This window comes from Pseudophryne corroboree, chromosome 1 (genome assembly GCF_028390025.1).
Source record: "Pseudophryne corroboree isolate aPseCor3 chromosome 1, aPseCor3.hap2, whole genome shotgun sequence".
In the NCBI taxonomy this organism is placed as follows: Eukaryota; Metazoa; Chordata; class Amphibia; order Anura; family Myobatrachidae; genus Pseudophryne; species Pseudophryne corroboree.
In genome coordinates, this window is record NC_086444.1 from 660,054,011 (window position 1) to 660,198,189 (window position 144,179).

Here is a 144,179-nt window from a genome sequence, read left to right on the forward strand (position 1 = left end):
TTTTGCCAAATAAGAGGTTTATATTGCTGCCCAGGGCGCCCCCCCCTGCGCCCTTACAGTGACCGGAGTATGTGAGGTGTGTGGGAGCAATGGCGCACAGCTGCAGTGCTGTGCGTTACCTCAGTGAAGATCATGAAGTCTTCTGCCGCCTCTGAAGTCTTCTTTTCTTCTCATACTCACCCGGCTTCTATCTTCCGGCTCTGCGAGGGGGACGGTGGCGCAGCTCTGGGACGGACGGCTAGGGTGAGATCCTGCGTACCAATCCCTCTAGAGCTAATGGTGTCCAGTAGCCTAAGAAGCAGGACCTGCAGTCAGAGAGTAGGGCTGCTTCTCTCCCTTCAGTCCCTCGATGCAGGGAGTCTGTTGCCAGCAGAGCTCCCTGAAAATAAAAAACCTAACAAAATACTTTCCATCAGCAAACTCAGGAGAGCTCACTGAAAAGCACCCAGCTCCTCTGGGCACAGTATCAAACTGAGGTCTGGAGGAGGGGCATAGAGGGAGGAGCCAGTTCACACCCACGTCTAAAGACTTTCTTAAAGTGCCCATGTCTCCTGCGGAGCCCGTCTATCCCCATGGTCCTTACGGAGTCCCCAGCATCCTCTAGGACATATATATATATATATATATATATAAAAAAATAAAACCGTCCATTAAGGCAGCGGAACTCGGAGACTGGCACAGGCAGTGTTCGTGACCAACAATGGTTTAATATATCACATAAACTCCGTTTGTACTTTTGCACCTTGACAAAGGGGCGATACTGCCCCCGAAACGTTGGAGTTGATGTGATATATTAAACCATTGTTGATCACTAATACTGCCTGTGCCAGTCTCCGAGTGCTGCTGCCTGCATGGACTGTTTTGTATGAGCATCTTCAGAGGGCACCGGAGCACATTATTCCAGTAAGAGTGAGTGCCGAACCGTTTGGACAATATATATATAATAAGAATTTACTTACCGATAATTCTATTTCTCATAGTCCGTAGTGGATGCTGGGGACTCCGAAAGGACCATGGGGAATAGCGGCTCCGCAGGAGACTGGGCACAAAAGTAAAAAGCTTTAGGACTACCTGGTGTGCACTGGCTCCTCCCCCTATGACCCTCCTCCAAGCCTCAGTTAGGATACTGTGCCCCGACGAGCATACACAATAAGGAAGGATTTTGAATCCCGGGTAAGACTCATACCAGCCACACCAATCACACCGTACAACTTGTGATCTGAACCCAGTTAACAGCATGATAACAGAAGGAGCCTCTGAAAAGATGGCTCACAACAACAATAACCCGATTTTTGTAACAATAACTATGTACAAGTAATGCAGACAATCCGCACTTGGGATGGGCGCCCAGCATACACTACGGACTATGAGAAATAGAATTATCGGTAAGTAAATTCTTATTTTCTCTAACATCCTAGTGGATGCTGGGGACTCCGAAAGGACCATGGGGATTATACCAAAGCTCCCAAACGGGCGGGAGAGTGCGGATGACTCTGCAGCACCGAATGAGAGAACTCCAGGTCCTCCTCAGCCAGGGTATCAAATTTGTAGAATTTAGCAAACGTGTTTGCCCCTGACCAAGTAGCTGCTCGGCAAAGTTGTAAAGCCGAGACCCCTCGGGCAGCCGCCCAAGATGAGCCCACTTTCCGTGTGGAATGGGCTTTTACAGATTTTGGCTGTGGCAGGCCTGCCACAGAATGTGCAAGCTGAATTGTACTACAAATCCAACGAGCAATCGTCTGCTTAGAAGCAGGAGCACCCAGCTTGTTGGGTGGATACAGGATAAACAGCGAGTCAGATTTTCTGACTCCAGCCGTCCTGGAAACATATATTTTCAGGGCCCTGACTACGTCCAGCAACTTGGAATCCTCCAAGTCCCTAGTAGCCGCAGGCACCACAATAGGCTGGTTTAAGTGAAATGCTGAAACCACCTTAGGGAGAAATTGAGGACGAGTCCTCAATTCTGCCCTGTCCGTATGAAAAATTAGGTAAGGGCTTTTATAGGATAAAGCCGCCAATTCTGAGACACGCCTGGCTGAAGCCAGGGCTAACAGCATTACCACTTTCCATGTGAGATATTTTAAGTCCACAGTGGTGAGTGGTTCAAACCAATGTGATTTTAGGAAACCCAAAACTACATTGAGATCCCAAGGTGCCACTGGAGGCACAAAAGGAGGCTGTATATGCAGTACTCCCTTGACAAACGTCTGAACTTCAGGAACAGAAGCTAGTTCTTTTTGGAAGAATATTGACAGGGCCGAAATTTGAACCTTAATGGACCCTAATTTGAGGCCCATAGACAGTCCTGTTTGCAGGAAATGCAGGAATCGACCCAGTTGAAATTCCTCTGTAGGGGCCTTCCTGGCCTCGCACCACGCAACATATTTACGCCAAATACGGTGATAATGTTGTACGGTTACATCCTTCCTGGCTTTGATCAGGGTAGGGATGACTTCATCCGGAATGCCTTTTTCCTTCAGGATCCGGCGTTCAACCGCCATGCCGTCAAACGCAGCCGCGGTAAGTCTTGGAACAGACATGGTCCCTGCTGGAGCAGGTCCTTTCTTAGAGGTAGAGGCCACGGGTCTTCCGTGAGCATCTCTTGAATCTCCGGGTACCAAGTCCTTCTTGGCCAATCCGGAGCCACGAGTATAGTCTTTACTCCTCTCCTTCTTATGATTCTCAGTACTTTTGGTATGAGAGGAAGAGGAGGGAACACATACACTGACTGGTACACCCACGGTGTTACCAGAGCGTCCACAGCTATTGCCTGAGGGTCCCTTGACCTGGCGCAATATCTGTCCAGTTTTTTGTTGAGGCGGGACGCCATCATGTCCACCTTTGGTTTTTCCCAACGGTTCACAATCATGTGGAAGACTTCTGGGTGAAGTCCCCACTCCCCCGGGTGAAGATCGTGTCTGCTGAGGAAGTCTGCTTCCCAGTTGTCCACTCCCGGAATGAACACTGCTGACAGTGCTATCACATGATTTTCCGCCCAGCGAAGAATCCTTGCCACTTCCGTCATTGCCCTCCTGCTTCTTGTGCCGCCCTGTCTGTTTACGTGGGCGACTGCCGTGATGTTGTCCGACTGGATCAACACCGGCTGACCCTGAAGCAGAGGTCTTGCCTGACTTAGGGCATTGTAAATGGCCCTTAGTTCCAGGATATTTATGTGAAGTGATGTTTCCATGCTTGACCACAAGCCCTGGAAATTTCTTCCCTGTGTGACTGCTCCCCAGCCTCTCAGGCTGGCATCCGTGGTCACCAGGACCCAATCCTGAATGCCGAATATGCGGCCCTCTAGGAGATGAGCACTCTGTAACCACCACAGGAGAGACACCCTTGTCCTTGGAGACAGGGTTATCCGCTGATGCATTTGAAGATGCGATCCGGACCATTTGTCCAGCAGATCCCACTGAAAAGTTCTTGCGTGGAATCTGCCGAATGGAATCGCTTCGTAAGAAGCCACCATCTTTCCCAGGACCCTTGTGCATTGATGTACTGACACTTGGCCTGGTCTTAGGAGGTTGCTGACTAGGTCGGATAACTCCCTGGCTTTCTCTTCCGGGAGAAACACCTTTTTCTGTACTGTGTCCAGAATCATTCCTAGGAACAGCAGACGTGTCGTCGGAATCAGCTGCGATTTTGGAATATTTAGAATCCATCCGTGCTGTCGTAGTACTACTTGAGATAGTGCTACTCCGACCTCTAACTGTTCTCTGGACCTTGCCCTTATCAGGAGATCGTCCAAGTAAGGGATAATTAAGACGCCTTTTCTTCGAAGAAGAATCATCATTTCGGCCATTACCTTGGTAAAGACCCGGGGTGCCGTGGACAATCCAAACGGCAGCGTCTGAAACTGATAGTGACAGTTCTGTACCACAAACCTGAGGTACCCTTGGTGAGAAGGGCAAATTGGGACATGGAGGTAAGCATCCTTGATGTCCAGAGACACCATATAGTCCCCTTCTTCCAGGTTCGCTATCACTGCTCTGAGTGACTCCATCTTGAACTTGAACCTTTTTATGTAAGTGTTCAAGGATTTCAGATTTAAAATGGGTCTCACCGAGCCGTCCGGCTTCGGTACCACAAACAGCGTGGAATAATACCCCTTTCCCTGTTGTAGGAGGGGTACCTTGATTATCACTTGCTGGGAATACAGCTTGTGAATGGCTTCCAATACCGCCTCCCTGTCTGGGGAAGACGTTGGTAAAGCAGACTTCAGGAACCGGCGAGGGGGAGACGTCTCAAATTCCAATTTGTACCCCTGAGATACTACCTGCAGGATCCAGGGGTCCACTTGCGAGTGAGCCCACTGCGCGCTGAAATTCTTGAGACAGGCCCCCACCGTGCCTGAGTCCGCTTGTAAGGCCCCAGCGTCATGCTGAGGACTTGGCAGAAGCGGGGGAGGGCTTCTGTTCGTGGGAAGAGGCTGTCTGCTGCAGTCTTTTTCCCCTTCCTCTGCCCCGGGGCAGATATGAGTGGCCTTTTGCCCGCTTGCCCTTATGGGGACGAAAGGACTGAGCCTGAAAAGACGGTATCTTTTTCTGCTGCGAGGTGACTTGGGGTAAAAAGGTGGATTTCCCAGCCGTTGCCGTGGCCACCAGGTCCGATAGACCGACCCTAAATAACTCCTCCCCTTTATACGGCAATACTTCCATATGCCGTTTGGAATCCGCATCCCCTGACCACTGTCGCGTCCATAATCCTCTTCTGGCAGAAATGGACATCGCACTTACTCTTGATGCCAGAGTGCAAATATCCCTCTGTGCATCTCGCATATATAGAAATGCATCCTTTAAATGCTCTATAGTCAATAATATATTGTCCCTGTCCAGGGTATCAATATTTTCAGTCAGGGAATCCGACCAAGCCACCCCAGCACTGCACATCCAGGCTGAGGCGATTGCTGGTCGCAGTATAATACCAGTATGTGTGTATATACTTTTTAGGATATTTTCCAGCTTCCTATCAGCTGGTTCCTTGAGGGCGGCCGTATCAGGAGACGGTTACGCCACTTGTTTTGATAAGCGTGTGAGCGCCTTATCTACCCTAGGGGGTGTTTCCCACCGTGCCCTAACCTCTGGCGGGAAAGGGTATAATGCCAATAATTTTTTAGAAATTAGCAGTTTTTTATCGGGGGAAACCCACGCTTCATCACACACCTCATTTAATTCATCTGATTCGGGAAAAACTACGGGTAGTTTTTTCACACCCCACATAATACCCTTTTTTGTGGTACTTGTAGTATCAGAAATGTTCAAAACCTCCTTCATTGCCGTGATCATGTAACGTGTGGCCCTACTGGAAAATACGTTTGTTTCCTCACCGTCGACACTGGAGTCAGTGTCCGTGTCTGTATCGACCTGAGGTAACGGGCGCTTTAGAGCCCCTGACGGTGTTTGAGACGCCTGTACAGGTATTAACTGATTTGCCGGCTGTCTCATGTCGTCAACAGTCTTTTGTAAAGTGCTGACACTATCACGTAATTCTTTCCATAAGACCATCCAGTCAGGTGTCGACTCCCTAGGGGGTGACATCACTAACACAGGCAATTGCTCCGCCTCCACACCATTTTCCTCCTCATACATGTCGACACACAGCACACACACAGGGAATGCTCTGATAGAGGACAGGACCCCACTAGCCCTTTGGGGAGACAGAGGGAGAGTTTGCCAGCACACACCAGAGCGCTATATATATACAGGAATAACCTTATATAAGTGTTTTTCCCTAATATAGCTGCTGTATATATTTATATGCCAATTTAGTGCCCCCCCTCTCTTGTTTTACCCTGTTTCTGTAGTGCAGGACTGCAGGGGAGAGTCAGGGAGCCTTCCTCCAACGGAGCAGTGAGGAAAAAATGGCGCCAGTGTGCTGAGGAGAGAGGCTCCGCCCCCTTCTCGGCGGCCTTTCTCCCGCTTTTATATGGAAAAATTGGCAGGGGTTAAATGCATCCATATAGCCCAGGAGCTATATGCGATGTATTTTTTGCCAAAAAAAGGTGTTTTATTGCGTCTCAGGGCGCCCCCCCCCCCAGCGCCCTGCACCCTCAGTGACCGGAGTGTGAAGTGTGCTGAGAGCAATGGCGCACAGCTGCGGTGCTGTGCGCTACCTTATTGAAGACAGGACGTCTTCTGCCGCCGATTTTCCGGACCTCTTCAGTCTTCTGGCTCTGTAAGGGGGCCGGCGGCGCGGCTCTGGGACCCATCCATGGCTGGGCCTGTGATCGTCCCTCTGGAGCTAATGTCCAGTAGCCTTAGAAGCCCAATCCACTCTGCACGCAGGTGAGTTCGCTTCTTCTCCCCTTAGTCCCTCGGTGCAGTGAGCCTGTTGCCAGCAGGTCTCACTGAAAATAAAAAACCTACTTTAAACTTTTACACTAAGCAGCTCAGGAGAGCCCCTTAGCCTGCACCCGTCTCGTTCGGGCACAAAAATCTAACCGAGGCTTGGAGGAGGGTCATAGGGGGAGGAGCCAGTGCACACCAGGTAGTCCTAAAGCTTTTTACTTTTGTGCCCAGTCTCCTGCGGAGCCGCTATTCCCCATGGTCCTTTCGGAGTCCCCAGCATCCACTAGGACGTTAGAGTAATATATATATATATATATCTATCAGCCGAAGCTACTTATGTAAAGATGGCGCCAAAATCTCTGTCAGGGAGTGAGGGAGAGTGAGAAGCAGCTCAAGAGAACACCTGCAGTAGATGGCGCCCGGAGCTGGGGGAGGGGCTACAGGTCAAGCTCCTTATCCCATATGCTGGTCCTCACCACCAGGTACTGTGGAGCCTTGTTAAAAGGATTTTAGTGAAATCCAACCTGTGCTTCCTGCCCTGGTGGATATAGTGGGGTCCCTGCCCGGCCATTGTCCACGCCAGCGCCACAGTCCGTCTCCTAAGACCGCGACCGGAACACGATTTCAGAGGGTCCCAACTGAGGGACCCTCTTACCTCCTCCCAAATAAGCAGCTGCATGATCCGGGAGAGCGCCAGCGGCGTGTGCCTGGAAACCGAAGCTACTCCGCCGCAAGTACCCGGCCAGCGGGATTATGCGGCGCTGCTGGGGAGGTGTTGGATCCACAGCACAGTATGTCATGAGGACATAAAAGTGCTGCAGCCCTTGAAGAATCTTCTAATAAAAGCTCTTTTCAGGGCTACCTAGCACAGCACCCCCTGTTAAGTGACCTGCTCTGCAGGCACCAACTTACAAAATGCGATTCAGGGTCTGAAGGCGGGGTTATAGAGGAAGCCATGCAATGCATCCTGGGAACAGTCAAAGCTTTAGCCTGTTGGTGCCTCTGGATCAAGATCCAACTCTACACCCCCGATGTATTCCCTGTGGAACACAGTGTACCCTGCTGCAGAAAAGGAAATTTCTAAGTGACCCCAAACTTTTGAAAGGTAGTGTGTCACACACATACAGTGTATACACACACACACACACACACACACACACACACACACACACACACAAAAGCAGTGAAGTTTCTCTAAATTTTTAACTTGTATGAAAAAAATTGTTCGATATGTCCCAAAAATTGTTTTAAAACTACCAAATAGTGTATATAGTAACTTTATAACCTTGATTCGCTAAAATTGTATTACCAATCTGCACATTTGTTAAAGCATATACTGAATCAGGTTTAAATCCCTTTTATTTACATAATTTGATGATAATAATAATAATAATAATAATAATAATAATAATGATGAACAATTTCGGGGACATTTGTGGATAACATATTAGCAGGTTAAGCGGTTAATAAATAAGAATCCGTAACAGCAAGTGATCACTTTCCCACTAGCATACTAGTAACAAACATTGACATTTCTAAAAATCCTTTTCTAACATTACCATCTAGTGGACATTTTGAAATATGACACAAAAGCTTGGGATAGAAGACAAATATCAGTACAATAAATAATATATTTTGACAATCTATTAACCATTTTTCAATAATTGTTTGTTAAACAAATTTGAAAATAACCATATATCATTTATAGTTCACTTAAATTGCTCAAGTATAGTTAAAATAATCCAGTGCAAAAGCTTTAGGGGTATATGCAATTCACGGCGAATCGCGGCAAATTATCGCCGTTTTTTAATTCGACAGGTGAATTCCGGCAGGTGGCTGCCGGAATTCACCATATTCAATGAAAAACGGATTCGATAGTCCCGCGGGCGAAAAACGGCCGATTTGCCGGATTTTGCCGCAAATTAAAAAAACGGGAAAAACCCGGAAAAAAATGGCGTGGGGTCCCCCCTCCAAAGCATAACCAGCCTCGGGCTCTTCGAGCTGGTCCTGGTTCTAAAAATGCGGGGTAAAAATTGACAGGGGATCCCCCGTATTTTTAAAACCAGCACCGGGCTCTGCACCTGATGCTGGTGCAAAAAATACGGGGGACAAAAAGAGTAGGGGTCCCCCGTATTTTATACACCAGCACCGGGCTCCACTAGCTGGACAGATAATGCCACAGCCGGGGGTCACTTTTATACAGCGCCCTGCGGCCGTGGCATTAAATATCCAACTAGTCACCCCTGGCCGGGGTACCCTGGGGGAGTGGGGACCCCTTCAATCAAGGGGTCCCCCCCCCAGCCACCCAAGGGCCAGGGGTGAAGCCCGAGGCTGTCCCCCCCATCCAAGGGCTGCGGATGGGAGGCTGATAGCCTTGAGTAAAATGACAGAATATTGTTTTTTCCAGTAGTACTACAAGTCCCAGCAAGCCTCCCCCGCAAGCTGGTACTTGGAGAACCACAAGTACCAGCATGCGGGAGAAAAAACGGGCCCACTGGAACCTGTAGTACTACTGGAAAAAAAATACCAATAAAAACAGGAGACACACACCTTGACAAGTACAACTTTATTACACACTGCCGACACACACATACTTACCTATGTTGACACGCCGACTGTCACAGTCTCCGACGATCCAAGGTACCTGTGAAAAAAATTAGACTCACCTCAATCCAGTGTCCGGGAGATAATCCACGTACTTGTTAAAAAAAAAACACGAACACCCGTACCATGCCGGACTGAAAGGGGTCCCATGTTTACACATCAGACCCCTTTCCCCGAATGCCGGGACACCACGTGACTCCTGTCACTGAGGTCCCTTCAGCCAATCAGGAAGCGCTACTTCCGTGGCGCTCACCTGATTGGCTGTGCGCGTGTGACCTCAGACAGCGCATCGCAAAGCCTCTCCCATTACTTTCAATGGTGGGAACTTTGCCGTCAGTGGTGGGGTTACCCGCGGTCAGCCGCTGACCGGCGGGTGACCCCATCGCTAGCCGCAAAGTTCCCACCATTGAATATAATGGAGAGGCTTTGCGATGCGCTGTCAGCTCAGACGCGCACAGAGCCAATCAGCAGAGTGCAAGGACGTTGCGCTCGCTGATTGGCTTACGAGACCTTTCAGTGACAGCTGTCACGGGGGGGTTTCTCTGCATTCGTGGAAAGGGGTCCCATGTGTCAACATGGGACCCCTTTCAGTCCGTGTGGTACGGGTGTCCGGTTTGTTTTTTTTGACAAGTTCGTGGATTTACCTCTGGACCATGGATGAGGTGAGTGTATTTATCTTTTCTTTTCAGGTACCCCTGGATTCTACTTGGAGAAGAGGACCGATGTCGGCGTGTGAACATAGGTAAGTATGTGTGTGTCGACGTATGAAATAAAGTTTTACTTTCACGGTGTCGGTCTCCTGTTTTTATTTGGGTATTTTTTTTCCAGTAGAACTACAGGTACCAGCGGGACAGTTTTTCTCCCGCATGCTGGTACTTGTGGTTCTCCAAGTACCAGCTTGCGGGGGAGGCTTTCTGGGACTTGTAGTACTACTGGAAAAAACTATATTCTGACATTTTTCTCAAGGCTATCAGCCTCCCATCCGCAGCCCTTGGATGGGGGGGGGGGGACATCCTCGGGCTTCACCCCTGGCCCTTGGGTGGCTGGGGGGGGACACACCCCTTGATTGAAGGGGTCCCCACTCCCCCAGGGTACCCCGGCCAGGGGTGACTAGTTGGATATTTAATGCCACGGCCGCAGGGCGCTGTATAAAAGTGACCCCCGGCTGTGGCATTATCTGTCCAGCTAGTGGAGCCCGATGCTGGTGTATAAAATACGGGGGACCCCTACTCTTTTTGTCCCCCGTATTTTTTGCACCAGCATCAGGCGCAGAGCCCGGTGCTGGTTTTAAAAATACGGGGGAACCCCTGTCAATTTTCCCCCCGCATTTTTAGAGCCAGGACCAGCTCGAAGAGCCCGAGGCTGGTTATGCTTTGGAGGGGGGACCCCACGCCATTTTTTTCAGGGATTTTACCATTCCATCCAAAAAAATATATATATATATATATTTTTAAAAATATATAAATAATACTTGTGCCTCCAAAAAAGACAAACCAAGTACCTAATCCCTTCTAATATAAATAGATATATTACCAAGAAAAAAAAACACAAAAAAAAACATGTTTTAATTTTTTTTTATTAGTTTCACCCTCCAAAGTGTGGCGGATTGAAAATGACGAATTTACTGTCTAAAAGCACTGTTGTCGAATTTCCAAACTTCCATTGAATAGACTTTGGTCGAATTGCAGCATGTGTATCATTGCAAAAAAGTCGAATTTGTCAAAAGTCGAATTTCAAAAAGTCGAATTTTGAAAGTCCGTTTTTTTGTCGGAAAGTACTGAATTGCATTGTCGAATTTTTTTTTTGGGCGAAAAATTCCCGAAATTCGACAATTTCGGGAATTCGACCGCAATTGCATATACCCCTTAGCCTGTTGGTGCCTCTGGATCCAGATCCAACTCTACACAACCGATGTATTCCCTGTGGAACACAGTGTACCCCGCTGCAGAAAAGGAAATTTCTAAGTAACCCTAAACTTTTGAAAGGTAGTGTGTCACACACATACAGTATATACGCACACACACACACACACACACACACACACACACACACACACACATCAAAGCAGTGCAGTCTCTTTAAATTTTTAACCTGTATGAAAAAAATTGTTCGATATGTCCCAAAAATTGTTTTTTTAAAACTACCAAATAGTGTATATAGTAACTTTATAACCTTGATTCGCTAAAATTGTATTACCAATCTGCACATTTGTTAGAGCAAATATTCTGATAAATCACTTTTATTTACATAATTTGATGATAATAATAATAATAATAATAATAATAATGATGAACAATTTCGGGGACATTTGTGGATAACATATTAGCAGGTTAAGCGGTTAATAAATAAGAATCCGTAACAGCAAGTGATCACTTTCCCACTAGCATACTAGTAACAAACATTTACATTTCTAAAAATCCTTTTCTAACATTACCATCTAGTGGACATTTTGAAATATGACACAAAAGCTTGGGATAGAAGACAAATATCAGTACAATAAATAATATATTTTGACAATCTATTAACCATTTTTCAATAATTGTTTATTAAACAATTTTGAAAATAACCATATATTTATAGTTCACTTAAGTTGCTCAAGTATAGTAAAAAATAATCCAGTGCATTTAAATACAACATTTGACATTGTAAAAATATACATGTGGTAATAAGCTATTATATCTATCCAAGTAAATTGGGATAGGATATACCAGACAACCAGTACTTGCTCAAATAGTATGGAGGTGGTCGAGACCCAATATAAACTATTATCGAGATGGTACCGATGCCCAACCATTATACATAAATTCTGTCCTGGTGTGTCCCCTCTCTGTTGGAGGTGTGGTAGGGAACAGGGCTCATTAATGCACATTTGGTGGGAATGCTCTTTGATTATTACATTTTAGGACAATATTAGAAAGTTGTCTGCGGAGATTCAGGATTTTCCTTATTATCCCACTCGGATATACAGATATGTAAATATAAAAAGTAATTACTTAGGCACATGAACAGTGTAGCTAGAATGGACTTTCTGGCACGCTGGCGATCACTTTCACCACCTACTTTATGGGAATGGTGTCAACCTGTAGGTTTTTATATGGCGCCACATAAATACCATACCTTTCAGGAGTAGAATAATTATTCTACTCCTGGACGGTATGGTATTTATGTGGCTATATGGTTCGGATGGTTGGAGTTTAAATCAACCTCTTCTTATAAGGCTTTGGTTCCTATTGGCCCGGTTTGATTTGGACATGGAAATTGCTGGTGACAATTGTTCTTTTCTGCCTTGACATTTTTGTTACGGTATATCAGTCACTCAGACTGAAACAAAATATTTGCATTTGAAGTCCCCTGCCAGGTGGATCTATTCTATTCTCCTCTCTTTTTTTATTCCTTTCATTCCTTTTCTTTTTTTATGTTGCTTTTGTCATTGTATTTGTGTAAAATGTTATAACCTTTACTAGTCTGAAACACTGTATACATCCTATACATTTCTGCTTTATACATACTTGTATTCTATTGTTAAAAATTGATCTGTATGTGGATTGTCAGTTTTGAAAAGGATTCTCAAAAATACAGAATTTTTATTAAAAAAATAATAAAAAAAAATGAAAAAACTAGAAGACAGATTTTATTATTAAAAATATTTTACATAAAACTTACTTTTCCCTGTGTAAAGTGCAATCTGAAATGGTTGTAAACGCTTCAGAATCAGTTCAAGGTTTTATTCCTGATAAAGGGGGTAATTCTGAGTTGATCGCAGCAACAAATTTGTTAGCAGCTGGGCAAAGCCATGGGCACTGCAGTGGGGGCAGATATAACATTTGCAGAGAGAGTTAGATTTGGGTGGGTTATATTGTTTCTGTGCAGGGTAAATACTGCCTGCTTTATTTTTACACTGCAATTTAGATTTCAGTTTGAACAAACCCCACCCAAATCTAACTCTCTGCAAATTTTATATCTGCCACACCTGTAGTGCAAATGGTTTTACCCAACTGTTAACAAATTTGCTGCTGCGATCAACTCGGAATTACCCCCAAAATTCACTGCAATATAGCTAAATGGTAAGGCCAACCTGACACCATAAGCAGTGTCACAAATACCCCTTTCAGACCGCTCCCGGCTGAGACCCCTTTCTGACTGGCGGCCAGACCCGGCTTTTAGCCAGGTTGGTGACGTCACCGCCGGTGTTTGCGGAGGCGGCACTTGGAGAGGAGATGATCTCCAAGTGCCACTTTTTCCTATGGTGTGAACAGGTGCTGGGTAACATCGACTCGGTGTACCCATTCACACTGCACTGCGAGCCGGGTTGAACCAGTGTTCAACCCTGCTCACTAACAGAGTTGAAATACCAGGTCACTCGACCTGGGTTATTTTTCCTGGCCCCTTGCAAAGTGTGCCGCAGCCTGGGTGCATGCGTGTTCACCTGGGTTATTGCTGGCGGTCTAAAAGGGGTATTACTTGCACTACTTGAAAGAAAAGGGAGAAAATATTCATAAAAAAACAAAACAAAAACACAACATTATTTCACAAAAGATGAATATGGTTCATTATCAACATGGAGAGTTAACATCAATTCTTAGACTCAGGCTGCCCTGCAACAGGTTGTATTTTAAGTACTTCTGCAAATCCATCACCAAACCAGCAAGTGATGTGAATGGTATCAAGGCTGAAATAAAAAAGACGGTCTAGACACTGGTTTCTTCTGTAAACTGATCGGGGGTCGGCAGATAGCACATTACTTATTGCACATTTTGCTTCTTCAAAAGACTGGAAGTAGCGGAATGATGGTCCTCCTGAGGAAACAGAACACACTATAATGTTATAGCTGAATTAGTAGACATAGCTCTAATGTGGTCCATAGTTTATGTAGTCTGTATGGATTAAATATACTCTCTGGGTTGGTTTTGCAAATGCATCAAATCTGCAAAGTGCAAACCACATGCTAAATGCATACAAACACAATAGGCCTTGTTAAAGTTGGACACAATTGTGCAAAAATGAATGAAATGTTTAAGATGGAGACTTTCGTGGGGTCTTCTCGGAGTTAGATTCAAAGCTTTAAAAAAACAAACAAAAAAACAAAACACAACCACTCATACCATGATTCCATGATTTGTCATCTTCTTTTCCAGCAAGTCAACCACACTGCAGACTTGGGGCGGATTCAATTCTTTTCACCCCTTTACACACCCGTTCTGTTTCTGCCCTCAGGGACGTTGTATTATTTCAGCCTGCTACCCCCAGAGTAGTAAAGCACCCAACCCTTTACACAGCTAAACCTGATAACTATGGGCGTAATATACGCGATAACGGAGATCATTTTAAAAAGGTAATTGGGCGTGATATATCATTTGAATCTCACCCTTAATCTTCCCCTTTCTGGCTGACACATTTTATATTCTATATATGACAACACTTAGTTCCAGTCCACAAAGTGCCGTTGGAATCCCAGCACATTGCAGCTACCAAGGTATCTAATTTTCCCTCGTACCCCGTAGAGATTTGTAGAAAAATTAGTGATGTTGTGCTACCATAATTCTTGAGGGTGTATTGCTTCTGAACACTGCAGTGGAACATTGCCGAGAACTGAATCTCCCTCCCATATACTTGCTATATAATGCCCTAAAAGTACAATATAAAGAAGAGCAGAAGTTGGCTGTAAATGCACCTGCAGTGTGTGCATGGACCTAAATGTTGATTTCATCTTTATGTAGAATTGCGCACATCTCTACGGTCGGTATCCACATGCTTAGTTTCATAGCCATCATCATTATCAGTTCACACTTGCACCTGAGCTATCTTTGGTGCAAAAGGTAAGTCTGAAAACAAGCATATCTATGTGTGCGTACAGCAGTTTCATTGATATGTTCTCAGCACACTCACTAAACTTTTCCTATAGATATGTCTGCTGTCAGTTTGCCCGCAAACGGGTCGCAGGGGCACACACATCGTGCTTGCAACTAGCCGCACCAGCGTACAAGCCGTTTGAGGGAGCCCATACCCCAATGCGATCCTATGGATCGCAGGTGCAGGCACTGTAATCGTGCCAAACGACTCGCGACTATTAGCAGTCAAAGATAAGATGAACTAGGACTCATCTGTATGTGAGAAGAGATCATCACCACCCATGGAGATGTGACCTAGATGGGTAGAACTCAGCATCGTCCAAACCTGTGTATGCTCAGCTTCACAGTGTACGTGGTGCGAAAGAAAACACATAAGATATGTCTGGCGTGTTTTACACTGAATTAGCCCCTATATTTGTATTTAGCCATTTACATGTATCAAAATATTTCTACTTCTCTGTAGACCAGGGATGGGGAACCTTAGGCCCTCCAGCTGTTGTTGAACTACACATACCAGCATGCCTTGCTACAGTTTTGCTATTTAGCAATGCAAAAACTGTTGCAGGGCATGCTGGAATGTGTAGTTCAACAACAGCTGGAGGGCCGAAGGTTCCCCATCCATGCTGTAGACCTATCAAGGAAAGCAGAGTTCTGACTAGACTTTATCCTTCTAGTTTGTTCTGGATCAGTAGTGGACAACAGATGACCCACCCTTAAACACTTGTCTGGCATAGTCGCATCGTTTGCGACCACACCAGCAAGTGCATTATCTGATCTGGTCGCAAATGATGCAACCAGTCAGATATATAGCATGGGCGGCTTGCAGAAGATAATCTTTCTGCAGCCGTCACTTACAGAGGGATTTCCCACCCCGCTGCCTCCCTACACTCTACTCCAATGTCTGTCATGCTGCCGATCACTGCTGAACGGTCAGCACATCAGGACCCCCCCACCCGGTGGCTGCAGAAAAACTGCCCTGAATTTGTACAAGGCAGCAGCTCAATTGAGCAGCTCTGGGCAAATCAAAGTTGCAATGGTTGTAATGGGTTACAATGTTCCAATGGTGGTGATCTGATGTTTGACAATAATGATTGGAAAAAAAAAAAAAAAAAAGAAGGTTATATTATATATATATATATATATATATATATATATATTTGTATTTTTTTTTATAAAATCATGTTGGATAAGTTTAAAATACATGCTCTTCACCTTAATCACTTATAAAGAAACAACAATTTCTGAGCAGTTTTTTTTTGGGGGGGGGGGAAATGTCAGTTAAGTGGTTAAAGAGGTGCGACCAGATATTCACAATCTTCCTAGTAGCTAGCCTCATGGTAAGTATAGTTCAACAGTCTATGTAGCAGATTAAGGGCCAAATTCAATTAGCCGTGAAATTACTATTTATGCATCTTTTTTTATGCGAAAACAGACTTTTCGCGGGTATGCGCGCTCCTGTGATTCGCCCTAATCAATAACAAATTTGTAAAAACAGGATTACTGGGAAAACTGTTGCTGAAAGTGAAAAGTCAAAAATGGATAAATCTGTACGTACCCCCCAAAAAAATGTAACATCAGATGACAGTATAAAAGTTTATTATTGGTTATAATAAACATATTTCTGGTACTTAAATAGGGTCAAATAGCGGATATATAAAATGTAAAGAAAAAAAAAATAAGATTTTACTCACCGGTAAATCTATTTCTCGTAGTCCGTAGTGGATGCTGGGACTCCGTAAGGACCATGGGGATTAGCGGCTCCGCAGGAGACTGGGCACAACTAAAGAAAGCTTTAGGACTACCTGGTGTGCACTGGCTCCTCCCACTAAGACCCTCCTCCAGACCTCAGTTAGGAAACTGTGCCCGGAAGAGCTGACACAATAAGGAAGGATTTTGAATCCCGGGTAAGACTCATACCAGCCACACCAATCACACCGTATAACTCGTGATACTATACCCAGTTAACAGTATGAAATATAACGGAGCCTCTCAACAGATGGCTCAACAATAACCCTTTAGTTAGGCAATAACTATAAACAAGTATTGCAGACAATCCGCACTTGGGATGGGCGCCCAGCATCCACTACGGACTACGAGAAATAGATTTACCGGTGAGTAAAATCTTATTTTCTCTGACGTCCTAAGTGGATGCTGGGACTCCGTAAGGACCATGGGGATTATACCAAAGCTCCCAAACGGGCGGGAGAGTGCGGATGACTCTGCAGCACCGAATGAGCAAACTCTAGGTCCTCCTCAGCCAGGGTATCAAACTTGTAGACTCTTACAAAAATGTTTTAACCCGACCAAGTAACAGCTCGGCAAAGTTGTAAAGCCGAGACCCCTCGGGCAGCCGCCAAAGAAGAGCCCACTTTCTTCGTGGAATGGGCTTTTACAGATTTAGGGTGCGGCAGTCCAGCCGCAGAATGTGCAAGTTGAATCGTGCTACAGATCCAGCGAGCAATCGTCTGCTTAGAAGCAGGAGCACCCAGCTTGTTGGGTGCATACAGGAGAAATAGCGAGTCAGTTTTCCTGACTCCAGCTGTCCTGGAAACATATACTTTTCAGGGCCCTGACTACATCCAGTAACTTGGAATCCTCCAAGTCCCAAGTAGCCGCAGGCACCACAATAGGTTGGTTCACATGAAAAACTGATACCACCTTAGGAAGGAATTGGGAACGAGTCCTCAATTCCGCCTTATCCATATAAAATACAGATAAGGGCTTTTGTATGACAAAGCCGCCAATTCTGATACACGCCTGGCCGACGCCAAGGCCCACAGAATGACCACTTTCCACGTTAGGTATTATAGCTCCACGGATTTAAATGGCTCAACCCAATGCGACTTCAGGAAATCCAACACCACGTTGAGATCCCACGGTGCCACTGGAGGCACAAACGGGGGCTGACTATGCAGCACTCCCTTAACAAAAGTCTGAACTTCAGGCAGTGAAGCCAGTTCAATTTTGGAAGAAAATCGATAGAGCCGAAATCTGGACCTTAATGGAACCCAATTTTAGGCCCATAGTCACCTCTGACTGTAGGAAGTGCAGAAATCGACCTAGCTGAAATTTCTCCTTTGGGGCCTTCCTGGCCTCACAGTACGCAACATATTTCCGCCATATGCGGTGATAATGGTTTGCGTTCACTTCTTTCCTAGCTTTAAATAGCGTAGGGATAACTTCCTCCGGAATTCCCTTTTCCTTCAGGATCCGGCGTTTAACCGCCATGCCGTCAACGCAGCCGCGGTACGTCTTGGAACAAACAGGCCCCCTGCTGCAGCAGGTCCTGTCTGAGTGGCAGAGGCCATGGGTCCTCTGAGATCATTTCATGGAGTTCTGGTTACCAAGCTCTTCTTGGCCAACCCGGAACAATGAGTATAGTTCTTACTCCTCTCCTTCTTATTATTCTCATTACACTGGGTAAGAGAAGCAGAGAAGGGAACACATACACCGACTGGTACACCCACGGTGTTACCAGAGCGTCCACAGCTATCGCCTGAGGGTCCTTGACCTGGCGCAATATCTTTGTAACTTTTAGTTGAGGCGGGACGCCATCATGTCCACCTGTGGCCTTTCCCAACGGTGTACAATCATTTGGAAGACTTCTGGATGAAGTCCCCACTCTCCCGGGTGGAGGTCGTGTCTTCTGAGAAAGTCTGCTTCTCAGTTGTCCACTCCGGGAATGAACACTGCTGACAGTGCTAACACATGATTTTCCGCCCATCGGAGAATCCTTGTGGCTTCTGCCATCGCCATCCTGCTTCTTGTGCCGCCCTGTCGGTTTACATGAGCGACCGCCGTGATGTTGTCTGACTGGATCAGCACCGGCCGGTGTTGAAGCAGGGGTCTAGCCTGACTTAGGGCATTGTAAATGGCCCTCAGTTCCAGAATATTTATGTGTAGGGAAGTCTCCTGACTTTTCCATAGCCTTGGAAGTTCCTTCCCTGTGTGACTGCCCCCCAGCCTCGAAGGCTGGCATCCGTGGTCACCAGGACCCAGTCCTGTATGCCGAATCTGCGGCCCCCTAGAAGATGAGCACTCTGCAGCCACCACAACAGCGACACCCTGACCCTTGGAGACAGGGTTATCCGCCAATGCATCTGAAGATGCGACCCGGACCACTTGTCCAACAGATCCCACTGGAAAATCCTTGCATGGGACCTGGCGAATGGAATTTCTTCGTAAGAAGCTACCATCTTTCCCAGGGCTCGCGTGCACTGATGCACCGACACCTGTATACGTATTAGGAGGTCTCTGTCTAGAGACAACAACTCCTTGGACTTCTTCTCCGGGAGAAACCCTTTTTATCCTGTTCTGTGTCCAGAACCATACCCAGGAACAGTAGACGCGTCGTAAGAACCAGCTGCGACTTTGGAATATTCAGAATCCAGCCGTGCTGTTGTAGCACTTCCCGAGATAGTGCTACTCCGACGAACAACCGCTCCCTGGACCTCACCTTTATAAGGAGATCGTCCAAGTACGGGATAATTATTTCGGCCATTACCTTGGTAAATACCTCGGTGTCGGGGACAGACCAACGGCAACGTCTGGAATTGGTAATGACAATCCTGTACCACAATATTGAGGTACTCCTGGTGAAGAGGGTAAATAGGGACATGCAGGTAATCATCGTTGATGTCCAGTGATACCATGAAATTCTCCAGGCTTGCAATAATCGCCCTGAGCGATTCCATTTTGAACTTGAACCTTCGTATATAAGTGTTCAAGGATTTCAATTTTAGAATGGGTCTCACCGAACCGTCTGGTTTCGGTACCACAACATTTTGGAATAGTAACCCCGGCCTTGTTGAAGGAGGGGTACCTTGATTTCACCTGCTGGAAGTACAGCTTGTGAATTGCCGCCAGTACTACCTTTCTCCGAGGGCAGCAGGCAAGGCTGCTGTGAGGTAACGGCGAGGGGGAGTCGCCTCGAACTCCAGCCTGTATCCCTGTGATACTATTTGCAGAACCTAGAGATCCACCTGTGGGCAAGCCCACTGGTCCCTGAAGTTCCCGAGACGCGCCCCTACCGCACCTGTCTCCACCTGTGGAGCCCCAGCGTCATGCGGTGGACTCAGAGGAAGCGGGGGAAGATTTTTGATCCTGGGAACTGGCTGCTGGTGCAGCTTTTTCCTTCTTCCCTTGTCTCTGTGCAGAAAGGAAGCGCCTTTGACCCGCTTGCTTTTCTGAAGCCGAAAGGACTGTACCTGAAAATACGGTGCTTTCTTAGGCTGTGAGGAAACCGGAGGTAAAAAATTTTCTTCCCAGCTGTTGCTGTGGATACGAGGTCCCAGAGACCATCCCCAAACAATTCCTCACCCTTATAAGGCAGAATCTCCATGTGCCTTTTACAGGCAGCATCACCTGTCCACTGCCGGGTTTCTAATACCCTCCTGGCAGAATGGACATTGCATTAATTTTGGATGCCAGCCGGCAAATATCCCTCTGTGCATCCTTTATATATAAGACAACGTCTTTAATATGCTCAATGTTAGCAAAATATTATCCCTGTCTTAGAGTATTAATATTATCTGACAGGGTATCAGACCACGCTGCAGCAGCACTATTTATGCTGAGGCAATTGCAGGTCTCAGTATATAACCTGAGTGTGTATATACAGACTTCAGGATCGCCTCCTGCTTTTTATCAGCAGGTTCCTTCAAGGTGGCAGTATCCTAAGACGGCAGTGCCACCTTTTGACAAACGTGTGAGCGCCTTATCCACCCTAAGGGATATCTCCCAACGTGACCTATCCTCTGGCGGGAAAGGGTACGCCATCAGTAACTTTTTAGAAATTACCAGTTTCTTATCGGGGGAACCCACGCTTCTTTACACACTTCATTCATTCATCTGATAGGGGAACAAAACACTGGCTGCTTTTTCTCCCCAAAAATAAAACCCCTTTTATGTGGTACTTGGGTTCATGTCAGAAAATGCGTAACACATTTTTCATTGCCGAGATCATGTAACGGATGTTCCTAGTGGATTGTGTATATGTCTCAACCTCGTCGACACTGGAGTCAGACTCCGTGTCGACATCTGTGTCTGCCATCTGAGGTAACGGGCGTTTTTTGAGCCCCTGATGGCCTTTGAGACGCCTGGGCAGGCGCGGGTTGAGAAGCCGGCTGTCCCACAGCTGTTACGTCATCCAGCCTTTTATGTAAGGAGTTGACACTGTTGGTTAATACCTTCCACCTATCCATCCACTCTGGTGTCGGCCCCACAGGGGGCGACATCCCATTTATCGGCCTCTGCTCCGCCTCCACGTAACCTTCCTCATCCAACATGTCGACACAGCCGTACCGACACACCGCACACACACAGGGAATGCTCTGACTGAGGACAGGACCCCACAAAGTCCTTTGGGGAGACAGAGAGAGAGTATGCCAGCACACACCAGAGCGCTATATAATGCAGGGATTAACACTATAACTGAGTGATTTTTCCCCAAATAGCTGCTTGTATACATATATTGCGCCTAAATTTAGTGCCCCCCCTCTCTTTTTAACCCTTTGAGCCTGAAAACTACAGGGGAGAGCCTGGGGAGCTGTCTTCCAGCTGCACTGTGAAGAGAAAATGGCGCCAGTGTGCTGAGGGAGAAGCCCCGGCCCTTTTTCGGCGGACTTTCTCCCGCTTTTTCTGGAATACTGGCAGGGGTAATTTTACATCTATATAGCCTCTAGGACTATATATGATGTAGATTTGCCAGCCAAGGTGTCATATATTGCCCTCAGGGCGCCCCCCCCAGCGCCCTGCACCCATCAGTGACCGGAGTGTGAGGTGTACATGAGGAGCAATGGCGCACAGCTGCAGTGCTGTGCGCTACCTTGGTGAAGACCGAAGTCTTCTGCCTCCGCTTTTCCGGACTCTTCATGCTTCTGGCTCTGTAAGGGGGACGGCGGCGCGGCTCCGGGAACGAACACCAAGGTCGGGTCCTGCGGTCGATCCCTCTGGAGCTAATGGTGTCCAGTAGCCTAAGAAGCCCAAACTACCACCTGTTAGGTAGGTTCGCTTCTTCTCCCCTTAGTCCCTCGCTGCAGTGAATCTGTTGCCAGCAGATCTCACTGTAAAATAAAAAACCTAAATATACTTTCTTTCTAGGAGCTCAGGAGAGCCCCTAGTGTGCATCCAGCTCAGCCGGGCACAAGAATCTAACTGAGGTCTGGAGGAGGGTCTTAGTGGGAGGAGCCAGTGCACACCAGGTAGTCCTAAAGCTTTCTTTAGTTGTGCCCAGTCTCCTGCGGAGCCGCTAATCCCCATGGTCCTTACGGAGTCCCAGCATCCACTTAGGACGTCAGAGAAATGGGATTTTGGTTCTTACCGATAAATCCCTTTCTCGAAATCCACAGGGGACACTGGAGGCTGAAGACACTGGGGATAGCCGGGTTGGCTATCAGGAGCTGGCACATTACAACTTGTTGAAAGAGTATGCAGTCTCCTCCCCCTCTATCCCCCACAAGCCCCAGTTTTAAGAGGGAAGGGATTTATTGGTAAGTACCAAAATCCCATTTTCTCTAGAATCCACAAGGGGACACTGGAGGCTGAAGACACTGGGGATATCCCAAAGCTGTCCCTGTGGGCGGGAGAGCACTGAGGAATCTGCAGAACAAGCCGACCAAGCCGAGAAGCGGAGGCGGCAAAGTATCAAACTTATAAAATCGGACAAAAGTATGAGCCGTAGACCAGGTAGCAGCCCGGCAAAGAAGCACCTGGCAGCCCATGACTGACCCATGGACCGAGTTGAGTGCACTGAATTAACCGTCGGAGGTTGGCGTGCAGAGTTTAAGTAGGCCTGGCGAATGGCCAACTTAATCCATCATGCTAAAGTTTTCTTTGAGGCCAGCCAACCCCGTTTGACAGCATCAAACAGCACAAACAAAGCATCTGTCTTCCGTAACGATGCCGTCCTATCAACATAAATACGAAGCGCCCGGACAACATCCAAGGAAGATGGGTCTCCTGAGTCAGAGAGAGAGCAGGAACCCTGATTGGTTGGTTAATGAGAAATGCCAAAACCACTTTTGGCAGAAAACCGGAGTGCGTCCAAAGCTCTGCTCGATCTTCACGAAAGATAAGGCGGTTTACACGATAATGGACTCAAATCCGACACCCTGCGAGCTGATGCTAAGACCAAGAGAAGAACAGTCTTCCAAGTAAGGAATTTCAAGTCCACCTCTGTCAAAGGTTCAAAAACTGAGGACTGTAAAAACTTAAGGACCAAATTTAGGTCCCACGGCGCAGTGGGCGGAATAAATGGCGGTTGCGCTCGCAACACACTTTGCAAAAAGGTTTGTACTTCCGGCATCACAGCCAATTTTCGCTGGAAAAAAATTGACAAGGCAGACACCTGAACCTTGAGTGATCCGAGACGAAGGCCACCATCCAAGCCCGATTGCAAAAACAACAAGAGACGGGCCAGTATTAAAGACCGCGTGTCAAAACTTTTATCCGCACACCAAGACATATAGGCTCGCCAAATGCGGTGGTAATGGGCAGCTGTGACAGGTTTACGAGCTTTGAACATGGTAGGAATGACTGTAGAAGGAATGCCTCTACCCTTTCAGATAGAGGCTTCAAGTCTGGACAAAGAGGCAACTGCCACAGATCATCTGCCAGGAGCTGAAGGCGGTCCGAGTACCAGGCTCTCCAAGGCCAACTTAGGGCCACTAGAATGACCCACGTCGATTCCCTCTTGATCAGTTTGAGTGATTGAGGTAAAAGTGGAAACGGAGGAAACAGGTAAACCAGGTCGTATGGCCAAGGAGCCGTAAGAGCGTCCACGTCTTCCGCTCCGGGATCCCGAGTTCTGGAGATGTAGCGAGGTAGCTGATGATTCAGGCGGGAAGCCATGAGGTCCACCTGTGGATGACCCCATTTATGGAGAGCTCACTCTCTCGGGTGAAGGTCCAGACGACCGAGATAATTGGCTTCCCAGTTGTCCACTCCCAGAATAAAGATGGTCGAGAGCAGAACCTCGTGAAGTTCGGCCCATCGCAGAATTCGAGCCACTTCCAGCATGGCCATGCGGCTCCGTGTGCTGCCCTGGCAATTGATATAAGCAACTGCGGTCGCATTGTCCGATTGCACTCTCACTGCTCTTGACTGAAGTAGGTGAACCGCTTTCAGAAGCGTATTTAATATCGCTCGAAGTTCCAATACATTTATGGGCAGTAATTGTTCCTGTACTGACCATTTCCCCTGGAAGTGATACTCTTGTATTACCGCTCCCCAGCCCCTGAGACTGGCATCGGCAGTGACCAGGATCCAATCCCATATGGCGAATGTCCTCCCCGCCGTGAGGTTGGGCAGATGAAGCAACCAGAGAAGGGATATTTGAGTACGTGGAGCAAGTGGTACCGTCCCATGAAAATGAAGATGTGACCCCGACCACTGGAGTTAAGAGGCCCAGTTGAAAAGTCCGCGAATGAAACCGACCGAACTGTAACGTCTCGTAAGCCACAACCATCTTTCCTAATAGACGAATGAATGCAAAGGTATAATGACACCTTCTTCGGTCTGAGGACCTTCTGAACCAGCAGTCAAATAGTCTGAGCCTTATCCTCAGGCAAAAATACCTTCGGTAGCTTGGTATCCATGATCAGACCCAGAAACTGGATGCGCTGGGATGGCAAGAGATTGGATTTCTGGAAGTTGAGTATCCAACCATGTCGCAGGAGAACCTCGTGAGTGATCAAAGCATGTTCCCGAAGTATTGCCTCCGATGGAGCTTTAAGTAGAAGATCGTCCAGGTATGGTACAACCGTCACTCAGAGCGACCGAAGGTGAGCTACCATGACGGCCATGACCTTGGTAAACACCATCGGAGCCAAACAATGTCCGAAAGGAAGGGCTCTGAACTGATAATGGTCTTGCAGAATTGCGAATCTCAAGAACTCCTGATGAGGCTCCCAAATGGGGATGTGTAGGTACGCATCCTTTATGACCAGGGAAATCATGAACTCCTCTGGTTCTAGACTCGCTATCACTGAGCCAATGGACTCTACCTTGAATCGGTGATATGTGAGATATTGAGTCAATGATTTCAAATTCAAGGATGGGTCGTACCGAGCTGTCCGGCTTCGGAACTACAAAGAGGTTTGAATAGTAACCCTTCAACCGCTGCAGGCCTGGGACCGGCTTTAATACTGCTGCGTCCAAAAGGGTCTGACTCCCTCCCTGAAGAGCCCTCTGTTTCTCTTCCGAAGCCGGAAATCCGGTGGTAAAGAAGCGTGGTGGAGGTGAAACTTCGAAATCGATTTTGTAACCTCTAGACACAAGTGCACGCACCCACGCATCCGTGGACGTGTGTATCCACACCTCCTGGAATGTGCAGAGATGTGCACCCACCATGGGAGAACCCAGGTGGGAAGAGAGCCCATCATGCCACAGACTTCTCAGCAGGTATGGGCTCTTGACGACGAGTGTTAGCCTGTTGTCGACTTCGGCTTCGTCCACCTTTCAGTTGACCTGCCAAGGTTCTGGATCTAGGCCGAAAGGAAGTTGAGGCCCAAATGGAACGAAAGAAAGGGCCAGAATACGTGCGTTTAGGTGGTGTTATAGCCGGTAGGAAAGTGGACTTTCCACCTGTAGCCTGAGAGATTAGTTTATCCAGATCTTCTCCTAAGAGAACTTTTCCTGAATATGTTAGGGCTTCTGCCGTTCGTTTGGATTCCGCGTCGGCTTGCCAAGAACGCAGCCACAGGGCCCGACAGGCCGCTACCACGGAAGCTGAGATCCGTGCCCCCAATTGTCCAATATCCTTAGAAGAGTCTCCCAAAAAGGCGGCAGATTCTCTTATATGTTCCGCCAGAACGCTTAACTCAGTCGGAACACCAGCGTCCAATCCAGTAATCAGTTGGGCAGCCCAATGTTCTGCTGCCTTGTTCACCCAAGATCCTACTAATGTTGGTCGCAGTAAAGCACCAGCAGCCGTATAAATAGACTTCAGGGTCGTTTCCATCTCACGATCCAAAGGATCCTTTAAGGCTGTCGCACCCGGGACCGGCAAGGCAGTCTTCTTTGATAACCTTGAGAGCAATGCATCCACAGAGGAAGTTGTTCCCACTTTTCCGTAATAGTAGGTGGGAAGGGATACGAGGAAAGGAACCGTTTTGGAATGTGGAATCTCTTATCCGGGTGTTTCCAAGCCTCCGATAAAAGTTTATCCAGTTTTGCCGAGAAGGTAAAGGTGACGGAAAGGCTTGCGCTGATCACCAAAAAAGGAAGAATCTGAGGATTCTAGTGGAGCAGTGTCCGTGATGTTTAACACCCGACGGACTGCTCTTATAAAGGCTTTGATTCCTTGGACGTCATCCCGGGACATTGTATCCTCCGTATCAGACATGTCATCAAGTTCTCGTTCCTCTTCCTCCATTCCTTCTCTCACCCTTCGTTCCTTGTCAGACTCGTCTGACTGAAGGATCACCGGAATAGACCTCTTCGTTCTTGGACGCTCCTTTGCGGATGTTTGTCTGGCGGAGGAATCTCTCCGTTTAGCCAAGGTTTTCCTGCTGCCCACGCTGGCTCTGTAGAAAGAGAAGGGGAGGGGGAGAAGAAGAATCACTAGCCCTGGCTTACTATCTTTACGAGAGGCTGCAATTCGGATCGAAGATACGACATCATTTGTGTTAAGGTAACGGCCCAAGTAGGGTTTGAACCTTTCACAGAGGTAGCCGCCTGGACTACATCCTCCTGTGTGCATGCAGAACAAACGGTTGAACCGTCGGAGGCTTGCGGCAACATCTTGTTGCATTTAGGGGGTCATTCCGACCCGTTCGCACGCTGCGGTGCGAACGGGTCCGGAATGCGTATGCGCGGCGGCTGCAATGCGCGTGTGTGACGTTGCCCGGCAACAGGGGTCACCGGGTTACATCGCATCCTATGATGGAAGCGGTCGCAGAGCCGACCGCAAAGAAGATTAACAAGAGGAAGGCTTACCTGGGCGGATCCGGACCGTTGGAGAACGTTTTCGGGGAGTAGTAATGAGAATGGAGGCGTGTCCAACAGAACGGAGGGCGGATGTCTGACGTCAAAGCCGGCTCCAGCATCGCAGAGATCGTCGCACAGGGTAAGTAGGTATAGGGATGGTCTTCTGCTTGAAATTTTTTTAGCTTAGCAGGGCTGCACAAGCGATCGCAGCCCTGCTAAGCTAAAATACACTCCCCCATAGGCGTGTACTAGTTGATCGCAGCAGCAGCAGCAAAAAGTTACTGGCTGCGATCAACTCGGAATGACCACCTTAGTACAGACAAAAAACTTCTGGAGAAGCCTCTTGTGCTGCATTCCTCACAGACATTGTGGACCAGGCTCAAGGACAAGAATGCCGACACGCCATCACACACGTAATATATGTGTAATATATATATATATATGTGTAAGATAGATAGATAGACAGATGAAGCTATATAGAGCTATGTAGAGGGCAGGCGGAATAGAGGAAGAGAACAGAATATTATTATAGAAACTCTTTCCCCTACTGTAAATTCCCTCACGGACCAACTGCCTATCCCCGTGAACTTCAATCTCCAGTGAGTTCACAGGTCCGAGATCTGCAGGATTCAGTGTGTACAGATCTGTAATATAAACATAGGGAGAAATAACAGCGCACACTGCTTTGTTAAAGCTGCTGTAGCTGTTCCCTGATAAGCTCCACTCTCCTTCCCTGCCACCTTGCACCCACTCAGCACCATTTTAAGCGTGGCAGGGCACAACAGGCAATATTATAGCCTATGACACAGCGTCTCAGCGCTGTAATACTTCATCCCCCCCTTCTATGCGCCGCCTCTGTAGAGCGTTTCGGTGCCATATACAAGTGTCGCGGTGTCACGTGGTGAACGATGATAGCCGCGGCTTTACATGAGGCCGATCTGCCTTTCTGCCCACGTGGCGCCTCTTCTGTGCACAGTCCCGCTGCTTGTAGCGCCGACAGCGGAGACTGTGTGAAGAGGGAATAGGCAGCGGTTGCCACGCTCTTACCTCTCCAGGGACACCAGGCACGCGGCGTGCAGAACGGACCTGGCAACAGCTTTTTAGAGAAGCTGTGACAGGTCTCCCCTGACTCAGGCAGGATGCTGAGAACCTGGACCCCACCTTTATCTAGGTGGCGAAGGGTTCTCCTGGAGTGTTTTCTTTTCTTGTATGGTGCAGGAGCACCAGGAATCTTTGACCAGCTCCCTCGGCACAAATTAAAAACTGGGGCTTGTGGGGGATAGAGGGGGAGGAGTCTGCATAATCTTTCAACAAGTTGTAATGTGCCAGCTCCTGATAGCCAACCCGTCTATCAGCCTGCAGTGTCCCCTAGTGGATGCTAGAGAAAAAATAAGAATTTACTCACCGGTAATTCTATTTCTCGTAGTCCGTAGTGGATGCTGGGTACTCCGTAAGGACCATGGGGTATAGACGGGCTCCGCAGGAGACTGGGCACTCTTAAAAGAAAGATTAGGTACTATATCTGGTGTGCATTGGCTCCTCCCTCTATGCCCCTCCTCCAGACCTCAGTTAGGGAAACTGTGCCTGGAAGAGCTGCCATTACTAGGAAAGGATTTGGAATCCAGGGTAAGACTCATACCAGCCACACCAATCACACCGTACAACTTGTGATAACTATACCCAGTTAACAGTATGAAAACAAGAATGAGCCTCATTAACAGATGGCTCATAACAATAACCCTTTAGTTACGCAATAACTATATACATGTATTGCAGAGAGTCCGCACTTGGGACGGGCTCCCAGCATCCACTACGGACTACGAGAAATAGAATTACCGGTGAGTAAATTCTTATTTTCTCTGACGTCCTAGTGGATGCTGGGTACTCCGTAAGGACCATGGGGATTATACCAAAGCTCCCAAACGGGCGGGAGAGTGCGGATGACTCTGCAGCACCGAATGAGCAAACTCAAGGTCCTCCTCAGCCAGGGTATCAAACTTGTAGAATTTTGCAAAAGTGTTTGAACCCGACCAAGTAGCAGCTCAGCAAAGTTGTAAAGCCGAGACCCCTCAGGCAGCCGCCCAAGAAGAGCCCACCTTCCTCGTGGAATGGGCTTTTACTGATTTAGGATGCGGCAGTCCAGCCGCGGAATGTGCAAGTTGAATCGTGCTACAGATCCAGCGAGCAATTGTCTGCTTTGAAGCAGGAGCACCCAGCTTGTTGGGTGCATGCAGGATAAAGAGCAAGTCAGTCTTTCTGACTCTAGCTGTCCTGGAAACATATTTTCAGGGCCCTGACTACGTCCAATAACTTCGAATTCTCCAAGTCACGAGTAGCCGCAGGCACCACAATAGGTTGGTTCAAATGAAACGCTGATACCACCTTAGGAAGAAATTGAGGACGAGTTCTCAATTCCGCCCTGTCCATATGGAAAATCAGATATGGGCTTTTATATGACAAAGCCGCCAATTCTGACACACGCCTGGCCGAAGCCAAGGCCAACAGCATGACCACCTTCCACGTGAGATATTTTAGCTCCACGGTCTTAAGTGGCTCAAACCAATGTGATTTTAGGAAATCCAACACAACGTTGAGATCCCAAGGTGCCACTGGAAGCACAAAAGGGGGCTGAATATGCAGTACTCCCTTAACAAACGTCTGAACTTCAGGCAGTGAAGCCAGTTCTTTTTGAAAGAAAATAGACAGGGCCGAAATCTGGACTTTAATGGATCCCAATTTTAGGCCCATAGTCACTCCCGACTGTAGGAAGTGCAGAAATCGACCCAGCTGAAATTCCTCTGTTGGGGCCTTCCTGGCCTCACACCAAGCAACATATTTTCGCCATATGCGGTGATAATGTTTTGCTGTCACATCCTTCCTAGCCTTCATCAGCGTAGGAATGACTTCATCTGGAATGCCCTTCTCCGTTAGGATCCGGCGTTCAACCGCCATGCCGTCAAACGCAGCCGCGGTAAGTCTTGGAACATACAGGGCCCCTGCCGTAGCAGGTCCTATCGGAGCGGCAGAGGCCATGGGTCCTCTGAGATCATCTCTTGTAGTTCTGGGTACCAAGTTCTTCTTGGCCAATCCGGAACGATGAGTATAGCTCTTACTCCTCTCTTTCTCACTATCCGCAGTACCTTGGGTATGAGGGGAAGAGGAGGGAACACATAAACCGACTGGTACACCCACGGTGTCACTAGCGCGTCCACAGCTATCGCCTGAGGGTCCCTTGACCTGGCGCAATATCTTTTTAGCTTTTTGTTGAGGCGGGACGCCATCATGTCCACCTGTGGCCGTTCCCAACGGTTTACAATCAGCTTGAAGACTTCTGGATGAAGTCCCCACTCTCCCGGGTGGAGGTCGTGTCTGCTGAGGAAGTCTGCTTCCCAGTTGTCCACTCCCGGAATGAACACTGCTGACAGTGCTAGCACGTGATTCTCCGCCCATCGAAGAATCCTTGTGGCTTCTGCCATTGCCATCCTGCTTCTTGTGCCGCCCTGTCGGTTTACATGGGCGACCGCCGTGATGTTGTCTGACTGAATCAGCACCGGTTGGTTTTGAAGCAGGGGTTCTGCTTGACTCAGGGCATTGTGAATGGCCCTTAGTTCCAGAATATTTATGTGTAGGGAAGTTTCCTGACTCGACCATTGTCTTTGGAAGTTTCTTCTACGAGTGACTGCCCCCCAACCTCGGAGGCTTGCATCCGTGGTCACCAGGACCCAGTCCTGTATGCCGAATCTGCGGCCTTCGAGAAGATGAGCACTCTGCAGCCACCACAGCAGAGACACCCTGGCCCTCGGGGACAGGGTGATCTACCGATGCATCTGAAGATGCGATCCGGACCACTTGTCTAATAGATCCCACTGGAAGATCCTTGCATGGAATCTGCCGAAGGGAATTGCTTCGTAAGAAGCTACCATCTTTCCCAGGACTCGCGTGCAGTGATGCACCTACACCTGTTTTGGTTTCAGGAGGTCCCTGACCAGAGATGATAATTCCTGGGCCTTCTCCTCCGGGAGAAAGACCTTCTTCTGTTCTGTGTCCAGAATCATGCCCAAGAACAGCAGACGCGTCGCAGGAATCAGCTGTGACTTTGGGATATTCAGAATCCAGCCGTGCTGATGCAGCACTTCCTGAGATAGTGCTACGCTGACTAGCAACTGCTCTTTGGACCTCGCCTTTATCAGGAAATCGTCCAAGTACGGAATAATTATAACTCCCTTCTTTCGGAAGGGTATCATCATTTCGGCCATTACCTTGGTAAATACCCTCGGTGCCGTGGACAGACCAAACGGCAACGTCTGGAATTGGTAATGACAGTCCTGTACCACAAACCTGAGGTACTCCTGGTGAGGTGGGTAAATGGGGACATGCAGGTATGCATCCTTGATGTCCAGCGACACCATAAAATCCCCCTCTTCCAGGCTTGCAATAACCGCCCTGAGCGATTCCATCTTGAACTTCCTTATATAAGTGTTCAAGGATTTTAAATTTAGGATGGGTCTCACCGAACCGTCTGGTTTCGGTACCACAAACATTGTGGAATAGTAACCCCGCCCCTGTTGAAGGGGGGGTACCTTGATTATCACCTGCTGAAGGTACAGCTTGTGAATAGCCGCCAGTACTACCTCCCTTTCTTTGGGAGTAGCTGGCAAGGCCAATTTGAGGTAACGGCGAGGGGGAGTGGCCTCGAACTCCAGCTTGTATCCCTGAGATACCACTTGCAGTACCCAGAGATCCACCTGTGAGCGAACCCACTGGTCGCTGAAGTTCCGGAGACGCGCCCCTACCGCACCTGGCTCCACCTGTGGAGCCCCAGTGTCATGCGGTGGACTTAGTGGAAGCAGGGGAGGATTTTTATTCCTGGGAACTTGCTGTCTGGTGCAGCTTTTTCCCTCTCCCCTTGCCTCTGGGCAGAAAGGAAGCGCCTCTGATCCGCTTGCCTTTCTGGGGCCGAAAGGACTGTACCTGGTAATACGGTGCTTTCTTAGGCTGTGAGGAAACCTGAGGTAAAAATGTTGACTTCCCAGCTGTTGCTGTGGATACGAGGTCCGAGAGACCATCCCCAAACAATTCCTCACCCTTATAAGGCAAAACCTCCATGTGCCTTTAGAATCAGCATCACCTGTCCACTGCCGAGTCCATAATACTCTCCTGGCAGAAATGGACATTGCGTTAATTCTAGATGCCAGCCGGCAAATATCCCTCTGTGCATCCCTCATATATAAGACGACGTCTTTAATATGCTCTATGGTTAGCAAAATAGTGTCCCTGTCGAGGGTATCAATATTATCTGACAGGGTATCGGACCAAGCTGCTGCAGCACTACACATCCATGCTGAAGCAATTGCACGTCTCAGTATAGTACCTGAGTGTGTATATACAGACTTCAGGATAGCCTCCTGCTTTCTATCAGCAGGCTCATTTAAGGCGGCCGTATCCGGAGACGGCAGTGCCACCTTTTTTGATAAGCGTGTGAGCGCCTTGTCCACCCTAGGGGATGTCTCCCAACGTAACCTGTCCTCTGGCGGGAAAGGGTACGCCATCAGTAACCTCTTAGAAATCACTAGTTTCTTATCGGGGGAACCCCACGCTTCTTCACACACTTCATTCAACTCATCAGATGGGGGAAAAAGCCACTGGTTGCTTTTTCTCCCCAAACATAATACCCTTTTTAGTGGTAACCGGGTTAATGTCAGAAATGTGCAACACATTTTTCATTGCCGTAATCATGCAACGGATGGCCCTTGTGGATTGTACATTTGTCTCATCCTCGTCTACACTGGAGTCAGACTCCGTGTCGACATCTGTGTCTGCCATCTGAGGTAGCGGGCGTTTTTGAGCCCCTGATGGCCTTTGAGACGCCTGGGCAGGCACGGGCTGAGATGCCGGCTGTCCCACTGCTGTCACGTCATCTAACCTTTTATGTAAGGAGTTGACACTGTCAGTTAATACCTTCCACATATCCACCCACTCTGGTGTCGGCCCTGCAGGGGGTGACATCACACTTATCGGCACCTGCTCCGCCTCCACATAAGCTTCCTCATCAAACATGTCGACACAGCCGTACCGACACACCGCACACACACAGGGAATGCTCTGACTGAGGACAGGACCCCACAAAGTCCTTTGGGGAGACAGAGAGAGAGAGTATGCCAGCACACACTACAGCGCTATAAATCACAGGGATGTACACTATAATGAGTGATTTTTCCCCTATAGCAGCTTATTTACACAGTTTTGCGCCTAAATTTATGTGCCCCCCCCTCTCTTTTTTACCCTTGAAGTCTGGAACTGCAGGGGAGAAACTGGGGAGCGTCCTTCCAGCGGAGCTGTGAAGAGAAAATAAGATTTTACTCACCGGTAAATCTATTTCTCATAGTCAGTAGTGGATGCTGGGACTCCGTAAGGACCATGGGGAATAGCGGCTCCGCAGGAGACTGGGCACAACTAAAGAAAGCTTTAGGACTACCTGGTGTGCACTGGCTCCTCCCACTATGACCCTCCTCCAGACCTCAGTTAGGATACTGTGCCCGGAAGAGCTGACACAATAAGGAAGGATTTTGAATCCCGGGTAAGACTCATACCAGCCACACCAATCACACCGTATAACTCGTGACACTATACCCAGTTAACAGTATGAAATATAACTGAGCCTCTCAACAGATGGCTCAACAATAACCCTTTAGTTAGGCAATAACTATATACAAGTATTGCAGACAATCCGCACTTGGGATGGGCGCCCAGCATCCACTACGGACTACGAGAAATAGATTTACCGGTGAGTAAAATCTTATTTTCTCTGACGTCCTAAGTGGATGCTGGGACTCCGTAAGGACCATGGGGATTATACCAAAGCTCCCAAACGGGCGGGAGAGTGCGGATGACTCTGCAGCACCGAATGAGCAAACTCTAGGTCCTCCTCAGCCAGGGTATCAAACTTGTAGACTCTTGCAAAAGTGTTTGAACCCGACCAAGTAGCAGCTCGGCAAATTTGTAAAGCCGAGACCCCTCGGGCAGCCGCCCAAGAAGAGCCCACTTTCCTCGTGGAATGGGCTTTTACAGATTTAGGGTGCGGCAGTCCAGCCGCAGAATGTGCAAGTTGAATCGTGCTACAGATCCAGCGAGCAATAGTCTGCTTAGAAGCAGGAGCACCCAGCTTGTTGGGTGCATACAGGATAAATAGCGAGTCAGTTTTCCTGACTCCAGCCGTCCTGGATATTTTTCAGGGCCCTGACTACGTCCAGTAACTTGGAATCCTCCAAGTCCCAAGTAGCCGCAGGCACCACAATAGGTTGGTTCACATGAAAAACTGATACCACCTTAGGAAGGAATTGGGAACGAGTCCTCAATTCCGCCCTATCCATATAAAAAAATTAGATAAGGGCTTTTGCATGACAAAGCCGCTAATTCTGATACACGCCTGGCCGACGCCAAGGCCAACAGCATGACCACTTTCCACGTGAGGTATTTTAGCTCCACGGATTTAAGTGGCTCAACCCAATGCGACTTCAGGATATCCAACACCACGTTGAGATCCCACGGTGCCACTGGAGGCACAAACGGGGGCTGACTATGCAGCACTCCCTTAACAAAAGTCTGAACTTCAGGCAGTGAAGTCAGTTCTATTTTGGAAGAAAATCGATAGAGCCGAAATCTGGACCTTAATGGAACCCAATTTTAGGCCCATAGTCACCCCTGACTGTAGGAAGTGCAGAAATCGACCAAGCTGAAATTCCTCCGTTGGGGCCTTCCTGGCCTCACAGCACGCAACATATTTCCGCCATATGCGGTGATAATGGTTTGCGTTCACTTCTTTCCTAGCTTTAATTAGCGTAGGAATAACTTCCTCCGGAATGCCTTTTTCCTTCAGGATCCGGCGGTCAACCGCCATGCCGTCAAACGCAGCCGCGGTACGTCTTGGAACAGACAGGCCCCCTGCTGCAGCAGGTCCTGTCTGAGCGGCAGAGGCCATGGGTCCTCTGAGATCATTTCATGGAGTTCTGGGTACCAAGCTCTTCTTGGCCAATCCGGAACAATGAGTATAGTTCTTACTCCTCTCCTTCTTATTATTCTCATTACCCTGGGTATGAGAGGCAGAGAAGAGAACACATACACCGACTGGTACACCCACGGTGTTACCAGAGCGTCCACAGCTATCGCCTGAGGGTCCCTTGACCTGGCGCAATATCTTTTTAGCTTTTTGTTGAGGCGGGACGCCATCATGTCCACCTGTGGCCTTTCCCAATGGTGTACAATCATTTGGAAGACTTCTGGATGAAGTCCCCACTCTCCCGGGTGGAGGTCGTGTCTGCTGAGAAAGTCTGCTTCCCAGTTATCCACTCCGGGAATGAACACTGCTGACAGTGCTAACACATGATTTTCCGCCCATCGGAGAATCCTTGTGGCTTCTGCCATCGCCATTCTGCTTCTTGTGCCGCCCTGTCGGTTTACATGAGCGACCGCCGTGATGTTGTCTGACTGGATCAGCACCGGCCGGTGTTGAAGCATGGGCCTAGGCTGACTTAGGGCATTGTAAATGGCCCTCAGTTCCAGAATATTTTTGTTAGGGAAGTCTCATGACTTGTCCATAGTCCTTGGAAGTTTCTTCCCTGTGTGACTGCCCCCAAGCCTCGAAGGCTGGCATCCGTGGTCACCAGGACCCAGTCCTGTATCCCGAATCTGCGGCCCTCTACAAGATGAGCACTCTGCAGCCACCACAACAGCGACACCCTGGCCCTTGGAGACAGGTTTATCCGCCGATGCATCTGAAGATGGGACCCGTACCACTTGTCCAACAGATCCCACTGGAAAATCCTTGCATGGGACCTGGCGAATGGAATTTCTTCGTAAGAAGCTACCATCTTTCCCAGGGCTCGCGTGCATTGATGCACCGACACCTGTATTTGTATTAGGAGGTCTCTGTCTAGAGACGACAACTCCTTGGACTTCTCCTCCGGGAGAAACCCTTTTTTTCTTGTTCTGTGTCCAGAACCATACCCAGGAACAGTAGACGCGTCGTAGGAACCAGCTGCGACTTTGGAATATTCAGAATCCAGCCGTGCTGTTGTAGCACTTCCCGAGATAGTGCTACTCCGACGAACAACTGCTCCCTGGACCTCGCCTTTATAAGGAGATCGTCCAAGTACGGGATAATTATTTCGGCCATTACCTTGGTAAATACCCTCGGTGCCGGGGACAGACCAACGGCAACGTCTGGAATTGGTAATGACAATCCTGGTGAGGAGGGTAAATAGGGACATGCAGGTAAGCATCCTTGATGTCCAGTGATACCATGAAATTCTCCAGGCTTGCAATAATCGCCCTGAGCGATTCCATTTTGAACTTGAACCTCCGTATATAAAAGTGTTCAAGGATTTCAATTTTAGAATGGGTCTCACCGAACAGTCTGGTTTCGGTACCACAAACATTTTGGAATAGTAACCCCGGCCTTGTTGAAGGAGGGGTACCTTGATTTCACCTGCTGGAAGTACAGCTTGTGAATTGCCGCCAGTACTACCTCCCTTTCTCCGAGGGCAGCAGGCAAGGCTGATGTGAGGTAACGGCGAGGGGGAGTCGCCTCGAACTCCAGCTTGTATCCCTGTGATACTACTTGCAGAACCTAGGGATGCACCTGTGGGCAAGCCCACTGGTCCCTGAAGTTCCCGAGACGCGCCCCCACCGCACCTGTCTCCACCTGTGGAGCCCCAGCGTCATGCGGTGGACTCAGAGGAAGCGGGGGAAGATTTTTGATCCTGGGAACTGGCTGTCTGGTGCAGCTTTTTCCTTCTTCCCTTGTCTCTGTGCAGAAAGGAAGCGCCTTTGACCCGCTTGCTTTTCTGAAGCCGAAAGGACTGTACCTAAAATTACGGTGCTTTCTTAGGCTGTGAAAAAACCTGAGGTAAATTTTTTTCTTCCCAGCTGTTGCTGTGGATACGAGGTCCCAGAGACCATCCCCAAACAATTCCTCACCCTTATAAAGGCAGAATCTCCATGTGCCTTTTAAAGTCAGCATTACCTGTCCACTGCCGGGTCTCTAATACCCTCCTGGCAGAATGGACATTGCATTAATTCTGGATGCCAGCCGGCAAATATCCCTCTGTGCATCCCTCATATATAAGACGACGTCTTTAAAATGCTCTATGTTAGCAAAATATTATCCCTGTCTAGTTATTATCTGACAGGGTATCAGACCACGCTGCAGCAGCACTATTCATGCTGAGGCAATTGCAGGTCTCAGTATAGTACCTGAGTGTGTATATACAGACTTCAGGATAGCCTCCTGCTTTTTATCAGCAGGCTCCTTCAAAGTGGCCGTATCCTAAGACGGCAGTGCCACCTTTTTTGACAAACGTGTGAGCGCCTTATCCACCCTAGGGGATATCTCCCAACGTGACCTATCCTCTGGCGGGAAAGGGTACGCCAGCAGTAACTTTTTAGAAATTACCAGTTTCTTATCGGGGGAACCCATGCTTCTTTACACACTTCATTCACTCATCTGATGGGGGAACAAAACACTGGCTGCTTTTTCCCCCCAAACATAAAACCCCTTTTATGTGGTACTTGGGTTAATGTCAGAAATGTGTAACACATTTTTCATTGCCGAGATCATGCAACGGATGTTCCTAGTGGATTGTGTATATGTCTCAACCTCGTCGACACTGGAGTCAGACTCCGTGTCGACATCTGTGTCTGCCATCTGAGGTAACGGGCGTTTTTTGAGCCCCTGATGGCCTTTGAGACGCCTGGGCAGGCGCGGGCTGAGAAGCCGGCTGTGCCACAGCTGTTACGTCATCCAGCCTTTTATGTAAGGAGTTGACATTGTCGGTTAATACCTTCCACCTATCCATCCACTCTGGTGTCGGCCCCACAGGGGGCGACATCCCATTTATCGGCCTCTGCTCCGCCTCCACGTAACCTTCCTCATCCAACATGTCGACACAGCCGTACCGACACACCGCACACACACAGGGAATGCTCTGACTGAGGACAGGACCCCACAAAGTCCTTTGGGGAGACAGAGAGAGAGTATGCCAGCACACACCAGAGCGCTATATAATGCAGGGATTAACACTATAAATGAGTGATTTTTCCCCCAATAGCTGCTTGTATACACATATTGCGCCTAAATTTGGTGCCCCCCCCTCTCTTTTTAACCCTTTGAGCCTGAAAACTACAGGGGAGAGCCTGGGGAGCTGTCTTCCAGCTGCACTGTGAAGAAAAAATGGCGCCAGTGTGCTGAGGGAGATAGCCCCGCCCCTTTTTCGGCGGACTTTTCTCCCGCTTTTTTCATGGATTCTGGCAGGGGTAATTTATCACATATATAGCCCTGGGACTATATATTGTGATGATTTGCCAGCCAAGGTGTTTATATTGCCCTCAGGGCGCCCCCCCCCCCCCCAGCGCCCTGCACCGATCAGTGACCGGAGTGTGAGGTGTGCATGAGGAGCAATGGCGCACAGCTGCAGTGCTGTGCGCTACCTTGTTGAAGACAGAAGTCTTCTGCCGCCGATTTTCCGGAACACTTCTTGCTTCTGGCTCTGTAAGGGGGCCGGCGGCGCGGCTCCAGGACCGAACATCGAGGTCGGGTCCTGTGGTCGATCCCTCTGGAGCTAATGGTGTCCAGTAGCCTAAGAAGCCCAAGCTACGACCAGTTAGGTAGGCTCGCTTCTTCTCCCCTTAGTCCCTCGCTGCAGTGAGTCTGTTGCCAGCAGATCTCACTGTAAAATAAAAAACCTAAAATATACTTTCTTTCTAGGAGCTCAGGAGAGCCCCTAGTGTGCATCCAGCTCAGCCGGGCACAAAATTCTAACTGACGTCTGGAGGAGGGTCATAGTGGGAGGAGCCAGTGCACACTAGGTAGTCCTAAAGCTTTCTTTAGTTGTGCCCAGTCTCCTGCGGAGCCGCTATTCCCCATGGTCCTTACGGAGTCCCAGCATCCACTTAGGACGTCAGAGAAAATGGCGCTAGTGTGCTGAGGAAGATAGCCCCGCCCCCTCAGCGGCGGGCTTCTCCCGCGTTTTTAATTGTATAATGGCGGGGGTTAATGCACATATACAGTTTATCAGACTGTATTATGTGCTTTTTTCGCCAAGTAAGGTATAATAATTGCTGCCCAGGGCGCCCCCCCACCCCCCCCCAGCGCCCTGCACCCATCAGTGACCGGAGTGTGTGGTGTGCTAAGGGAGCAATGGCGCACAGCTGCAGTGCTGTGCGCTACCTTAATGAAGACCGGAGTCTTCAGCCGCCGATTTTCAACTTCTCTTCGTTCTTCTAGCTCTGCAAGGGGGACGGCGGCGCGGCTCCGGGAACGGACGATCGAGGTCGGGCCCTGTGTTCGATCCCTCTGGAGCTAATGGTGTCCAGTAGCCTTAGAAGCCCAAGCTAGCTGCAAGCAGGTAGGTTTGCTTCTCTCCCCTCAGTCCCTCGTAGCAGTGAGTCTGTTGCCAGCAGATCTCACTGAAAATAAAAAACCTAACAAATACTTTATTTTCTAGGAAGCTCAGGAGAGCCCCTAGGGTGCATCCAGCTCTGGCCGGGCACAGATACTAACTGAGGTCTGGAGGAGGGGCATAGAGGGAGGAGCCAGTGCACACCAGATATAGTACCTAATCTTTCTTTTAAGAGTGCCCAGTCTCCTGCGGAGCCCGTCTATACCCCATGGTCCTTACGGAGTACCCAGCATCCACTAGGACGTCAGAGGAAAGGGAAAAAAATAATGACAGAAAGCTATTTTTTTCCATAGCAAAATAAGTGTAAATTTAAATTTGTGGTACAAAAAATGGGTATGAGTATATTTGGGTCATTTTAGGGTATTTTTTTTTTTTTACAAAAGTGGTAACAGACCGATTACTCCCATCTACAAGTCTATAAACACTTGTCCCACTCTCAAAGCACCCCAATATGCATGCCCCATACCTTGTACCCAAATTTTCATAATTTTGCACTTTTTCACCCCAAAAATTACATGTCATTATTCCCCAATTAAAAGTAATTAAAAACTTCTAAGTGCCTAATTAGTCATTCAGGGGGCCTCAAATGCCTCTCAATGAGTATTAACATCTCCATCCCCTCTTCATTTAAAGCAGGGCACACACTATACGATATATTGTGCAATAATGGTATTTTCAGCCAAATCTGCATGATAACCATATAGTGTGTATGCCCAATCCATCGTTCATTGCCATTGTTCATTGAATCGTCCCATTGAATGTTCTGCAAGTCCAATGGGGTGCTCCTACAGACTACACGGAAATGTTACATGCAGCATGTCATACAGCGGATTGTGTAGTATTGTTACATCACATCGCTGGATCACACCAGAATTCTGGTGTGTACCCAGGTTGTCTCAGAACAAATAGTACTTTTCATCCCTTGCTTAAAAGAAAAGACAGTCTGAGAGAACTTTGACCATTTACGGTTTAATAGTATATTACTAACCCTAAAAAATGTGTATCTCGTTACGTTCATTCATTAAAAATTTTCTTCATTGTTGATAACTGGTGTTTAAAGAACAAAGGGGAAAGTAAAAACCTAGAAAGTTTGGCCAGCCAAAATATACCATTGGCATCAACACCTTACACATTTATTCACATTTGCATTTTCCTATGTTTTCCTGCACATGCTTATTATGGCCCCCATACATTAGCGACATACTGCCGCAATTTAAATATTAACCATGTTTAAAAATCTCAATTCCCCGGTACCGACCGAAAACGGTCAGCAAATCTGGGATTTTTAAAATGAATAATTTCCCCCAATTCCCTGACAAATTGCCAATCATCGATGCTGCCGATCGGTGAATAAGTAGTATCGCGGAGCTTTAGACACCAGAATATTTGCAACATTAGTATGTTATTTCCATACATATCACTATCTACATACAACTAATGAAACCTATTTCATCATAAGAGTTAACTTATATTTCCACATGTTCTATAATCATTGTAAATGGACAGCCACTAGGGAGATAACGGGTACTATGAAGTACATTAACACACACACACACACACACACACACACACACACACACACACACACACACACACACACACCTCTTACCTGAGTCACGCGGAGATTTAAATTGTCTCAACTCCATTTCTGAGTGAGGCGTAAACCTGACTTTTAAGCTCGGCACAGGCGAGTCTTTCACCCAGTTTGGGGCACAACTCTGACTGCTTAGTCTGTTTTTGATTTCCTTTTTGCTTGTCGCCTCTTCACACATTAACTCTGACTGTCTCGGTGCATTTAAACCATCTTTAGGCTGCCTGGAAGAGCATGGACCCTCAACAACAACAGATGGTCCAGCAACAGTCTCCAAAGTCAGAGTCTGGTTTTTGTCATTTAATATTCCCTTTTGACTATCCGATATCTCGTGTTTATCTGCAGAAGTGTCATCTGTGCTAGGGAAGCGCGTAATATAATTTTGCTGGGATTTTTCTTGGTGCTGTTCAGATGAAACAGACCCCGACATATTGGAAATAGCATCTTCACATTTTTGGTACTGCCTCTTCCTTTCTTGCTGCTCCTCCCCACAGGAATGCACAGGTTGTGGGGAATCATATTCCGCAATATAAGGCTTTATATCAATAACTGGAGTGCCTTGTATCATGTCAATACCAGACAAATAGAGAGTGCCACCTGTAAAACAAAAAATAAGATTTTACTTACCGATAAATCTATTTCTCGTAGTCCGTAGTGGATGCTGGGGACTCAGTCAGGACCATGGGGGTATAGCGGCTCCGCAGGAGACAGGGCACAAAAATAAAGCTTTAGGATCAGGTGGTGTGCACTGGCTCCTCCCCCTATGACCCTCCTCCAAGCCTCAGTTAGGATACTGTGCCCGGACGAGCGTACACAATAAGGAAGGATAATGAATCCCGGGTAAGACTCATACCAGCCACACCAATCACACCGTACAACTTGTGATCAGAACCCAGTTAACAGTATGACAAACGTAGGAGCCTCTGAACAGACGGCTCACAACAATAACAACCCGATTTTTTTGTAACAATAACTATGTACAAGTATTGCAGACAATCCGCATTTGGGATGGGCGCCCAGCATCCACTACGGACTACGAGAAATAGATTTATCGGTAAGTAAAATCTTATTTTCTCTGACGTCCTAAGTGGATGCTGGGGACTCCGTCAGGACCATGGGGATTATACCAAAGCTCCCAAACGGGCGGGAGAGTGCGGATGACTCTGCAGCACCGAATGAGAGAACTCCAGGTCCTCTTTAGCCAGGGTATCAAATTTGTAGAATTTTACAAACGTGTTCTCCCCCGACCACGTAGCTGCTCGGCAGAGTTGTAATGCCGAGACCCCCCGGGCAGCCACCCAGGATGAGCCCACTTTCCTTGTGGAATGGGCCTTGACAGATTTTGGTTGTGGCAAGCCTGCCACAGAATGTGCAAGTTGAATTGTGCTACAAATCCAACGAGCAATCGTCTGCTTAGAAGCAGGAGCACCCAGCTTGTTGGGTGCATACAATATAAACAGCGAGTCAGACTTTCTGACTCCAGCCGTTCTTGAAATATATATTTTCAATGCCCGGACCACGTCCAACAACTTGGAATCCTCCAAATCGTTAGTAGCCGCAGGCACCACAATAGGCTGGTTCAGGTGAAACGCTGACACCACCTTAGGCAGAAAATGAGGACGCGTCCGCAGTTCTGCCCTGTCCGAATGGAAAATCAGATATGGGCTTTTATAGGATAAAGCCGCCAATTCTGACACTCTCCTGGCTGAAGCCAGGGCCAGTAGCATGGTTACTTTCCATGTAAGATATTTCAAATCCGCCGATTTGAGTGGCTCAAACCAATGGGATTTGAGAAAATCCAAAACTACATTAAGGTCCCACGGAGCCACTGGGGGCACAACCGGGGGCTGTATATGTAGTACTCCTTTTACAAAAGTCTGGACTTCAGGAACTGAAGCCAATTCTTTCTGGAAGAAAATCGACAGGGCCGAAATTTGAACCTTAATGGACCCCAATTTGAGGCCCATAGACAATCCTGTTTGCAGGAAATGTAGAAATCGACCCAATTGAAATTCCTCCGTGGGGGCCTTCCTGGCCTCACACCACGCAACATATTTTCTCCAAATGCGGTGATAATGTTGTGCAGTCACCTCCTTCCTGGCTTTTACCAGTGTAGGAATGACCTCTTCCGGAATGCCTTTTTCCCTTAGAATTCGGCGTTCAACCGCCACGCCGTCAAACGCAGCTGCGGTAAGTCTTGGAATAGACACGGTCCCTGCTGAAGCAGGTCCCGTCTTAGAGGTAGAGGCCACGTATCCTCCGTGAGCATCTCTTGAAGTTCCGGGTACCAAGTTCTTCTTGGCCAATCCGGAGCCACGAGTATCGTTCTTACTCCCCTTTGCCGTATAATTCTCAGTACTTTTGGTATGAGAGGCAGAGGAGGGAACACATACACTGACTGGAACACCCACGGTGTTACCAGAGCGTCCACAGCTATTGCCTGAGGGTCTCTTGACCTGGCGCAATACCTGTCCAGTTTTTTGTTGAGGCGGGACGCCATCATATCCACCTTTGGTTTTTCCCAACGGTTCACAATCATGTGGAAGACTTCTGGATGAAGTCCCCACTCTCCCGGGTGTAGATCGTGTCTGCTGAGGAAGTCTGCTTCCCAGTTGTCCACTCCCGGAATGAACACTGCTGACAGTGCTATCACATGATCTTCCGCCCAGCGAAGAATCCTTGCAGCTTCTGCCATTGCTGTCCTGCTTCTTGTGCCGCCCTGTCTGTTTACGTGGGCGACTGCCGTGATGTTGTCCGACTGGATCAACACCGGCTGACCCTGAAGCAGGGGTTTTGCCAGACTTAGAGCATTGTAAATCGCTCTTAGCTCCAGTATATTTATGTGAAAAGACATCTCCAGGCTTGACCATACTCCCTGGAAGTTTCTTCCCTGTGTGACCGCTCCCCAGCCTCTCAGACTGGCATCCGTGGTCACCAGGACCCAGTCCTGTATGCCGAATCTGCGGCCCTCTAACAGATGAGCACTCTGCAACCACCACAGAAGAGACACCCTTGTCCGTGGTGATAAGGTTATCCGCTGGTGCATCTGCAGATGCGATCCGGACCATTTGTCCAACAGATCCCACTGAAAAGTTCGTGCGTGGAATCTGCCGAATGGAATCGCTTCGTAAGAAGCCACCATCTTTCCCAGGACTCTTGTGCATTGATGCACAGACACTTTTCCTGGTTTTAGGAGGTTCCTGACAAGTTTGGATAACTCCTTGGCTTTCTCCTCCGGAAGAAACACCTTTTTCTGAACCGTGTCCAGAATCATTCCCAGGAACAGCAGACGTGTTGTCGGTGTCAACTGAGATTTTGGAAAATTCAGAATCCACCCGTGTTGTTGCAGCACTAATTGGGTTAGTGCTACTCCGTCCTCCAGCTGTTCTCTGGACCTTGCCCTTATCAGGAGATCGTCCAAGTAAGGGATAATTAATACGCCTCTTCTTCGAAGAAGAATCATCATTTCGGCCATTACCTTGGTAAAGACCCGAGGTGCCGTGGACAATCCAAACGGCAGCGTCTGAAACTGATAATGACAGTTTTGCACCACGAACCTGAGGTACCCTTGATGTGAAGGGCAAATTGGGACATGCAGGTAAGCATCCTTTATGTCCAGGGACACCATAAAGTCCCCTTCTTCCAGATTCGCTATCACTGCTCTGAGTGACTCCATCTTGAATTTGAATTTCTGTATGTACAGGTTCAAAGATTTCAGATTTAGAATAGGTCTTACCGAGCCGTCCGGCTTCGGTACCACAAATAGCGTGGAGTAATACCCTTTTCCTTGTTGTAGGAGGGGTACCTTGACTATCACCTGCTGAGAAAACAGCTTGTGAATGGCTTCCAATACCGTCGCCCTGTCTGAGGGAGACGTTGGCAAAGCAGACTTTAGGAACCGGCGAGGGGGAGACTTCTCGAATTCCAACCTGTAACCCTGAGATACTACCTGCAGGATCCAGGGGTCCACCTGTGAGCAAGCCCACTGTGCGCTGAAATTCTTGAGTCGACCCCCCACCGCTCCTGAGTCCGCTTGTAAAGCCCCAGCGTCATGCTGAGGGCTTTGCAGAACCCTGGGAGGGCTTCTGTTCCTGGGCAGGGGCAGCTTGCTGTCCTCTCTTACCCCTTCCTCTGCCCCGGGGCAGATATGACTGTCCTTTTGCCCGCTTGTTCTTATAGGACCGAAAGGACTGCGGCTGAAAAGACGGTGTCTTTTTCTGTTGGGAGGGGGTCTGAGGTAAAAAGGTGGATTTTCCGGCAGTTGCCGTGGCCACCAGATCCGATAGACCGACGCCAAATAATTCCTCCCCTTTATACGGCAATACTTCCATATGTCGTTTAGAATCCGCATCACCTGACCACTGTCGCGTCCATAAACTTCTTCTGGCAGATATGGACATCGCATTTACTCTCGATGCCAGAGTGCAAATATCCCTCTGAGCATCTCGCATATAAAGAAAAGCATCCTTTAATTGCTCTATAGTCAATAAAATACTGTCCCTATCCAGGGTATCAATATTTTCAGTCAGGGAATCCGACCAGACCACCCCAGCACTGCACATCCAGGCTGAGGCGAAGGCTGGTCGCAGTATAACACCAGTATGTGTGTATATACTTTTTAGGGTAGTTTCCAGCCTCCTATCAGCTGGATCCTTGAGGGCGGCCGTATCAGGAGACGGTAACGCCACTTGTTTTGATAAGCGTGTGAGCGCCTTATCCACCCAAGGGGGTGTTTCCCAGCGCGCCCTAACCTCTGGCGGGAAAGGGTATAATGCCAATAACTTTTTTGAAATTAGCACTTTTCTATCTGGGTTAACCCACGCTTCATCACATACATCATTCAATTCCTCTGATTCAGGAAAAACTACAGGTAGTTTTTTCACCCCCCACATAATACCCCTTTTTGTGGTACTTGCAGTATCAGAGATATGCAAAGCCTCCTTCATTGCCGTGATCATATAACGTGTGGCCCTACTTGAAAATACGTTTGTTTCTTCACCGTCGACACTAGATTCAGTGTCCGTGTCTGGGTCTGTGTCGACCGACTGAGGTAAAGGGCGTTTTACAGCCCCTGACGGTGTCTGAGACGCCTGGGCAGGTACCAACTGGTTTTCCGGCCGTCTCATGTCGTCAACTGATTTTTGTAATGTGCTGACATTATCACGTAATTCCATAAACAAAGCCATCCATTCCGGTGTCGACTCCCTGGGGGGTGACATCACCATTATCGGCAATTGCTCTGCCTCCACACCAACATCGTCCTCATACATGTCGACACACACGTACCGACACACAGCAGACACACAGGGAATGCTCTTATCGAAGACAGGACCCCACTAGCCCTTTGGGGAGACAGAGGGAGAGTTTGCCAGCACACACCCAAGCGCTATAATATATATATGGGAACAACCTTATATAAGTGTTGTATCCTTATAGCAGCTTAAATATATAAAATATCGCCAAAAAAGTGCCCCCCCTCTCTGTTTTACCCTGTTTCTGTAGTGCAGTGCAGGGGAGAGTCCTGGGAGCCTTCCTCACAGCGGAGCTGAGCAGGAAAATGGCGCTGTGTGCTGAGGAGAATAAGCCCCGCCCCCTATTCCGGCGGGCTTTTCTCCCGGAGTTTGAGATATCTGGCATGGGTTTAATACATCCATATAGCCTCAAGGGCTATATGTGATGTATTTTTTAGCCATAAAAGGTATTATACATTGCTGCCCAGGGCGCCCCCAGCAGCGCCCTGCACCCTCCGTGACCTATGGTGTGAAGTGTGTGACAACAATGGCGCACAGCTGCAGTGCTGTGCGCTACCTTCATGAAGACTGAAAAGCCTTCTGCCGCCGGTTTCTGGACCTTCAATCTTCAGCATCTGCAAGGGGGGTCGGCGGCGCGGCTCCGGGACGAACCCCAGGGTGAGACCTGTGTTCCGACTCCCTCTGGAGCTAATGGTGTCCAGTAGCCTAAGAAGCCAATCCATCCTGCACGCAGGTGAGTTGAACTTCTCTCCCCTAAGTCCCTCGATGCAGTGAGCCTGTTGCCAGCAGGACTCACTGAACATAAAAAACCTAAAAACTTTTTCTAAGCAGCTCCTTAAGAGAGCCACCTAGATTGCACCCTGCTCGGACGGGCACAAAAACCTAACTGAGGCTTGGAGGAGGGTCATAGGGGGAGGAGCCAGTGCACACCACCTGATCCTAAAGCTTTATTTTTGTGCCCTGTCTCCTGCGGAGCCGCTATACCGCCATGGTCCTGACGGAGTCCCCAGCATCCACTTAGGACGTCAGAGAAATGTGCATTTACTAAATTAGTTGTTATATCAACTAAAAATATCTGTGTGATTAATACTGTAATATATACCAAACTAAGACCTAACACGGGATTATATGTTAGTATAGAAGTATATCTGTAAAGAAAAAATAACCCACATGCTTTATCTATAAGGAGTCGATCTTCATTCACATTACACAGAAAATGTGGGATCTCTGCAGCACATTGGAAACTTAATTCCTATTTTCCATATATAACTTTCCCATAGCATTAAATACCAGCACCCAATGCATATCCATTCACAATGTAAGAGTACCAAAGGTTCTCACACTGAAGTGTGAAAATATGCAAATGGTGGTTTAAGCATTCCCTTTGTGCAACAGACTTCACCTGCCGTATGACACCCACTTTGCATATCTGAGCAATGCTTAAGTGCACTGGTGGATCCAAGCTCTCTACCATCAATCCCCTGCCTGGTGCAGAGTTTCCCTTATTACCTTAAACTATGGCCACTGTGGCTGCAGTGCTGTGATAGAGATTGCAGCCACATGCTGAAACACACCCATGACACTCCAATAACATGCCCATGACAACTCCTTTTCTCCACTTATTGATCATAGAAATGGTCTCAAGTAATAATAACGATGTCGTACACAATTGTGTACACCATCGCACACTTTGGTTGCCATGCGCACAATAATGGTTTATTGCAGGCATTTCCAACCATAGTCCTCAAGGCACACTAACAGTGCATGTTTTAGTGATATCCAGGCTGCAGCACAGATGGTTAAATCAAAATAACTGAGCTACTAATTAAGTCACCTGTGCTGAAGCCTGGATATCACTAAAACCTGCACTGTTAATGTGCCTTGAGGACCGTGGTTGGGAATGCCTGGTTTATTGCATGCATAATAGCAGGAAAAAAAAAATTAACTTGGCAAACATCGGTATTACATCCAACTCTGCATCACCCATTGGTTGCACATTACCTTCTACTTTCTCCAGTTTGGCCAGAGTTAGTCCAATTGCATTGGGACGATGAGGACTCCTTGTAGAAAACACTCCCGTTTTTGCTCCATTCAGTCTCGGCGGTTGGACTTTTGCTTTGCAACTTAAATGACCATTTTTATGAAAAATGAATAAAATCCTAGGACATTAAGCATGTTGTAGTGTTAAAATAAATGTAAAATATCAAGGAAAAGCTCATTTTCACAAAATGTACATAGACAATATATTGTGATTCCAGTTTACAAAAGGAGCGCCTATTGCTTTATGTTTCTACATCTTATTCCTAGTCCGCTAAACCTCTCTCTCTGTATGTTAATGTATTGTTATACTCGAGTGTACCATACTGAATAATATATAAATCTGCCTTATAAAAATATTAATAATTGTAATTAAAAAAAGAGTCTGAATAAAAGCACTAGGTTGCCCTTTATCGCCCACCGGCCTCTTCCGTTCACCCTTCGACGCATGCAGTAACTGGGACATTCTTACCTCAACTTGCCAGCAGATCAAGACAATGCAATCTTGATCATGTTAGGACAAAAAACGAGATTTATGGTAAGAACTTACCGTTGTTAAATCTTTCTGCGAGGTACACTGGGCTCCACAAGGATAGACATTGGGGTGTAGAGTAGGATCTTGATCCGAAGCTCCAACAGGCTCAAAAGCTTTGACCTTCTTCCCAAGATGCATAGCGCCTCCTATATCACCCCGCCTCCGTGCACAGGAGCTCAGTTTTGTTAAACCAGCCCAATGCAGTAGCAAGTAAAAGAGACAACTGCAAGTTGCCACTGTCAAAGTCAGAAAAATATCACGCTGCACGTTGCCATATATTTACCTCATGCGCGTGCCTGCTGCACGTGCACATTCTCTCCCGTGCGTGCGGATACTCGCAGCCGCGTGATGGTGCCTCGGCCATGCGCTCGAGCGCGTGGTATGTGCATTTACGGTAGAGTTTGTGTGCGTCTAGCGGGCGACTCAATCGTTAGATAATAAATCCATATAGCATGTTTTATAGATAATGTTCCCTTTAGTAATAACTGTAAGTTTGTTTAATGTGACTTGTTCACGGACTTGGCAATCCCTCTTTGCGTGGTACAAAGGGTCTGATTAAGGTTGAACAGTGGTGTCTGGTACCTAACCGAAGAGTATTTTAATAGCATTAATCCGGTGTTGGTTAGGTAAAGATTAATCGCTCCTGCGTGTAGTTATGGCCATTAGTAGTTTCTGGACATATTCTATATTTGCAGTTCATTATCCATGCGGCGGGAATCCGGAGATTCCCACCCACCTGAGCTGTTTGAAATAGTCACAGCCCACCTGTTCAAACTAACCTATGACCTTTTGATATGATGCGAAGAGACATTCCTGTGTCCAATGAACAATGAGATTGTAGGTCCCTTTGTAGTATACTGTACTCAGTGTATATAAGATCAGCCAGCCTGAACAGCTCTCCCACTCTCCACAAACGGTTTTCATATTGACAAACTCGGAGCTGGTACCAGGCTGCGCTGCGATCGTTCCCAGTGTGTGTGTAAGTAATTCTCTGTGATTATCTCGCTCTTTGTTTGTATTGGCCACATTCTCTCTCTCTCTCTGTTTAGTTTAAGATTGTAACGTTATTGTATATTTCTGTCTAGATATTCTGTTAGAATTATATGTTAGTATGTAGTGTATGACTTGTAACTGTTTTACCCCTTTTCAATATAACTAAAAGCTTGTTAGTAAAGGTGTTGGATTCTTAGCACGGTATTGTGTGTTCATTACATTGCAGAGGGTAATAGGAGCGTCTCGATCGCTCAAACAGCTTTAGTGTTAACAAGGTTAAGCAGCGTTATATCGCTACAGTGTTTCAGTACAAAGGTTTACAGTATAAGAATATCCTGTGTGTTACATTCAAGGTTTACTGATTGTCATCTTGTGAGCGTCTGCGCCGCTCGTGATCTCCTCGTGGTCTCGAGCGTCCGCTACGCTGATAGCGTAGCATTACGGTTGTCGCTCGCCTATAGCGTGCTCGACACCACGCATTAAGCTGTGAGCGAGCGTGCCGCATGTGCGTCTCGATCACGGCCTAGCGTATGCTACGCTAAATACGTACCCTTACGGTACCCCATACGCCAATTGCGTACTGTGTCTCTTACCCATTATTGTGAAGTTATAAGGTAATCTAAATCAGCATTATCAATTGGCGGCTCGTCCGTTCTCCACATATCCGCACTAGCGAAAACAAACGTTATCCGTCAGCAAGGGCGGGAAGGCAGTATCCCTTCGTATCGGGATACAGGAGTGCTGACTAGATAAGAGTCTGTTTCGCTAGATTGAAGGAGTGTTGGTGGGATCCGGAACCGGAGGTAAGAACAATACGCTATTGTTTTTTTTAAAACTGTTTATTTCTGTTTTGCGTACACACGCACGCACACACACAACTGTATCTCTTTTCATTTGTGTATTTTCACATATCACCTTCCTGTTTGCCATTTCACAATTGATAACGTGCTGAGAAAGATTTGTTGCTATTGGTAGTTAAAAGTTAATATTAATACGTAAGGAAGTAATTTGTAAAACACGCACACGGCTTGCCTAAAAATACAAGGAAGTTCTGTGTGGTGTTCAGTAGATGATTACAATTAAAGGTCATTTACATTGATAAACGTGTTAGCTGTGTTACTGTGGACATACCTGGCTTGCGTACACGTGTCTCTAACAAGGGGCAGAACGAGTGTACGCGACGCAAGGGTCGACGCACGGAGCGTATATTACGCAACGGAGCGTCTGGGTACGCCCACATAATACAAATCACACAATAGTATTATTTTAAATAGGCGAAAAGGAGGCAACGCGATAATAGCGCAAGTCAATTTCAGTGTCCAAAATTTTAAGCTAATAGATCCTTCTCTAATTTGCAACCCATCTGGACTAGACTGTGTTACTGAATGAAAGGGATTTCTGCGCAGAAACGAAAGTAAAGTGTATATGAGGTGAAAGAGTGTGTATACATATATATATATATAAGTTTCTAATTTTTGGGGTTGAACCAAAGGAAATCGAGTTCTCGTGAAGGTACATACGTGTAAGTGACTGCATGGTGGCTTGGGAGGCATCCCTTGTTAAACATTAAAAAAGAGCATTAGAGTATAGCAGACCAGGAGGTCTACTGTAGCACAGACCAGGAGGTCCAGACAGACCAGGAGGTCCAGGTACAGCAGACTAAGAAGTCCGCTATAGATAAAGAGTAGCACAACATCAGAAAGGGTTGGTGCGATACCCATATAGGCCATTAAGCTCAGGCTGAAGGAATTCGCAGCCACAATTTTCGATTCCACTGGTCGCTCCGCACATAAGATTAGTTGCTTATGTGCAGAACGATTGTACCGCACGTAATTGTGTGCATTAGTTAGTAACTTGACCCAGTACCATTTGCGTACGCTAGAGGGGTCATAAACGCTATTTGTACATTCTAACGTGATTTGTGTAATATTTTTTTTATTTTAAGGGAAGTTTGCTAGTCACTTGGGAACTATCCAACAACCAATAGTTACTGGAAAGGGTTAAGTGCTCTTCGGATCACACCCACATGTTCCAGTAAATAGAGGTTCAGGTCGCAGGGGCCCTAGGTTGAGTACGCCAGCGCTAAGGCAGTGTGTGGGCGTATTGGACGACATGGGCGAGTGAGTGGAGTACTCGGTAAACTTCGCCGCCGGCCTGCCCAGGACATCTTGGTTTTGTAAGGGTTCGCTGAAGACCCTGATTTGAAGGTCAGAGGTAGTGAAAGTAACACCTGCAAGGATGGGGGCCAGTTGTTCAGGTAGGGGGCGATCAACCTCGGTTCGGGTTGACTTAGTAAACCGACCAATCGGGTCGGCAAGGTATGTAATGTGTGAGAAATACGGATCACACACAGAGGTTTTGTGCGATGAATGGGAAAGAATGACTGTGCACGATGGGGAAAAGTTCCCACGGGTAGGCAGTTTTAGCCCAGATGTGTTGCAAAATCTAAGGAGAAGGATATGTCTCATTAAATCTGCAAAGAGACAAATCAAACATTATGACTATTTACAGTTATGGCAGCAGGAGGGTGAAATACAGAGAGGATTGGCTCAGGCGGCTGGATCTAACCCTATCAAGAAACTGATAGCCACGGCGCCACCGCCACCTTACATAACGGGAGAGCAGGTGGTCACAGAGAATGGCACACTGGTGAATGATAAACATGCACTTAGTAACTGTATAAATGTTAAGAATAATGTGACTAAGATTATTGATGCAAATACTAACCCGTGCAAGCTGTACCCTGTTTTAAACTTTCCCCAGGAGTGTGATCAAGAGGATGAGCCAACAACAATATCGGCACTCTCTCTAGCAGCCACCATAGCAGAAACAACAGTGGGCACGGCCCAACCCGTAAGATTAGCATCAAAGCCCCCTAGCGGAGGGACAGGTGAGGTCGTATCATCTGGTAAGTACGGCACCATACACTATGCTGAAACCATTTCACCACATATTGTAGAATCTACTCAGAAGGACTTAATCCCGTTAGGGTAATAGCAGTGCCAAATGGGAAAACTGACACTTCAGGAATCACTCCTGTCAGAAACATCGCCATGCACTGCCCCTTTTCCCGAATGGAATTAAGAACAATGGTGTCTGAATTCCCTGATCCTAGGAAAGATCTAGTTGCTAGTCAGAAATACATTAGAGATCTAGGAAATACTGTGGAGCCCAATAACAAAGACTGGCAGATATTGCGGAGGGCATGTTTACCCTCCAATGTCGACTCAGCAAGATTTTTAGCTGACTGTAAATTAGATGAAGATGTACCCCTTACGGATGTGTACAACCAAGATAATGTAAAGAGAATAAATTTACAGTTAAAAGAGTATTTTCCAGCTGTTGCCAAATGGAATAAATTTTTTTCCATCAAACAAAAAGAGGGAGAAACAGCTGCTGATTATTTTCATCGGGCACTACAGGAAATGGCTAAGTATACAGGCATAGAAGATATTTCGACAAATGTAAATCATAGAGCAGTAGCAGTATCTGTGTTAATGGAAGGTTTAAAAGAAGTATTAAAGACAAGGGTACAGACCACCCAACCATGTTGGCGAGGTCTGTCGGTGGCTACTTTGAGAGAGGCCGCTGTTGATCATGAACGGAATATCACCAGACAAAGGGAGTCACAAAGTGATAAGTTAATGGCCCTAAGTATACAGGCCCTGACCACAAGGCCATCTCTGTATAAATCTCCGACCCCTGTGGGTAAGTCAAATGTGGTAACTTGTTATTACTGTCATAAAGAGGGACATTTTGCACGAGACTGTAAATCAAAGAATGCACAAAGATCATACCAACCCCCTAGACAACGACACGAAATTGGGAGCAAGGACCGCAGAGACGGAGTTATGAGCCACACGCAGGGGAAACAAAAAGGTATCCCCCAAAAAGAGACTGGCAAGTCACTGATAGATCCCATTTACCCCCTTCACAGGTAATAGCTGCCAGCGCAATACAGGGAGGCCACCACGCACCATAGGGGCGAGCCACACCTGTAATCTGCAGCCAGTGAAATTAATTGCGAACCTTGGAAGTGAACCCGAGGTCACAATTGATGTAGCTGGTAAATCTCTAAATTTCCTTGTAGATACGGGGGCGGCCAAGTCAGTGATAAATTCGACCGTGGGCATGAGAACCACTGGTAAAACAATTCCAGCCATGGGAGTAACAGGAGTAGTACAGCACTACCCTTTAAGCAAACCCGCAGAGATTACGATAGGGCCTTTGCATACCAAGCATTCTTTCCTGCTGGCTGCATCGGCTCCGACTAATCTCTTAGGGAGAGATTTACTGTGCAAAATGGGATGCGTCATATACTGTACTCCTGAAGGTGTGTTCTTGGACATACCCGAAAACCACGCTCAGGAAGCGCAAGATATGCTAGACTCCCCAACAAGATTAATGTCACACACCGTTACTATAAATAGGTGTCCGTCCAAGGTAGAAGAAATGATTTCCCAGATACCGGAGTCACTTTGGACCAAAGATGGACAAGACACTGGATTGATGGCAAATGTAGCCCCAGTAGTTGTGCAAGTAAAAGATGGTAGGATAGCTCCAAAAATCCCACAATATCCTCTGAAGCCAGAGGTGGAGTTAGGAGTTTACCCTGTAATAGAGCGCTTGCTACAACAGGGCATTCTGGTAAGGACGTCCAGCACTGCAAATAGTCCCATCTTCCCTGTTAAAAAGAGTGGGGGGAGGGGTTACCGATTAGTGCAGGATCTAAGAGGGATCAACAAAATAGTTGAGAGTCAATTCCCCGTAGTGCCAAATCCAGCTGTCATCCTAATGCAAATCCCTCCCACTGCCAAATTTTTCACTGTGATTGACCTCTGCTCCGCTTTCTTCTCGATACCTCTGCACCCTGACAGCCAATACTTATTTGCATTTACATACAGAGGAGTTCAATATACATGGACTCGCTTACCCCAAGGTTTCATAGACAGTCCAAATATTTTCTCACAAGCTCTGCATGATTGTTTACAGTCTTTCCAACCAGTGAGTGGATCAGTATTGATACAGTACGTGGATGATTTACTACTGTGTTCAGATTCATTGGAAGCGTCCCTGAGAGATACGAAACAGCTCCTGTCTCATCTTTCAGACACAGGACACAAGGTTTCCAAAGACAAGTTACAATTATGCCAGACTCGTGTGAAGTATTTGGGACACTGTCAAACACAAGGACTGAGACGCCTTACCGCTGATAGAATTCAAGCAATTCGTGACATGACCCTGCCACAAACCCAGCAACAGATTAGAACGTTTTTAGGAATGTGTGGGTATTGCCGTAACTGGATCCCAGGTTTTTCCATACTAGCCCTACCTTTGCAGGAGATGGTCTCATCAAGTAAACCTGATCGGATCTCGCACACAGACGAATCCGAGATGGCATTTGAAAGACTAAAACAGTGCCTAACACAGGCACCGGCATTAGGTATGCCTGACTATGGGAAACCCTTTGAGCTGTACGGAACAGAGAGTGCTGGTTGCGCAGCAGGTGTCCTAACCCAGAAGCATGGTGATGCCAGCAGGCCGGTAGCCTACTACAGCGCTCAGCTAGATACGGTAGCGCGATCCCTCCCCACATGCTTGCGAAGTGTTGCAGCGATAGCATTGCTAGTTACGAAAAGCGAAGATGTAGTGCTAGGACACAACCTCACAATCCATACACCACATGCAGTGTCAGCCTTACTAAATTCTGCCCAAACCAGACACGTCTCATCAGCGCGGTTTACAAGATGGGAATTGGCATTGATGGCCCCCGTAAACATTACCATAAGGAGATGCAGCGCATTAAATCCTGCAACGTATCTCCCAGGTGTGCCTGGACAGGCACAAAGGGTGGAGGATGAGAATAATGGTGAAGGAGGATTTAATACAGAGGATGACACACATGATTGTATGGAATATTTGACCCAAAATTTCACGGCAAGGCCTGACATCAGTGACAACCCACTGGAAGATGTAGATTTTACTTTCTACACTGACGGTAGTTGTCACAGACAGACGGACTCGGGAGACTTGTGTACTGGATACGCAGTCGTAGATGACCAAGGTACCATAGAAGCAGAACCGCTAGGCCCACCTCACTCAGCACAAGTTGCTGAACTGGTTGCCCTGACCAGAGCATGTGAATTGGCTAAGGGCAAGTCAGCCAATATCTACACAGATTCTAGGTACGCATTCGGAGTAGTCCATGATTTCGGAGCCCTATGGCGCCTCAGAAATTTCATGACGGCAGCTGGCACACCCGTAGCGCATGCAGCCCACATCAAAAGACTTCTAACAGCGATACAGGAACCCGACAGAGTGGCTGTTATCAAGTGTAAAGCTCACACGTATAGCCAAGACCCGGTATCACTTGGTAACAGCCGAGCAGACGAAGCTGCTAAATCAGCAGCTAGTAACCCCATACAAACAGATAGTACACGATTGATGGTATTTAATACTGTAAACACACAGAAATTGTGTGAAATGCAAAATTTGTGTTCTCCACAGGAAAAGGCAGTTTGGAAGTCAAAAGGATATGACCAGGAGTCCTCAGGACTCTGGACAGATGGACATGGTAAACCAGTGGCACCCAGAGCATACCTTCCAAGTCTAGCGGAAGCAGCACATGGGCTGACTCATCTGGGCAAAGAAGGGATGTGTAAGCTAGTAAGAGCTTATTGGTGCGCCCCAGGATTTTCTTCCCATGCGGGTAAAAGAGCGATGACATGCCTTACCTGCTTGAGGAAGAATATCGGAAAGGCAATACCGACAGAGCCATCTCATATCCCTCCAACAGATGGCCCTTTCCAGGTGATACAAATTGATTTCATACAATTGCCACCTTGTAGAAATTTAAAGTATGTTTTGGCCTGTATTGATGTATTCTCAAATTGGGTCGAAGCATTTCCTGCGGCCACAAATACCGCTGTATTTACTGCAAAGAAAATTGTACAGGAATTTGTGTGTAGGTACGGTATCCCTAGAATAATTGAAAGTGATAGGGGTACCCATTTCACAGGTGAAGTCTTTCAAACAATGTGTAGGTTGATGGGAATTAATAGTAAGCTGCATACTCCGTACCGCCCCCAGGCGAGCGCGAAGGTGGAAAGAGTAAACAGCACTATTAAAAATAAATTGAGCAAGGTAATGACTGAAACAGGACTGTTATGGCCTGAAGCTTTGCCAATCGTATTATACAGCATCAGAACCACTCCCAGGTCCCCTCTTAATTTGTCTCCTTTTGAAATTCTGTTTGGTCGACAACCCCATGTTATGATTAACCCCCAGGATGATTTGAAATGTAACAATGAAGTAACCGTAAAGTACTTGGTTAAGATGAGTAAGCAATTGAGGAATCAGAATGATAATCTAAAGTTGGTGATTCCTGATTTGCCAGACAGTAATTGTCATGACATTGAACCTGGGGATTATGTAATGATATGGAATTTTCTACGCTCAGGTTGCCTTATTGACAGATGGGAATGACCATATCAAGTCTTATTGACCAGCACAACTGCTTTGAAGGTTGCCGAGAGAGAGACTTGGGTCCATTCGTCTCATTGTAAAAAGGTCACTGACCCAGAGAGGTCCCGTGATAAAGAACAGACGGTAGAGGTTGTATCACTAAAGTGTCTGTTCAGGGAGGATTGAGACGACACCTGAGCGCTGAGAATAACAAGACCGGAAGCTTGTCGAGCCAGATTTCTTTTTCCCATTTGTTATTTTCTCCAGTTCCCACCTCCCTCCTATTTCCTTTCCCCCTTCTTATTTTTCTCCTTTTACTCCTCAAAGATGGACTTGCCCCAAGAGACTGTGTTCCGGATTTTCCTGTTGACCATGATGTTGACCAGAGCAGTCTGTTTCGGTGAGAGTACCATGGAGGTCGAGAAAGGATCAGGAATGGGTTCTGATGACCAGGATGCAGGCGTAGATTTCCAAGAACAACATAATCTCAGAGTAAAGGCGAGTATCAGAAAACGATCTGGTAGCATTGACAATAGAAGGAATTGTGAAGGATTGTTAGCTGAAGAGAACTGCATCTGTATGCATTGTGACAATATAGTGGAGGATGGGTGCATAAAGAAATGTCAGTCCAGTTTTAATGTCCACATGGACCGGCATCCATTGAGTGACTATCACTCCTTAGTGGGTAAAGTGTTAAATCAGACAGACTGTTGGGTATGCTCTCAAGTACCTCAAGGCCATAGCAAATCAGGACTAGTACCATTCCCTTTAACGGTAGGAGAGGTACTTGAGCTAAGTGGTGGGAGGCCGGTGGACAAGAGGTTTAATATCTCTAGTCCTCCTAGTTTGAAGCTCCACCAATATCATGTGGACAGGTCCTTAGTGTGCTTTAACATTTCCAATCCCCGAAAGCCGGGAAATTGGGAAGTGTCATGGAGTAATCAAACCATGACATTCTCACATAGAGCCGACCGATTGCCCATAGACACAGAATTTATACGCCAGATAGCCGACCATAGGAAATTCTTTCGGTATAGGTACACCTTAGGAAGTAGGATCATGCGAGTTGGAGAAGTATCACCAGGATACTGTGCACAGATCGTACAAACTGATACGTGTACTAAACAGATGAAAGAATTAGGGCTAGGAGAGTTCACATGGAAAATTTGTAATATGGTTATGTCACACTCCGTCCCATATGTTCTCCCCGATGATGCATATTTCATATGCGGGAGGAAGGCGTATAAGTGGCTTGCCCCAAACTCAGAAGGGTTATGTTACATTGGAAAAGTACTGCCTGAGGTAATGACTGTATCCCACACTAAAATGAAAGATATTCACCGTGGTGCCCAAGCTCCTTATACTCACACTCATTACGAGCACATCGTTAAACGGCACCTGATAGAAAGAACAGAGCATTCAGCCTCTGACCTGATCCATGAATCCACCGGGATTCAATTCCTACTCGCGTTAGATATCACTCGTACCGCTAGAGGAGTGATAAATTATAAATATATATCTGCGCTTGCAAATTTATTAGACAATATCACCGAAATGTATGACGACACATTCAGGTACACTGGGAAAGAGTTACAAGCCTACAAAACAGAACTGGTTCAGCATAGGATGATTCTCAATTATCTCACAGCTGTGACAGGCGGGTATTGTGTTACCCTAGCGACTCAATATGGAATAAAGTGTTGCACGTATATTACAAACAGCACAGAGGACCCAGCCGAGGTCATAGACCAAAAGATGGATGACATTTTACAATTAAAATGGGAGTTCCGAAGGAAACACAATCTCACCCTTGCCGCTGTGGGTAATGAGCTGACCAGTTGGGTGTCATGGTTGAACCCACGAAATTGGTTCTCTGGTTTAGGAGAATGGGCCCAAAGTATTATCATGGATGTAGGGAAATTTCTTTTGTGTATTCTGGGAGTCGCCATATTGGTTGGTCTGATATTTAGATGCGTTCGGGTTTTAACGAAGTGTAAACGTAGTGCCCGAGTGATGAGTTTAAGAAGCGAGGACACTGTATTAACAACGACTAATTTGATGTATGACCCAACAATAGAGACAATGTTGTGATGAAAATGTGATTCCACGGTCCGTTTCTTTCACCCGTTTCTCCTTTGTTTTCCTCCAAGGTACAAAGACATCCGCTTGGAAGAAGAATTTGACAACCTTTTACACAGACCATTGATGGACAATGCCATAGACCCCCATTTTCCCCAGTGACTCTAAAATTTTACGATAGCCCAACACTTCAAAGATTGTAAGTCTATGGACATTGAGAAAGCTTTTTGCTCAAGCAATTATAGCAAAAGCCTCGGGAGACTACAGGCAACATGTACATCGAGACAAGACATCAGACAAGACCTCAATCGGCAAATGTACATTAAACTCACATAGTTTATGACTGCATTTACCATAATTGCTTCTTATCTTCATCTCTACAACCTTCAGGTAATGACACACATAGTCGATAGGGAATATAGGCACAGATATCAGCACTCACATATCCCCCCATTCATGTATCATCAACTAAAATGTGCTCCCCCATTTTGTTGCAACCAAAAGCCGAAAAGAGCTCGGTAAAGTTTGACAGCCCATCCACAGACCCGTACTACGGGATAAGAAGGAATTCAAATGTATACTTCGCAATACCTCGAAGCTTGATTTAAAACACGTACGGCACGATGATACATGACCCCTCAAACATGGACTCATACATACATGCTTCTACTATCTCACTAGGTCATACCTTTTTCCCACCTTCTTCTCTTCTCCCTTACCCAATCATAGAAATGTATTTTTACATGACATATATTTTTCTCTTTTTGAACTGTTTTTAGGAAGTGGCAGTTATTGATGACTGCCAAAGGGTGGACTGTCAAAGTCAGAAAAATATCACGCTGCACGTTGCCATATATTTACCTCATGCACGTGCCTGCTGCACGTGCACATTCTCTCCCGTGCGTGCGGATACTCGCAGCCGCGTGATGGCGCCTCGGCCATGCGCTCGAGCGCGTGGTATGTGCATTTACGGTAGAGTTTGTGTGCGTCTAGCGGGCGACTCAATCGTTAGATAATAAATCCATATAGCATGTTTTATAGATAATGTTCCCTTTAGTAATAACTGTAAGTTTGTTTAATGTGACTTGTTCACGGACTTGGCAATCCCTCTTTGCGTGGTACAAAGGGTCTGATTAAGGTTGAACAGTGGTGTCTGGTACCTAACCGAAGAGTATTTTAATAGCATTAATCCGGTGTTGGTTAGGTAAAGATTAATCGCTCCTGCGTGTAGTTATGGCCATTAGTAGTTTCTGGACATATTCTATATTTGCAGTTCATTATCCATGCGGCGGGAATCCGGAGATTCCCACCCACCTGAGCTGTTTGAAATAGTCACAGCCCACCTGTTCAAACTAACCTATGACCTTTTGATATGATGCGAAGAGACATTCCTGTGTCCAATGAACAATGAGATTGTAGGTCCCTTTGTAGTATACTGTACTCAGTGTATATAAGATCAGCCAGCCTGAACAGCTCTCCCACTCTCCACAAACGGTTTTCATATTGACAAACTCGGAGCTGGTACCAGGCTGCGCTGCGATCGTTCCCAGTGTGTGTGTAAGTAATTCTCTGTGATTATCTCGCTCTTTGTTTGTATTGGCCACATTCTCTCTCTCTCTCTGTTTAGTTTAAGATTGTAACGTTATTGTATATTTCTGTCTAGATATTCTGTTAGAATTATATGTTAGTATGTAGTGTATGACTTGTAACTGTTTTACCCCTTTTCAATATAACTAAAAGCTTGTTAGTAAAGGTGTTGGATTCTTAGCACGGTATTGTGTGTTCATTACATTGCAGAGGGTAATAGGAGCGTCTTGATTGCTCAAACAGCTTTAGTGTTAACAAGGTTAAGCAGCGTTATATCGCTACAGTGTTTCAGTACAAAGGTTTACAGTATAAGAATATCCTGTGTGTTACATTCAAGGTTTACTGATTGTCATCTTGTGAGCGTCTGCGCCGCTCGTGATCTCCTCGTGGTCTCGAGCGTCCGCTACGCTGATAGCGTAGCATTACGGTTGTCGCTCGCCTATAGCGTGCTCGACACCACGCATTAAGCTGTGAGCGAGCGTGCCGCATGTGCGTCTCGATCACGGCCTAGCGTATGCTACGCTAAATACGTACCCTTACGGTACCCCATACGCCAATTGCGTACTGTGTCTCTTACCCATTATTGTGAAGTTATAAGGTAATCTAAATCAGCATTATCACCACAAACACCACACTATCCCGACAGGAGAAAGTGTCAGCGGCTATAGCCACACCAACCCACAGAAGCTAAGTGCGTCAGGGTGGGCGCCTTGTGGAGCCCAGTGTACCTCGCAGAAAGAGATTTAACAACGGTAAGTTCTTACCATAAATCTCATTTTCTGCTGCGGGGTACACTGGGTTCCACAAGGATAGACATTGGGGATGTCCTAAAGCAGTTCCTTATGGGAGGGGACGCACTGTTGCGGGCACAAGAACCCCACGTCCAAAGAAAGCATCCTGGGAAGCAGCAGTATCGAAGGCATAGAACCTTATGAACGTGTTCACTGAGGACCACGTAGCCGCCTTGCACAATTGTTCAAGGGTCGCACCATGGCGGGCCGCCCAAGGAGGTCCAACGGACCGAGTAGAATGGGCCGTAATGTGAGCAGGAGCTGACAGACCAGCCTTCACATAAGCATGTGCAATCACTATTCTAATCCATCTGGCCAAGGTCTGCTAGTGAGCAGGCCAGCCCCATTTGTGAAATCCAAACAGAACAAAGAGAGAATCGGATTTCCTAATAGAAGCAGTTCTCTTCACATAGATACGGAGAACCTATACCAATCCAAAGACCGCTCTTTGGGAGACAGATCAGGAGAAACAAGTGCCGGAACCACAATCTCCTGGTTAAGGTGGAACGAAGAAACCACCGTAGGTAAATATCCGGGACGAGTCCTAAGAACCGCCCGGTTACGGTGAAATATCAGATATGGGGAACTACAAGACAAGGCTCCCAAATCCGACACTCTTCTAGCTGAGACAATAGCCAGCAGAAACACCACCTTAAGGGAAAACCACTTAAGATCAGCTGGACCAAGAGGTTCAAACGGAGACTCTTGTAACGCCTCCAAAACCACCGATAAGTCCCAAGGAGCCACAGGCGGGACATAGGGAGGTTGGATACGCAACACACCCTGAGTAAAAGGTATGCACATCAGGTAAGGTCGCAATTTTTCTCTGAAACCATACCGACAAGGCAGAAATGTGAACCTTGAGGGAGGCCAGACGCAGGCCTAAATCCAGGCCCTGCTGAAGAAAAGCCAAAAACTTGGCTGTACTAAACTTGGAAGCGTCATAATTGTTAGATGCGCACCAAAGTAAGAATGCCAGACCCTATGATAAATCCGAGCAGAAGCCGGTTTCCGGGCCCACAACATAGTTTTAATGACCGCCTCAGAAAACTCTTTAGCCCTCAAGACGGAAGCTTCAAGAGCCACGCCGTCAAAGACAGCCGGGCCAGGTCCTGGTAGACACAGGGGCCCTGAACAAGGAGGTCTGGGCGTTATGGAAGTAGAATTGGACGCTCTGACGAGAGGCCCTGGAGGTCTGAAAACCAGTGCCGTCTGGGCCACGCTGGAGCTATGAAAAGCAGGATTCCTCCTTCCTGTTTGAACTTCCGAATTACCCTGGACAGGAGCGACACCGGAGGGAAAATGTACGGCAGCCGAAACTTCCACGGCACCGCCAGCGCATCCACGAATGCTGCTTGAGGATCCCTTATCCTTGCTCTGAAGACCGGAACCTTGTGATTGTGTCGAGACGACATCAGATCCACGTCTGGAAGGCCCCACCTTTCCACTAGGAGTTGGAACACTTCTGGATGGAGGCCCCACTCTCCGGCGTGTACGTCATGACGACTGAGAAAGTCCGCTTCCCAATTCAGGACTCCCGGAATGAATATCGCCGATATGGCCGGTAGATGGCGTTCTGCCCATTGAAGAATCCGTGAGACTTCCTTCATTGCCAAGCGGCTTCGAGTGTCGCCTTGATGATTTATGTAAGCCACCGCGGTGGCGTTGTCCGACTGTATTTGAACAGGACGGTTCTGAATTAAATGCTGGGCCAGGTTCAATGAGTTGAAGACCGCCCGCAATTCCAGAATGTTGATCGGGAGGAGAGACTCCTCCTTGGTCCACCGACCCTGAAGGTAGTGTTGCTCCAACACCGCGCCCCAACCCTTTAGACTGGCATCTGTTGTCAACAGGACCCAGTCGGATATCCACAAGGGACGGCCCCTGCACAATCGTTGGTCATGGAGCCACCAGTATGACAGACGGACCTTTGGAGTCAATGAGATCATGCGAGACCTGATCCGGTGAGGCAGGCCGTCCCACTTAGCCAGAATCAGCCTCTGGAGGGGGCGAGAATGGAATTGAGCATACTCCACCATGTCGAATGCTGACACCATGAGGCCCAGCACCTGCATTGCCGAATGTATCGACACTTGCGGACGAGAGAGGAAGCAACGAATCCTGTCCTGAAGCTTCAGGACTTTCTCTTGGGACAAGAACAACCGTTGGTTGTAAGTGGCCAATAGTGCTCCCAGGTGCACCATGCACTGAGCAGGATCCAGGGAGGATTTCTTACAGTTGATGAGCCACCCGTGGGCTTGCAGAAACCGGACAGTCAGATCTAGGCGACGTAGGAGAATTTCTGGGGAATTTGCCAGGATCAACAAGTTGTCCAGATACGGTAGGATCCTGACCCCTTGACAACGGAGTACCGCCGTCATTACCGCCATAACCTTGGTGAAGACTCGCAGAGCCGTGGTTAAACCAAAAGGTAAAGCCCGAAACTAGTAATGGAGGTTGCCAACCACAAACCTCAGGTATTGCTGATGCGACACTGCTATAGGGATATGCAGTTAAGCATCCTGTATGTCCAGGGAGACCATATAATCCCCAGGTTCCAAGGCCATCAATGCCTTGAGTTTGAGAATCGGCCGGGAGGACCCATTCGGTTTCGTGACTAGAAACAGCGGAGAATAATACCCCTGGCCCCTCTGAGCAAGAGGCACCTGTACTACCACACCTGTGTCCAGGAGGTTCTGTACCACCGAATGAAGAGTCTTTGCCTTTTTCTGGTCCGAAGGGACGTCTGTCAGGATTAATCGATGAGGGGGACGGTTTTTGAAGGTTATGGCGTAACCTTGAATGACGACTTACCGTGCCCAGGCATCTGAAGTGGTCTTCAACTGTTCCTGGCTATACCCTAGAAGCTGGCCCCCCACCCTGGGGTCCCCCAGGGGGAGGCCCGCCCCGTCATGTGGCAGGCTTATCGGTCTTGGAAGCTGGCTGACGGGCAGCCCAGGCTCTTTTGGGCTTTGGCTTACCAGGTATGGAAGTGCGGCCCTGTTTGTGGTACGCCTGACCTTTTGCTTTACCTGAAGGACGAAAGGGACGAAAGGAAGTACTTTTAGCCTTCGTCACAGAAGGAGCAGTACTTGGCAGACAGACTGTTTTGGCAGTAGCCAAATCAGCCACTATCTTATTTAAGTCCTCTCCGAACAGGATATTTCCCTTAAAAGGGAGTACCTCCAGGGTTTTTCTAGAATCCAGATCCCCAGACCAAGATCTCAGCCACAATATCTGGCGAGCCAGGACTGACTTAGTAGAAGCCTTGGCTGCCAGAACACCGGCATCAGAAGCCGCCTCTTTAATATAGTGAGAAGCTGTGATAATATATGGACAAGCCTTGTCTAGCATGGTCAGACTAGATTTCAGCTTCCAACTTCTGTGCCCACGCTTCAATAGCTTCTGCAGCCCATGTCGCTGCAATAGTGGGCCTATGCGCAGCACCCATGAGGGTGTAAATCGCTTTCAGACAACCCTCCACACGTTTATCAGTAGACTCTTTCAGAGACGTGACGGTAGTGACAGGCAGAGCTGAGGATACCACCATCCTTGCCACATGCGAGTCCACTGGAGGAGGTGTCTCCCAATTTTTAGACAGCTCTGGCGCGAGGGGATAGCGAGCAAGCAGCTTCTTGTGAGGCACGAACTTCTTACCTGGATTTTTCCCAGGATTCCTGATGTTTATCAACCAGGTGATCAGACTGAGGTTAAACTTGTTTAACCACCTTCTGACGCTTGAATCTATCTGGTTTCTTAGGAGGAACGGATGGCTTGGGATCATCCGTAATAGCCTCCAATAGATCAGGAACATCCACTTGTGAACTACTATCCCCATTCAGTATCATCAGTGTCAGAATCTGTGGGGTCAGTGTTTACGCCATCCTCATCAGACGAGGTGTCAGTGACAGCAGTGGATTGTGAGGAAGTAATGGCCCGCTTAGAGGAATCCTTGGTCTTAGGCGGGCGAGGGTTAGACTTTTTAGTAGTCAGGGACTGGTTCATAACTGAGTGAACAATCTGCTGCGGGGACCATATACGGTTGGACCGGCATAGGAGGTCCCATAGGGGGCGTTAAGTTTAGTAACTAGCGTATTCAGTAGCGTAGAGACGGTGGCCCACGGCGGGTCATTCTGGACCACTGTTGCTATAGTCCCACTTGGGGGCAAGGAACCCCCAGAACCAGAGCCCTCAGCTGCTGTAATTTCCTCAAAAGTATCTCTGGCCTCAGCACCACTACCAGTGTGTTCAGCCCCAGAACCATTACCCTCATAAGCAGACATGTTATAACTTGCAGTATAAGGTAACATAGTACAAATTATCAGCAGCACAATACCTGACCCAAACCCCTGTACAGTGTTGTCAGCACAAACAGGGATCCAGGAGAGATATGGTGACTAAAATCACAGAGAAAAAATAGGATTTTAATACCTACCGGTAAATCCTTTTCTCTTAGTCCGTAGAGGATGCTGGGGACTCCAAAAGGATGTAAACGTCGGTTTACTTACAGGACTAAAAAGCCTATACTTTAAACACTCTTGATACACTTCTAATAATGAGCCGCTGCGGCCGCAGTAATTAACCTTTCACCTTTATATTATTCCCAAACCTTACGTACACAAGGTCGCACAGTGTACGCACTCTGCGTATGTACGCCGAAAGGGCGTAGTGACTACACAGTTTGCGTACACAGACCTATAAGCTGTTAGCACAATGCAGCAGCCCGAGTGGCTGTAAATACACTTTAAACCTTAGCAAGGAAATGGAACACGACACCAATTGTAATTCAAAACTAGGCTGGGGTCTAACCCACCAACGGTTCTTTACTTGCAGGGGGTAACAATATAAACAATACAATACAATACAATAATGGCTACAGTCAAGGATACATACTGGTTTGATTTCGCCTGCGCTTCCAGTCTGGTCCTCAGTCATCAGGGTAGATGACCTTTAGAGTCTGTGTGACCAGGCCTGCAGCTGGCTCTTTTATACAATCTTCCAAAACTTAACACAATGGATACTGTAATCGCTTTGTCCATTGGACACAGGGATGGTCATTTACAGTACAGGAGAGGTCATAGGTTGGTTTGAATAGGTGGGCGATGTCTGTTCCAGATGCACTTGTGGGTGGTCTCCTCTGGGTTCCCGCCGCATACCAAATGTACAGTAAATACAGTTTATATTCTGCTTCTGCGCATAACTATTCGCAGGAGCGTGCGATCTTCTGCAAACCAACACCGGAATATTTCCCTTAATATACCCTACAGCTGGATACCAAACACCACCTTATAACCTTGTTCTATCCCCTCCTATCCTGTAAAGGTGAATCCCTTTGTTCTGATACCATTTAAACTGTTATAACTTGCTGGTGGGGTGCAGGGAGACTGTGTACATTGTGCACTATTTGGATTAAATATGTAATGTGTTTTGATGGCTTTTCCATGCTAGTACAAACACTACCGTAAATACTCATACCACGCGCTAATGCGCAGGACCGTGGGAACGATCCTACGCAAATTGCGAACATGCACGCACAGCAGAACAAATACACGCATAGAGGCCATCTGTGTGTAGTTTGTACGTGATGTGTGTATTGCAATATTTTTCGACTTCGACAAGGACCATGGGGTATAGATGGGATCCGCAGGAGACCTGGGCACTTTAAGACTTTAAATGGGCGTGAACTGTCTCCTCCCTCTATGCCCCTCCTCCAGACTTCAGTTATAGGAACTGTGCCCAGGGAGACGGACATTTCGAGGAAAAAGGATTTTTGTTAAACCAAGGGTGAGATACACACCAGCTCACACCACCACACACCGTACAACATGGCTTTTAACTAACACCCGTTAACGGCATGAACCAAAATCAGCAACAGGCTGATCTTAACCTAAACACAACCGTCGTGTAACCTAAGCAATAACTACTAACAAGTACTGCAACCAGAGTCCGCACTGGGACGGGCGCCAAGCATCCTCTACGGACTAAGAGAAAAGGATTTACCTGTAGGTATTAAAATCCTATTTTCTCATACGTCCTAGAGGATGCTGGGGACTCCAAAAGGACCATGGAGTTTATACCAAAGCTCCAGACTGGGCGGGAGGAGTGTGGACGCCTCTGCAGCACCGATTGAGCAAACATGAGGTCCTCATCAGCCAGGGTATCAAACTTGTTGTTATGCACACCAGTGCCAGCAGGAATGTACTGGTGTCTGAACGGTGAGGGATGCAAAACAAATGAAATCACAGACAGACTGGGGAATAGGACATTACATACACAGAAGGTGATAGAGTAACAAAATAAACACAAAGTGAACAGAGAAGCCCAAAGGCTAAGAAACTGGGTGTCTCCCTAGTATTAGGAATGCTCAGATGGAAAGAAGCGAGATGTAGTGATTTAATACGTAGAGAACCCGAAATGCTGTTGCTAAGGGCAACAGCAAAACCCTAAAGGGTTACCAACGGGTGTGGCAGTAAACTCCTTGGTCAGAGATGGAATAATAGACACAAGGAGAGTCTCCACAATCCTAGTCCTCACTTGCAGTGCACTGGTTCAGCTTACTGTCACTAAACTGACACCTGAACACCTTGCACAGTGAGAAAGGATTTTGGCAGGCAAGTCTGAGAATACAGCCGCAAACTTGCTAGGTTCACAGAGTAGCAAAAGAACCCCAGCAGGTTAAACGACTGACTCCAGTCTTACTGCTAGGTCTGGATTGGCAGAGTGTAATACCAAATCCCAAGGCCTATTTGCAGTAAGCAACAAACAAATACAAAGTTTACACAGTACTAGCTAGCTTTCAGGAACTGACTAACCAACAAAGATTCAGCAGCATCTGCCTAACCTGAGAAGAGGGTTTATATAGCAGGTGCTGTCCACGCCCCACTCAGACCTCACAGACTGAGCACAAAAACCAGCACCGGATCCCCTGCCGTGCACAGAGCCTGTAACCACTGCACAGCAAAAGACCCGAACCGGAGTATCAGCTACGCTCAGGTTACTCCGCTAGCACTTGTCTCCCGGTTGCCATGACGACGTGGCAGCACAGAGCAGGAGACCCTAACACTTGTAGAACTTAGCAAAAGTGTTTGAACCCGACCAAGTAGCTGCTCGGCAAAGTTGAACCGCCCAAGATGAGCCCACCTTCCTAGTAGAATGGGCCTTCACCGACTTCGATAACGGCAATCCAGCCGTAGAATGCGCATGCGAATCGTATCACAGATCCAGCATGCCATAGTCTGCTTAAAAGTAGGAGCCCCAATTTTGTTGGGAGCATACAGTATAAACAGAGCCTCTGTTTTCCTAATACGAGCCGTTCTGGCTACATAAATTTTCAAAGCTCTGACTACAATCGAGAGACTTTGAATCAGCCAAGGCTTCAGTAGCCACAGGCACCACAATAGGTTGGTTCACGTGAAACGCAGAAACCACCTTTTGGCAGAAATTGTTGACGAGTTCTCAATTCCGCTCTATCCACATGGAAGATCAAATAGGGGATCTTGTGAGACAAAGCCGCTAATTCCAACACCCGCCCTGCGGAAGCCAAGGTCAAAAGAATGACTACTTTCCAAGTGAGAAATTTTAACTCAACCTTTTGTAAAGGTTCAAACCAGTGTGACATAAGAAACTGCAACACCACGTTAAAGGTCCCATGGTGCCACCGGGGACACAAATGGAGGTTGGATGTACAGCACTCCTTTCACAAAAGTCTGAACCTCTGGAAGGGCGGACAATTCTTTTTGAAAGAAAATCGATAAGGCCGAAATCTGCACTATAATGGAGCCTAACTTTAGGCCAGCATCCACACCGGTTTGCAAAAAATGGAGAAAAACGACCCAGCTGAAATTCTTCCGTAGGAGCCTTCGTGGATTCACACCAAGACACATATTTTCTCCAAATACGGTGATAATGCTTCGCCGTTACTTCCTTTCTAGCTTTAAGTAGAGTGGGGATGACTTCACCGGGAATACCCTTCCGAGCTAGGATTTGGCGTTCAACCGCCACGCCGTCAAATGCAACCGCAGTAAGTCCTTGAACACGCACGGCCCTTGCTGTAACAGGTCCTCTTCTATGAGTAATTCCTGAAGATCCGGATACCAGGCCCTCCGTGGCCAATCTGGAACACTAAGTATCGCCTGAACCCTTGTTCTTCTTATGATCCTTATCACCTTTGGAATGAGTGGAAGTGGAGGGAACACATAAACCGACTGAAACACCCACGGTGTCACCAGGGCGTCCACTGCACTGGCTTGAGGGTCCCTCGACCTGGAACAATATCTCTGAAGCTTCTTGTTGAGGCGAGATGCCATCATTTCTATTTGAGGAATTCCCCAATGACTTGTCACTTCTGCAAAGACCTCTTGATGAAGACCCCACTCTCCTGGATGAAGATCGTGTCTGCTGAGGAAGTCTGCTTCACAGTTATCCACGCCCGGAATGACAGAGCGCTTGCGTGTTTTTCCGACCAGTGGAGAACTTTTGTGGCCTCCACCATCGCCACTCTGCTCTTTGTTCCACCCTGGCGGTTTATGTACACCACTGCTGTTATGTTGTCCGACTGAATCAGGACGGGCAAACCGCGAAGAAAATGTTTCGCTTGTAGAAGGCCGTTGTAGATGGCTCTTAATTCCAGAATGTTTATGTGCAGACAAGCTTCTTGGCTTGACCATTTTCCCTGGAAATTTTCCCCCTGTGTGACCGGTCCCCAGCCTCGGAGACTTGCATCCGTAGTTACCAGGACCCAGTCCTGGATCCCGAACCTGCGTCCCTCTAGGAGGTGAGAACTTTGAAGCCACCACAGGAGAGATACTCTGGTCCTGGAAGATAGGCTTATTTTCTGGTGCATGTGCAGGCGATACCCGGACCACTTGTCCAACAGGTCCCACTGAAACACCTTGGCATGGAACCTGCCAAACGGAATGGCTTCGTATGCTGCCACCATCTTCCCCAGCACCCGCGTGCATTGATAAATCGACACTCTTGCCGGTTTCAGAATCTCCTTGACCATGTTCTGGATTTCCAGAGCTTTTTCTACTGGGAGAAACACTCTGCAGTTCCGTGTCTAGGATCTTGCCCAAGAATGACAGCCGTGTTGTCGGAACCAATTGTGACTTTGGCAAATTTAGGAGCCAGCCATGTTGTTGCAGGACTGTCAGGGAGAGCGCAACGTTTCTTAGTAACTGCTCCTTTGATCTCGCCTTTATCAGGAGATCGTCCAAGTACGGGATCATTGCGACTCCCTGCTTGCGCAGGATCACCATAATTTCCGCCATTACTTTGGTGAAAACCCTCGGAGCCGTGGAAAGACCAAAACGGCAACGTCTGAAACTGGTTATGACAATCCTGAACAGCAAACCTCAGGAAAGCTTGATGTGGAGGATATATTGGGACATGCAAGTAGGCATCTTTTATGTCGACTGACGCCATAAAATCCCCCCCTTCCAGACTGGAGATTACTGCTCGGAGAGATTCCATCTTGATTTTTTTTTTTTCCAGAAATTAAGGGATTTTAGGCTCAGAATCGGTCTGACCGAGCCATCCGGCTTCGGGACCACGAACAGGCTTGAATAAAAACTAGGGGACCGTGACAATAACTTCTGTAGACACAGCTTTTGTATCGCAGCGCATACTACCTCCCTTTCCGGAAGTGAAGCTGGTAAGTCCGATTTGAAAAATCGGTAAGGGGGCACGTCTTGAAACTCCAGTTTGTATCCTTGGACCACTATTTCTAGCACCCAAGGCTCCAGGGTTGAACGAGCCCAGACCTGACTGAAGAGTTGAAGACGTGCCCCCACTGGTGCGGACTCCAGCAGTGGAGCCCCAGCATCATGCGGTGGATTTGGCAGCAGCCGAGGAGAACTTCTGTTCTTGGGAGCTTGCCACAGCCGGTGACTTTTTCCTCTTCCCCTACCTCTAGCAGCAAGGAAGGAGGACCCTCGTCCTTTTTTGAATTTATTAGACCGAAAGGACTGCATCTGATAAAGAGGCGTTTTCTTTTGTTGTGCAGGGACATACGGTAGAAAAGATGACTTACCCGCGATAGCTGTAGATACCAGGTCCGCGAGGCCCTCACCAAACAAAACACCACCTTTATACGGCAGAGCCTCCATAGCCCTGCTAGAGTCCGCATCACCATTCCATTGATGAGTCCATAACGCTCTCTAGCCAAGATTGCCATGGCATTGGCCCTTGATCCCAAGAGACCAATATCTCTCGCAGCCTCCCTTAGATAGACTGCAGCATCCCTGATATAACCCAGTGTCAAAAGAATGCTATCCCTATCCAGTGTGTCCAAGTCAGATGATAAGTTCTGCCCACTTTTCAATTGCACTACTCACCCATGCCGATGCTACGGCAGGTCTGAGCAGCGTACCCGTAGTGGCGTAAATAGATTTCAAAGTAGTTTCCTGCTTACGATCCGCAGGATCCTTTAGGGCCGCCGTGTCAGGGGACGGAAGCACCACCTTCTTGGACAGCCGTGCTAGACCCTTGTCCACATTGGGGGTTGACTCCCACTTATTCCTATCCTCAGGAGGGGAACGGGTATGCCATAATAATTCTCTTGGGAATCAGCAACTTTTTGTCAGGATTTTCCCAAGCCTTTTCAAAAAGAGTGTTCAGTTCATGAGAGGGAGGAAACGTTACCGGAGGCTTCTTTCCTTTAAACATACAGACCCTTGTCTCAGGAACAGCAGGGTCTTCCGTGATATGCAACACTTCTTTTATTGCCACAATCATGTACTGAATGCTCTTAGCCAGTTTAGGATTCAACCTGGCATCACCATAGTCGACACTGGAATCCGAATCCGTGTCGGTATCTGTGTCTGCTATTTGGGTAAACAGCCGTTTCTGTGACCCTGAGGAAGACTGCATTTGGGATAAAGCATCTTCCATGGATTGTCTCCATGTTTGGTTCTGAGCCTCAGATTTATCCAATCTCTTATTTAATAAAGCCACATTTGCATTCAAGGCACTCAACATATTTACCCAATCAGCAGTTGGCGGTGCCGACAGATTCACTCCCCCACACTGTTCTGTCCCCACACCAGCCTCCTCCTGGGAAGAGCCTTCAGCCTCAGACATGTCGACACTCGTACCGACACCACTATCACACCGGCTATAGGGGCAGACCCACAATAAGGCCTATCAGAGAAAACACAGAGGGAGTTTGCCAGCCCAACCCGGTCTGAAAGCATATAATAATGCCCCAGACCTGTCAGCGCTGTTTAAAATAATAATCAACACCAAAATTTGCTGTGCCCCCCCCCCCCCCCCCCCCCCCTGTTTAGCACCCTGTTACTTGTGACAGAAGTGTAGGAGGCCAGGACCAGCGTCTCTGCATCACAGTGGAGAGAAAATGGCGCTGAGTACAGCTGGGAGGACAAAGCCCCCGCCCCCTTCATGGCGTGCTTATGTCCCGCTGTTTTTTTTTAAATACTGTCGGGGGTCTGTATACAGTGCCTAAGCACTGTATACTACTTTTGCCAGGCTGAATGTGATGTATTATTGCTGCCCCGGGCACCCCCCCTGCACCCTGCACCCATGTAGTGCCGCTTGTGTGTGGGAAGCAATGGCTAGCAGCGCGACAGCTGCGCGGTACCTCCGTGACTGAAGTCTTCTGCCATTTGTAATGAAGTCTTCTTTGCTTTGGTTACTCACCCGGCTTCTTTCTTCTGGCTCTGTGAGGGGGACGACGGCGCGGCTCCGGGAACGAGCAGTTAGGCTATACCAAGTGATCAGACCCTCTGGAGCTAATGGTGTCCAGTAGCCTAAGAAGCAGAGCCTTTAACTCACAGAAGTAGGTCTGCTTCTCTCCCCTCAGTCCCACGATGCAGGGAGCCTGTTGCCAGCAGGTCTCCCTGAAAATAAAAAACCTAAATAAAGTATTTTTCAGAGATACTCAGGAGAGCTCCCCTGTTGTATGTCCAGTCTCTCTGGGCACAGAATCTAACTGAGGTCTGGAGGAGGGGCATAGAGGGAGGAGCCAGTTCACACCCATTTAAAGTCTTAAAGTGCCCATGTCTCCTGCGGATCTCGTCTATACCCCATGGTACTTTTGGAGTCCCCAGCATCCTCTAGGTCAAGCAACAGCTATCGGCTTGTCAATCCTTACTGACCAACCAGCACTTCTTCAATATTAAAACCTAAAATCCTAGATAGCAACCTATTGTTTTCCACAAAATAAGAAAAAATAAGAATTTACTTACCGATAATTCTATTTCTCGGAGTCCGTAGTGGATGCTGGGGTTCCTGAAAGGACCATGGGGAATAGCGGCTCCGCAGGAGACAGGGCACAAAAAGTAAAGCTTTAGGATCAGGTGGTGTGCACTGGCTCCTCCCCCTATGACCCTCCTCCAAGCCAGTTAGGTACTGTGCCCGGACGAGCGTACACAATAAGGGAGGAATTTTGAATCCCGGGTAAGACTCATACCAGCCACACCAATCACACCGTACAACTTGTGATCTAAACCCAGTTAACAGTATGATAACAGCGGAGCCTCCGAAAAGATGGCTCACAACAATAATAACCCGATTTTTGTAACTATGTACAAGTATTGCAGATAATCCGCACTTGGGATGGGCGCCCAGCATCCACTACGGACTCCGAGAAATAGAATTATCGGTAAGTAAATTCTTATTTTCTCTATCGTCCTAGTGGATGCTGGGGTTCCTGAAAGGACCATGGGGATTATACCAAAGCTCCCAAACGGGCGGGAGAGTGCGGATGACTCTGCAGCACCGAATGAGAGAACTCCAGGTCCTCTTTTGCCAGGATATCAAATTTGTAGAATTTTACAAACGTGTTCTCCCCTGACCACGTAGCTGCTCGGCAGAGTTGTAATGCCGAGACCTCTCGGGCAGCCGCCCAAGATGAGCCCACCTTCCTTGTGGAATGGGCCTTAACCGATTTAGACTGTGACAGGCCTGCCTCAGAATGTGCAAGTTGAATTGTGTTACAAATCCAACGAGCAATCGCCTGCTTAGAAGCAGGCGCACCCAACTTGTTGGGTGCATACAGTATAAACAGCGAGTCAGATTTTCTGACTCCAGCTGTCCTGGAACATATTTTCAGGGCCCTGACAACTCCTAGCAACTTGGAGTCCTCCAAGTCCCTAGTAGGTGCAAGGCACCACAATAAGCTGGTTCAGGTGAAACACTGACACCACCTTAGGGAGAGAACTGGGGACGAGTCCGCAGCTCTGCCCTGTCCGAATGGACAAACAGATATGGGCTTTTTTGAGAAAAAACCACCAATTTGACACTCGCCTGGTCCAGGCCAGGGCCAAGAGCATGGTCACTTTTTATGTGAGATGCTTCAAATCCACATATTTGACTGGTTTTAAACCAATGTGATTTGAGGAATCCCAGAACTACGTTGAGATCCCACAGTGCCACTGGAGGCACAAAAAAGGGGTTTGTATATGCAATACTCCCTTGACAAACTTCTGGACTTCAGGAACTGAAGCCAATTCTTTCTGGAAGAAAATTTACAGGGCCGAATTTGAACCTTAATGGACCCCAATTTGAGGCCCATAGACACTCCTGTTTTCAGGAAATGCAGGAAACGACCGAGTTGAAATTTCTTTGTGGGCCTTCCTGGCCTCACACCACGCAACATATTTTCGCCACACGTGGTGATAATGTTGTGCGGTCACCTCCTTTCTGGCTTTGACCAGGGTAGGAATGACCTCTTCCGGAATGCCTTTTTTCCCTTAGGATCCGGCTTTCCATCGCCATGCCGACAAACGCAGCTGCGGTAAGTCTTGGAACAGACATGGTACTTGCTGAAGCAAGTCCCTTCTTAGCGGCAGAGGCCATAAGACCTCTGTAAGCATCTCTTGAAGTTCCGGGTACCAAGTCCTTCTTGGCCAATCCGGAGCCATGAGTATAGTTCTTACTCCTCTACGTCTTATAATTCTCAGCACCTTGGGTATGAGAAGCAGAGGAGGGAACACATACACCGACTGGTACACCCACGGTGTTACCAGAACGTCCACATCTATTGCCTGAGGGTCTCTTGACCTGGCGCAATACCTGTCCCGTTTTTTGTTCAGACGGGACGCCATCATGTCCACCTTTGGTATTTCCCAACGGTTTACAATCATGTGGAAAAAACTTCTCAATGAAGTTTCCACTCTCCCGGGTGGAGGTCGTGCTGAGGAAGTCTGCTTCCCAGTTTCCATTCCCGGGATGAAAAACTGCTGACTGTGTTATCACATGATTTTCCGCCCAGCGAAAAGTCCTTGCAGTTTCTGCCATTGCCCTCCTGCTTCTTGTGTCGCCCTGTCTGTTTACGTGGGCGACTGCCGTGATGTTTTTCCCACTGGATCAATACCGGCTGACCTTGAAGCAGAGGTCTTGCTAAGCTTAGAGCATTATAAATTTACCCTTAGCTCCAGTATATTTATGTGGAGAAAAGTCTCCATACTTGATCACACTCCCTGGAAATTTTTTCCTTGTGTGACTGCTCCCCAGCCTCTCAGGCTGGGCTCCGTGGTTACCAGCATCCAATCCTGAATGCCGAATCTGCTGCCCTCTAGAAGATGAGCACTCTATAACCACCACAGGAGAGACACCCTTGGATATTGGGTTATCCGCTGATGCATCTGAAGATGCGATCCGGACCATTTGTCCAGCAGATCCCACTGAAAAGTTCTTACGTGAAATCTGCCGAATGGAATTGCTTCGTAGGAAGCCACCATTTTTACCAGGACCCTTGTGCAATGATGCACTGTTTTTAGGAGGTTCCTGACTTGCTCGGATAACTCCCTGGCTTTCTCTTCCGGGAGAAACACCTTTTTCTGGACTGTGTCCAGAATCATCCCTAGGCACAGCAGACGTGTCGTCGGGATCAGCTGCGATTTTGGAATATTTAGAATCCACCCGTGCTGATTGTAGCAGTATCCGAGATAGTGCTACTCCGACCTCCAACTGTTCCCTGGACTATGCCCCTATCAGGAGATCGTCCAAGTAAGGGATAATTAAGACGCCTTTTCTTCGAAGAAGAATCATCAATTCGGCCATTACCTTGGTAAAGACCCCAGGGTGCCGTGGACAATCCAAACGGCAGCGTCTGAAACTGATAGTGACAGTTCTGCACTACGAACCTGAGGTACCCTTAGTGAGAAGGGCAAATTTTGGGACATAGAGGTAAGCATCCCTGATGTCCCGGGACACTATATAGTCCCCTTATTCCTGGTTCGTTATCACTGCTCTGAGTGACTTCATCTTAATTTGAACCTTTGTAAGTGTTCAAAAAAAAATTTTTAGAATAAGTCTCACCTAGCCTTCTGGCTTCAGTACCACAATATAGTGTGGAATAATACCCCTTTTCTGTAGTAGGAGGGGTAATTTAATTATCACCTGCTGGGAATACAGCTTGTGAATTTTTTCCCATACTACCTCCTTGTCGGAGGGAGACTTGGTAAAGCAGACTTCAGGAGCCTGCGAAGGGGAAACGTCTCGACATTCCCATCTGTACCCCCGGGATACTACTTGTAGGATCCAGGGGTCCTGTACGGTCTTGTCAGACGCGGTGGAACGCTTCTGTTCCTGGGAATGGGCTGCCTGCTGCAGTCTTCTTCCCTTTCCTCTATCCCTGGGCAGATATGATCTTATAGGGACGAGAGGACTGAGGCTGAAAAGACGGTGTCTTTTTCTGCAAAGATGTGACTTAGGGTAAAAAACGGTGGATTTTCCAGCAGTTGCCGTGACCACCAGGTCCGATGGACCGACCCCAAACAAGTCCTCTTCCTGTATACGGCCATACTGTGCCGTTTGGAATCTGCATCACCTGACCACTGTCGTGTCCATAACATCTTCTGGCAGTTATGGACATCGCGTTTATTCATGATGCCAGAGTGCAAATATCCCTCTGTGCATCTCGCATATATAGAAATGCTCTATAGTCAATAAAATACTGTCCCTGTCAAGGGTATCAATATTTTTAGTCAGGGAATCCGACCAAGCCACCCTAGCTCTGCACATCCAGGCTGAGGCGATCGCTGGCCGCAGTATAACACCAGTATGTGTGTATATACTTTTTATTATATTTTCCAGCCTTGTCAGCTGGTCCTTGAGGACGGCCCTATCTATAGACGGTACCGCCACTTGTTTTGATAAGCGTGTGAGCGCCTTATCCACCTTAAAGGGTGTTTCCCAACGCGCCCTAACTTCTGGCGGGAAAGGGTATACCGCCCATAATTTTCTATCGGGGGGAACCCACGCATCATCACACACTTTATTTAATTTATCTGATTCAGGAAAAACTATGGTAGTTTTTTCACATCCCACATAATACCCTCTTTTGTGGTACTTGTAGTATCAGAAATACGTAACACCTCCTTCATTGCCTTTAACGTGTGGCCCTAATAAGGAATACGTTTGTTTATTCACCGTCGACACTGGATTCAGTGTCCCTGTCTGTGTCTGTGTCGACCGACTAAAGTAAACGGGCGTTTTAAAACCCTTGACGGTGTTTTTGAGACGTCTGGACCGTACTAATTGTTTGTCGGCCGTCTCATGTCGTCAACCGACCTTGCAGCGTGTTGACATTATCACGTATTTTCCTAAATAAGCCATCCATTCCGGTGTCGACTCCCTAGAGAGTGACATCACCATTACAGGCAATTGCTCCGCCTCCTCACCAACATCGTCCTCCTACCTGTCGACACACACGTACCGACACACAGCACACACACAGGGAATGCTCTGATAGAGGACAGGACCCACTAGCCCTTTGGAGAGACAGAGGGAGAGTTTGCCAGCACACACCAAAACGCTATAATTATATAGGGACAACCTTATATAAGTGTTTTCCCTTATAGCATCTTAATATATATATAAGCATATCGCCAAATTAGTGCCCCCCCTCTCTGTTTTAACCCTGTTTCTGTAGTGCAGTGCAGGGGAGAGCCTGGGAGCCTTCCCTCCAGCCTTTCTGTGAGGGAAAATGGCGCTGTGTGCTGAGGAGATAGGCCCCGCCCCTTTTTCGGCGGCCTCGTCTCCCGCTCTTAACGGATTCTGGCAGGGGTTAAATATCTCCATATAGCCTCCGGAGGCTATATGTGAGGTATTTTTAGCCAAATTAGGTATTCATTTGCCTCCCAGGGCGCCCCCCTCCCAGCGCCCTGCACCCTCAGTGACTGCCGTGTGAAGTGTGCTGAGAGGAAAATGGCGCACAGCTGCAGTGCTGTGCGCTACCTTTAGAAGACTGAGGAGTCTTCTGCCGCCGATTCTGGACCTCTTCTTACTTCAGCATCTGCAAGGGGGCCGGCGGCAAGGCTCCGGTGACCATCCAGGCTGTACCTGTGATCGTCCCTCTGGAGCTGATGTCCAGTAGCCAAGAAGCCAATCCATCCTGCACGCAGGTGAGTTCACTTCTTCTCCCCTAAGTCCCTCGTTGCAGTGATCCTGTTGCCAGCAGGACTCACTGTAAAATAAAAAACCTAAGCTAAACTTTCCTAAGCAGCTCTTTAGGAGAGCCACCTAGATTGCACCCTTCTCGGCCGGGCACAAAAATCTAACTGGCTTGGAGGAGGGTCATAGGGGGAGGAGCCAGTGCACACCACCTGATCCTAAAGCTTTACTTTTTGTGCCCTGTCTCCTGCGGAGCCGCTATTCCCCATGGTCCTTTCAGGAACCCCAGCATCCACTAGGACGATAGAGAAATAATAAATATGTACATATGTAAAAAAATAATAATACAGGTAATATCTTTATGTTTTCTGTATGTGAAGCTACAGCTCCTTATAGGATTCAGCCACAACAAAAAATCCACCTAGGAAGAATAAAAAAACAAGAAGAGACTGCAAGATATAGCATGTTAAGAGTAATTAGAAGCTGAATATTACTACTCTTCATGCATTTGTTAAGAGCTTGACATGCTTCAAAAAGTACGTGCATGTGCAGAACGGGTCCGGCGATCGCATCGTAGAAATGCAAACACCTCTGCCTGATTCACAGGCAGAGGCATTCGGGGGAGGGGCGTTTTCCGGGAGTGGCGAGGCCAAGCACTGCCTTGCAAAATGCCGTTTTCTTGGCCTCGCAATCCACCCTGCACCGGTAAGCCTGAGTAAAGCTCAATTTTTTATTTATTTTTTAGTCTACATTAGAAAAACCATAGTTTGTTAGAGGAGTCTCCATTTTTACCAGCACGAGAGGATTCAGTGAAAACTGGCTACAATAGGGCTTATTCAGGTAGGTCCATTTTACAAACATATCTAATACTGTTAACAGAATTAGATGTCCAGAAACAACTCAATGAAACAGTACATAGCACTCACAATGACCGCTATAATACTCTGACCAGAGTGTGTGGGAATATATCTGACTGTTCTTGACACATGCTCCAAATCCTCCAGTCAGGGCCAGTGACGGGGAAGGGGGAGTCAAAGGGGACACCTGTACCGAGCCCCCAAGGATCAAAGGGGCCCCAAGTATACGCCACTTATTGTGCCCGGCAGGGATAGGGCAGCGAACTAGGTGGTATGGGTGCAGTCTCATAGTGACAAGAGCTCTGTTACAGGCAGTTACAGGAGATGGCAGCAACTCCGCTGGCCAGGATTCCTGTGCTCTGCGCCGGCCTTTTCTGGTGGGGTGTAAGGGACGATGGTACCTGCTGTGCAGTGTTCAGGCCTGTATACTGGGGAGTGCAGAGTGTATCTCTCCGTGGGGTAAGGTGAGGGGATACAGGGTTTTGGAATGGGGTGGAGGAGCTGGGAATGCAGCATGGAGTCATTGGAGAGAGACAGACTGGGGTGTGTGGGAGGAAGGAGAGAGGGAGCTACAGACTGAATATTTTTCGTCAAAGAACATTGAAACGTTGACACAAGACACCGTGTGGTCTGTTTCTTTCATATTGGGCCATGAGTGCCGCCGACCGGGTAGCTATACTGTGCAACAACATGACAGTTAGCAGCAGGACGCTGTTACATGCTGGCCAGTCAATGTTTCACTTTAATGATAAAATTTCGTCAGATAAAATGAAATGTTGACTGACCAGCTGTGTTATACAAAGTCCCATGAGTTCTGCATACTTATCCATCGCACATTATATTATATATTATATAATCTGAGGGTTCCCCAGAGATATCACTGTACTGGGCCTCAAGATTTCTGTTGCCAGCTCTGCCTCCAGTCAGGTCTTACAGGTGTCAGAATATTAAACACATCACATTTTCTGCCTGCTGCATTAAAACAGCAGGCAGAACTAAGGGACCGGTGGTGCTACACCGTTCTGGGCAGTTAGGAAGCAGATAATGCACCATTGCACCTAATATTACTGAAAGAAAAAGAAAAAATTAAAAAAAAAAAAAACATTTAAATAAGATGAAATTCAAAAAAAAAAATAAAAAAAAAATTTGATAACTCACCATATATGAGAGAAATGTTGCAGGTCCATTACGGAATGCTCTGGATTATTAAAAACAGTTTTGCTTATTCTTAAGCAGCCACGAGACAAACTGCAAATAGAGGGTTGTCTAGGTGTACCATTTTTAGCTGTGAAACAGGATTCAATGTATCCAATTGGCTGGGTTAGAATACAACCTGTTTAAAATAAACCAAGAATATTATTATAAAGATTATAATGCAAATGTTTTCCTACATGTTGCCATTTTATGAATACAATTTTTTCCAAAGAGCTTGGCTGCATATAGGCATAACACTGAGCTGTACACATGGCTGATTCATGTTTGTAAGAAAAAAAAAAAAGTAACTGTGCCTGAAACAAACCATGTTGCCATGCAGGGGGAGCAAATACATTTATATAATTTTCTGTACAGGATAAATACTGGCTGCTTTTCAATGTAGCCCAAAAATAATAGTTATGGTAGACTCTATTTAGTCCACAGTATCCACAGGATAAACATTGGGATATGAGGTAGCGACAGCAGATTGGCACCAATGATCAAAGCTATTGGCCTCCCAGAATGCAATGGGCCAGTCCCCTATATCCCTGCCTCAGGCAATTCAGTTGTTTTCCAAGGCTCAAGGCAGGAGCATCACAGAGAGCCCTAATCAGGCGAGAAGAACACACATGCACGCCCTTCTGTACAAGAAGGAAGAGGTTAGTAGGTGAAAAGATCCTCAAATCAGGTGCGTCAGGGTGGGATCCCTGTAGATACTGTGGTTATCAACGGTAAATCTACCATAACTATTATTTCTCCTGCAGGGTCTACAGGTTATCCACAGGATACACCTTGGGATGTCCCAAAGCAAATTTAGTGTGTGTGGGGGGGACGCTCCTGACAGTACAGGAGAATCCTTTGCCCGAATTCAACGTCCTGAGAGACAAAGGTATCAAAGGCATAATATCTAATGAATGTGTTAATGGAAGACCATGTGGCTGCCTTACATATCTGTTCAGCTGAAGCACCACGCTGTGCTGCCCATGATGGACCTACCTTACGAGTAGAGTTAACATTAGCCGGAATATGGAGATCAGCTTGAGAATATGCTTCTGAAATAGTTATCCGCCAGTGTCTCCTTGTCAGCAGGCCATCCTCTCTTGTGAAATCCATAGAGAACAAAGAAAGTGTCTGTCTTTCTAATGGCACTGGTATGATCCACGTAGATCCTTAAGGCACGGACTACGTCCAACGATGCATCTCCAGCAGAAAGGTCCGGCCCTTGGAAGGTTGGGACTACAATTTCTTTGTTAAGGTGGAATTTGGACACTACCTTAGGAAGATACCCAGATTTGGTTCTGAGAACCGCTCTATCTGGATGAAAAATCAGAAAAGGAGGGCGACATATTAATGCTCCTAAATCTGAAACTCTTCTAGCTGAAGCAACAGCCAGCACAAAGAGAACTTTAGCTGTCAGTCATTTAAGATCCACTTGCTTTAGTGGTTCAAATGGAGCAACTTGAAGCGCCTTTAGGACTAAACTTAAATCCCAAGGCACTGCAGGAGGAACAAAAGGTTGGATGTGAAGCATTCCCTGAAAGAAAGTGCGCACATCCTGTAGGTTAGCAATTTTCTTTTGAAACCAGTCAATGCTGACACCTGCACTCTCAAGGAAGCCACCCATAGACCTTTGTCCATTCCTGCCTGAAGGAATGCTAAGACTCTGGAAACTCTGAAAGACCTAGGGTCAAATTTACGGTCACCACACCATTTAATATAGGCTCGCCATATTCGGTGATAAATGCGAGCCGAGGATGGTTTCCTTGCTCTGAGAATTGTTTGAATTACCTGTTGTGAGAATCCTCTTGCTTTCAGGATGGAAGTCACAAGAGCCACGCCGTCAAAGACAGTCTATCCAGATACTTGTAATAGCAAGGACACTGAGACAGTAGATCTGGATGTTGAGGGAGTAGGAATGGAACATCCATCGACAGCCTCTGCAGTGTACCAATGTCTTCTGGACCATGCCGGTGGCATCATGGTGCCCTTTCCTTGTTTTGCCTTTCGCATCACCCTGGGTAACAGGGCGATCGATGGAAACGCATAGGCCAGATGAAAGTCCCATCTCACTGACAGGGCATCCACAAAGGTCGCTCTGGGATCCTTTGTTCTTGACCCGTATGCAGGAACTTTGTTGTTCTGATGGGACGCCATGAGATCTATCTCTGGTAACCCCCACTTGTCTACCAGAGTCTTGAAGACCTCAGGGTGTAAAGCCCATTCATTTGCATGAATGGCGTGTCGACTGAGAAAATCGGCTTCCCAGTTTAGGACTCCTGGAATGAATACTACGGACAAGGCTGGATGATGAAGCTCTGCCCACCTTAACGTGTGGTTTACCTCCTTCATTGCTTTTTAGTTGCGAGTTCATCCCTGATGATTGAGGTACGCTACTGCCGTTGCATTGTCCGAGCGAACTTGAACTGGTTTCCCCTAGAGGATGTCCTTTGCCTGAATGAGTGCCATATATTTGGCCTGAAGTTTCAATATATTTATTAGCAGACAACTTTCTTCCTTGGTCCACTGCCCCTGGAAGCAACTCCTTCCTCACACTGCTCCCCAGCTCTAAAGACTGGCTGGCATCCATTGTCAGAACTTCCCAATCCGATATCCAGAAGGGTCTCCCTTTGTCCAGATGGGATGTCTGCATCCACCAGGCTAATGACCTCCTTACTTCCAGAGGAAGGACCATAGTCTGTGTTTTCATTGTCTGATGTAACCCATTCCATGGAAAGGATCAGACATTGTAGAGACCTCGAATGGAATGGAGCATAGCCCACCATGTTGAATGTCGACACCATAGATCCCATCACACGCATTGCTGCGTGAATGGATACCCTTTGACCGTGTAGCAGCTCCTGGATCCTCAACTGAAATTTGGATATTTTGTTCAGAGATAAAATGACTCTTTGAAGACGCGAATCAACACAGCCCCCAAGTGAGTCATACGTTGTGACGGAATCAGGGACGATTTTGCCCAATTTATGAGCTAACCGTGTCTCTGCAAACAAGCTATTGTCTGCTGCAGATGACACTGAAGCAATTCCTGAGACTGTGCCAGGATTAATAAATCGTCGAGTTATGGAAAAATTCTTATCCCCTGTTGATGGAGATAAGCTGCCATTACAACCATCATTTTGGTGAACACTCTGGGAGCTTTGGCCAGGCCAAATGATAGGGCCTGAAACTGAAAGTGTTGCTGGAGGATAGCAAACCGGAGATAGCACTGACAGGACAGTGCTAGAGGAACATGTAGGTAAGCATCCTGAAAATCCAGGGAAACCATAAAATCCTCCGGCTCCATGGCCAAAATAATGGAACGTAAAGTCTCCATTTGAAACCAAGGCATACAAACGTACTTGTTTAGCACTTTGAGATTGAGTATGGGCTGGAACGACTCATTTGGCTTCTGAACCAGAAACAGTTTGGAATAAAAACCTGGTCCTCGCAGCGCAGTAGGAACTGGAATTGTCACTCCTGACTGAAACAACTTCTGAACTGTATCTTGCAAAGTCCTGGCCTTCATTTACACTGAAGACGGGCTGGTACAAAAACAAAAAAAACAACTACCTTTGAGGAGGGTGTTTCTTGAAGGCAAACGCATAACCGTGAGATACCGCTTCTTGCACCCAGGCATCTGTGGTGGACTGCTGCCAGATCTGTGAAAAATGAAGAAGTTAGCCTCCCACCCTGGGATCCCCCAGGTGGAGGCCCGCACCATCAAGCTGATGGCTTCAATTCTGCTTTGGAAGCTGGCCCTCTGGTAGCGCAGTGCTTTTTAGTCTTACCAGACTTGTCAGATTGAGACTGTTTGCCATAACCCTTTCCTTTTGCTTTTCCGAAAAGCTGGAAATCTAGGCTTGGATTTGTATGCGGAAGGAAACTTCACTTTCTTGGAGTCTGCTTCTGATTCCAAAATACTGTTTCATTCTTTACCAAAAGAATATCTCCAGTAAAAGGCAGGACTCTAGAACCTTCTTAGATTCTGAGTCAGCTTTCCATGTACGTAGAGCTGCTACTGCTGAAGCTGATGCTTGAGAGGCAATTGTACCCATATCCAAGGCTGCTTCTTCCATAAAAATAACCGCCTGTTTAATATGTGCAATATGGGATTTTTGCTCTCTAAATTCCAATGAAAGATCATCCTCCAATGCATCAGCCCAGGCTGCCACTGCTTTTGCTATCCAGGTGTGTTTTTTTTTTTTTAAATCTACTTTCATATCTGTGACATAATTTAATGATGTTGAAGGCAGAGGTAATGTAGATTTGTGTACCAATCGAATGACACAGCGTATCTACTTTGGGAGCAACCTCCCTTTTCAAACAGTCCCCAGCTGGAAGAGGATAATTGGAATTCCATTTCTTTGGAATTCTAAACTTCTTACTGGGTGTAACCCAAGCCCCTTGCATAATTTCCGTCAGCTGTTCTGACCCAGGAAGTTTAGTCCCAACTGTTTTGGGACATTTAAACACAGGTGCCTTAGATTTTAACAAAGGCTCTGCTGCTTCCTCTAAGGACAGAATGGCTTTCATAGCACTAATTAGCTCAGGTATGTCCAGCTGAGGCCTTCATCCTCGTCTCTGTATGCAGACCCGGAGTGCGATGAGTCCTCATCCTCCGACGAGTCCTCATCTGAAACATTTGTAGACTGTGAAGATGTTGTTTCAGGTCTATGTGATTTACTTACCACCGGCCTTTCAGCCTATTTTTGTTGAGAGGCTGCAGATTCCTGTACTGGATGTGATAAACCACAGGGGTAATGTTACATGTAAGGGTTGATAAGGTAACCTATCCCTGGTATAGGAGCTGGCATTATCCGCTCAGCTATACTGGATAATGTCTGTGCAAAAGTAGCTCATGGGGGTTCAACTTGAACCCGTGTCTGCTCGGATTATTCAGGAGGCTTTGGTGAAAGCTAAAACAATTTGCACATAATCCATTTTGAACCAGACACTGAGAAATTAACACAGCTTTGCAAGACAAACATGAAATGAGCGTTGGTGCTGCTGTGGAGAGAGAGTGTACCCTCCTCACCCTTGCCTCTCTTAGACATGATAAATAAATCACACACATGTAATTACACAATTTGTGACTGAACTCATTTTTAAATTTGTTAAAGTGACATACAATCCGATCCCTCTCTGCCTTGCACCAGCATTGAGGATCGGAATACACAGAAACTGACAGAATTATAGTAAAGTCTGCAATCACACTAGCAATCACTCACAGGTTATACATTAGTATAATAAGCAATATGAGCACATAATCAACTAGATACATTTTAAGTATGTAGGAGAAACATATTACTGCATTACCTTATATAGGAGATTAAACGTATTCAGTCTCACAGCAAAAGAAACAGCAGCAACAGTTTACAGACTCATATGCATCAGGCACTTATCGAACTAGTCGTACTCAAAGGTAGATAGACTTAGTGTTGTATCACCCGGCTCAGCAGATTAGTATGATAAGCAGATTAGTATAATAAGCAATATGAGCACATAATCAACTAGATACATTTTAAGTATGTAGGAGAAACATATTACTGCATTACCTTATATAGGAGATTAAACGTATTCAGTCTCACAGCAAAAGAAACAGCAGCAACAGTTTACAGACTCATATGCATCAGGCACTTATCGAACTAGTCGTACTCAAAGGTAGATAGACTTAGTGTTGTATCACCCGGCTCAGCAGATTAGTATAATAAGCAGATTAGTATAATAAGCAATATGAGCACATAATCAACTAGATACATTTTAAGTATGTAGGAGAAACATATTACTGCATTACCTTATATAGGAGATTAAACGTATTCAGTCTCACAGCAAAAGAAACAGCAGCAACAGTTTACAGACTCATATGCATCAGGCACTTATCGAACTAGTCGTACTCAAAGGTAGATAGACTTAGTGTTGTATCACCCGGCTCAGCAGAGTGGGATACAGGGAGACCACCCCACTTCCAGTATCGATCAATACGTTAGTGAACGCTGAGTGGATCCAGACGCTATTCGTGTACACAACCGTCCAAGTGAACACCGATGCACCAATCATACAGCGCCTATGTTGCGACTGAGTCCTTTAAGATATACAGCGTCTCAGACAGAAGCGGGAACTCAGTTTATGGTGGGAAACTCAAAAGAAAAACTTGTCATGAACCGGGAAGAGGGACGACCAAGTGAGCGTCTTACTCCCCACTGCTGGCATCAACCCTAGGGATCGCGGCCTCATACTACCCCTAGAGCTTATGATCCTTGAGGCCTAGCGCTGGTGCACCCGAGGTGGCAGCCGCTTCAGCGTCTGTTTGGTAGTCTCCATCCCGAAACAGTGCGGCTGTGTCTCGCGTTTCACCTACCTAGCAGAACCGATGTCTTACCTTCTCCCCGTGCTCCGGCCACAGCCTGGTAACGTCTGCTGGACTTGCTAGTACATCCTACACAGACACCTGCGGAAACAGCACTGTACACGCGAGTAAGCGTTGTCGCGACCCGGCGGGGAGTTGTCAGAGCAACTCTTTCTAAGGTACGTATAAGACGCGTTTTAGAAAGATCGCTTAAAAAATAGTAAGACTATACAAATAAAATAATAAAAAGTTTATGGCTGCTAAAAACCAGCAGGCCATTGACCATGGTCCGGCTCCTGCCGCACCAAACAAAAAACTGAATTGCCTGAGCCAGGAGGCGGGGATATAGGGGACTGGCCCATTGCCTTCTGGGATGCCGAAAACTTTGATCGTTGGTGCCAATCCACTGTCGCTACCTCATGTGCCAATGTTTACCCTGTGGATAACCTGTGGACCCTGCTGGAGAAATGTTATTTTTACACTGCAATTTAGATTTCAGTTTGAACACGCCCCACCAAAATATAAATCTCTCTGCACATGTTACATCTGCCCCACCTGCAGTGCAGCATGGTTTTCTCCAGTTGCTTGCTTTTTTTGCTTTACTTACAAACATGAATCATGGCCACAGTCTATATACTACCAAAGAAAAGAAGTTTACTGATTTCTTGGACTTTCCTTCCTACTGATCCTAATATTAAAGTTCAAGATGTAGAAAATACATGAATGTATGGGCAGTATATGAGGAAGATAGATATGCATGAGCTGCGTCAGCCTGGCCGACCGGGCAACAGCTTCCAGTCCATTTATGCCGGGACAATGTTTAGAGGCACCTGGTTCCCTGCACCTGCATTCACCTGTGATGCAGGTAGTGGGTGTAAAGAGCCGGTTGCTTCTAAACATTGTCCCAGCATGAATAGTCTGGAACCAGTTCCCCGGTTGGCCAATCTGACGCTGTGCATCAGGATACAAAATTAAATGTATATCAATTCATTTTTGCATTACTTGAATTTGATAAAGATGAGATCTCTTGTATTAGGCAGACTAAAGCATTTTCACTGGGGACTGTGGTATAGGCCAATTCACCAAGCTACAAAGAGCTTAACTTTTCAAAGCTTGGCCCTGATAGATAAAGCCATCTTCATCTATTCCAACCCTATGGGAGCATCGCTAGAGAGAAACCTCTGATCCCTCCTTGATAGGCTCAATGCTCCTCCCATACCCATTTTTCTCTGTGGCACCAATCCGGGTAATTCTCATTTACACTGCACATGGTTGCAGTGCCAATGCTTGGAGATCACATCATCTCCTTGTCCCGGAATGCGTCTCTCCCTATGCTAGAAATGGGTTCCGGGTCGGACAACCTGGTCTACCTGTTTCCACTGCAGCTTACCCGGTTTGGGAGCATTGGGGTCATTTGTAGTTAAGTATCCCCGGGGCTTACCATGTGGGGTGGAGGTATAGCTGCCGATTCATGTGCTTCTGAGGGAAACGGGGCCAAATTTCGACAGGTTTTGGCCCCGTTTCCGACCATCTCAGTTCGACTTAAAAAAAAGTCAAACTGAGATGAGGGACCTGAGAGGAGGAGACGAGGGAGAGCCGCGGGCAGACGGGGGACAGCAGCGCTACAGCAAAGCGCTGCATGAGGATGTGTCATAGCTGCCGCTCACTGCTGTCCCCCGTCTGCCCACGGCTCTCCCCCCTCTCAATTCGACTTTTTTAAAGTCGAATTGAGATGGGCACTGAATAGCCCTTGTCGGATCCAGTCCGACAAATGCATGTCGGAATGAATCCGACCTTAAAAGAATATACCCTTTAGCCATGTGTTAAGCCTCACGGCTATTTTAATCTGTAAGCACAAATAAACCTACTGGAAATCTTAAATCTTTTTTACTAATGTATGCAGACCACTGTGATGTGCGACATTGGTACATCTGTGCGACTGAGTCTGAAACTGTGCAAAAGGGGCTCAGATGAAAACAGGCGCAGCTTTCCTGACGCCAAGTTCTGTTGTACTCAATCTTCAGCTTTGCATGTGTGTGAAACAAATTCCTGTGCAGCTTAACATACCGATCCGCTGCCGAGCTGCCCGACGGCGGATACGGCCGACCGGCGACCCGGCGGCGGGTGGAAAGGTGACGGGGGGACTCCATAGCACTACACGCTAATGTGGACAATATCGTCCATATTGGCCTGCATGCATAAGCGACAAGGCACCAACGATTAACGAGCACGGGGCCGCGCATCGTTAATCGTTGGTGCCAACAAACAGAATGATATGAACGAGAACGTTCATATCGTTCCGTTTTATCTGCCAGTGTGTAGGGCCCATTAGTGTCTCTAATACACTAAGGGATTAATTCAGACCTGATCATAGCATCAAATTTGTTAGCAGTTGGGCAAAACCATGTGCACTGCAGGGGGGCAGATATAACGTGCAGAAAGAGTTAGATTTGGGTAGGGTGTGTTCAAACTGAAATCGCAGTGTAAAAATAAAGCAGCCAGTATTTACTCTGCAGAAACAAAATAACCCACCCAAATCTATAGAAGTTAATTAGGCATCCTATCTCAAGTATTTCTTGTCTTCAGCACTGGCGTATCTATAATGGGTGCAGTGTGTGCGGTGCACATGGGCCCCTGAGTCCAAAGGGGGCCCCCACCGCACATGCTGCACCCATTTTCTAAGTAATCACCCCCGTGCCGATGAATGCGTTGGTGTTAAAATGCAGTGAAAATGGCACAGCGGCCATTATTACAGAGTTCTGTGCATGCGCAGTACAAACATCACTGGGAAAATGGCTGCCGCGCCATTTTCCCGGAGATCTGCGCATGCGCAATAGAGTCTGAGCGCTCTAGTGCCCAGACTCTCAGCAGAGAGGACGGGGCCCGAATAGAGGAGGCAGCACCCGGGCCTACTCCTCTCTTAAAGCGCCCCTGGTCTTCAGCTAATTTGTATGCCAGGACTTTGACTCATACTTGCCTACCTGACCCTCTCCATGAGGAAGAAAATAAGAATTTACTCACCGGTAATTCTATTTCTCGTAGTCCGTAGTGGATGCTGGGAACTCCGTAAGGACCATGGGGAATAGACGGGCTCCGCAGGAGACTGGGCACTCTAAAAGAAAGATTAGGTACTATCTGGTGTGCACTGGCTCCTCCCTCTATGCCCCTCCTCCAGACCTCAGTTAGGGAAACTGTGCCCGGAAGAGCTGACACAACAAGGAAAGGATTTGGAATCCAGGGTAAGACTCATACCAGCCACACCAATCACACTGTACAACTTGTGATAACCATACCCAGTTAACAGTATGAACAATAACTGAGACTCATTTAACGGATGGCTCATAACAATAACCCTTTAGTTAAGCAATAACTATATACATGTATTGCAGAGAGTCCGCACTTGGGACGGGCGCCCAGCATCCACTACGGACTACGAGAAATAGAATTACCGGTGAGTAAATTCTTATTTTCTCTGACGTCCTAGTGGATGCTGGGAACTCCGTAAGGACCATGGGGATTATACCAAAGCTACCAAACGGGCGGGAGAGTGCGGATGACTCTGTAGCACCGAATGAGCAAACTCAAGGTCCTCCTCAGCCAGGGTATCAAACTTGTAGAACTTAGCAAATGTGTTTGAACCCGACCAAGTAGCAGCTCGGCAAAGCTGTAAAGCCGAGACCCCTCGGGCAGCCGCCCAAGAAGAGCCCACCTTCCTTGTGGAATGGGCTTTCACTGATTTCGGATGCGGCAATCCTGCCACAGAATGAGCTTGCTGAATCGTGTTACAGATCCAGCGCGCAATAGTTTGCATTGAAGCAGGAGCACCCAGCTTGTTGGGTGCATGCAGGATAAAGAGCGAGTCAGTTTTCCGGACTCCAGCCGTCCTGGCTACATAGATTTTCAAAGCCCTGACTACATCAATAACTTGGAGTCCTCCAAGTCCCGAGTAGCCGCAGGCACCACAATAGGTTGGTTCAAATGAAACGCTGATACCACCTTTGGGAGAAATTGGGGACGAGTCCTCAATTCTGCCCTGTCCATATGGAAGATCAGATATGGGCTTTTACATGACAAAGCCGCCAATTCTGACACACGCCTAGCTGAAGCTAAGGCCAACAGCATGACCACCTTCCACGTGAGATACTTTAGCTCCACGGTCTTAAGTGGCTCAAACCAGTGTGATTTCAGGAAATCCAACACAACGTTAAGATCCCAAGGTGCCACTGGAAGCACAAAAGGGGGCTGAATATGCAGTACTCCCTTAACAAACTTCTGAACTTCAGGCAGTGAAGCCAGTTCTTTTTGAAAGAAAATAGATAGGGCCGAAATCTGGACCTTTATGGACCTCAATTTTAGGCCCATAGTCACCCCTGACTGTAGGAAGTGCAGAAATCGACCCAGCTGGAATTCCTCTGTTGGGGCTTTCCTGGCCTCACACCAAGCAACATATTTCCGCCATATGCGGTGATAATGCTTTGCTGTCACATCCTCCCTCGCTTTTATCAGCGTAGGAATCACTTCATCTGGATTGCCCTTTTCCGTTAGGATCCGGCGTTCAACCGCCATGTCGTCAAACGCAGCCGCGGTAAGTCTTGGAACAGACAGGGCCCCTGCTGTAACAGGTCCTGTCTGAGAGGCAGAGGCCGTGGGTCCTCTGAGATCATTTCTTGTAGTTCTGGGTACCAAGTTCTTCTTGGCCAATCCGGAACGATGAGTATAGTTCTTACTCCTCTCTTTCTTACTATCCTCAGTACCTTGGGTATGAGAGTAAGAGGAGGGAACACATAAACCGACTGGTACACCCACGGTGTCACTAGTGCATCCACAGCTATCGCCTGAGGGTCCCTTGACCTGGCGCAATATTTTTTTAGCTTTTTGTTGAGGCGGGACGCCATCATGTCCACCTGTGGCAGTTCCCAACGATTTACAATCTGTGTGAAGACTTCTTGATGAAGTCCCCACTCTCCCGGGTGGAGGTCGTGCCTGCTGAGGAAGTCTGCTTCCCAGTTGTCCACTCCCGGAATGAACACTGCCGACAGTGCTAGCACGTGATTCTCCGCCCATCGAAGAATCCTTGTGGCTTCTGCCATTGCCATCCTGCTTCTTGTGCCGCCCTGGCGGTTTACATGGGTGACCGCCGTGATGTTGTCTGACTGAATCAGTACTGGTTGGTTTTGAAGCAGGGGCTCTGCTTGACTCAGGGCGTTGTAAATGGCCCTTAGTTCCAGTATATTTATGTGTAGTGAAGTCTCCAGACTTGACCACTGTCCTTTGAAGTTTCTTCCTTCTTGCATGGAACCTGCCGAAGGGAATTGCTTCCTAAGAAGCCACCATCTTTCCCAGGACTCGCGTGCAGTGATGCACCGACACCTGTTTTGGTTTCAGGGGGTCCCTGACCAGAGATGACAATTCCTGGGCCTTCTCCACCGGGAGAAATACCTTCTTCTGTTCTGTGTCCAGAATCATGCCCAGGAAAAGCAGACGCGTCGCAGGAATTAGCTGCGACTTTGGGATATTCAGAATCCAGCCGTGCTGTTGCAACACTTCCTGAGAGAGTGCTACGCTGACCAACAACTGCTCTCTGGACCTCGCCTTTATGAGGAGATCGTCCAAGTACGGGATAATTATAACTCCCTTCTTCCGAAGGAGTATCATCATTTCGGCCATTACCTTGGTAAATATTCTCGGTGCCGTGAAGAGACCAAACGGCAACGTCTGGAATTGGTAATGACAGTCCTGTACCACAAACCTGAGGTATTCCTGGTGAGGTGGGTAAATGGGGACATGCAAGTAAGCATCCTTGATGTCCAGCGAAACCATAAAATCCCCCTCTTCCAGGCTTGCAATAACCGCCCTGAGCGATTCCATTTTGAACTTGAACTTCTTTATATAAGTGTTCAAGGATTTTAAATTCAGAATGGGTCTCACCGAACCGTCCGGTTTCGGTACAACAAACATTGTGGAATAGTAACCCCTTCCCTGTTGAAGGAGGGGGACCTTGATTATCACCTGCTGGAGGTACAGCTTGTGAATTGCCGCCAGTACTACCTCCCTTTCCCTGGGAGCAGCTGGCAAGGCTGATTTGAGGTAACGGCGAGGGGGAGTCGCCTCGAACTCCAGCTTGTATCCCTGAGATACAACTTGTACAGCCCAGAGATCCACCTGTGAGCGAACCCACTGGTTGCTGAAGTTTCGAAGACGCGCCCCCACCGCACCTGGCTCCGCCTGTGGAGCCCCAACGTCATGCGGTGGACTTAGTGGAAGCAGGGGAGGATTTTTGTTCCTGGGAACTGGCTGCCTGGTGCAGCTTCTTTCCTCTACCCTTGCCTCTGGCCAGAAAGGATGCGCTTGTGACCCGCTTGCCTTTCTGAGGCCGAAAGGACTGCATTTGATAATACGGTGCTTTCTTAGGCTGTGAGGGAACCTGAGGTAAAAAAGTCGACTTCCCAGCTGTAGCTGTGGATACGAGGTCCGAGAGACCGTCCCCAAACAATTCCTCACCCTTATAAGGCAAAACCTCCATGTGCCTTTTAGAATCAGCATCACCTGTCCACTGCCGAGTCCATAATACTCTCCTGGCAGAAATGGACATTGCATTAATTTTAGATGCCAGCAGGCAAATGTCCCTCTGGGCATCCCGCATATATAAGACGACGTCTTTTATATGTTCTAGGGTTAGTAAAATAGTATCCCTGTCGAGGGAATCAATGTTGTCTGACAGAGTAGCAGTCCATGCTGCTGCAGCACTACACATCCAGGCTGAAGCAATAGCAGGTCTCAGTAGAGTACCAGAGTGTGTATACACAGACTTCAGGATAGCTTCCTGCTTTCTATCCGCAGGCTCCTTTAGGGCGGCCGTATCCGGAGACGGCAGTGCCACCCTTTTAGATAAGCGTGTGAGCGCCTTGTCCACCCTAGGGGATGTTTCCCAACGTAACCTATCCGTTGACGGGAAAGGGTACGCCATCAGTAACCTCTTAGAAATCACTAGTTTCTTATCAGGGGAACTCCACGCTTCTTCACACAATTCATTTAATTCATCAGATGGGGGGAAAAGTCACTGGCTGCTTTTTCTCCCCAAACATAATACCCCTCTTGGTAGTAACCGGGTTAACGTCAGAAATGTGCAATACATCTTTCATTGCAGTAATCATGCATCGGATGGCCTTTGTAGACTGTACATTTGTCTCATCCTCATCTACACTGGAGTCAGACTCCGTGTCGACATCTGTGTCCACCATCTGAGCTAGCGGGCGTTTAAGAGCCCCTGACGGCTTCAGAGTCGCCTGGGCAGGCGCGGGCTGAGACCCCGGCTGTCCCAAGGCTGCTGCGTCATCGAACCTTTTATGTAAGGAGTTGACACTGTCGGTTAAGACCTTCCATATATCCATCCAATCAGGTGTCGGCCCCGTCGGGGGCGACACCACACTTATCTGCTCTTGCTCCGCCTCCACGTAACCCTCCTCATCAAACATGTCGACACAGCCGTACCGACACACCGCACACACACAGGGAATGCTCTGAGGACAGGACCCTACAAAGTCCTTTGGGGAGACAGAGAGAGAGTATGCCAGCACACACCACAGCGCTATATAACACAGGGATTTACACTATAATAAGTGATTTTTCCCAATAGCTGCTTAATTATCTTATTTGCGCCTAAATTTATGTGCCCCCCTTCTCTTTTTTACCCTTCTTGTATCAGGATACTGTGTAACTTAATGGCGGGGTTTTTTACACATATACAGTGCCAGACTGTATTATGTGTTTTTTTTTTTGCCAAAAGGTATAATAATTGCTGCCCAGGGCGCCCCCCCCCCAGCGCCCTGCACCCTACAGTGACCAGAGTGTGTGGTGTGCTGTGGGAGCAATGGCGCACAGCTGCGGTGCTGTGCGCTACCTTAATGAAGACAGGAGTCTTCTGCCGCCGATTTCATCGCTTCTCTTCTGTCTTCTGGCTCTGCAAGGGGGACGGCAGCGCGGCTCTGGGAACGGACGATCGAGGTCAGGCCCTGTGTTCGAACCCTCTGGAGCTAATGGTGTCCAGTAGTCTAAGAAGCACAAGCTAGCTGCAAGTAGGTAGGTTTGCTTCTCTCCCCTCAGTCCCACGTAGCAGTGAGTCTGTTGCCAGCAGATCTCACTGAAAATAAAAAACCTAACAAACACTTTCTTTTCTAGCAAGCTCAGGAGAGCCCACTAGGAGCACCCAGCTATGGCCGGGCACAGATTCTAACTGAGGTCTGGAGGAGGGGCATAGAGGGAGGAGCCAGTGGACACCAGATAGTACCTAATCTTTCTTTTAGAGTGCCCAGTCTCCTGCGGAGCCCGTCTATTCCCCATGGTCCTTATGGAGTTCCCAGCATCCACTAGGACGTCAGAGAAAATAAGATTTTACTTACCGGTAAATCTATTTCTCGTAGTCCGTAGAGGATGCTGGGGACTCCGTAAGGACCATGGGGAATAGACGGGCTCCGCAGGAGATAGGGCACTTTAAGAAAGCTTTGGATTCTGGGTGTGCACTGGCTCCTCCCTCTATGTCCCTCCTCCAGACCTCAGTTAGAGAAACTGTGCCCAGAGGAGATGAACAGTACGAGGAAAGGATTTTTGTAAATCTAAGGGCAAGATTCATACCAGCAACACCAATCACACCGTATAACTTGTGATAAACTACCCAGTTAACAGTATGAACAATAACATAGCCTCGGTTCAAACCCGATCAACTATAACATAACCCTTATGTAAGCAATAACTATATACAAGTCTTGCAGAAAAAGTCCGCACTTGGGACGGGTGCCCAGCATCCTCTACGGACTACGAGAAATAGATTTACCGGTAAGTAAAATCTTATTTTCTCTAACGTCCTAGAGGATGCTGGGGACTCCGTAAGGACCATGGGGATTATACCAAAGCTCCCAAACGGGCGGGAGAGTGCGGATGACTCTGCAGCACAGATTGAGCAAACAGGAGGTCCTCCTCAGCCAGGGTATAAAACTTATAGAACTTTGCAAAGGTGTTTGACCCCGACCAAGTAGCAAATCACAGTTGTAGTGCCGAGACCCCTCGGGCAGCCGCCCAAGAAGAGCCCACCTTCCTAGTGGAATGGGCCTTAACCGATTTAGGCAATGGCAATCCTGCCGAAGAATGCGCCTGCTGAATCGTGTTACAGATCCAGCGAGCAATAGTCTGCTTTGAAGCAGGACCGCCAACCTTGTTGGCCGCATACAGAACAAACAGAGCTTCGGTCTTCCTGATCCTAGCCGTTCTGGTCACATAAATCTTCAAAGCCCTGACCACATCCAGGGACTCGGAATCCTCCAAGTCCCGTGTAGCCACAGGCACGACAATAGGTTGGTTCATATGAAAAGATGAGACCACCTTGGGCAGAAATTGAGGACAAGTCCTCAACTCTGCCCTATCCACGTGAAAAATCAGGTATGGGCTTTTATATGATAAAGCAGCCAATTCCGAAACCCGCCTTGCAGAAGCTAAGGCCAACAACATGACCACTTTCCAAGTGAGGTATTTCAACTCTACTGTTTTGAGTGGTTCAAACCAAGGTGACTTGAGGAAACTTAATACCACGTTAAGGTCCCAAGGCGCCACCGGAGGTACAAAGGGAGGCTGAATATGCAGCACGCCCTTCACAAAAGTCTGTACTTCAGGAAGAGAAGCCAATTCTCTTTGAAAGAAAATGGATAAGGCCGAAATTTGAACCTTTATGGACCCTAATTTTAGGCCCAAATTCACTCCCGTTTGAAGGAAGCGAAGCAACTGGAACTCCTCCGTAGGAGCAGTTCTGGCCTCACACCAAGAAACATATTTTCGCCATATACGGTGATAATGTTTCGACGTCACGTCCTTCCTAGCCCTGATCAGGGTAGGAATGACCTCCTCCGGAATCCCTTTTTCCGCTAGGATCCGGCGTTCAACCGCCATGCCGTCAAACGCAGCCGCGGTAAGTCTTGGAAAAGAAAGGGCCCCTGCTGCAGCAGGTCCTGCCTTAGCGGAAGAGGCCACGGATCTTCTGTGAGCAACTCTTGCAGATCCGGATACCAAGTCCTCCTTGGCCAATCTGGAACAATGAGGATTGTTCTGACCCTTCTTATTCTTATTATCCTCAACACCTTGGGTATGAGAGGTAGAGGAGGAAACACATAGACCGATCTGAACACCCAAGGTGTCACCAGAGCATCTACCGCAACCGCCTGAGGGTCTCTTGACCTGGCGCAATACCTCTTTAGCTTTTTGTTGAGGCGGGAAGCCATCATGTCTATCTGAGGCAGTCCCCACCGATATGCTGAATGTCTTAAATGCAAATGTGAATCTCCTGCATAAAAGGTTAGACAAGGCTGAGGCTAGGGATCAGTCAGGTAGCCAGACCGTGCCTGTCCCTGTGGCGCCAGGACCTTCAGGGTCTCAAAAGCGCCCCATATCCCAGGTCGCTGACACAGATACCGACACAGATACTGACTCTAGTGTCGACTATGAGGATGCAAAATTACAGCCGAAGGTGGCAAAGGGTATTCGATACATGATTATTGCCATAAAAGAGGTTTTGCATATCACTGAGGAACCCCCTGTCCCTGACACGAGGGTCCACATGTATAAAGGGAAAAAGCCTGAGGTCACGTTTCCGTCCTCATTTGAGCTAAGCGAATTGTGCGAAAAGGCTTGGGAGTCTCCGGATAGGAGACTACATGTTCCCAAAAGGATTCTTATGGCGTATCCTTTTCCACAGAAGGATAGGATACGATGGGAATCTTCGCCTAAAGTAGACAAGGCACTGACACGCTTATCCAAGAAGTTGGCACTGCCTTCTCCGGATACTGCTTCCCTCAAGGATCCTGCTGATCGCAAGCAGGAAATTACCATGAAGCACATTTACACACATTCAGGAACTATCGTTAGACCGGCCATGGCGTCGGCCTGGGTTGGTAGTGCTGTCGTGGCATGGGCAGACTACTTATCTACGGAGATTGACACCTTAGATAGGGAAACCATTCTAATGACCATTGAGCATATCAGAGATGCTGCCTTGTATATGAGGGATGCTCAGAGAGACATTTGTTTACTAAGCTCCAGAATAAACGCTATGTCTATTTCTGCTAGGCGACTCTTGTGGACGGGAGACGCCGACTCAAAGCGGCATATGGAGTCATTGCCTTACAAGGGGGAGGAGGAGTTTGGAGAAGGCCTCTTGGACCTTGTCTCTACTGCTACGGCCGGTAAATCGAATTTTTTACCTTATGTTCCCCCGCAGCATGCTAAGAAGGTACCGCATTATCAAATGCAGTCCTTTCGTTCCAATAAAAGCAAGAAGGTACGTAATTCTATTTCTCGTAGTCCGTAGTGGATGCTGGGAACTCCGTAAGGACCATGGGGAATAGACGGCCTCCGCAGGAGACTGGGCACTCTAAAAGAAAGATTAGGTACTATCTGGTGTGCACTGGCTCCTCCCTCTATGCCCCTCCTCTAGACCTCAGTTAGGGAAACTGTGCCCGGAAGAGCTGACACAACAAGGAAAGGATTTGGAATTCAGGGTAAGACTCATACCAGCCACACCAATCACACTGTACAACTTGTGATAACCATACCCAGTTAACAGTATGAACAATAACTGAGACTCATTTAACGGATGGCTCATAACAATAACCCTTTAGTTAAGCAATAACTATATACATGTATTGCAGAGAGTCCGCACTTGGGACGGGCGCCCAGCATCCACTACGGACTACGAGAAATAGAATTACCGGTGAGTAAATTCTTATTTTCTCTGACGTCCTAGTGGATGCTGGGAACTCCGTAAGGACCATGGGGATTATACCAAAGCTACCAAACGGGCGGGAGAGTGCGGATGACTCTGTAGCACCGAATGAGCAAACTCAAGGTCCTCCTCAGCCAGGGTATCAAACTTGTAGAACTTAGCAAATGTGTTTGAACCCGACCAAGTAGCAGCTCGGCAAAGCTGTAAAGCCGAGACCCCTCGGGCAGCCGCCCAAGAAGAGCCCACCTTCCTTGTGGAATGGGCTTTCACTGATTTCGGATGCGGCAATCCTGCCACAGAATGAGCTTGCTGAATCGTGTTACAGATCCAGCGCGCAATAGTTTGCATTGAAGCAGGAGCACCCAGCTTGTTGGGTGCATGCAGGATAAAGAGCGAGTCAGTTTTCCGGACTCCAGCCGTCCTGGCTACATAGATTTTCAAAGCCCTGACTACATCAATAACTTGGAGTCCTCCAAGTCCCGAGTAGCCGCAGGCACCACAATAGGTTGGTTCAAATGAAACGCTGATACCACCTTTGGGAGAAATTGGGGACGAGTCCTCAATACTGCCCTGTCCATATGGAAGATCAGATATGGGCTTTTACATGACAAAGCCGCCAATTCTGACACACGCCTAGCTGAAGCTAAGGCCAACAGCATGACCACCTTCCACGTGAGATACTTTAGCTCCACGGTCTTAAGTGGCTCAAACCAGTGTGATTTCAGGAAATCCAACACAACGTTAAGATCCCAAGGTGCCACTGGAAGCACAAAAGGGGGCTGAATATGCAGTACTCCCTTAACAAACTTCTGAACTTCAGGCAGTGAAGCCAGTTCTTCTTGAAAGAAAATAGATAGGGCCGAAATCTGGACCTTTATGGACCTCAATTTTAGGCCCATAGTCACCCCTGACTGTAGGAAGTGCAGAAATCGACCCAGCTGGAATTCCTCTGTTGGGGCTTTCCTGGCCTCACACCAAGCAACATATTTCCGCCATATGCGGTGATAATGCTTTGCTGTCACATCCTCCCTCGCTTTTATCAGCGTAGGAATCACTTCATCTGGATTGCCCTTTTCCGTTAGGATCCGGCGTTCAACCGCCATGTCGTCAAACGCAGCCGCGGTAAGTCTTGGAACAGACAGGGCCCCTGCTGTAACAGGTCCTGTCTGAGAGGCAGAGGCCGTGGGTCCTCTGAGATCATTTCTTGTAGTTCTGGGTACCAAGTTCTTCTTGGCCAATCCGGAACGATGAGTATAGTTCTTACTCCTCTCTTTCTTACTATCCTCAGTACCTTGGGTATGAGAGTAAGAGGAGGGAACACATAAACCGACTGGTACACCCACGGTGTCACTAGTGCATCCACAGCTATCGCCTGAGGGTCCCTTGACCTGGCGCAATATTTTTTTAGCTTTTTGTTGAGGCGGGACGCCATCATGTCCACCTGTGGCAGTTCCCAACGATTTACAATCTGTGTGAAGACTTCTTGATGAAGTCCCCACTCTCCCGGGTGGAGGTCGTGCCTGCTGAGGAAGTCTGCTTCCCAGTTGTCCACTCCCGGAATGAACACTGCCGACAGTGCTAGCACGTGATTCTCCGCCCATCGAAGAATCCTTGTGGCTTCTGCCATTGCCATCCTGCTTCTTGTGCCGCCCTGGCGGTTTACATGGGTGACCGCCGTGATGTTGTCTGACTGAATCAGTACTGGTTGGTTTTGAAGCAGGGGCTCTGCTTGACTCAGGGCGTTGTAAATGGCCCTTAGTTCCAGTATATTTATGTGTAGTGAAGTCTCCAGACTTGACCACTGTCCTTTGAAGTTTCTTCCTTCTTGCATGGAACCTGCCGAAGGGAATTGCTTCCTAAGAAGCCACCATCTTTCCCAGGACTCGCGTGCAGTGATGCACCGACACCTGTTTTGGTTTCAGGGGTCCCTGACCAGAGATGACAATTCCTGGGCCTTCTCCACCGGGAGAAATACCTTCTTCTGTTCTGTGTCCAGAATCATGCCCAGGAAAAGCAGACGCGTCGCAGGAATTAGCTGCGACTTTGGGATATTCAGAATCCAGCCGTGCTGTTGCAACACTTCCTGAGAGAGTGCTACGCTGACCAACAACTGCTCTCTGGACCTCGCCTTTATGAGGAGATCGTCCAAGTACGGGATAATTATAACTCCCTTCTTCCGAAGGAGTATCATCATTTCGGCCATTACCTTGGTAAATATTCTCGGTGCCGTGAAGAGACCAAACGGCAACGTCTGGAATTGGTAATGACAGTCCTGTACCACAAACCTGAGGTATTCCTGGTGAGGTGGGTAAATGGGGACATGCAAGTAAGCATCCTTGATGTCCAGCGAAACCATAAAATCCCCCTCTTCCAGGCTTGCAATAACCGCCCTGAGCGATTCCATTTTGAACTTGAACTTCTTTATATAAGTGTTCAAGGATTTTAAATTCAGAATGGGTCTCACCGAACCGTCCGGTTTCGGTACCACAAACATTGTGGAATAGTAACCCCTTCCCTGTTGAAGGAGGGGGACCTTGATTATCACCTGCTGGAGGTACAGCTTGTGAATTGCCGCCAGTACTACCTCCCTTTCCCTGGGAGCAGCTGGCAAGGCTGATTTGAGGTAACGGCGAGGGGGAGTCGCCTCGAACTCCAGCTTGTATCCCTGAGATACAATTTGTACAGCCCAGAGATCCACCTGTGAGCGAACCCACTGGTTGCTGAAGTTTCGAAGACGCGCCCCCACCGCACCTGGCTCCGCCTGTGGAGCCCCAACGTCATGCGGTGGACTTAGTGGAAGCAGGGGAGGATTTTTGTTCCTGGGAACTGGCTGCCTGGTGCAGCTTCTTTCCTCTACCCTTGCCTCTGGCCAGAAAGGATGCGCTTGTGACCCGCTTGCCTTTCTGAGGCCGAAAGGACTGCATTTGATAATACGGTGCTTTCTTAGGCTGTGAGGGAACCTGAGGTAAAAAAGTCGACTTCCCAGCTGTAGCTGTGGATACGAGGTCCGAGAGACCGTCCCCAAACAATTCCTCACCCTTATAAGGCAAAACCTCCATGTGTTTTTTAGAATCAGCATCACCTGTCCACTGCCGAGTCCATAATACTCTCCTGGCAGAAATGGACATTGCATTAATTCTAGATGCCAGCAGGCAAATGTCCCTCTGGGCATCCCGCATATATAAGACGACGTCTTTTATATGTTCTAGGGTTAGTAAAATAGTATCCCTGTCGAGGGAACCAATGTTGTCTGACAGAGTAGCAGTCCATGCTGCTGCAGCACTACACATCCAGGCTGAAGCAATAGCAGGTCTCAGTAGAGTACCAGAGTGTGTATACACAGACTTCAGGATAGCTTCCTGCTTTCTATCCGCAGGCTCCTTTAGGGCGGCCGTATCCGGAGACGGCAGTGCCACCCTTTTAGATAAGCGTGTGAGCGCCTTGTCCACCCTAGGGGATGTTTCCCAACGTAACCTATCCGTTGACGGGAAACGGTACGCCATCAGTAACCTCTTAGAAATCACTAGTTTCTTATCAGGGGAACTCCACGCTTCTTCACACAATTCATTTAATTCATCAGATGGGGGGAAAAGTCACTGGCTGCTTTTTCTCCCCAAACATAATACCCCTCTTGGTAGTAACCGGGTTAACGTCAGAAATGTGCAATACATCTTTCATTGCAGTAATCATGCATCGGATGGCCTTTGTAGACTGTACATTTGTCTCATCCTCATCTACACTGGAGTCAGACTCCGTGTCGACATCTGTGTCCACCATCTGAGCTAGCGGGCGTTTAAGAGCCCCTGACGGCTTCAGAGTCGCCTGGGCAGGCGCGGGCTGAGACCCCGGCTGTCCCAAGGCTGCTGCGTCATCGAACCTTTTATGTAAGGAGTTGACACTGTCGGTTAAGACCTTCCATATATCCATCCAATCAGGTGTCGGCCCCGTCGGGGGCGACACCACACTTATCTGCTCTTGCTCCGCCTCCACGTAACCCTCCTCATCAAACATGTCGACACAGCCGTACCGACACACCGCACACACACAGGGAATGCTCTGAGGACAGGACCCTACAAAGTCCTTTGGGGAGACAGAGAGAGAGTATGCCAGCACACACCACAGCGCTATATAACACAGGGATTTACACTATAATAAGTGATTTTTCCCAATAGCTGCTTAATTATCTTATTTGCGCCTAAATTTATGTGCCCCCCTTCTCTTTTTTACCCTTCTTGTATCAGGATACTGTGTAACTTAATGGCGGGGTTTTTTACACATATACAGTGCCAGACTGTATTATGTGTTTTTTTTTTGCCAAAAGGTATAATAATTGCTGCCCAGGGCGCCCCCCCCCCCAGCGCCCTGCACCCTACAGTGACCAGAGTGTGTGGTGTGCTGTGGGAGCAATGGCGCACAGCTGCGGTGCTGTGCGCTACCTTAATGAAGACAGGAGTCTTCTGCCGCCGATTTCATCGCTTCTCTTCTGTCTTCTGGCTCTGCAAGGGGGACGGCAGCGCGGCTCTGGGAACGGACGATCGAGGTCAGGCCCTGTGTTCGAACCCTCTGGAGCTAATGGTGTCCAGTAGTCTAAGAAGCACAAGCTAGCTGCAAGTAGGTAGGTTTGCTTCTCTCCCCTCAGTCCCACGTAGCAGTGAGTCTGTTGCCAGCAGATCTCACTGAAAATAAAAAACCTAACAAACACTTTCTTTTCTAGCAAGCTCAGGAGAGCCCACTAGGAGCACCCAGCTATGGCCGGGCACAGATTCTAACTGAGGTCTGGAGGAGGGGCATAGAGGGAGGAGCCAGTGGACACCAGATAGTACCTAATCTTTCTTTTAGAGTGCCCAGTCTCCTGCGGAGCCCGTCTATTCCCCATGGTCCTTATGGAGTTCCCAGCATCCACTAGGACGTCAGAGAAAATAAGATTTTACTTACCGGTAAATCTATTTCTCGTAGTCCGTAGAGGATGCTGGGGACTCCGTAAGGACCATGGGGAATAGACGGGCTCCGCAGGAGATAGGGCACTTTAAGAAAGCTTTGGATTCTGGGTGTGCACTGGCTCCTCCCTCTATGTCCCTCCTCCAGACCTCAGTTAGAGAAACTGTGCCCAGAGGAGATGAACAGTACGAGGAAAGGATTTTTGTAAATCTAAGGGCAAGATTCATACCAGCAACACCAATCACACCATATAACTTGTGATAAACTACCCAGTTAACAGTATGAACAATAACATAGCCTCGGTTCAAACCCGATCAACTATAACATAACCCTTATGTAAGCAATAACTATATACAAGTCTTGCAGAAAAAGTCCGCACTTGGGACGGGTGCCCAGCATCCTCTACGGACTACGAGAAATAGATTTACCGGTAAGTAAAATCTTATTTTCTCTAACGTCCTAGAGGATGCTGGGGACTCCGTAAGGACCATGGGGATTATACCAAAGCTCCCAAACGGGCGGGAGAGTGCGGATGACTCTGCAGCACAGATTGAGCAAACAGGAGGTCCTCCTCAGCCAGGGTATAAAACTTATAGAACTTTGCAAAGGTGTTTGACCCCGACCAAGTAGCAAATCACAGTTGTAGTGCCGAGACCCCTCGGGCAGCCGCCCAAGAAGAGCCCACCTTCCTAGTGGAATGGGCCTTAACCGATTTAGGCAATGGCAATCCTGCCGAAGAATGCGCCTGCTGAATCGTGTTACAGATCCAGCGAGCAATAGTCTGCTTTGAAGCAGGACCGCCAACCTTGTTGGCCGCATACAGAACAAACAGAGCTTCGGTCTTCCTGATCCTAGCCGTTCTGGTCACATAAATCTTCAAAGCCCTGACCACATCCAGGGACTCGGAATCCTCCAAGTCCCGTGTAGCCACAGGCACGACAATAGGTTGGTTCATATGAAAAGATGAGACCACCTTGGGCAGAAATTGAGGACAAGTCCTCAACTCTGCCCTATCCACGTGAAAAATCAGGTATGGGCTTTTATATGATAAAGCAGCCAATTCCGAAACCCGCCTTGCAGAAGCTAAGGCCAACAACATGACCACTTTCCAAGTGAGATATTTCAACTCTACTGTTTTGAGTGGTTCAAACCAAGGTGACTTGAGGAAACTTAATACCACGTTAAGGTCCCAAGGCGCCACCGGAGGTACAAAGGGAGGCTGAATATGCAGCACGCCCTTCACAAAAGTCTGTACTTCAGGAAGAGAAGCCAATTCTCTTTGAAAGAAAATGGATAAGGCCGAAATTTGAACCTTTATGGACCCTAATTTTAGGCCCAAATTCACTCCCGTTTGAAGGAAGCGAAGCAACTGGAACTCCTCCGTAGGAGCAGTTCTGGCCTCACACCAAGAAACATATTTTCGCCATATACGGTGATAATGTTTCGACGTCACGTCCTTCCTAGCCCTGATCAGGGTAGGAATGACCTCCTCCGGAATCCCTTTTTCCGCTAGGATCCGGCGTTCAACCGCCATGCCGTCAAACGCAGCCGCGGTAAGTCTTGGAAAAGAAAGGGCCCCTGCTGCAGCAGGTCCTGCCTTAGAGGAAGAGGCCACGGATCTTCTGTGAGCAACTCTTGCAGATCCGGATACCAAGTCCTCCTTGGCCAATCTGGAACAATGAGGATTGTTCTGACCCTTCTTATTCTTATTATCCTCAACACCTTGGGTATGAGAGGTAGAGGAGGAAACACATAGACCGATCTGAACACCCAAGGTGTCACCAGAGCATCTACCGCAACCGCCTGAGGGTCTCTTGACCTGGCGCAATACCTCTTTAGCTTTTTGTTGAGGCGGGAAGCCATCATGTCTATCTGAGGCAGTCCCCACCGATCCGTGATCTGTGTGAAGACTTCTTGATGAAGTCCCCACTCTCCCGGATGCAGGTCATGCCTGCTGAGAAAGTCTGCCTCCCAGTTGTCCACCCCCGGGATGAACACTGCTGATAGTGCGCTTACATGGCCTTCCGCCCAGCGTAGAATCCTGGTCGCCTCTGACATGGCCAGTCTGCTCCTTGTGCCGCCTTGGCGGTTTACATGAGCCACTGCCGTGACATTGTCTGACTGAATCAGAACCGGTTTGTTCCGAAGCCATTTCTCCGCTTGGCGTAGGGCGTTGTATATGGCCCTCAACTCCAGCACATTGATGTGGAGACCAGTCTCTAGGCTTGACCAGAGACCCTGGAAATTTCTTCCTAGTGCGACAGCTCCCCAACCTCGGAGGCTCGCGTCCGTGGTCACCAGGACCCAGTCCTGAATGCCGAACCTGCGACCCTCCAGGAGGTGAGCACTGCGCAGCCACCACAGGAGAGGCCCTGGGAGACAGGGTGATCCGTTTTTGCATGTATAGATGGGACCCGGACCATTTGTCCAATAGGTCCCATTGAAAGGTCCTTGCATGGAACCTGCCGAAGGGGATGGCCTCGTATGAAGCCACCATCTTCCCCAGAACCCTCGTGCAATGATGCACTGAAACCTTTTTTGGCTTCAATAGGTTCCTGACCAGAGCTACGAGCTCCTGAGCCTTCGCCAATGGAAAAAAAACCCTCTTTTTTGGTCTGTCTAGAATCAGGCCCAAAAAGGGCAGATGTGTTGCAGGGACTAGCTGGGATTTCGGTAAATTGAGAATCCAGCCGTGCCTCTGCAACGTCTTCACGGACAGAGACATGCTGTCCAGCAACTTCTCCCGAGATCTCGCCTTTATGAGGAGGTCGTCCAAGTACGGGATAATTGTGACGCCCTGCCTGCGCACGAGCACCATCATTTCCGCCATTACCTTGGTGAAAATTCTCGGGACCGTGGAAAGACCAAACGGCAACGTCTGAAATTGGTAGTGACAGTCCTGTACTGCATATCTCAGGAACGCCTGGTGAGGAGGGAAAATCGGAACATGAAGGTATGCATCCTTTATGTCCAGGGACACCATCCAATCCCCTCCCTCCAGGCTGGCGATGACCGCTCTGAGTGACTCCATTTTGAACTTGAACCTCTTCAAGTACAGGTTCAGGGATTTCAGATTTAAAATGGATCTGACCGAACCGTCCGGTTTCGATACCACAAACAGGGATGAATAATAACCTTCTCATTGCTGGAGATGAGGAACTTTGACTATCACCTGTTGAATGTACAATTTGTGAATTGCAGCTAACACCAGCTCCCTCTCCGACGGGGAAGCCGGCAGAGCCGATTTGAAAAACCGGAAAGGAGGCACGTCTTCGAATTCCAGTCTGTATCCCTGGGAAACAATCTCTATTGTCCAGGGATCCACCTGTGACAGAACCCAGACGTGGCTGAACAGACGAAGACGTGCCCCCACTTGATCTGACCCCCCCCCCGAAAAGCCCCAGCGTCATGCGGTGGACTTTGCGGAAGTAGGGGAGGACTTCTGCTCTTGGGAACTAGCAGAGTGCAGCTTTTTTCCCTTGCCTTTACCTCTGGCAACAAAGGACGATCCTCGTACCTTCTTGCTTTTATTGGAACGAAAGGACTGCATTTGATAATGCGGTACCTTCTTAGCATGCTGCGGGGGAACATAAGGTAAAAAATTCGATTTACCGGCCGTAGCAGTAGAGACAAGGTCCAAGAGGCCTTCTCCAAACTCCTCCTCCCCCTTGTAAGGCAATGACTCCATATGCCGCTTTGAGTCGGCGTCTCCCGTCCACTGTCGGGTCCACAAGAGTCGCCTAGCAGAAATAGACATAGCGTTTATTCTGGAGCTTAGTAAACAAATGTCTCTCTGAGCATCCCTCATATACAAGGCAGCATCTCTGATATGCTCAATGGTCATTAGAATGGTTTCCCTATCTAAGGTGTCAATCTCCGTAGATAAGTAGTCTGCCCATGCCACGACAGCACTACCAACCCAGGCCGACGCCATGGCCGGTCTAACGATAGTTCCTGAATGTGTGTAAATGTGCTTCATGGTAATTTCCTGCTTGCGATCAGCAGGATCCTTGAGGGAAGCAGTATCCGGAGAAGGCAGTGCCACCTTCTTGGATAAGCGTGTCAGTGCCTTGTCTACTTTAGGCGAAGATTCCCATCGTATCCTATCCTTCTGTGGAAAAGGATACGCCATAAGAATCCTTTTGGGAACATGTAGTCTCCTATCCGGAGACTCCCAAGCCTTTTCGCACAATTCGCTTAGCTCAAATGAGGACGGAAACGTGACCTCAGGCTTTTTCCCTTTATACATGTGGACCCTCGTGTCAGGGACAGGGGGTTCCTCAGTGATATGCAAAACCTCTTTTATGGCAATAATCATGTATCGAATACCCTTTGCCACCTTCGGCTGTAATTTTGCATCCTCATAGTCGACACTAGAGTCAGTATCTGTGTCGGTATCTGTGTCAGCGACCTGGGATATGGGGCGCTTTTGAGACCCTGAAGGTCCTGGCGCCACAGGGACAGGCACGGTCTGGCTACCTGACTGATCCCTAGCCTCAGCCTTGTCTAACCTTTTATGCAGGAGATTCACATTTGCATTTAAGACATTCAGCATATCCACCCAGTCTGGTGTCGGCGTTGCCGACGGCGACCTGACATTCAAACACTCCCCCTCCACATTAAGCGAGCCTTCCTAGTCAAACATGTCTACACACACGTACCGACACACTTCATACACACAGGGAAACTCTTTTCTGAAGACAGTATCCCCTTTAAGGCCCTTTGGAGAGACAGAGAGAGAGTATGCCAGCACACACCCCAGCGCAATGACCCTGGAGACCAACACAAAATGTTTTTCCCCAGCAGTGCTGTGTAATATCTTATCCGCCAATTATGTGCCCCCCCCCCCCCCCTCTCTTTTAAACACCCCTTCACCATGTGTAAGCAGGGGAGAGTCCGGGGAGCTTCCTCTCAGCGTTCTGTGGAGAGAAAAATGGCGCTGGCGAGTGCTGAGGGAGAAGCCCCGCCCCTCGGCGGCGGGCTTCGGTCCCGCTCAAATTTGTGTAAAAATGGCGGGGGCTCTTTTATATACATGTACAGTGCCCAGCTGTACATGTATATATCTTTTTGCCATGTTCTGAGGTGTTACTATTGCTGCCCAGGGCGCCCCCCCTGCGCCCTACACCCATACAGTGACCGGAGTGTGTGAGGTGTGTGGTGCAATGACGCACAGCTGCGGTGCTGTGCGTTACCTCAGTGAAGCCGCTGAAGGCTTCTGCCGCCTGAGACGTCTTCTTGCTTCTGTTCTGGCTCTGTGAGAACGGCGACGTGGCTCCGGGAGTGGACGCCCAGGACGATCCTGTGTTCACCCCCTCTGGAGCCAATGGTGTCCAGTAGCCGAGGAAGCAGATCCTATCATTTAAGTAGGTCTGCTCCTCTCTCCCCAGTCCCTCGACGCAGGGAGCCTGTTTCCAGCAGTGCTCCCTGTAAAAATAGAAAAATCCAAACAAAAATGCTTTCTAATGCAAAGAACTCAGGAGAGCTCCCTGCAGTGCGCCCATCTTCCTCTGGGCACAGTGTAAAACTGAGGTCTGGAGGAGGGACATAGAGGGAGGTGCCAGTGCACACCCAGAATCCAAAGCTTTCTTAAAGTGCCCTATCTCCTGCGGAGCCCGTCTATTCCCCATGGTTCTTACGGAGTCCCCAGCATCCTCTAGGACGTTAGAGAAAATGCTCTGTTCCTGGACTTTCCTGGTAATGTATGATTGCCATCACCTGTGGTGAAACACCTTTCTTATCAATTAACTAGCTCACCACAGGTGATGGCAATCATACAGTACCAGGAAAGTCCAGGAACAGAGCATTTTCTACCTCATGGAGAGGGTCAGGTAGGCAAGTATGCTTTGACTATAGAGTTTCCAAGCAAATGCATACCTCCCAACATGACCCTTTCCAGAAGGGACAGAATGCTCTACTGCTGGACTTTTCTCTTAATTTATGATTGCCGGCAACTTTATTGAACAGGTTAATGGATAAGAAAGGTGTTTCACCACAGGTGATGACAATAATAATAAGAATTTACTTACCGATAATTCTATTTCTCGGAGTCCGTAGTGGATGCTGGGGTTCCTGAAAGGACCATGGGGAATAGCGGCTCCGCAGGAGACAGGGCACAAAAAGTAAAGCTTTAGGATCAGGTGGTGTGCACTGGCTCCTCCCCCTATGACCCTCCTCCAAGCCTCAGTTAGGTACTGTGCCCGGACGAGCGTACACAATAAGGAAGGATTTATGAATCCCGGGTAAGACTCATACCAGCCACACCAATCACACTGTACAACCTGTGATCTGAACCCAGTTAACAGTATGATAACAACGGAGCCTCTGAAAGGATGGCTCACAACAATAATAACCCGATTTTTGTAACTATGTACAAGTAATGCAGATAATCCGCACTTGGGATGGGCGCCCAGCATCCACTACGGACTCCGAGAAATAGAATTATCGGTAAGTAAATTCTTATTTTCTCTATCGTCCTAGTGGATGCTGGGGTTCCTGAAAGGACCATGGGGATTATACCAAAGCTCCCAAACGGGCGGGAGAGTGCGGATGACTCTGCAGCACCGAATGAGAGAACTCCAGGTCCTCCTTAGCCAGGGTATCAAATTTGTAGGATTTTACAAACGTGTTTGCCCCTGACTAAATAGCCGCTCGGCAAAGTTGTAAAGCCGAGACCCCTCGGGCAGCCGCCCAAGATGAGCCCACCTTCCTTGTGGAATGGGCATTTACATATTTTGGCTGTGGCAGGCCTGCCACAGAATGTGCAAGCTGAATTGTGTTACACATCCAACTAGCAAAAGTCTGCTTAAAAGCAAGAGCACCCAGTTTGTTGGGTGCATACAGGATAACAGCAAGTCAGTTTTCCTGACTCCAGCCGTCCTGGAACCTATATTTTCAGGGCCCTGACCACATCTAGCAACTTGGAGTCCTCCAAGTCCCTAGTAGGCACAAGACACCACAATAAGCTGGTTCAGGTGAAACACTGACACCACCTTAGGGAGAGAACTGGGGACGAGTCCGCAGCTCTGCCCTGTCCGAATGGACAAACAGATATGGGCTTTTTTGAGAAAAAAAACCACCAATTTGACACTCGCCTGGTCCAGGCCAGGTCCAAGAGCATGTTCACTTTCCATGTGAGATGCTTCAAATCCACAGATTTGACTGGTTTTAAACCAATGTGTTTTGAGGAATCCCAGAACTACGTTGAGATCCCACAGTGCCACTGGAGGCACAAAAGGGGGTTGTATATGCAATACTCCCTTGACAAACTTCTGGACTTCAGGAACTGAAGCCAATTCTTTCTGGAAGAAAAATCGACAGGGCCGAAATTTGAACCTTAATGGACCCCAATTTGAGGCCCATAGACACTCCTGTTTGCAAGAAATGCAGGAATCGACCGAGTTGAAATTTCTTCGTGGGGCCTTCCTGGCCTCACACCACGCAACATATTTTCGCCACATGTGGTGATAATGTTGTGCGGTCACCTCCTTTCTGGCTTTGACCAGGGTAGGAATGACCTCTTCCTGAATGCCTTTTCCCTTAGGATCCGGCGTTCCACCGCCATGCCGTCAAACGCAGCTGCGGTAAGTCTTGGAACAGACATGGTACTTGCTGAAACAAGTCCCTTCTTAGCGGCAGAGGCCATAAGTCCTCTGTGAGCATCTCTTGAAGTTCGGGGTACCAAGTCCTTCTTGGCCAATCCGGAGCCATGAGTATAGTTCTTACTCCTCTACGTCTTATAATTCTCAGTACCTTAGGTATGAAAAGCAGAGGATGGAACACATAGACCGACTGGTACACCCACGGTGTTACCAGAACGTCCACAGCTATTGCCTGAGGGTCTCTTAACCTGGCGCAATACCTGTCCCGTTTTTTTGTTCAGACGGGACGCCATCATGTCCACCTTTGGTAATTCCCAACGGTTTACAATTATGTGGAAAACTTCCCCATGAAGTTCCCACTCTGCCGGGTGGAGGTCGTGCCTACTGAGGAAGTCTGCTTCCCAGTTTCCATTCCCGGAATGAAACACTGCTGACAGTGCTATCACATGATTTTCCGCCCAGCGAAAAGTCCTTGCAGTTTTTGCCACTGCCCTCCTGCTTCTTGTGCCGCCCTGTCTATTTACGTGGGCGACTGCCGTGATGTTTTATCCCACTGGATCAATACCGGCTGACCTTGAAGCAGAGGTCTTGCTAAGCTTAGAGCATTATAAATTTACCCTTAGCTATATTTATGTGGAGAAAAATCTCCAGACTTGATCACACTCCCTGGAAATTTTTTCCTTGTGTGACTGCTCCCCAGCCTCTCGGGCTGGCCTCCGTGGTCACCAACATCCAAAACTGAATGCCGAATCTGCGGCCCTCTAGAAGATGAGCACTCTGTAACCACCACAGGAGAGACACCCTTGTCCTTGGATATAGGGTTATCCGCTGATGCATCTGAAGATGCGATCCGGACCATTTGTCCAGCAGATCCCACTGAAAAGTTCTTGCATGAAATCTGCCGACTGGAATTGCTTCGAAGGAAGTCACCATTTTTTTACCATGGCCCTTGTGCAATGATGCACTGATTTTAGGAGGTTCCTGACTAGCTCGGATAACTCCCTGGCTTTCTCTTCCGGGAGAAACACCTTTTTTCTGGACTGTGTCCAGAATCATCCCTAAGCACAGGAGACTTGTTGTCGGGATCAGCTGCGATTTTGGAATATTTAGAATCCACCCCTGCTGTTGTAACAGTATCCGAGATAGTGCTACTCCGACCTCCAACTGTTCCCTGGACTTTGCCCTTATCAGGAGATCGTCCAAGTAAGGGATAATTAAGACGCCTTTTCTTCGAAGAAGAACCATCATTTCGGCCATTACCTTGGTAAAGACCCGGGGTGCCGTAGACAATCCAAACGGCAGCGTCTGAAACTGATAGTGACAGTTCTGTACCACGAACCTGAGGTACCCTTAGTGATAAGGGCAAATTTGGGACATGGAGGTAAGCATCCCTGATGTCTCGGGACACCAGATAGTCCCCTACTTCCCGGTTCGTTATCACTGCTCTGAGTGACTCCATCTTGATTTGAACCTTTGTAAGTGTTCAAATTTTTTTAGATTTAGAATAGGTCTCACCTAGCCTTCTGGCTTCAGTACCACAATATAGTGTGGAATAATACCCCTTTTCTTGTTGTAGGAGGGGTAATTTAATTATCACCTGCTGGGAATACAGCTCGTGAATTTTTTCCCATACTGCCTCCTTGTCGGAGGGAGACCTTGGTAAAGCAGACTTCAGGAGCCTGCGCAGGGGAAACGTCTCGACATTCCAAACTGTACCCCTGGGATACTACTTGTAGGATCCAGGGGTCCTGTACGGTCTCAGCGTCATGCTGAGAGCTTGTCAGAAGCGGTGGAACGCTTCTGTTCCTGGGAATGGGCTGCCTGCTGCAGTCTTCTTCCCTTTCCTCTATCCCTGGGCAGATATGACTCTTATAGGGACGAAAGGACTAAAGCTGAAAAGACGGTGTCTTTTTCTGCAGAGATGTGACTTAGGGTAAAAACGGTGGATTTTCCAGCAGTTGCCGTGGCCACCAGGTCCGATGGACCGACCCCAAATAACTCCTCTTCCTTTATACGGCAATACACCTTTGTGCCGTTTGGAATCTGCATCACCTGACCACTGTCGTGTCCATAAACATCTTCTGGCAGATATGGACATCGCACTTACTCTTGATGCCAGAGTGCAAATATCCCTCTGTGCATCTCGCATATATAGAAATACATCCTTTAAATGCTCTATATTTTTAGTCAGGGAATCCGACCAAGCCACCCCAGCTCTGCCCATCCAGGCTGAGGCGATCGCTGGTCGCAGTATAACACCAGTATGTGTGTATATACTTTTTATGATATTTTTCCAGCCTCCTGTCAGCTGGCTCCTTGAGGACGGCCCTATCTATAGACGGTACCGCCACTTGTTCTGATAAGCGTGTGAGCGCCTTATCCACCCTAAGGGGTGTTTCCCAAAGCGCCCTAACTTCTGGCGGGAAAGGGTATACCGCCCATATTTTCTATCGGGGGGAACCCACGCATCATCACACACTTCATTTAATTTATCTGATTCAGGAAAAACTACGGTAGTTTTTTCACATCCCACATAATACCCTCTTTTGTGGTACTTGTAGTATCAGAAATATGTAACCCTCCTTCATTGCCCTTAACGTGTGGCCCTAATGAGGAATACGTTTGTTTATTCACCGTCGACACTGGATTCAGTGTCCCTGTCTGTGTCTGTGTCGACCGACTAAAGTAAACGGGCGTTTTAAAACCCCTGACGGTGTTTTTGAGACGTCTGGACCGGTACTAATTGTTTGTCGGCCGTCTCATGTCGTCAACCGACCTTGGCGCGTGTTGACATTATCACGTAATTCCCTAAATAAGCCATCCATTCCGGTGTCGACTCCCTAGAGAGTGACATCACCATTACAGGCAATTGCTCCGCCTCCTCACCAACATCGTCCTCATACATGTCGACACACACGTACCGACACACAGCACACACACAGGGAATGCTCTGATAGAGGACAGGACACTCTAGCCCTTTGGAGAGACAGAGGGAGAGTTTGCCAGCACACACCAAAAACGCTATAATTATATAGGGACAACCTTATATAAGTGTTTTCCCTTATAGCATCTTTTTTATATATTTCTAACGCCAAATTAGTGCCCCCCCTCTCTGTTTTAACCCTGTTTCTGTAGTGCAGTGCAGGGGAGAGCCTGGGAGCCTTCCCTCCAGCCTTTCTGTGAGGGAAAATGGCGCTGTGTGCTGAGGAGATAGGCCCCGCCCCTTTTTCGGCGGCCTCGTCTCCCGCTCTTAACGGATTCTGGCAGGGGTTAAATATCTCCATATAGCCCCCGGAGGCTATATGTGAGGTATTTTTAGCCAAAAAAGGTTTTCATTTGCCTCCCAGGGCGCCCCCCTCCCAGCGCCCTGCACCCTCAGTGACTGCCGTGTGAAGTGTGCTGAGAGGAAAATGGCGCACAGCTGCAGTGCTGTGCGCTACCTTAAGAAGACTGAGGAGTCTTCTGCCGCCGATTCTGGACCTCTTCTCGTTTCAGCATTTGCAAGGGGGCCGGCGGCGAGGCTCCGGTGACCATCCAGGCTGTACCTGTGATCGTCCCTCTGGAGCTAATGTCCAGTAGCCAAGAAGCCAATCCATCCTGCACGCAGGTGAGTTCACTTCTTCTCCCCTAAGTCCCTCGTTGCAGTGATCCTGTTGCCAGCAGGACTCACTGTAAAATAAAAAACCTAAGCTAAACTTTTCTAAGCAGCTCTTTAGGAGAGCCACCTAGATTGCACCCTTCTCGGCCGGGCACAAAAATCTAACTGAGGCTTGGAGGAGGGTCATAGGGGGAGGAGCCAGTGCACACCACCTGATCCTAAAGCTTTACTTTTTGTGCCCTGTCTCCTGCGGAGCCGCTATTCCCCATGGTCCTTTCAGGAACCCCAGCATCCACTAGGACGATAGAGAAAAATTAAGTGGGAAGTCCAGGAGCAGAGCATTCTGTCCCTCCTGGAGTGGGTCATGTTGGGAAGTATGCGGATGTATTGGCGAGACTGAAAATGGAGCATGCCTTACAATACGAGCAGGTATGCCCGTGCGGTTGGTTCTAAATCGGAGTGGGAGAAGGGTCCTTCTGACGTCACTAGGGGAGGAGACACAACACCAGGGGGAGGAGCTATGGCCAAACAGGGTACCCAAAAAGTACGCTCGCCACCAGGTTACTGAAGGTAATAGTTGGTGGCGAGGATAATAGAGGAACTATCCCGCTGGCCTAGCTCCTCCCCCTTGTGTTGTGGCCCCTCCCCCTGACACAAAAGGTTCCTTAGGCCACTTGACTAGCATCTACCATGCCCTGGGTGAACAGAATATGGGCATGCAACGGGTGAAAGCATATGGACAAGAAGATGTATATATAGGATGATGGCTTCTGCAGTTAGCATTACAATCACACTGGCAGTGATCCCATGACGTTTCAACCCTACCTACTGATTACTTTATACAGTACATTTGTGCCTTTGAAGATCTAATTTCGTTTAGTATCAGTAGTTTTTCTTAGAAGGCAGACAATGCCCTATGAATGCATCTTGTACACAAAGTGACAAACACGATTCAATAAGGTACAAGAAGACTAAAGAAATAGTATATTAATTAAATTGAAAGATGGATTTAGGTTTAGTTGTGAAACGTCTACACTACAGTGCTTTCAAATTCTATATATCCATAGGATAGCACAGAATATCGAGATTACATTATGAGGGAAGAACCGATGATGACTAATCACCGCTTGTAATTAATATGATGAAACTGGTAAACTAGACGCTACCCTATCACCACGTGCGCAGCAGCGCCGTACAGACTTAGCCCACACTAAAGATGGCGGACGTAACTCATCTATGAAGCACAGGCCGTTCGCTTATTGGTTACCTGTCTCTAGAGAACGCGTCAAGATTCCCGCACGCTTCTTGTCGCTTCCCTCATAGACTGAATTCTCCATGCTATAGCTCTACAGCGGCGTGTGCACTTATATTTGTTGGCAGAGTCGCTGACTGTAGGAGCACCTGTGCGGTTATCCCAGCACAGTCGTATACCACGAGTAGTAGTATCACGTGTCCGGATCGACGTCATGCGCCGTGTGCCCCGCCCTGGTCTGGTGTCCTGATTGCATGGTCGTCTGTAGCCGCTTGTCGCTGCGCCTCAGTGTTTTATAGAGTGTATATACCAAGCCATGTACTAAGTTACGTTGCACAAAATATACCATCATTTTAACAAACAAATGCTATAAAAGTTATAATAGGGTATTTTATTTTTTACTACACCTAATGTTTTGTGCAGCAGCGCAACATTAGTTTACAGCTGGGTCTGTAACAAAGGTTCTTAAACTGTGCTGTGGCACCCTGGGGTGCCTCGGTGCACTTGCAGAAATGCCGTGGATTGGGGGTCCAGGACCAATTCAAATTATTTTTGGTCAATACTATAATCAAGTGGCCTAAAGGACCTATGGTGTCAGGGGGAGGAGCCACGTTGCCAGGGGGTGGGGCTAAGCCAGCGGGATAGTTCTTCTATCCATGCCACCAACTACTACCGCTCGCCACTGAGCCCAAAGCGTGGCGAGCAAAGTGAGTCCGCAAGGGTACATTTTGCGGTTTCCCTGTTCGGCCATTGCTCCTCCCTTGGTGGCGTGGCTCCTCCCCTGGCGACATCAGCGGTCCCTTACCTATCTTAGATCTAGAACTAACCATAGGCAAACACAGTGCTGCTGGCTTTCAATCATAAAATATGTGGAGTGGACAAACAGAAGCAAATCTTGTCACCACACAGTTCAACCGAATGATGACATATAAATACAAGTTACTTAATTTAATATATCTAAATTTCTTAATAAGAAACTTTCTCTATCGTCCTAGTGGATGCTGGGGTTCCTGAAAGGACCATGGGGAATAGCGGCTCCGCAGGAGACAGGGCACAAAAAGTAAAGCTTTAGGATCAGGTGGTGTGCACTGGCTCCTCCCCCTATGACCCTCCTCCAAGCCTCAGTTAGATTTTTGTGCCCGGCCGAGAAGGGTGCAATCTAGGTGGCTCTCCTAAAGAGCTGCTTAGAAAAGTTTAGCTTAGGTTTTTTATTTTACAGTGAGTCCTGCTGGCAACAGGATCACTGCAACGAGGGACTTAGGGGAGAAGAAGTGAACTCACCTGCGTGCAGGATGGATTGGCTTCTTTGGCTACTGGACATTAGCTCCAGAGGGACGATCACAGGTACAGCCTGGATGGTCACCGGAGCCTCGCCGCCGGCCCCCTTGCAGATGCTGAAACGAGAAGAGGTCCAGAATCGGCGGCAGAAGACTCCTCAGTCTTCTTAAGGTAGCGCACAGCACTGCAGCTGTGCGCCATTTCCTCTCAGCACACTTCACACGGCAGTCACTGAGGGTGCAGGGCGCTGGGAGGGGGGCGCCCTGGGAGGCAAATGAAAACCTTTTTTGGCTAAAAATACCTCACATATAGCCTCCGGGGGCTATATGGAGATATTTAACCCCTGCCAGAATCCATTAAAGAGCGGGAGACGAGCCCGCCGAAAAAGGGGCGGGGCCTATCTCCTCAGCACACAGCGCCATTTTCCCTCACAGAAAGGCTGGAGGGAAGGCTCCCAGGCTCTCCCCTGCACTGCACTACAGAAACAGGGTTAAAACAGAGAGGGGGGGCACTAATTTGGCGTTAGAAATATATAAAAGATGCTATAAGGGAAAACACTTATATAAGGTTGTCCCTATATAATTATAGCGTTTTTGGTGTGTGCTGGCAAACTCTCCCTCTGTCTCTCCAAAGGGCTAGTGGGTCCTGTCCTCTATCAGAGCATTCCCTGTGTGTGTGCTGTGTGTCGGTACGTGTGTGTCGACATGTATGAGGACGATGTTGGTGAGGAGGCGGAGCAATTGCCTGTAATGGTGATGTCACTCTCTAGGGAGTCGACACCGGAATGGATGGCTTATTTAGGGAATTACGTGATAATGTCAACACGCTGCAAGGTCGGTTGACGACATGAGACGGCCGACAAACAATTAGTACCGGTCCAGACGTCTCAGAAACACCGTCAGGGGTTTTAAAACACCCGTTTACTTTAGTCGGTCGACACAGACACGGACACTGAATCCAGTGTCGACGGTAAATAAACAAACGTATTCCTTATTCGGGCCACACGTTAAGGGCAATGAAGGAGGTGTTACATATTTCTGATACTACAAGTACCACAAAAGAGGGTATTATGTGGGATGTGAAAAAACTACCGTAGTTTTTCCTGAATCAGATAAATTAAATGAAGTGTGTGATGATGCGTGGGTTCCCCCCGATAGAAAATTGATGGGCGGTATACCCTTTCCCGCCAGAAGTTAGGGCGTGTTGGGAAACACCCCTTAGGGTGGATAAGGCGCTCACACGCTTATCAAAACAAGTGGCGGTACCGTCTATAGATAGGGCCGCCCTCAAGGAGCCAGCTGACAGGAGGCTGGAAAATATCATAAAAAGTATATACACACATACTGGTGTTATACTGCGACCAGCGATCGCCTCAGCCTGGATGTGCAGAGCTGGGGTGGCTTGGTCGGATTCCCTGACTAAAAATATTGATACCCTTGACAGGGACAGTATTTTATTGACTATAGAGCATTTAAAGGATGCATTTTCTATATATGCGAGATGCACAGAGGGATATTTGCACTCTGGCATCAAGAGTAAGTGCGATGTCCATATCTGCCAGAAGATGTTTATGGACACGACAGTGGTCAGGTGATGCAGATTCCAAACGGCACAAAGGTGTATTGCCGTATAAAGGAAGAGGAGTTATTTGGGGTCGGTCCATCGGACCTGGTGGCCACGGCAACTGCTGGAAAATCCACCGTTTTTACCCTAAGTCACATCTCTGCAGAAAAAGACACCGTCTTTTCAGCCTCAGTCCTTTCGTCCCTATAAGAGTCATATCTGCCCAGGGATAGAGGAAAGGGAAGAAGACTGCAGCAGGCAGCCCATTCCCAGGAACAGAAGCGTTCCACCGCTTCTGCCAAGCTCTCAGCATGACGCTGGGACCGTACAGGACCCCTGGATCCTACATGTAGTATCCCAGGGGTACAGATTGGAATGTCGAGACGTTTCCCCTTCGCAGGCTCCTGAAGTCTGGTTTACCAAGGTCTCCCTCCGACAAGGAGGCAGTATGGGAAACAATTCACAAGCTGTATTCCCAGCAGGTGATAATCAAATTACCCCTCCTACAACAAGAAAAGGGGTATTATTCCACATTATATTGTGGTACTGAAGCCAGAAGGCTAGGTGAGACCTATTCTAAATCTAAAAAAATTTGAACACTTACAAAGGTTCAAATCAAGATGGAGTCACTCAGAGCAGTGATAACGAACCAGGAAGAAGGGGACTATATAGTGTCCCGAGACATCAGGGATGCTTACCTCCATGTCCAAAATTTGCCCTTCTCACTAAGGGTACCTCAGGTTCGTGGTACAGAACTGTCACTATCAGTTTCAGACGCTGCCGTTTGGATTGTCCACGGCACCCCGGGTCTTTACCAAGGTAATGGCCGAAATGATGATTCTTCTTCGAAGAAAAGGCGTCTTAATTATCCCTTACTTGGACGATCTCCTGATAAGGGCAAAGTCCAGGGAACAGTTGGAGGTCGGAGTAGCACTATCTCGGATACTGCTACAACAGCACGGGTGGATTCTAAATATTCCAAAATCTCAGCTGATCCCGACGACAAGTCTGCTGTGCCTAGGGATGATTCTGGACACAGTCCAGAAAAAGGTGTTTCTCCCGGAAGAGAAAGCCAGGGAGTTATCCGAGCTAGTCAGGAACCTCCTAAAATCAGTGCATCATTGCACAAGGGTCCTGGTAAAGATGGTGACTTCCTACGAAGCAATTCCATTCGGCAGATTTCACGCAAGAATTTTTCAGTGGGATCTGCTGGACAAATGGTCCGGATCGCATCTTCAGATGCATCAGCGGATAACCCTATATCCAAGGACAAGGGTGTCTCTCCTGTGGTGGTTACAGAGTGCTCATCTTCTAGAGGGCCGCAGATTCGGCATTCAGGATTGGATGCTGGTGACCACGGAAGCCAGCCCGAGAGGCTGGGGAGCAGTCACACAAGGAAAAAATTTCCAGGGAGTGTGATCAAGTCTGGAGACTTTTCTCCACATAAATATACTGGAGCTAAGGGTAAATTTATAATACTCTAAGCTTAGCAAGACCTCTGCTTCAAGGTCAGCCGGTATTGATCCAGTGGGAAAAACATCACGGCAGTCGCCCACGCAAATAGACAGGGCGGCACAAGAAGCAGGAGGGCAATGGCTAAAACTGCAAGGACTTTTCGCTGGGCGGAAAATCATGTGATAGCACTGTCAGCAGTGTTTCATTCCGGGAATGGAAACTGGGAAGCAGACTTCCTCAGCAGGCACGACCTCCACCCGGCAGAATGGAAACTTCATCGGGAAGTTTTCCACATGATTGTAAACCGTTGGGAAATACCAAAGGTGGACATGATGGCGTCCCGTCTGAACAAAAAACGGGACAGGTATTGCGCCAGGTTAAGAGACCCTCAGGCAATAGCTGTGGACGTTCTGGTAACACCATGGATGTACCAGTCGGTGTATGTGTTCCATCCTCTGCTTCTCATACCTAAGGTACTGAGACTTATAAGACGTAGAGGAGTAAGAACTATACTCATGGCTCCGGATTGGCCAAGAAGGACTTGGTACCCGGAACTTCAAGAGATGCTCACAGAGGACTTATGGCCTCTGCCGCTAAGAAGGGACTTGTTTCAGCAAGTACCATGTCTGTTCCAAGACTTACCGCAGCTGCGTTTGACGGCATGGCGGTGGAACGCCGGATCCTAAGGGAAAAAGGCATTCCGGAAGAGGTCATTCCTACCCTGGTCAAAGCCAGAAAGGAGGTGACCGCACAACATTATCACCACATGTGGCAAAAATATGTTGCGTGGTGTGAGGCCAGAAAGGCCCCACGAAGAAATTTCAACTCGGTCGATTCCTGCATTTCCTGCAAACAGGAGTGTCTATGGGCCTCAAATTGGGGTCCATTAAGGTTCAAATTTCGGCCCTGTCGATTTTCTTCCAGAAAGAAGTGGCTTCAGTTCCTGAAGTCCAGAAGTTTGTCAAGGGAGTATTGCATATACAACCCCCTTTTGTGCCTCCAGTGGCACTGTGGGATCTCAACGTAGTTCTGGGATTCCTCAAATCACATTGGTTTAAAACCAGTCAAATCTGTGGATTTGAAGCATCTCACATGAAAAGTGACCATGCTCTTGGCCCTGGCCTGGACCAGGCGAGTGTCAAATTGGTGGTTTTTTTCTCAAAAAAGCCCATATCTGGTGGTCCATTTGGACAGGGCAGAGCTGCGGACTCGTCCCCAGTTCTCTCCCTAAGGTGGTGTCAGTGTTTCACCTGAACCAGCTTATTTTGGTGCCTTGCGCCTACTAGGGACTTGGAGGACTCCAGGTTGCTAGATGTTGTCAGGGCCCTGTAAATATAGGTTCCAGGACGGCTGGAGTCAGGAAAACTGACTTGCTGTTATCCTGTATGCACCCAACAAACTGGGTGCTCTTGCTTCTAAGCAGACTATTGCTAGTTGGATGTGTAATACAATTCAGCTTGCACATTCTGTGGCAGGCCTGCCACAGCCAAAATATGTAAATGCCCATTCCACAAGGAAGGTGGGCTTATCTTGGGCGGCTGCCCGAGGGGTCTCGGCTTTACAACTTTGCCGAGCGGCTATTTAGTCAGGGGCAAACACGTTGGTAAAATCCTACAAATTTGATACCCTGGCTAAGGAGGACCTGGAGTTCTCTCATTCGGGGCTGCAGAGTCATCCGCACTCTCCCGCCCGTTTGGGAGCTTTGGTATTATCCCCATGGTCCTTTCAGGAACCCCAGCATCCACTAGGACGATAGAGAAAATAAGAATTTACTTACCGATAATTCTATTTCTCGGAGTCCGTAGTGGATGCTGGGCGCCCATCCCAAGTGCGGATTATCTGCAATACTTGTACATAGTTACAAAAATCGGGTTATTATTGTTGTGAGCCATCTTTTCAGAGGCTCCGCTGTTATCATACTGTTAACTGGGTTCAGATCACAGGTTGTACAGTGTGATTGGTGTGGCTGGTATGAGTCTTACCCGGGATTCAAAATCCTTCCTTATTGTGTACGCTCGTCCGGGCACAGTATCCTAACTGAGGCTTGGAGGAGGGTCATAGGGGGAGGAGCCAGTGCACACCACCTGATCCTAAAGCTTTACTTTTTGTGCCCTGTCTCCTGCGGAGCCGCTATTCCCCATGGTCCTTTCAGGAACCCCAGCATCCACTACGGACTCCGAGAAATAGAATTATCGGTAAGTAAATTCTTATTTTCTGCAACGGTGTATACTGGTATTCCACAGGGAATAACATCGGGGTGTAGAGTTGGATCTTGAGTCGAAGCACCAACATGCTTAAACTTTGACTGTTCCCGGGATGCACTGCACTGCCTCCTCTATATAACCCCTCCTCCGTGCACAGGAGCTCAGTTTTAAACTTAGGCCCTCATTCCGAGTTGTTCGCTCATTGCCGAGTTTCGCTATATTGCGATTAGTTGCTTACTGCGCATGCGCAAGGTTCGCAGAGCGCATGCGCTTAGTTATTTTACACAAAAGTTATGTATTTTACTCACGGCGTAACAAGGATTTTTAATCGGTCTGGTGATCGGAGTGTGATTGACAGGAAGTGGGTGTTTCTGGGCGGAAACTGTCCGTTTTATGGATGTGTGCGTAAAAACGCTGCCGTTTCTGGGAAAAACGCGGGAGTGGCTGGAGAAACGGGGGAGTGTCTGGGCGAACGCTGGGTGTGTTTGTGACGTCAAACCAGGAACGAAACTGACTGAACTGATCGCAATGGCAGAGTAAGTCCCGAGCTACTCAGAAACTGCAAAGAAATTTCTATTCGCAATTATGCGAATCTTTCGTTCGCAATTCTGCAAAGCTAAGATTCACTCCCAGAGGGCGGCGGCTTAGCGTGTGCAATGCTGCTAAAAGCAGCTAGCGAGCGAACAACTCGGAATGAGGGCCTTGGTGCCAGCTGTGCAGGTCACTAACAGACGGGGCTGCCTGAGGCATCCCTGAAGACTTTAAAAAATGAAGAAAGCTTTTACTATGCTGACTGAGCCGCAGCACTTCTCTGTCTGTGAGACATGCCGTGCTGCGGCTCCATCACCTCCCCTTTATGGCGCTGTATACTCCTGCGGCCTGGTTCCCGGGTACTTACAGCGGAGACGCAGCAGTATTTTGACACACCGCCGCTGCATCATCTCCAGAATCGTGTGGCTGCAGGACTTGGGGAGGAGGTAAGAGGGTCCACCAGGGGGACCCGCCGGGTACAAATCGCGATTCGAGCACGGCCCATGGGAGACGGACCGCGAGGCTGGCGTGGACACTGTACTGCTTAGGGACCCCACTATATCCACCAGGGCAGTAAACAGAGCGCAGGCATATATTTTAGGCTCCACTAAGTACCAGTGGTGAAGTCCAGAGCCGGGCACCATTTACTGCAGATGTTCCCGCCCTGTAGCTACTTTCACTTTCCCCTCACTCCCTGCTGAGACCTGGCGCCATTTTTAGCTAAGGGCCGCTCTCTATGGGATTGCTGGTTGCTGTTTCCTCTGTATAGCCGCCTGTTCCAGCGCTGTGCTTATACAGGACACTTGAGTATTCTACCTGTCATTTGACTGTGTTAGTTAAGAAATACTTGTGTTGCTGACAGAATAGGTGGTACAATTATTCTGTGATGTACATCCAATACTGCTGTGCATTGTTATATCTCTCTGCATATACATATCTGCTATTGTATGTAAATTGCCTGTCCAGTGCAGTATTATTGTTGTGTACATTATTCCTGCGTTGTGTTTGTGACTGAGTGTGCCATATAGCTACTGTGTGTGCTCTCCTTTTCAAGTGTATCACACCTTTGCTATCACTATGTTCTGAACCCTGTGAGGATAAGTGCATCAGGGTCCACATTTCTTTGAATATAAATATACATATATAGTGCTACACAGTCTATACATCTCAGTGTATTTTTTCTGTGTATTTTCAGTCACCCCATACCGATTAATTTCTCTGTTTGTGTCCTGCTTTTATTAGCACATAAATCAGGGGATTGCGGTATTACTATTGTTTGGCTATATTGTACTGTGTGCCCAACGGCTACATTCCTCATAATGTCTGCCACACAGGGCGGGAATTCCGTGGACGCTCCTGCATCAGGCAGTGCTGCTTCCACAGATTTACCGAGAGGGGAACCTGCTGCTGGGGATGTGGGTACTGGGTCCCTTACATCTCCCACTCCACCGGTGGCCCCCGTGGCCAACCAAGAGCCATCGTGGGCCACCTTTTCTTGTATGTTAAATACTTTGGTAACACGTCTTACGCCCCCCGTGGGACTGCCTGTGCCAATGTAGCCACAGATTGTCCCTGTAGCTAACCCGCCTTGGGCGGACACACTATCTAACCAGATACAGGTTTTGAATAAATCCTTGGTTAAACAGAAGCGTACATCTCATCCATCTGGGGCTAAGGGGTCCTCTAAGCGTGTGATTTCCTCCTCTCAATCCATTCATGTTTCAGATACTTCTTCTGATGAAGATGGGGCCTATACTGATCTGACTGATTCTGACTCAGCGTACTCTGATGGGGAACATGTACCTCAGGTTAATGTCCCGGAAAAAGTGGAAGCTATCAAAATGGTTCTCCAAATTGATGATGAAGCTGACCCCACTACTGCATCAAAAATTCAATCTTCAGAAGGTGGCAAAGGTAGTTTTCCTCACTCTGACCTTTTAATTGACATACGTCAAGAGGCTTGGGTCTCCCCAGGAAAGAAGTTTGCCCTATCCAAGAAGATGTTGGCTCGTTTTCCTATCCCTGCAGAGTTAACTAACACGCGGGAAACTCCACTGCCGGTCGACTCGCATGTCGCACGGATCGTGGTTTCCTCTTTTCTGCCTGTCACCACTGTCACCCTTCTGAAGGAGCCGACAGATAAGCGTGTGGAGGGATGTCTGAAGTGTATTTATTCCCTAACTGGGGCAATTCACAGGCCCACTATTGCGGCCTCCTGGGCTGCAAAAGCTATTGATGCGTGGGTCCAGGTACTGGAGGAAGAGCTACCTCAGGATATTTCTGACATTGCCAAACAGTGTCTGTCTCATATTACCACCGCCTCACATTGTATTGAAGAGGCATCCTCTGAGGAAGGTATTCTGGCGTCCACTACGTCTATTTTGACTCGCCGGATTCAATGGTTGCGGTCCGGGAAGGTGGACCTAGATTCTAAGAAGACTCTGGAGGTGCTCCCTTTTAAGGGAGACATTCTTTTTGGAGAAGATCGTAATAAGATCGTGACTGACTTAGCCTCTGCTAAGACTGCGTGCCTTCCCAATACTGCTCCTTCTGCTCCGAAAGCTAAAATTGCTACTTTTTGTTCCTTTTGGACCTCAGGGAAATTAAAGGGTCAGGGGTACTTGAGCAAGCCTCGTATTTCCAAGACCGGTAAGCACAAATCTAAACAATCCTGGTCTGCCTGTCAGCCGGCTCCCAAAAAGGACAAGCCTGCAGCATGACGGGGCGGGCCTTCCCCTGGGGGACCCCAGGGTGGGAGGCCGAATCCTGCAGTTCACCCAGGTCTGGTTAAGGACCACTTCAGAAGCGTGGGTGCAGGAAGTTGTCTCTCTTGTCAAAGTCGAAAAATATCATAATACATATGCCTTGTACTAACCCCATGCACATGCCCGCTGCTCGTCCGCCGTGTGTGCACATATCCGCAATTTGCGTAAGATCGCTCCGGCGATCATGCGCATGATATGGGTATTTACGGCGGAGTTTGTGAGCGTGTAGCGTGTTATTAGAACATAGCATATTTAACCCAAATAGTGCACATTGTACACATAGCCCCCTGCACCACATCAGAAAGAAATAGCTGTTTAAAATAGTTACTGAACAAAGGGATTCACCTTTACAGGATAGGAGAGGACAGAACAAGGTTACAAGGTGGTGTTTGGTATCCAGCTGTAGGGTATTTTAAGGGAAACATTCTGGTGTTGGTTTGAGAAAGATCGCTTGTTCCTGCGTATAGTTATGTGCAAAAGTAGAATATGAACATTAACTGTGTTTACATTATATTAAGTATGCAGGGGGAATCCAGAGGAGGCCACCCACAAGAGCAGCTGAGAAAGACATAGCCCACCTTTTCAAATCAACCTATGACCTCTCAAGTAATGAAAAGGTACATCTCTGTGTCCAATAGACAAAGGGATTACAGTGACCATTGTATTGTTTTGGATGAAGTTAATAAATAGAGCTTGCAGCAGGCTTGGTCACACAAGACTCTGAACGATATCTACTTGACGAGCGGAGGACTGGATCCAGGTTGCGTTTGCGAAACATTCTCACGTATGTACATTCTCTGTAGCCATTATTCTGTTTAGATATCATGTTAGCTTGTAGTGTATAAATTGTATTGTTATTTCCTTTTGTCTAATTAATCCGCAGTGGCCTTAGAACCCTGTGGTTTTACCCCATATCGGTGTTGTGTCCTCATTTCTCTGCTAGGGGTTATAGGGTTATTATATTCACAAACTGCTTAAGGTTTTAACGTGTATTTGGTAAAGGGTACGCACTGTGAGTACTTTGTACCGACAGCGCTACACAAGGTTCAAAGTGTATCATCATTACAGTGCCGTGCTGCAGAAGGTTTAAAGCATAAACGTATCATTACATTGTATCACTAACAAGGTTTAAAATCTATCATCCTATTGTGTGCGCGCGGTGTGTACTTTGTACTCCTGGCGCGGCGTCCTGTACGCTAAGTCCGTAAGCTATAGGACTCTGTACACAAATAGCGTACACAGTACGTAGCGTGTGTATTCAATCTAGCGGCCGCAGCTGCCCCACGATAAAGGTGTATTTAAAGGTATAGCTTTATGTTTAAAGATAATAATTGACATTATCACTCTCATTTGCAGTCTCTATCAAGAGCCGTCCCCCTTGCCAGTTCCGCACAACGGTCATCCCATCGGACCCATTGAAGGTGCAAGCTCTACACTTGGTTGTCCAATCCCTTCTGGAGACTGGAGTGGTGGTGGCGGTGCCTATCTCTCAAACGGAGGGGCTACTACTCGACCCTGTTTCTAATACCGAAACCCAATGGGTCTTTCCAGCCTATTCTCAACCTCATTCACTGAACAAGTTTGTGAGAGTTTCCAGGTTCCGTATGGAAACACTGTGCTCCATTGTACTGGCCATGGAACCTGGGGACTAAATGGCATCCCTGGACATACAGGATGCTTACCTGCATATATCTATTGTCATTTCGCATCAGCAATATCTGCAGTTTGCTATTGGCAACCTCCATTATCAATTCAGGGTTCTGCCGTTTGGACTGACTACGGCCCCTCGGATTTTCACCAAGGTCATGGCTGTGATGACAGCTCATCTCCGTCAACAAGGGAATCAGGATCCTGCCGTATCTGGACAACATGCTGATCCTGGCAAGCTCCCAAGATGTCCTCCTGAGTCATCTTCAACTGACGGTGCAATTCCTCACAGCCCACGGATGGCTGATCAATTGGAAAATGTCCTCCCTGGTCCCTGCACGGCGCACGGTGCACCTGGGGGCCCTGCTGGATACGCACAGCCAGAGGCTGTTTCTGTCTCCAGAGAAGGTCCTGAGGCTTCAGGACAGGATCAGATACTTCCTCTCTCGCCCAAAAGTATCTATTCACTCAGCGATGCAAGTACTAGGCCTGATGGTGTCAAATTTCGACATGGTGGAGTATGCTCAATTCCATTTTAGCCATCTCCAACAGTTAATCCAATCCAAGTGGGACGGGCTACCTCAGTGGCTCAGGTCTCAAATGATGGTCCTATCTCTGGAGGTCCGCTTATCCCTGTCTTGGTGGCTCCAGGATCAACAGTTGAGCAGGGGCCGTCCCTTCTAGATTCCCCACTCGGTCCTCCTGACGACGGACGCCAGTCTGCGGGGATGGGGCACGGTGTTCGAGCAACACACTCTCCAGGGTCGCTGGACCAAGGAAGAGTCTCTCCTCCCCATCAACATGCGGGCAGTGGGGGTCATTCCGACCCGATCGCTCGCTGAAGTTTATCGCAGCACATCGATCGGTTCGGAATTGTGCATGCGCCGGCGCCGCAGTGCCCCGGTGGATGCCATTCGTCATTGCCTAGCGATCGCCTCTGAGGCAGAGGCGGTCGCTGGGCGGGAGGGAACTGGACTGCGGCGTTAAGCCGCCATTTAGGTGGTGCGGTCCGGCCATGCCTGCATTGGTCCATGGCGGCTGCGTGACATCACACGCAGCCACTGCGGGCCGGGGAGTGACGAGTAGATCCCGGCCAGCACGCTAAAGCTGCGCTGGTCTGGAGCTACTCTTGAAGTGCAAAGGCATCGCCACTGTGCGATGCCTTTGCACTTCTGCGGGGGGAAGGGGCCGGCACTGACATGCGGGGCGGACTAGCCCTGTGCTGGGCGTCCTCCCCGCATGTCAGTGTGGATGATAGTAGCTGTGCTAAATTTAGCACAGCTACGATCAACTCGGAATGACCCCTAGTGTTCAATGCCTTGATACTAGCCCTGCCTCTGTTAAGGAACAGGCCTGTTCAAGTACAGTTGGACAACATCACCGCGGTGGCGTACATAAATCGTCAAGGCGGCACTCAAAGCCGAAGAGCAATGATGGAAGTGTCCAGAATTCTTAAATGGGCGGAACGCCATCTGCCAGCAATATTGGCAGTGTTCATTCCGGGTGTCCTCAACTGGGAAGCGGATTTCCTCAGTTTTCAGGACATACACGCTGGAGAGTGGAGCCTTCATCCGGAGGTGTTTCAAATCCTAGTGGACAAGTGGGGCCTACCAGACATAGACCTGATGGTGTCTCGACACAATCACAAAGTTCTGGTCTTTGGATCACGGACAAGGAATCCTCAAGCAGCATTCGTGGACGCACTGGCAATTCCATGGAAATTTCGACTGTCATATATGTTCCCTCCGGTGTCACTCCTGCCCAGGGTTCTGCAGAAGTTCAAACAAGAAGGAAGAATACTACTTCAAGTCGCTCCAGCTTGGCCCAGACAGCATTGGTTCTCAGGCCTGCAGGGTCTATCGATGGAATGGCCTCTACTACTTCCTCGTTCAGGGCCCTTGTGTCTACCCAGACCTGGCCAGACTGGCTTTGACGGCGTGGCTCTTGAAGCGTCACTCCTGAGGGCAAAAGGTTTCTCTGAGGCGGTCATCCAAACTATGCTGAAGGCCCATAAACCGTCTTCAGCTTGGATTTACTACAGGGTCTGGAACTCTTACTTCACCTGGTGTGCTGCTAAGAACTACGATGTTTACAAGTTCAGAACCCCATGGCTTCTGGATTTTCTGGGCTTAGGCCTTCGTCTGGCCTCCCGCAAGGTGCATATTTATGCCTTGTCGGTGTGGTTTCAGAGGAAACTTGCGTCTATTCCTGACGTTCATACCTTCACTCGGGGTGTCTTGCGGATACAACCTCCGTATGTCCCTCCTGTGGCTCCAGGGGACCTGCCTGTTGTCCTCCGTGCCCTGCAAGGGTCTCCCTTTGAGCCTTTTGATTCGGTGGGCCTGAAATGGCTTACTATTAAGGTCCTGTTCCTGTTGGCTATTGCCTCTGCTAGAAGAGTGTCGGACTTAGGCGCTTTGTCCAGTCGTACACCCTTCCTGGTATTTCATCTTGACCGGGCAGTTCTCCGTACTCGCCCTGGCTATCTGCCTAAGGTGGTGTCATCTTTCCACCTTAACCAAGAGATTGTGGTTCCAGCCTTTATCTCTCCTGGTTTGTTTTCCAAAGAAAGGTCTTTGGATGTGGTATGGGCTCTCTGTATATATGTGGAGAGGACTGCCTCCATTCGGAGGTCTGATTCCCTTTTCATACTGTTTGGTTTCCACAAAGGTGGCTGGCCTGCAAACAAGCAAACTTTGGGCAGATGGATTAGAATGGTGATTGTACAAGCATATGCGCAGGCGGGTCTACCAGCTCCTACTGCTATCAAGGCCCATTCTACTCTGTCTATTGGACCTTCTTGGGTGGCTCGCCGTGGCGCGTCCGCAGAACATTTGTGCAAGGCGGCTACGTGGTCCTCTGTGAACACGTTCATCAGGTTCTATGCCTTTGATACTTCCGCCTCCCAGGATGCCTCCTTTGGACGCTGGGTTCTTGTGCCGCTGCAGTGCATCCCCTCCCATGAGGAACTGCTTTAGGACAGCCCCAATGTTATTCCCTGTGGAATACCAATGTACCCCGCTGCAGAAAAGGAGGTTTATGGTAGACTTACCATTCTTCGATATCTTTCTGCGAGGTACACTGGACTCCACAGGGCGCCCACCCTGATGCACTTAGCTTCTTTGGGTTTGTACTGCATTAGCCGCTGGTCCTTTCTCCTGTCGTGAGAACGTGGTTCTATGTGACTAACATCTACCGTCTCTTTACCTGCTACTGCATTGGACTGGTTAACAAAACTGAGCTCCTGTGCACGGAGGAGGGGTTATATAGAGGAGGCGGTGCAGTGCATCCTGGGAAGTTTGTAGCCTGTTGGTGCCTTGGATCAAGATCCAACTCTACACCCCGATGTTATTCCCTGTGTAATCCAGTGTACCTCGCAGAAAGAGATTTAACAATGGTAAGCCTACCATAAATCTCCTTTTTGGCTTAAGGGTATCATGATTTTTTTTTTATACTCTAGTGCACCGTGATTAAAACAAGTTTGTGAACCACTGGTCTATGCTCATCTCTGCCGCTAGCTGAAGTAAACACCTTGTTTGCCACAATTAGTGTGCCTGTGGTTGTGTACATGCACTGGGTATCCATATACATCTGCAAACCATAGGTTCGCATGGGTGCGTACGCTCCTGTGAATAGGACGCATGCAAAAATTGCTAGTTGCAATTGCAATGAGGCCATGTGTGCGACCTATTTGCGGTACAGATGAGGGAGGACACATCAGTACCTCTACAGCACAATTCAGAAAAGAGGTATTGCAGAAACCTATGGAAACTGGGACTCCATAATGAAAGCCACCGCTGGTACAGTAGTGTAATGCTACAGCAGTGGGTATGTGAAATTGCCAGCAAGGTTTTCAGAATTGCCTTAGGAAGCAGTGCCCATGTGCGGTGCTTGAATGTTAGGATAGTAGCACCGATATCTTCTGCTATTTTATAGACTGCTGGATAAATATTAGCTAGAAGCCGGTTGCTAAGGGCAACTTTATTTGTTCGCTCTAATGTTTGTTACGTCTACTCACTAGAAAGAGAGGACTCTGCTCCAGCAGCTTCAGTACATTGTAAGCCTGTCAGTAAGCTGAAGTTTATTAAACTGATACATTAAGCTTATTTTCTGCTGCGGGGTACACTGGGCTCCACAAGGAAAGACATAGGGGTGTAGAGTAGGATCTTGATCCGAGGCACCAACAGGCTCAAAAGCTTTGACTGTTCCCAGAATGCATAGCGCCACCTCTATAACCCCGCCTCCCTGCACAGGAGCTCAGTTTTGTAGTTGGTGCCGCAGATAGCAGGCACATAACAGAGGGGCTGCTCTGGGCATCCCTAAGAAGAGCTTTTTGAGAAGAAAAGTGAAGACTTCAAGGGCTGCAGCAGTGTGTACATGTCTAGTGACATTCACTGCTGCAGCTCCATCTCTCCCCAGCGGCGCTATACGCTCCCGAGCCCTGGTTGCCGGGTACTACAGCAGGAGGCTCCGGTTTTCTTCTAAAGTCAGGCACACACGACGGGGGCTCTCCGGGATTGCGTGGCCGAGCTTCGGGAGGTGGTGAGTGGGTCCCGCTCGCGGGATCCGTTCTTTATCGCGATCCGGCGTGGTCAGTGGGAGGCGGACCGCGCGCGCTGGCGGTGGACACTGTGGCAGTACAGGCGATCCCACTAGATCACCAGGTCATGGGTGCAGGTCAGGTTTTCCCTTAAAACCGTTTTACTAGTAGCCCACAGTACCCGGTGGTGTTGCCAGCAGGGGGATAAGGCTTAGACCTGGAGCCCCAGGGCGCCATTTCCAGCAAATGTTCCCGCCCTGGAGCTGCATATCTGTCTCTCCCTCACTCCCTGTCAGTGTTTGGGCGCCATTTCTCTCAGCTACACTGTTCCTGGGACTGCTTGGGCAAATCCTCCTGTGTAAAGCCACCTGGTTGTCAGCGCTGTGATTTTACATGACACTTAAGTATTCTACATGTCAATTAGACAGTGTTAGTTAAGAAAGAGTGCATTTAGTCAGGGTCCTCTGGTACAAATACCCTGTGATATACATCCAGTTCTTACTGTGCAGTGTTATATCTATTGACTACATAGCTATATAAGCTGGTCCAGTGCAGTATTATTGTTAGTAATAACCTCTGCATTGTTTACATGTGACTATATGTGTGTGCATTAGCTTGCTGAGTGGTTTCCATTTTGTGTCTCTCACTCAACTTGCTATCCCTATATTCTAGAACCTGAGGGGGCTTGGTGCGTCAGGTTTTATATAGGTTTTTCACAAGATATACTCTAATACGTGTTTTTCTCTGTGATTTTAGTCACCATATCTCTCCTGTATCTCTGCTTGTGCTGACTACACTGCGCAGGGGTTTGGATAAGAGGTATTGTGCTGCTGCCAATTGTACTGTGTTACCTGATACTGCAAGTTATATCATGTCTGCTTCTGAATGTAACGGTTCTGGGGCTGAACACACTGCCGGTGTTGCTGAAGCCACAGACCCCTATGAGGAGACTATAGCAGCTGTGGGCTCTGGTTCTGGGGGCTCCTTGCCCCCCAGTGGGACTGTGGCAACGGGGGTACATAATGACCCACCGTGGGCTACTTTCTTCACGCTTCTACACACGCTAGTTACTAAACTAACACCCCCTATGGGACCTCCTATGTCGGTGCAACCGTATGTGGTCCCCGCAGCTAACCCGCCTTGGGCGGACAATTTATCTGCTCACTTGAAGAAGTTGAACCAGTCCTTGACTACTAAAAAGTCTGACCCTCGCTCGCCTAAGACCAAGGGGTCCTCTAAGCGAGCTCTTCTCTCCTCACAGTCCACTGCTGTCACTGACACCTCGTCTGATGAAGATGGCGCTTACACTGACCCCACAGATTCTGACACAGATACTGCTGATGGGGAGGTTAGTTCACATGTGGATGTTCCTGATCTTTTGGAGGCTATTAAATTAATTTTACAGATTACGGATGATCCCGAGCCATCCGCCCCTCCTAAGAAACCAGATAGGTTCAAGTGTCAGAAGATGGTTAAACAAGTTTTCTCTAACGTCCTAGTGGATGCTGGGAACTCCGTAAGGACCATGGGGAATAGCGGGCTCCGAAGGAGGCTGGGCACTCTAGAAAGATTTATGACTACCTGGTGTGCACTGGCTCCTCCCACCATGACCCTCCTCCAAGCCTCAGTTAGATTTCGTGCCCGGCCGAGGTTGGATGCACACTAGGGGCTCTCCTGAGCCCTTAGAAAGAAAGTATAGATTTAGGTTTTTTATTTTCAGTGAGACCTGCTGGCAACAGGCTCACTGCAGCGAGGGACTAAGGGGAGAAGAAGCGAACTCGCCTGCTTGCAGCCGGATTGGGCTTCTTAGGCTACTGGACACCATTAGCTCCAGAGGGATCGACCGCAGGCCCAGTCCTTGGTGTTCGGTTCCGGAGCCGCGCCGCCGTCCCCCTTACAGAGCCAGAAGCAAGAAGAGGTCCGGAAAAATGGCTGCAGAAGACATCAGTCTTCACCAAGGTAGCGCACAGCACTGCAGCTGTGCGCCATTGCTCCTCATACACACTTCATACTCCGGTCACTGAGGGTGCAGGGCGCTGGGGGGGGGCGCCCTGAGAAGCAATAATAACACCTTGGCTGGCAAAAACTCCACAATATATAGTCCCAGAGGCTATATATGTGGAAAATACCCCTGCCAGAATATGGAAAAAAGCGGGAGAATAGGCCGCGGAAAAGGGGCGGAGCTATCTCCTGCAGCACACTGGCGCCATTTCTCCTTCACAGATCCGCTGGAAGGAAGCTCCCTGGCTCTCCCCTGCAGTCTACACTACAGAACAGGGTAAAAACAGAGAGGGGGGGCACTAAATTTAGGCGCAATATATATATTATATAAAAAAGCAGCTATAGGGGACATAACTCAGTTAGTCCCTGCATTATATAGCGCTCTGGTGTGTGCTGGCATACTCTCACTCTGTCCCCCCAAAGGGCTTTTGTGGGTCCTGTCCTCATTCGGAGCATTCCTTGTGTGTGTGCGGTGTGTCGGTACGGCTGTGTCGACATGTTTGATGAGGATAATGATGTGGAGGCGGAGCAGATGCCTTTAGAAGGGATGTCACCCCCTGCGGGGCAGACACCTGAGTGGATGGGCTTATGGAAAGTAATGAGTGCACGTATAGACTCCCTATATAAGAAAATCGACGACATGCCAAATGTGGGACAGCCGACTTCTCAGCTCGTGCCTGCCCAGGCGTCGCATGGGTCATCAGGGGCTCTAAAATGCCCGCTACCTCAAGCAGACCCAGATGTCGACACTGATACTGACACCAGTGTCGACGACGATGAGTCTAACCTGATGCCCACTAAGGCCATTCACTGCATGATTGAGGCAATGAAAGAGGTGTTACACATTTCTGATATAACTACAGGTACCACTAAAAAGGGTATTATGTTTGGAGAGAAAAAACTACCCGTAGTTTTTCCCCCATCAGATGAATTAAATGAAGTGTGTGAAGAAGCGTGGGCTTTCCCTGATAAAAAATTGGTAATTCCTAAGAAGGTACTAATGGCGTTCCCTTTCCCGCCAGAGGATAGGTCACGTTGGGAAACACCCCCTAGAGTGGATAAAGCGCTCACACGTTTGTCTAAAAAGGTGGCACTACCGTCTCCGGATACGGCCGCCCTCAAGGAACCTGCTGATAGAAAGCAGGAGGCGATCCTGAAGTCTGTATATACACACACAGGCATTATACTTAGGCCAGCTATTGCGTCAGCTTGGATGTGCAGTGCTGCCGCTGCGTGGTCAGATAAACTGTCAGAAAATATTGACACATTAGACAGAGACACGATCCTGTTAACCATAGACCATATAAAAGACTCAGTCTTATATATGAGAGATGCACAGAGGGAAATCTGCCGACTGGCATCTAAAGTAAGTGCATTGTCCATTTCTGCTAGGAGAGGCTTATGGACTCGCCAGTGGACAGGAGATGCGGATTCAAAAAAGCACATGGAAGTGTTACCATATAAGGGTGAGGAATTATTTGGGGATGGTCTCTCGGACCTAGTTTCCACAGCAACGTCTGGGAAGTCAGCATTTTTACCCCATGTCCCCTCACAGCCTAAGAAGGCGCCGTTTTATCAGGTTCAGTCCTTTCGGACCCAGAAAAACAGGCGTAAAAAGGGGGATCCTTTCTGTCCAGAGGCAGAGGTAGAGGAAAAAGGCTGCAACAAACAGCAGGTTCCCAGGAGCAAAAGTCCTCCCCCGCTTCTTCTTCCAAGTCCGCCGCATGACGGTGGGGCTCCACAGGCGGAGCCAGGTACGGTGGGGGGTCGCCTCAAAAATTTCAGCGATCAGTGGGTTCGCTCACAGGTGGATCCCTGGATCCTGCAAATAGTATCTCAGGGGTACAAGCTGGAATTCGAGGCGTCCCCACCCCACCGGTTCCTAAAATCTGCCTTGCCGATTGCTCCCTCAGACAGGGAGGCGGTGCTAGCGGCAATTCACAAGCTGTATTCCCAGCAGGTGATAATCAAGGTACCCCTACTTCAACAAGGCCGGGGTTATTATTCCACACTATTTGTGGTACCGAAACCGGACGGTTCGGTGAGACCCATTCTAAATTTGAAATCCTTGAACACGTACATAAAGAAATTCAAGTTCAAGATGGAATCGCTCAGGGCGGTTATTGCAAGCCTGGACGAGGGGGATTACATGGTATCCCTGGACATCAAGGATGCTTACCTACATGTCCCCATTTACCATCCTCACCAGGAGTACCTCAGATTTGTGGTACAGGATTGCCATTACCAATTCCAGACGCTGCCGTTTGGACTGTCCACGGCACCGAGGGTATTTACCAAGGTTATGGCGGAAATGATGATACTCCTTCGAAGAAAGGGAGTTTTAATTATCCCGTACTTGGACGATCTCCTAATAAAAGCGAGGTCCAAGGAACAGTTGTTGGTGGGAGTAGCACTATCTCAGGAGGTGCTGCACCAGCACGGCTGGATTCTGAATATCCCAAAGTCACAGCTGGTTCCGACGACACGGCTACTGTTCCTGGGTATGATTCTGGATACAATCCAGAAGAAAGTGTTTCTCCCGGAGGAGAAAGCCAGGGAGTTGTCATCTCTAGTCAGAGACCTCCTGAAACCAAAACAAGTATCAGTGCATCGCTGCACACGGGTCCTGGGGAAGATGGTGGCTTCTTACGAAGCAATTCCCTTCGGCAGGTTCCATGCCAGAATCTTTCAGTGGGACCTGTTGGACCAGTGGTCCGGATCGCATCTTCAGATGCATCGCTTAATAACCCTGTCTCCAAGAACCAGGGTGTCTCTACTGTGGTGGTTGCAGAGTGCCCATCTTCTAGAGGGCCGCAGGTTCGGAATACAGGACTGGGTCCTGGTGACCACGGATGCCAGCCTTCGAGGCTGGGAGGCAGTCATACAGGGAAGAAACTTCCAAGGACTATGGTCGAGTCAGGAGACTTCCCTTCACATAAATATTCTGGAACTAAGGGCCATCTACAATGCCCTAAGTCGAGCAAAAGCCCTGCTCCTACACCAGCCGGTGCTGATCCAGTCAGACAACATCACGGCAGTCGCCCATGTAAATCGACAGGGCGGCACAAGAAGCAGGATGGCGATGGCAGAAGCCACAAGAATTCTCCGATGGGCGGAGAATCATGTACTAGCACTGTCAGCAGTGTTCATTCCGGGAGTGGACAACTGGGAAGCAGACTTCCTCAGCAGACACGACCTCCACCCGGGAGAGTGGGGACTTCACCCAGAAGTCTTCCAGATGCTGGTAAACCGTTGGGAAAAACCACAGGTGGACATGATGGCGTCCCGTCTCAACAAAAAGTTAAAAAGATATTGCGCCAGGTCAAGGGACCCTCAGGCGATAGCTGTGGATGCTCTAGTGACACCGTGGGTGTACCAGTCGGTTTATGTGTTCCCTCCTCTGCCTCTCATTCCAAAGGTATTGAGAATAATAAGAAAGCGAGGAGTAAACACAATTCTCGTGGTTCCGGATTGGCCAAGACGAGCGTGGTACCCGGAACTTCAAGAGATGCTCTCAGAGGACCCGTGGCCTCTACCGCTCAGACAGGACCTGATACAGCAGGGGCCCTGTCTGTTCCAAGACTTACCGCGGCTGCGTTTGACGGCATGGCGGTTGAACACCGGATCCTAAAGGAAAAGGGTATTCCGGAAGAAGTCATTCCTACGCTTATTAAGGCCAGGAAAGATGTTACGGCAACGCATTATCACCGCATATGGCAAAAATATGTTGCATGGTGCGAGGCCAATAAGGCCCCAACAGAGGAATTTCAACTAGGTCGATTTCTGCATTTCCTGCAAGCAGGAGTGGATATGGGCCTAAAACTAGGCTCCATTAAAGTACAGATCTCGGCTCTGTCGATTTTCTTTCAAAAAGAACTAGCTTCAGTACCTGAAGTTCAGACTTTTGTAAAAGGAGTGCTGCATATTCAGCCCCCGTTTGTGCCTCCTGTGGCACCTTGGGATCTCAACGTGATGTTGAGTTTCTTAAAATCACATTGGTTTGAGCCACTAAAAACCGTGGATCTGAAATATCTCACGTGGAAAGTGGTCATGTTACTAGCTTTGGCTTCAGCCAGGCGAGTGTCAGAATTAGCGGCTTTATCATGTAAAAGCCCTTATCTGATTTTCCATATGGATAGGGCAGAGTTGAGGACTCGTCCCCAATTTCTCCCTAAGGTGGTGTCAGCGTTTCACCTGAACCAGCCTATTGTGGTGCCGGCGGCTACTAGTGAATTGGAGGACTCCAAGTTGCTGGACGTTGTCAGGGCCCTGAAAATATATGTTTCCAGGACGGCTGGAGTCAGGAAAACTGACTCGTTGTTTATCCTGTATGCACCCAACAAGCTGGGTGCTCCTGCTTCTAAGCAGTCTATTGCTCGCTGGATTTGTAGTACAATTCAGCTTGCACATTCTGTGGCAGGCATACCACAGCCAAAATCTGTAAATGCCCATTCCACAAGGAAGGTGGGCTCATCTTGGGCGGCTGCCCGAGGGGTCTCGGCTTTACAACTTTGCCGAGCAGCTACTTGGTCAGGGGCAAACACGTTTGCAAAATTCTACAAATTTGATACCCTGGCTGAGGAGGACCTGGAGTTCTCTCATTCGGTGCTACAGAGTCATCCGCACTCTCCCGCCCGTTTGGGAGCTTTGGTATAATCCCCATGGTCCTTACGGAGTTCCCAGCATCCACTAGGACGTTAGAGAAAATAAGAATTTACTCACCGGTAATTCTATTTCTCGTAGTCCGTAGTGGATGCTGGGCGCCCATCCCAAGTGCGGATTGTCTGCAATACTTGTACATAGTTACTGTTAACTGAAGGGTTATTGTTGAGCCATCTGTTGAGAGGCTCAGTTGTTATCATACTGTCAAACTGGATATAGTATCACAAGTTGTACGGTGTGATTGGTGTGGCTGGTAATAGTCTTACCCGTGATTCTAAATCCTTCCTTATTATGTCTGCTCGTCCGGGCACGGTGTCCTAACTGAGGCTTGGAGGAGGGTCATAGTGGGAGGAGCCAGTGCACACCAGGTAGTCATAAATCTTTCTAGAGTGCCCAGCCTCCTTCGGAGCCCGCTATTCCCCATGGTCCTTACGGAGTTCCCAGCATCCACTACGGACTACGAGAAATAGAATTACCGGTGAGTAAATTCTTATTTTACCTCACTCTGACCACCTAGTGGATATACGTCAGGAACCCTGGGGAAACCTGGGAAAGAAGTTTGTGCCTCAAAAGAAGATGCTGGCTCGCTATCCCCTCGAGCTAGAGCTGTCTAAAAATTGGGAAACGCCTCCTCTAGTAGACTCACATGTGGTTAGGATGGTGGTTTCCTCAGCTCTACCTGTCAGAGCCTACGGATAAACGTGTGGAGGGTTGTCTGAAAGTGATTTACACCCTTACAGGTGCTGCATAAAGGCCCACTATTGCAGCAACATGGGCTGCAGAGGCTATTGAAGGATGGGCCTTGGAGTTAGAAGCTGAAATCTCTTCTGACCATGCTAGACAATGCTTGTCATATATTGTCACAGCTTCTCACTATATTAAAGAGGCGGCTTCTGATGCCGGTATCCTAGCAGCCAAGGCCTCTACTACATCAGTCCTGGCTCGCCGGATATTGTGGCTGAGGTCCTGGTCTGTGGATCTGGACTCTAGAAAAACCCTGGAGGTACTCCCTTTCAAGGGAGATATTCTGTTTGGGGAGGACTTAAATAAGATAGTGGCTGACTTGGCTACTGCCAAAACTGCCTGTCTGCCAAGTACCGCTCCTTCTGTGTCGAAGGCTAAAGGTACTTCCTTTTGCCCCTTTCGTCCTTCAGGTAAAGCAAAAGGTCAGGCGTACAACAAGCAGGCCCGCACTTCCAAACCTGGTAAGCCGAAGCCCAAAAGAGCCTGGGGTGCCCGTCAGCCAGCTTCCAAGACCGATAAGCCTTATGCATGACGGGGCGGGCCTCCCCCTGGGGGATCCCAGGGTGGGGGGCCAGCGTCTAGGGTATACCCAGGAATGGTCGAAGACCACTTCAGATGCCTGGGTATGGGAAGTCGTCACTCGAGGTTACGCCATAGCCTTCAAAAACCGACCCCCTCATCGATTTTGCCGGACAGACGTCCCGTTGGACCAGACAAAGGCAAACACTCTACATTCGGTGGTACAGACCCTCCTGAATACAGGAGTCGTAGTACAGGTGCCTCTTGCTCAGAGGGACCGGGGGTACTATTCTCCGCTGTTTCTGGTCCCAGAACCGAATGGGTCCTCCCGGCCCATTCTCAACCTCAAGGCGTTGAACAGGTTTGTGAAAGTTTCCAAAATCCGTATGGATACCCTTCACTCTATAGTTCTGGCCTTGGAACCTGGGGACTACATGGTCTCCCTGGACATACAGGATGCTTACCTGCATATTCCTATAGCAGTGTCACATCAGCAATACCTGAGGTTTGCGATTGGCAACCTCCATTACCAGTTTCGGGCATTACCTTTTGGTTTAACTACGGCTTTGCGAGTCTTCACCCAAGTTATGGCGGTGTTGACAGTGGTACTCCGTCGTCAAGGAGTCAGGATACTGCCGTATCTGGACGACTTGTTAATCCTGGCAAATTCCCCAAAACTTCTCCGACGTCATCTGGATATGACTGTCCGGTTTCTACAAGCCCACGGGTGGCTCATCAACTGGAAGAAATCCTCCCTGGTCCCTGCACAGAGCATGGTGCACCTGGGAGCGCTATTGGACACTCACAACCAGCGGTGGTTCTTGTCTCAGGAGAAAGTCCGGAAGCTTCAGGACAGGATTCGTTGCTTCCTTTCTCGTCCGCAAGTGTCGATACATTCGGCGATGCAGGTGCTGGGCCTCATGGTGTCAGCATTCGACATGGTGGAGTATGCTCAATTCCATTCTCGCTCCCTCCAGAGGCTAATTCTAGCCAAGTGGGATGGCCTGCCTCACCGGATCAGGTCTCACATGATCTCATTGACTCCGGAGGTCCGTCTGTCGCTGCACTGGTGGCTCCAGGACCAACAATTGTGCAGGGGCCGTCCCTTGTGGAATTCCGTCTGGGTCCTGTTGACGACAGATGCCAGTCTAAGAGGTTGGGGCGCTGTGCTGGAGCAACACTCCCTTTAGGGTCGGTGGACCAAGGAGGAATCTCTCCTCTCGATCAACATTCTGGAATTGCGGGCGGTCTTCAATGCGTTGAACCTGGCCCAGCATTTAATTCAGAACCGTCCTGTTCAAGTACAGTCAGACAACGCCACCACAGTGGCTTACATAAATGATCAAGGCGGCACTCAAAGCCGTTTGGCAACGAAGGAAGTCTCACGGATTCTACATTGGGCGGAATGCCATCTACCGGCCATATCGGCAATATTCATTCCGGGAGTCATGAATTGGGAAGCAGACTTTCTCAGTCGTCAGGACATGCACGCCGGAGAATGGGAGAATGGGGCCTCCATCCAGAAGGGTTTCAACTCCCAGTGGAAAAGTGGGGCCTTCTAGACGTAGATCTGATGGCGTCTCGACACAATCACAAGGTTCTGGTATTCGGAGCAAGGACAAGGGATCCTCAAGCAGCATTCGTGGATGCGCTGGCGGTGCCGTGGAGGTTTTGGCTGCCGTACGTGTTCCCTCCGGTGTCACTCCTGCCCAGGGTAATTCGGAAGTTCAAGCAAGAAAGAGGAATTCTGCTTCTCATAGCTCCAGTGTGGCCCAGATGGCACTGGTTCTCAGACCTGCAGGGCCTATCGTCAGAGCGTCCAATTCTACTTCCGCAATGCCCAGACCTCCACGATCAGGGCCCCTGTGTCTACTAGGACCTAGCCCGGCTGTCTTTGACGGCATGGTTCTTGAAGCTTCCGTCTTGGGGGCTAAAGGGTTTTCTGAGGCGGTCATTCAAACTATGTTGCGGGCCCGGAAACCGGCTTCTGCTCGGATTTACTATAGGGTCTGGCATTCTTACTTTGTTTGGTGCGCATCTAACGATTATGACGCTTCCAAGTTTAGTATAGCCAAGCTGTTGGCCTTTCTTCAGCAGGGCCTGGACTTAGGCCTGCGTCTGGCCTCCCTCAAGGTTCAAATATCTGCCTTGTCGGTGTGGTTTCAGAGAAAGATTGCGACCTTACCTGATGTGCATACCTTTACTCAGGGCGTGTTGCGTATCCAACCTCCCTATGTCCCGCCTGTGGCTCCTTGGGACTTGTCGTGGTTTTGGAGGCATTACAAGAGTCTCCGTTTGAACCTCTTGGTTCAGCTGATCTTAAGTGGCTTTCCCTTAAGGTGGTGTTTCTGCTGGCTATTGCTTCAGCTAGAAGAGTGTCGGATTTGGGTGCCTTGTCTTGTAGTTCCCCATATCTGATATTTCACGGTTCTTAGGACTCGTCCCGGATATTTACCTAAGGTGGTTTCTTCGTTCCACCTTAACCAGGAGATTGTGGTTCCGGCACTTGTTTCTCCTGATCTGTCTCCCAGAGAGCGATCTTTGGATGTGGTACACGCTCTCCGTATCTATGTGAAGAGAACTGCTTTTATTAGGAAATCTGATTCTCTCTTTGTGCTGTTTGGATTTCACAAACGGGGCTGGCCTGCTCACAAGCAAACTTTGGTAAGATGGATTAGAATGGTGATTGCACATGCTTATGTGAGGGCTGGTCTATCAGCTCCTGCTCACATTATGGCCCATTCTACTCCGTCTGTTGGACCTTCTTGGGCGGCCCGCCGTGGTGCGACCCTTGAACAATTGTGCAAGGCAGCTACGTGGTCCTCTGTGAACACGTTCATAAGGTTCTATGCCTTCGATACTGCCGCTTCCCAGGATGCTTCCTTTGGACGCTGGGTTCTTGTGCCCGCAACAGTGCGTCCCTTCCCATAAGGAACTGCTTTAGGACATCCCCTATGTCTTTCCTTGTGGAGCCCAGTGTACCCCGCAGCAGAAAACGAGTTTTATGGTAAGAACTTACCTTTGTTAAAACTCTTTCTGCGAGGTACAATGGGCTCCACAAGGCGCCCACCCTGACGCACTTAGCTTCTTTGGGTTGGTATGGCATTAGCCGCTGACACTTCTCCTGTCATGAGAGTGTGGTGTATGTGGCTACTAACTGTTGTCGTCTCTTTTCCTGCTACTGCATTGGGCTGGTTAACTAAAAACTGAGCTCCTGTGCAGGGAGGCGGGGTTAAAGAGGAGGCAGCGCTATGCATTCTGGGAACAGTCAAAGCTTTTGAGCCTGTTGGTGCCTCGGATCAAGATCCTACTCTACACCCCTATGTCTTTCCTTGTGGAGCCCAGTGTACCTCGCAGAAAGAGTTTTAACAAAGGTAAGTTCTTACCATAAAACTCGTTATTATTATCTCCTATATAATAGCCCAGATCTGTGACTTTGTGCTTCATTTGCTAACGCTGGGCGGAGTCAAAACACTGGGCGGAGTTAGTCAAATGAGTCACAGATCTGACGATGCTGAAGTTAGCTTCTTATTCGGCCAGCTTCTTATTCACTTCTTATTCAAGCTCTAGCTTCTTATTCACTTCTTATTCGAACTCCAGCTTCTTATTCAGATCATTCAGTTTTGCAAGGGTTAATGAGTCTTGGGTAACAAATTTGACACCTGAAATCAACAGAGTAGGTTCCCTTACATATGACCCACTTGTATTTTGCCTGGCCCAACGCTGTTTTGGGCATGAAATACACTGGCAAAGTGGGCACACACACCATATTTTACCATTTTGAATAAGTAGCTGTAGTTTTGCAAGGGTTGACCAGTCTTGGGCCACAAATCTGACACCTGAAATCAACAGAGGGTGGTCACTTACATATGACGCAGTTGTATTTTGCTTGGCCCAACGCTGTTTTGGGCAT

The 144,179-nt window shown here is 48.2% G+C and overlaps 1 protein-coding gene across 1 annotated transcript; it reads right to left on the reverse strand.

The window, feature by feature from the left end:
• Positions 1-12,458: 12,458 nt before the first annotated feature.
• On the reverse strand, positions 12,459-116,610 carry TRMO (tRNA methyltransferase O). The gene is made up of 5 exons (XM_063914666.1): positions 116,373-116,610; positions 80,826-81,000; positions 47,971-48,128; positions 40,736-41,314; positions 12,459-13,690 (listed from the first exon to the last, which is right to left on the reverse strand). Exons 1-5 carry the CDS (start codon positions 116,440-116,442, stop codon positions 13,467-13,469), a joined length of 1,206 nt encoding a protein of 401 aa, XP_063770736.1. The 5' UTR covers positions 116,443-116,610; the 3' UTR covers positions 12,459-13,466.
• Between the last annotated feature and the right edge of the window lie 27,569 nt (positions 116,611-144,179).

Bases quoted from the DNA above. Each gene is read 5' to 3' on its own strand.
- TRMO (XM_063914666.1), bottom strand. From the start codon at position 116,442: ATGGAGAATTCAGTCTATGAGGGAAGCGACAAGAAGCGTGCGGGAATC. The intron at 81,001-116,372 runs GTAACCAATAAG...TATTTTAAACAG, and splicing joins GACGCGTTCTCTAGAGACAG to GTTGTATTCTAACCCAGCCA. The intron at 41,315-47,970 runs GTAATGTGCAAC...TTTGTTTTACAG, and splicing joins CAAACTGGAGAAAGTAGAAG to GTGGCACTCTCTATTTGTCT.